The sequence below is a fragment of the Vombatus ursinus genome, unplaced genomic scaffold (genome assembly GCF_900497805.2).
Source record: "Vombatus ursinus unplaced genomic scaffold, bare-nosed wombat genome assembly UNPS02009062.1, whole genome shotgun sequence".
In the NCBI taxonomy this organism is placed as follows: domain Eukaryota; kingdom Metazoa; phylum Chordata; class Mammalia; order Diprotodontia; family Vombatidae; genus Vombatus; species Vombatus ursinus.
The window spans coordinates 3,331,356-3,475,534 of record NW_020948840.1 but is presented as its reverse complement, the minus strand read 5'-3'; the positions used below and the strand labels follow the sequence as shown (position 1 = coordinate 3,475,534).

Below are 144,179 nucleotides of genomic sequence, written 5' to 3'. Positions count from 1 at the left end.
TATAAATCTCCTCTACAGTATCTTTCATCCTTCATGCCCTCTTTACTACTAATTAATTACTGGAGTTGTCATAAAAATGTACATGAAATTAATAATGGCATCTAGAGACATGAAAAATATAATAACATTCTAAATTGATTCTCATTGACCCTAATCATCCTCTCTACTCCTTTTTAATTTTTAACCTGGTCTCCTTGGGTCCATCAATAACCTTTCCTTTATAAAGTATCCCTTCTATGACCCATCTCTTTATATTTTATAAGTAGAATCTTTAGGGTGGGAGGGGAGGAATTCATAAGTGTTTAGAGAGAAATTTTATATTTTGGTTATTATATGTCTTCCTCTAAAAAGGAAGGGTTTTCAACCCAAAGAAGTGACCAGAAAATATATATGAAGACAGGAAACACAACCCAAATTATGGAGACCCTTGTCTAGATCTCTTAATATTGCATCAGCACCAGGAGAGTATATAAGCTGTCCATCACTCCTCTCTCTCTCTCTCTCTCTCTCTCTCTCTTCTCTTCTCTTCTCTTCTCTGTTTCTCCCCTTCCTTTCCTCCCCCTCCCTAGTGTCTCCAAACATATAGACCCACCTTTGTAAAGTGAAAGACATGCTTTATCATAGCACTTCTCTGAAGCCAATCTTGGTCATTGTAATTCAGCAATGTTTGGTTTCAATTATTTCATTTTTTCTCCTATTTATATTGATTTAGAGATTATAAATCTCATTTTCCTGGTTCAATTTACTTTGCTTCATATCATTATCTATACTCTATTCTCTTCCTAATCTCAACACCCTGTGAATCAGTTCAATTCTACACCATTATCTATTCTCATATCCTTTGCTCCCTTGTCCTAGCAATTATACCTCTCTAAAGCATAATTTTGGATTACTGCCAATATATGGCTCCTTACTTCTTACTCACAAACTGCTAAATGGAACTGGAGGAAATTTCAAAACTATTGGGATGGAGTCCACTACAAATAAATTATCTGTCATTTGCATCCTCAATGCTACGTGGCAATCCTCTTACTTTTTTCTCAATTCTCTATATCATTCACCATAGTGGCTCTTCCACTCATCTCTCTCCAAGTCTCCTAATGTATCCTCTACCCTTACTCTCTAAGCTGAAAATTTCACATTATACTTCACCAAAAAAAAAAAAAAATTAAGGCTACATGCCAAGATCTCCATCTTTCTTCCACACTTTCTCTTCATCTCATTTCCCTCTGACATCAGCCTCCTCATCTCCCTCACTTCAACCTTCGATGAAAAGGGAGACCTTCTTGTCAAGGTCAACTCTTCTACATTTACCCTTGATACTCCCATCTTTTCTAGCAGATTATGCCTCCCTCCCACTATCTTTTCCACTCTTTCTCTGCTAATTTTCAACGTCTTCTTATCTGCTGCCTACACATATGCCTACATCTTTCCCATTCTTTAAAAGAAAAACTTCTCACTTTATCCTGCCATTATTCCTTGCTATTGTCCTATATTACTCCTCCATTTCTCAGTTAAACTCCTTAAAAAAAAATTGTCAGTACTAAGTGCCTACCTACACTTACTCTCCTCTTCCTTTCTTCAAACCCTGGGTAATTTGGCTGCTGAACAAAGTTACCAATGATTTCTGTGTTGTTTTTCTTTGTTTGGTTTTTAGGTGTAAAATAGATCATTGTATTCCCACATAGAAGGCAATGAAAAACTTAAGTGGACCACAGCATACATTAAAAGAACTATTCAAATAGGATTCACAAACAATTTGTAACCAGGTTACAATTTACTAAGCTGATAGTAAGCCTCATCAAGGCATAATAGAGTTTGCTAATTCTGTTAATTAGCCTTTTCTCATTTCATGTCCATTGAGCACAATCCCATCAAATGTCATGCTTGATCCAAGTGCACTCTTTTTTTGGTGGTCCCTTCCTCTCTGATGACAACTAATCTCTTGGTACCAGCCCTCTTCTGCTGCTTCTGCAATTGCAACTAACCAGTCTAATTCAGTCTGCAGTGACTACCTTTTTGGTTTTCAGGGATTTCATGACCTTCTGAAACTCACAAAGTCACCTAAACTAATCTATCTTGAGACCACTGCTCAGTCACTTAGCTAAAGAAAGTCAAAAAAAGAGAAGCAGTCTAATTCTAATCATAGGCTTGCTTAGATAGGATATGTGCTCACGACTAGCTGTATGAAGCAAGATGGAGAGATAAGGTTTCTGTCATTTCCCTAAACAATTCTCTTCGATGCAGCTCCCAATTATCCTCATGCTTTGGAGTCAGAAAGGACGAGCCCAGTGATCTCTCAATTGCCTAAACAAATGATCCTTTCTCAATTTTCATCCTTTTTGAACTCTGCAGCACTTCATATTTTCAGTCATTTTCTCACCCTAGATTTTCTCTCCTTTCTTGATTTTTTTTTTTGGTGACATTCCTCTCTCTTTTGGTTCTACAACTTTTCTGACCAAACACTGTCAGTCTCCTTGCTTCTGTCTTCATTTGGTCATTTCCACTTACTGTGGGTGTCCACCACCCTAGGCCCTCTGATTTTTTCTCTCCCTACTTTCTCACTTGATGTGTTAAAACATTGTCTTTATATGTTCTTTTTTTTTCTTTGAGGCAATCAGGGTTAAGTGATTTGCCCAGGATCACATAGCTAGTGTCAACTGTCTGAGGCTAGATCTGAACTCAAGTCCTCCTGGCTCAAAGGCCTGTGCTCTATCTACTGCACTACGTAGCTGCCCCTGTCTTTATATATTTTTGATCTGTATATCTAGCCCTAGCCTCACTTTTGAGTTCTAGTCCTGCATCACAAACTGCTCATTGAACATTTCCAACTAGGTGTCCCATAGGCATCTCCAACTCTAGGTATCCAAAATGGAACTCATTATCTTTCCCCAAAACTCTTCTTTGAAACCTCCATGTTATCATCAAAGACACCATCAATCTTCTAGTCACCTAGTTTTGTAATCTCAGTGCCATTATCAACTCATCAGTCATTCATGTCACAACTAATCAGTCGCTAAATCTTATTATTTCTGCCTTCACAATGTTTCTTGTATACATATTCCTCTTTTTGCTCACATAGCTATGATACTAATTCAAATCCTCACCAAATCTCACCTAGGCTATTGCAATATCCTTCTAATTGTTTCCTTGAAGGCTTCACCCAGCTTCAATCCATCCTCCACTTAGGTGGAAATAGGAAAAACCTAGAAGAATGCTTCCAACATATTAGTGTAAACTCTATAAGGAATTCAGGACATGGAAAAATATCTCACTGGATAATAAGACTTAGATGGATTGTGATGTGCAGCAAGAGAGAGGGTATGCACCGATGAGATCACAGATCCCTTGGAGCTTATGTCCTTGTGTTTATATATACACGCTTTTTGTTTATTTATTTATTTAAATTTATGTTCATTCATGTGCATATCTTTGTTTCTACATATTTTATGGATATGTAAGTATTTTTGTACTGTTGAACTGAAAAGGCAAAGTTTTGTGCTTATTAATAGGCCAATTTAGATAGCACATAACTTCTTGGGAAATGGTCTAAAGATGGAATTTCCATAGATGACACTACAAATTCAAGTAAAAATACAGCTCTACAAATCCACTCACAAAAACATTTGCCTTGTGTTAATTTACATAAAGTAGCTCTGTCCCATGAGCAATATGGTTCTGGTCCCAGTGTGAACATGGGTCTTTCATGTATCAGTAATTTCATAATTGAGTATGACTATTGCAACCACCCATGCTTGAAGCTGGTGCCTAACAAGAAAGTCCCATTCAGTGTGCATGAAGTTTATAGAAAATTCTGACTCCCACAAAGAAGCCAGGAGTGGTTCTCTCATCTTGTCTCTATGTAAGAGTGACATCTACTGGGCATGGTGCAGATAAAATCCATCCCTTTTCTATTTATTCTATGAAAAATCTTAGTTTTCTGTATTGTAACTTACCATTTACCTAAATAATGTCTCTCACATCCACCTCATTCTCTTCACTCCTGTGACTACAACCTTAGCTTTGGTTCCTATTAGAGCTTAGCTGGACTATTGTAATAGATTCCCTGTACCCCCACAATCTCTGTATGAGGCAACATGGACAGTAGCAGTTGGATTTCAAGTTAGGGGAGCAGGGTTCACTGCACTATTTCCTCCTTGTGTGATCTCTGGCAAGTCACTTCACCTTTATGGGCCTAAGCTTCCTCATCGATAAAATTATGGGGTTGAACTGGATGACCTCTCAGGATCTTTCCTCCTTTAAGTTATGAGTCGTTATGATACTCCCTCCAATATCTCATGAACAACTGACAAAATAATCTTCCTGATGTACCACTCTGATCAGAATCCTCCAATGACTTCCTATTGAATGCAACTCAGTCTGGCATTCAAAGCCTTTTATAACATTCAGAACACAAAGACAAAACAAAATCGTCCCCACCCTGAAGAAGCTTGTATTCGCTCAGCTATTATCATATGCCACTAGTAGGAATTGGCTATAGCTGTGCTTGAAACTGAAGCTGTATCGCAAGACAAGGAAGAAACTTGGCATCAGAATCAGTAACGAAGATGAGCAGTGAGACAAAATAAAAAGCCCCAATCTAGACAGAGAGAAAGTAATTTTTACCAAAAGTTAAAGATGAGCTCATAGAGTTGAGGTCAACGCACAGAATGGGAGGAAGACAAAAACAGTTAAAAATAAGCAAACTATATTTGAGGGTGAGCAGGAGCCAAATGCCCTTAAGAAATCAGGATCATGAGAGGAACTCAAAGCTGCTAGTGAAATGTAAGCTCCTTACGGCAGGAATAGTTTTATTATTGCTTTTGCATGCTTAACTGCTAGCACACTGCTTTGCACAAGGAGTCACTGATTAAATATGTGTTGAATTGTATTCCATTGAATTAAAATGACAGCTTGATATATTCAGTGTGTGCTTTAGTCTGGTGTCCTACTGATAGATATCATGGCTTGTCAGTTCCTTTTCCATGCCTTAAGGGTGATGTATGTCAGAAGCCTAAATCAATAGAACCATGGCCACTATGAATTTTATTACTGAGATCTGCCTTCTTAGTAATATAGTACCATCTTCATGGTCATCCATGCCTGTTGAAGATAGGTCATGTCTGCCAATGGCAGTAGCAGCTATTGATACCCTTATATTTACCAAGGACCTCCTCAGGCTCCCCAGCCAGATCATTTCAGACTATAGACTTCAACTCACAATATGGATCTCATTTCAGAATATGGGATCCAATTTGTTTTGTCTTTCTGGTAAAGCCTGTTCTTCACTCTCAAAGCCAATGTCTGTTTGTCCTTGGATCACCATCAGAGGTATACTTAACTATTTTTGTGTGTCCGAAACAAGATGCACATCTTATACCCTCAATTCAATCAATGGAGAGGAAATGGGGAGTGGAAACATCGAGACACTGTGAAGCTGCTTCTGGGGAAGCTACCACCTGAATAATGGAGCAGGTGGGATGGGTTTGGAGAGAAAGTTAATTAGGGTATGGTTGTTGAATGTGGGATGGAAAAGAAGACATTTGGTTGTTTCTTATTTTAAATATTCCTGATAAGCTCAGTTGTTTTTCTCCTTCAGAAGGACCAAAATACTGTCTGTTCTCCTCTAAATTTCATTACTCTATTATACTATAGTACCCTAGCAGCTTAAGAAGTGCTGAAGGGGTCTCCAGTGGAAAAAATTTAAGAAGCCTTGCATAGTACTATAGTGAGTTTCCCCACTCCAGTTCAAGTCAGTTCATAATTCCAAGACTAATGGCAAAAGAGAAATGATCAATTGTGTCCTGGAGTACTAGTTCTAGTTGTCATTTAGTCCCCAGACAATTGGGATGTGTTCCAGTTTATCACCAAGTTGATGTTCAATAATTCCATCCATTCCTCCATGAGAAAAAGTCCTTTGAAATTGCACACTTTCCTTATTTTAAGCCTAAATCTTCCTTTTGGAAACTTCTATCCATAACTCCTAATAGAGTCGTTTGGGGGTAAACAGAAAAAGTGTGATCTCTCTTCCTTTCAATATCAAAAAGCAACTTTTGTGTCTCCCTCTGATTCTCTTCTTCTCCAAGTTAAGCATCCACACTCTTTTCCTTAAACCAATTCTACAATGGTATGGCATGATTTCCAGTCACCACAACCCTATCTGTCATTTTCTAGATCAGGATCCTTAATTTTATGTGTGTTATTGACGAGTTTGGTAGTCTGGTAAAGCCTACAAACCCTTTCTGAGAATTTTTTAATGAACAAAATAAAATATAGAGAATGATAAAGAAAAAAGACAGTCATATTAAAATAGAGTTATCAAAGAAATTTTAGGTTCTCAGACTTAAGAACCCTTCTCCTAGGTTCACTTTCATTTGTAAATGACCTTCTAAAATGTGACACTAAGAACCAATCAAAATCATCCAAATGGGTCTGACCTTTGCAGAACACAGTCCAATCAAGAAATGTCCACATTTACAGGCTCTATCACTTTAAGATACACATAAGCTACCCAGTGCAGAGATGTGGAATCCATTTCAATTTAATTTAACAAACAGTAAGCATCAACAATAAATGAGGTACCATGCTAAGTATTGCCCCAGCTAATAGGTCAGATGGGGAGACAGACTCTAGTCAAGACGGCAGTAATGGTCCCACTTACTGTCTCAAACCTTAGTAGCAGCTTCTGACTCTTCTACTTTTCTGATCCTTACTTTAGTTCTTTAACTATGTTCTAGCTCAATTTTCTACTTCCAGGTACACGATCAACTGCTTGACTCTGAAGCATTTTGACCAAGTTCCACATGCCACTCCTATTCCAAACCTAGCACTTATTCTACTGCCTCACAAATGTATGTTTCCAATGTCTGTGCTGGGCTACTTCTCTGGCTTTAATCACGTCACCTCCACTGCCATCATTAAACAGTCACATTCTTAACCTGCCAGACTTCTAGTAGAATCCAGTAACTGTCCAAATTATCAAGCAGGGATTGAGGAAAAAAGATAGTGACACGTGAGAGGTAACCAGCCCTCCATGCCACAGGCCTCTCAGACATAAGGGGTTCACATCTAAAATATGCATTTGTCAGAAAAGGATTATAAGATCCATACAGTTGGACTTCAGGGGATTCTACTGTGTTCCCAATCCCATAGAACCCAGTCCTATGTTCTCAAGGCAGTTAAGGATTAACTGATTTGTGGGATAGCAAAAAATCCCAAATTTCCCTTCATAAGTCTATGATGGTTACAGTGACCACAGGTCCTGATTTCCCAGAACAGACCAATTTTAATAAAGGAAAATTTTAATGAGAGTTTGCAAAAAAAAAACAAAACAAAACAAAACACTTCTAGTTTAGAGGAATCTTTGTAAAAACTATGGGAAAATATATTTTTCCATAGTCATAGCACCAGAAATTCTGTTGCTAAGCCCACTTTTGAAGAAGCCCTGAGGACCTTTCTTCCAATGCCAATATATTCCTTGTGACAAGTGACCCATTAAGTTTAACCTCTCAGTAACACCTTGTCAATCAGTGAAAACTGATTTGATTTCTATGGCCCCAGCCTCTAAGATGCAAGTATACCAAGGATGATTAGCTCAATGACTATGCATTAATCCCTTTAGATTCTTAATGGATTGGCATAATTAGGGTTAAGTTCCCTACTTCCTTCACTCTCATTCTTCACTTTTTATTAGGCAATTTAGAAAATACCCTCACTTTACTGGTCCTATGGATAACAGGGCAGATTCCTTTGGTATACTGCTGCTCATTTATCTAAAACTCTATAGAATTTTGACCCAGAGAGGCCTTTGCTGCAGCAAAACCATCTCCTTGGGCTGTCCACTGTGGTCACAGAGATCACCAGAGGCCACCACACATAAAGACTATTCTTGCTATTAATTGTTCTTTTCCTTTCTTGTGAGTAGCAATAAAGTTTGCTTACTCTATTAAACTTGGCTACTTTTCATCTGAACTTCTTTGCACTACACACTTCAGCACATACTCTTTAATCCATTAGGTACCAAGTAGTGGTCACCCTCCTATCAGTCAATCAATAAACATGTACTAAATTTTTAGTATGTGCCAGGCACTTTTCTAGGCACTGAGGATGCAAGTACCAAGAATAAAATGATTCCTTCTCACACATAGCTTACATTATAATAAGAAAGACAAGCGCATATCCATGTATATTCAGACACAGGACAAAGTTTGGGGTACCTTAAAGCCTGGGCTACTTCGAGAAGTTTGAGGTACCATCTAGGAAGGGTATGACGGTTAGCTCTGGATATTAAAGTTAGGGGGGTGTGGGAAGAATTGGAGATAGCAACCGGATATCTCAAAATTTTCTGAGAAGAGGGCAAGGGAGTGCCAAGAAGAGAACACCAAGATATTCTTTCTTCATCACAATTTTGCCTGAGAACAACCTTGTCCGTACTCCCATGTTTATTTAATATTGAATCAGGAGGGATGGAATGGTATATGCACTGAAATAGGACATGGTGGTGGTCTCCTAACATTAAAAATGTGAAGTTCCTTGCATATAGTAAGTGTTTAATAAATGCTTATTGATTAATTGACTGATTCATTGATTACATTCAGAATAATACTGATAGCAACTCATATTTATTGGCACTTTGAAGCTTACAAAGGGCTTACATCAGAACAATCTTTTGAAATATTTATTATAAGTATTGTCTCTATTAAAAAAAACATTCTGAGAAGTCATCATTTTCTTTTTATTTTTTGTACTGGTAATTTTTATTTTTTTTTTGTTTTCAACATTTACTTCCACAAGATTTTGAGTTCCAAATTTTCACTCCATCTCACCCCTCCCCCCACCCCAAGATGGCATGCATTCTGAATACCCCTTCCCCTAGTCTGCCTTCCCTTCTATCTCTCCCCCCCTTCTCTTATCCCCTTTCTCTTCAATTTTCCTGTAGGGCAGGATGGATTTCTGTACCCCATTTCCTGTATTTCTGATTTCCCAGTTGCATGTGAAAACATTTTTTTAAACATATGTTTTTAAAACTTTGGGTTCCAAATTTTCTCCCTTCCTCCCTCCCCACCCACCCTCATTGATAAGGCAAGCAACTAAATATAGGTTATATATGTGCAGTTATGCAAAACACTTCCATAGTAGACATGCTGTGAAAAACTAACTCTATTTCCCTTAATCCTATCCTGCCCACCCATTTATTCTATTCTTTCTTTTGACCCTGTCCCTTCTCAGAAGTATTTGTTTCTTCTGATTACTCCCTTTCCCAATCTGCCCTCCTCTCTATCATTCCCCTACTCTCTTGTCCCCTTCCCTCCCTATATTCCTGTACGGTAAGACAGATTTCCACACCCAATTAAGTGTGTATGTTATTCCCTCCTTAAGTCAAATCTTATGAGAATAACATTCACTCATTCCCTCTCACCTTCCCCTATTTCCCCTCCACTGTAAGAGCCTTTTCTTTTATGTTTTCTTTTTTTTTATGGGATAATTTACCCCATTCTACCTCTCCCTTTCTCCTTCTCCTAGTATATTCCTCTCTCACCTCTTAATTTTATTCTCCAGATATGACCCCTTCATTTTCAACTCACCCTGTGCCCTCTATCTATCTATCTATATCTATATATAATACATAGAATTTTTTCCCCTCCAACTACCCTAATATTGACAAAGGTCTCATGAGTTACAAATATCATCTTTCCATGCAGGAATGTAAACAGTTCAACCTTTATAAGTCTCTTATGATTTTCTCTTTCCCGTTTACCTCTTCATGTTCCACTCGAGTCTTGTATTTGAAAATCAAATTTTCTATTCAACTCTGGTCTTTTCATCAAGAATGCTTGAAAGTCCTCTATTTCACTGAATGACGATTTTTTTCCCCTGAATGATTATACTCAGTTTTGCTGGGTAGGTGATTCTTGGTTGTAATCCAATCTTCTTTGCTCTCCGGAATATTATATTCTATGCCCTGAGTTCCCTTAATGTAGAAGCAGCTAAATCTTGTGTTATCCTGATTGTGTTTCCACAATACTTGAATTGTTTCTTTCTAGCTGCTTATAATATTTTCTCTTTGACCTGGGAACTCTGGAATTTGACTACAATATTCCTAGGAGTTTTCCTTTGGGGATCTCTTTTAGGAGGAGATCGGTGGATTCTTTCAATTTCTATTTTGCCCTCTGATTCTAAAATATCGGGACAGTTTTCCTGGATAATTTCTTGGAAGATGATGTCTAGGCTCTTTTTTTGATCATGGCTTTCAGATAGTCCAATAATTTTTAAATTCTCTCTCCTGGATCTATTTTCCAGGTCAGTTGTTTTTCCAATGAGATATTTCACATTGTTTTCTAATTTTTCATTCTTTTGGATTTGTTTTACAGTATCTTGATTTCTCATAGTCACTAGCTTCCAATTACTCTATCCTAATTTTTAAGGAAGTATTTTCTTCAGTAATCTTTTGGACTTACTTTTCCATTTAGCCAATTTTGCTTTTTAGGTCATTCTTCTCCTCGTTGGCTTTTTGGACCTCTTTTGCCATTTGGGTTAGGCTATTTTTTAAGGTGTTATTTTCTTCAGTATTTTTTTGGGTCTCCTTTAGCAAACTGTTGACTTGTTTTTCATGATTTTCTTGCATCACTCTCAGTTTTTCCTCTACTTCTCTTACTTGCTCCTCAAAGTCCCTTTTGAGCTCCTCCAAGGCCTGGGACTGATTCATATTTTTCCTGGAGGCTTTGGATGTAGGGGCTTTGGTTTTGTTGTCTTTTTCTGGTTGTATGTTTTGATCTTCTTTATTACCAAAGTAAGATAATATAGTCTGACTCTTTTTGCATTGCTTACTCATGATCCCAGCCAATTACTTGAGTTTTAAACTATTTGTTAAGGTAAAAGTCTACTTCCAATGTGAAGAGTATACTGTCCCAAGCTTAGGGGGTTTGTACAGCTGTTTTCAGAGGTACTTCTAGGGACCTGTAAATTTTCAGTTCTTCCAAGGTGGTATGATAAGGGGCGAGGTGTTTTCTCTCTACCACCACAACAAGCTCCACCACGTCATGCTCCTCCTCGTCCCAGGACCACACCTCAGAACTGTGACCCAGATCCAAGTACTGGTAAAGCAAGAGATTCCTGCCTCAGCACTGGCAAAGAGATCCCTGCAATCCCCCTCAGATCAGCCACTCCATTCCCCCTCAGTCTGTGGGCCAGAAGCTCAGGAAAAAGCCACGGCCCTGGGCTGTGCTCAAGACTTGCGGCTGAGACCTAGCTTCTCTCTCACCACAGTCACAGACTTTTCCCACTGACCTTCTAAGTTGTCTTTGGTGTTCAGGGGTTGAGAAGTCTGGAAACCGCCACAGCTGCCTGTGTTTCAGTCCTCTGAGGCCTGCTCCAGGGTTACTGCGGCCTGCGCGCCCACACCACACTGTGCTCCTCTCCCCGCCGACACGATATACCTTTTCAATCAACCATCCAGGCTGTCTTTGGCTGGAAATTTGTTTCACTCTGTCTTTTTGTGGGTTCTGCTGCTTTAGAATTTGTTTACAGTCATTTTTTCTAGGTATTTGGAGGGCTTTGGGAGAGAGCTCAAGACAGTCACTGCTTTCCCTCTGCCATCTTGGCTCCGCCTGAAACAGAGTATCACAAGTCATCATTTTCCAAAGCCACACACAGGAAGTATTGGAGCTAGGATTTAAAACCAAGTCCCAAGCTGGTTCTCATCCTTGTCCTTGTTAACAGAAAAGCAAGGAGAAAGGAAAGGAAAAGTGATCCAAAAATGGCATAAGACAAAAATGGCAATTCTCAGATATTGAGCTGCATTAAAAAAGGCATGACTTCCAGAAATAAGGAAGAATATTTTTGTTGTAATCTTCCCTGACCAGCCAAGATCTGCAACATTATGTTCAGTTCTAGGTAAAACATTTTAGGAAGGGCATTGATTAGCTAGAGAGGGTCCAGGAGGGCAATCCATGTGGTTAAAATCCTTGAGTCCACTCTATATGGGGAGTGATTAAAGGAACTGGGGTTATTTACAGAAAATGTACTTAACAAATGATAGTAGAATGAATGAATGAATGGGTGAATGAGAAGACTTAGAGATAAAGACAGGTTAGTTATCTTTACCCACATGAATGACTGACATTCAGAAAAGGGTTTAAATTTGTTTTGTTTGGAACCCAAAGATAGAGCTATCATACAAACAAGTGGAAGAAGTCTGGAAGCTGCAAAAGGGCTTGACAGTAACAAAAACTTCTTGACAATGTTAACTGTCCAAAATTGGAATGGATTGCCTCTGGGTCATGAGGGTTCCCCTTCAAAAAGGGTCTTCAAGCCAAAGACTGGAGAACTATTCCTTTCATGGGGGAGGGGGGAATTCCCTTACAATTAGATTAACTAGCTGCTGAAATCCATTCCAGCTCTAAAATTCAATGATTACAGCAAGGAAGAAAAGTGAAATTTAAGGGCTAAGGCAAATAGATTGAAGGTCACCTCCAATTTTCATATTCCTTTTCTTCCATAAAGCCTGGTTTTAATACTACCATCTCTGTGTAATTTTGTTTGATCTCTCCAACTGGAAATATTCTGTCTGTCTCTGTCTCTCTCTCTCCCTTTGCTTCCTAATTTATACAGCATGTCCCAAAAGACTTAGTGCACTTTAAAGGTTTAATAACTTAAAACTGAACTAAGACTTTTGGGATGCTCTGTGTATTGCATTCCCTCAATTGAATATAAGATTCTTAAGGACAGAGACTGTTTAACTGTCGTCTTTATACATCGAGTGCTTTGCACTGTTTTTTTTTTTCAAATTTGAAAAAAGAAAGAAAGAAAAGAAAAGAAGAAGAAAAAGAAAAAAAACAGTATGATCCAGGGCTGTACTGGAACTTAGTAGGAATGATAGACTTAGCTTGTCATCCAAGGTCACAATTGAAAGAATTAAGCACATATATAAAGATCATGCCTTAAATCCAAATCACTCTGGCCCTCATTGATTGGCCAACAATAGGTCCCAGCCCAAGCACACTAGGTCATTGTTTGGGTCCTGATTGCTCAGAGTGAATGTAAATAGCAAAATGAAAATAGAATGTAAATAGTGAATGTAAATAGAATGCTCTGGCTAGAAACCCTGAGGGTCTTCCCCTCCTAAATTGATATTTTTTTGACTAGGGAAAAGGTCATTCTTTGCCTCATCTCTTACCTAGCCTTAATGGGTGTTCCCTCAGTCAAACTGAGACCTGGGAAAGACCTTAGCTTAAAAAGGCTGTGGTCTCCCACTGTATCTGGGCCCATCTTTAGTCATTATGATCTATATGATTGTGCCTGAAGAAATTCTGCATATAAGAAATTAGGAAAAACAGGGGAAGACATGAAATGATGGAGATTGAAGGAAGCAGAACCTAGAAAATAATATGCACAATGACAGCAACAAAGTATATGGAAAGAACAATAAACCAAAAGTAAATGTTGTAGAATCATAATGATCAAACTTGGCCCAAAAGAAGAAATGAGAAAAGGTACCTTTTCACATTTCACTGAAGAGGTAGGAGACAATGGGTATAGAAGGATTCATATACATATCAACATTAGATGCAGTCAACATTGGTTAATTTTAACTTGGTTTTATTCTCTTTTCAAAATCTTTCTTACATGATAAGCCTTTGATGAGTAGGAGTAAGTGTATAGAATATTTGTAAATGAAAATATAAAAGAAAGAGAAATCAATAAAACTTCTAAAAAAGAAAAAAATGACATTACTATGTTGAGGTCAAGGTACAGTATATCTGACTGTGGCTAATCAGATCAATATGATTTTGGAAGGTTCTACTATAGGCCAGGTACAAATAGTTCATATGAACATTTGGAGTGGAGATGTCTCCAAATTTGTACATTTCATGTTTCTTTTGAGCTACTATAATTCTGCTTTGCTCATAGAGCACAGCACCTTCTTTGATGTGAGCATGCCATGCTCAGAAGTCCTGTACCAGTGTCTACCATGTTTCACAATAGATTCCAAATCGATTCTTCAGAGAGACCTTGAGAATGTCTTTGTATCATTTCGTCTGATTTCCATGTGATCACTTGCCTTGTATGAGTTCTCTGTAAAGTAGTCTTTTGATTAAACATATATTTGGCATTTGGGCTACCCGGCCAGCCCAAAAAAGTTGTGCTCTCTGCAGTAGAGTTTGAATGCTTGGCAGTTCAGCTCAAGAAAGGACCTCAGTTTCTGGTGTCTTATCTTGCCAGGTGACTTTCAGAATCTTGCTAAGACAATTCAAATGGACATGATGCAGTTTCCTGGCAATGCCCAAGTTTCACAGGCATATAACAATGAGGTCAGCACAACAACTCTCTAGGCCTTCAGTTTGGTAGTCTAATACATAATCTACCTGGAAAGATAGGCTGCAGACAATTTAAATGCCAAACTCAGGGATGAATTTTATCCTTAGGATAATAGAGAACTATTGAAGTTTAAACGTTATCAATTTGGTAGCTGCATAAAGGATGGATTAGAAGGGAGAGACTGGATGCAAAGAGATTAATTAGGAGGCTACTGCAATAATCCAGGGCCTGGATTAGAGGAGTTATGACATGAATGGAGAGAAGTCAGTGGATGTGAATGATTTTAAGGTGGTAAAATTTACAACTGATTAGATATGAGGTAGTAGAGTAAATGATTACTCCTAGCTTTCAAACTTGGGCAACTGGAAGAATGGTGGTCCCTTCAACAGAATTGGGAAACTTAGGAGAAGGTAGAGGTTTAGGGGGAAAATTAACGAGTTCTATTTTGGACATGCTCCATCTAACATGACCATATGGCATCTAGATAATTTCAAGCAGGCAGGACTGGAGCTCAAGAGAGAGAGGAGGACTACAAGTCATCTAGAAATGGCAGTTGAATTCATGGAAGCAGAGTGAACGAATGACCATCAGAGTGTAGAGAGAAAAGAGGAAAGTGCTCAGGAAAGAATATTGAGGTGCACATGGACATAGACGACAAGACATGGATGGTGAACCTGAAAGCAAGTTTGACTAGTAAAAAAATAACCATGAAAGAACAGCGTCACCAAAAAAAAATCTGTGGAGTGAATACAAAGAAGTAGAAGATGATCAACATTGTAGGGAATTCAAAAAAAGATGACGACTGAAAATCTGGTCAATAAAGGGAGGTTGAATATTCAGAAAGAGAAGGGCCAATTGACAGAACCAGTTTCTAGAGGGGCTGGAATCAAGGGTACAACTGGAGAAGTAAGCATTGGCAAAAAGCTGCCTAATTCTCTGAGACTGGAGCAAGGGAGAAGATGATGGGAGGTGATACTGAGGTGTTGTGAAAGAGAGTGAGCTCCTGACAGCTGGCATCAACATTTTTCAATAAAATATGACACTAGGTCCTCTGCTGAGATGGGGGCGGGAGAAGTAATGGTAGGTGGCTTTAAAAAGAAGAAAAAACTTGGAACATTCACTGCAGGGAATGCAATAGAGAGTCAGTCAGGGAAAGATAAAAATATAACACTGAGGGCCCAGTTGAGATTGAATAATAAAAATTTATATTGAAACTAGTCAGCAGTTATGTGATTTCCTCCAGTGCCTATTCAGCAGCATAGGCATAGGAATGGTGAAAGCAGATGGTAGAAATAAGCTGGGGCTTGGGAAAAGATGAGCAGTGATAGGACAAAGGAAGAGAGACTCCAGGGTAAAAGGCAGTGGAGAGTTAAATTGTTTACCTAAAGACCGATATTTCAAAGGGAGAAAAGTGAAGTGACAGCAAGTCTGAAAAAGCAGAAAAGATGGAATGACTAGAGGGTGCTGAGAACTGAGAATTAGTTTTGGAAAAAAATGAGGCAACTAAGACTGGAAGAACAAGAGGTTCTGGACATACAGTGGAATTTCAGAGTTTTGTCGTGTGGAACTGAAACACTCATGCAAGATGATGAGATTTATGACCCTCCCTATGGATGGTTGAAGTAGAAGAAAGGTGTAGGTCCTGGTCCATACCTGTTACTACAACTCTGTCCAAGGCTGGTATGTGGGTGTGTCTCTATCACCTTTGCAGCTGCCAGCTTCCTTTGACATGATAATTGCCAATCAGTGCTCAGATTAATGAGATTGCCATCAGTTGCCACTTTCCAATAGGTAGATTGACATTTGCATACATCTTCATCAAAGTGTTTGGTAAAAACAAACCTCCTGAAAAAGAAGTTGGTATCATTTTGGCTCTGTGTGTGTGTGTGTGTGTGTGTGTGTGTGTGTGTGTGTGTGTCTGCAGTTGCAAACATTCATCTTTGCAGCATATGATTTGGATAATAATCGAACAAACCTTGAGCTCTCTCTCATGACATAATTTCAAGATTAATCTTTCCTTGGTGTCCATTGAAATTATCCTGCCTAAGAACAAACATGGCCCCAAAGAGATATTAGAAGACATCTCCTTTGCAAAGATGGGAGGTCCAGAAGTGTGGAACATTACATATATTTTCAAATTTCTTTTGATATATTAATTGGCTTTTCTGATTGTCTCCTCTTTTTTTTTCTTTTTCTTCTTAATTTAAAAAACATCCTTTGCTACATAGGATGATTATCTGGGATGAGGGAGGGAAAAGGATACAGGGAAAAATCTAGGTAATATAAAAATCAATAAAAAATATTTTTAAAACATCCTTTTAAGAAATGACATAGAGTAAGCAGTCTGGAAATATAATAATAACAAATAATAACAATGATAATAGTGGTTATAACAATAAGTATTTACACAGTGCTTTAAGTGTTGTGGATGACTTTACATATGATATCTCATTTGATTCTCACAATAATCTTATGAAGTGTTATTATCATCCACATTTTACATAGGAAGAAACTGAGGCTGAAAAGGGTTTACTTAAACTTAGCTAGAATCACATACTTTAAGTGTATGAAGCAAAACTCAAGTCCTCTTGATTTCCCCTACTATGTGCTAGTGGCCTTTGGGAAATTTATTCTCTCTTATTTAGGTAGCACATTGGCAGCATTTGCAAGATTTTGCAACTTACTGTAGTAAGGCATATGCTCAGTATTTCCTACTTATCTACATTATAAATCATTTGAGTTTAAGGTCAACATTATATTAAATTTAAAATAAGACTAAGGTATTCACGTGCATAATAATATTTCATCATTTTTGTGGCACCTATGTATACCTCCCCAACTCACACAGTAGTCCTCCAAACCATGTTACAGGGGTCCAAAGTTTTCCAGGAATCCACATCCATTCAAAACCATACCTCATAAGCCTCCACTATTGTATTTCTGTTTATTAGTCAACCAATGGACACAATTATTCAAAATAAGGGTATTTGATGAACTAACAAAGAGATAAATGGTAATAAAGCACTTCCCTCATATTTCTGAGAACACTCTCCTACCAATACCTTTATATGACATAAGTAAGAAAAAAAGATACATGTAGGAAACTAGTATAGTTTGGATGTACATGGAAGTTATGATTAAACACAGCATGAGATGCCCACGTGCTATTCCAAACATGCTCTGTATCAAGATGTGAGCATTACCTAAGCAGTTCATGGGAAGCAAAGTTCTTCAATAACTTTGTTAGTCAAAGATCTGATCAAAACTTCTGGGACTGACATGACTGCTTCTTGGCTGACTTAGCTAGTCAGATAAGGGAAATAGTGGCTTATTCTTGCAAGTACAGATAAGAAGTTCAATGATGGATCTCCACTTCCTTCCTCTGAAACACACACACACACACACACACAGCACACACTGTGTAACTCTGACATGAACAACTAGATTACACAGTGCTAGGCCTGAAGTCAGAAAGAACTGAGTTCAAATCTGGCTATGTGACCTGGGAAAGTCATTTAATCCTGTTTACGTTAGATTTCTCATCTGTAAAATGAGCTGGAGAAGGAAAAGGCAAACCACCCTAATATCTTTGCCTAGAAAACCCCAAATGAAGTCATGAAGAGTTGGACACAACTGAAAAGACTGAACAATAATTTCTGGTATCTAAAACCTTTGAAATATTATTTTAAAATCAAGTTTTATAAAGATACAAAATTTCATTTTACTTCTTTTAAAGTTTAGATTCCTAGCAGAAAGATGGTCTTGTGGGATTTTTGTGGCAGAAAGGGGCAGATAATAATAAGAAAATTTCTTGCAAGTTGAGTTGAAATGGGAAGGGAGTGTCCTTCACCCCTCCTAAGTTGTAAGCAAACTTCACTTGGATAGAAGGAAGAGGAATTTCTTGCCACTTCCACATATCAGATGCATTGCCATAAACACTAATCCCTTAGCCTATATTATAGAGACAAGAGTAGGTAATTTTTCTTTTCCTTCCTTTTCTGTAGTCCTTCAATCTTGAGGGCTTGTCAGGACTTGGCTCCATTCTCCTCCCTATCTGAACTCCCAATCAATTGTATTAGGACATTTGTGTTTCATGCAATCTAGTCTTTAGCAGTAACCCTAAGATTACCACTAGAACAGTTCCTCTCTTTACAATGAGGTTCTACTTTTTGGGGCATCTAGGTGGTATAATAGTTCCAGGACTGGATCAAGAAGACTCATCTTCTGAGTTCAAATCTGGCCTCAGACACTTAATAACAGTGTGACCCTGGGCAAGTCACTTAATCCTATTTGCCTCAGTTTTTTCATCTGTGAAATGAGCCGGAGAAGGAAATGGCAACCACTCCCGTACCTCTGCCAAGAAAAGCCCAAATTGGAGTCGCAAAGAGTCAGACATGACTGAAAACAACTAAACAACAACAAATTCTAATTTGGTTTTCTCAAAGTCAAGAAAGGGCTGTGAAAAGCTACTAAACATATACTAAATATGAAAGTGTTCATTCTCACTCAAAACCCTCCATTTCATATATGAAGTGAAGGCTGATTATATCACCTCCAGTGACTCTTACCTCCAGCATCAAATATAAGCTCCTCTCTTTGGCATTAAAGTCTCTTTGTAAACCGGCCCTTTCCTCCCTTTGCCTTACCCTAACTGGTAGACATTTAATGAAGATACAGGCTAAGAGCCACCTGATTATCACATCATTTTGGGGATGGGAGGAAGGTCAGTTGAGAAATGAGGCTTGGTAATGAGTTTTGAGCAGCCTCCAGTAATCCAGGCAAGGATACCCTCCCAGAAACCTCTCTGACTTAATTTCTCTTTCATGAGTCAGGTTGCCCCAAATTCTAATGAAAGGAGCAAAGACAAAAGCTCACCCCCCCCAAAAGGTATAACTCAAGCCGAGTCCTGCTTATAGCATAAACAGAACACCAATTCCCAGTTGGGTGATGCCCAGCCTAACCTAATTAAGGAGCTGATGCCTTGAGGAGACACTTAATGTGATGATATTCCTTAGCTAGAATTGGCCAGAGAGGAGCTTCTCTTTAACACAGTGTAAGAAGTGGCCTTTTGACAGAGAAGGGAATGTTACAAAGTAATGGCAATAATCAAAGATACAGCATTAAAATTAATTTTTCTCAGAAAAATACAGAGGACCTTCTTCATTTTTTTGGTGCTAGCTTCAACCTGTAATTATATAGAGTGTCACAAAATTCTTAACGCAGTCTAAACCTAAAGAGATGGAGAGAAGGAAGATTTCCCTTGAGTCTGCTCTCCCCTTAAACTATTACCTATAGCTCTTTTTCTCTTTACCACCAAGCTACTTGAAAAAGTAGTCTATACTCACTGTCTACACTTCTTCAGCACCCATTAATTCCCCAATTCCTTCAAGTATTCCTTCCATCCCCATTACTCTAATAAAATTGCTCTCTCTGTGTTTACCAGTGACCTCCTAATTATCAAATCACCTAATATTGACTTCTGCTGGTTTTTCTCCTACCTGCCAAACAATTCTTATTCTTTACTACTTCACCTTTTCTTTGTCCTTTCCTCTAAGTATTAGTGTCCCCCAATGTTCTGTATTTGACCTTCAAATTACTATTGCTAAGTTATAGATCTGATATGTCTGTCACTCCCCCCATGAAAAAGTTTAAGTAGCTCCTTCCTACAACTGGGATAAAACATTAACTCTTCTGTACTTTAAGCCCTTCCCAACCGGACTCCAACCATTAGAGTATGCTAAAATTCATATATTATACATTCCATCCCAACTGGCCCATTTGAAATTTCTAGTACACATATTCCATCTCTGGTCTCATTCTCTTTGCAAAGGTTGTGTGTCCCCTCATGCCTAGATTTGCCCTTCCTCCTCATCTCTTTCTCACAAAAAATTTCTATTTCCCTTCCAGGATCAGCTCATCTTTTCCGCTCACCTTGCCACCACCCTATGTCAGACTTTCATTGCCCCTCTTTGTTAGAATACTATGACTAAACTATTGTTAATAGCCTCCAAACTAGTTTCTCTCCCTCCAAAGTCTCTCCCATCTCCAATTCTTCTTTCAGACAATTACTAAAATAATCTTTCTAAGGCAGTATTCTTGATCAGTGCATGGAAGACTCTCCACACAAAGAGATTCACTGAATCCTTTGCGCCTTATAAGACAAAATGCAAATTCTTTGGACTGCAATTTAAGACCCTCCATGATCTCAGGCCAACATATCTTTCGAACTTTATCTCAAGCTAATCCCTTTCACATTCTCTAAGCTCCAGGCTAGAAATCAATTCTCCCCTTTCTCATCATGTACCCTCTTGGATTCAGATATTTAAGCTGGTTATCCTCCAAGTGTAGAGCACATTCCCTTTACAGATCTGCCTGGTGAACTTCCTTCAAGGTTCAGTTCAAGTGCAAATTCATCCTTGAAGACATCTCTCTCATTCCCCCAGGTGAAAGTAATTACTCTTTCCTCAAATTTCCTCATAATACTTTGTCTGAATCTATGATCTGCTATGATTACATTCTACCTTGCATCATACTTACATAACCCAAGTCACCCTGACCCTCATGCTCGAAGACCAAGTAGGTTGTATTTCCCCCTTGTCCCTAAGGTTCTCTACAACCTTTAAGGGGACTGAAACGTGTCTAGGCTCTCTGAAATTGGCTCCAGTCCCAACAAATGGTGCTTGCCCAACGGTAGGGTGTTCTCTGTATCCTAGTTCAATTTAACCATTAAAAGTCAGATTAACTTTTGCACAGAAATATTTACTTCAGAAATTTCTAATCACAAGTATACAAACTCACTCCTCCCAACAAATGGGAGGAATAATTCTACTCCTCCCCTGTACCCCCTCCTTCTCTAGGGAAGGAATCAGGTTCATAGCTTAGTTCAGTTCCCATATCCAGTTCCAAGCCCAAACTCCCCTTGGGCTCATGAATCAGTTCTCTTCTCAGGGCTTTCATGCCAGACTGGCTGGCTGCACAATCCTGTCTGCCACCCTGGATCAAAGGTCACCATGACTCAACTTCCAAGGTCCCATAAGGATCACTTCAAGTACTTGAAATGAGGACAAACAACACAGAACAGAAATGAGCACACACACACACACACACACACACACACACACCCCAACCACTTTCTCTGAGCCAAGGTAAAAAGGAGGAAGAAAGAGAAGGACAATCCTTATTTTCTCACCAGTTCATGATGCCTATGGTATAGGTGAACTGAGGTCATCACCCTTTGGACATAGCAGATTAGAGTCATTGAGAAGAAGTCAGCAGAAAAGGATGACAGAAAAGATGAATGACTGGCTTAGTATCACCAATTATAAGAACACAGTCAAAAGAGGCCACCCTCGTCCAGATGGTGGGGAATGCAGAGACTTCTGTGGCACACAATCTGGACATGTTCCAAAGACCCCTCAAGAGAGCACTTCCATGAGAGCTAGGCTTGCCCAGCCCAGCCCAGACTACACTAATTTTCTATACATGTTATAAACTCCTATTAGATGTTAACAAGGGACTGGCCAATGTGAGTGAGTTATCTACTAATAAATCCCTTCCTAGAGGTTCACAGTAGTCCTTGACTCAATCACAAGCAGTAAAGAGAAAGCTTGATTTGTCTGCTTAACTCTTTAATTAAATAAATTGTTTCATCAGTCAACCAAAAGACTTTTCTTCATTATGAAGTAAGCCAGCAGGATCCTGTGTATGGGTTCTAAGGAGAGAACTGGGCCCCTCCATTCTGGGCCATCATGTACTTCCTGAAGCAAATTCACCAAAAATCCTTAGGGCAGGTATCCCCTAGACTGGGTCGTCATTGGTCAGTCTCCCGTTAAACAGATTGTAATTTCTTGTGGGCAGGACTTCTGCCCCTTTACAATTTTGTATTCACAGTCATGCTAGTGCCTTGAATACATTATATATTTAATATTTATTGAATTGAATTTGTTCTAGGAACTTTCACTAATTATCAACATGTTCTTCTTCCTGTTTTCAAGACTGACTGAGAATCCAGAAAGAGAGATGGAAGAATTCACTATGTTCAATGAGTAGATATTCCCCAAGTACAAACTTGCTTATAACTTGCCTCTTCACCATGTTTCTAGCTGTCAGGTATCTGCCATTCCAGACAAGGTGCTTAGTGAAATATCTTTGTATATGCCTTGAAGTAACTAAACCAAAGGGAGACACAGAACAGTATTGGGCAGTAATTCTCAAATTTTTTTTGGCCTCTGAACCCTTTTATACTCTTAAAAATTATTGAAGCCTCCCAAAGAGCTTTGTTTACATGGGTTATAGTGATTACTATTTACAGTACTAGAAATTAAAACATTTTAGCATTATTATGAAGTTAGTTTTGCCCTTATGTACTCCTTAAAAGGGTTTTGGGGGATTCCCACAGGTCCTCAGAATACACTCTGAGACCTGCTGGTATAGGGAACAGAACAATGGATCTAGAATTCCTATCTTCATGAGCGGGCTAATCTACTCTTCCAGACCCCAGTTCCATGGTTGAACTAGATGGCCTCTGAATTTTCTTCCAGCTCTAGTGCTATGATCTTTATCATGTAATTAGTGAAATACCAGAGAGAAGCCTTGGGAAACAAGAGAAGGCAGTGTATATGATAGGAAACAAAACAATTTTTGGTATTTAACTGAAAGAAATTCTCAAGAAATCATCCTATTTCTGTGTGAAAACCATATTATCTTCCATTTAAATGTTTTAAAATGTTATATTCTGAAATAAATAGGATATATTGCCTTATGCAATCATAAAACTTATGGATGCTAATAAAATGTTCAATAAATATAGAAAACATTGTATTTGAAGTAAATTAATATGTAAATATCTAGCTGTATACATGATGGAAGAGATGGAACTGACTTAGAAGCTTCCTGCCAGGGAAAACTTTATTTAAAAAAAAAAGCATCTGTGACAGACTTCCTTATTTTTTTTTTTTGTTGTGGACAAGATGGAAATATATGGGCTACCTGATAATATAATTAGGTAGAAACAACACTGGTCAGATGGTCAAACTCCAAGAGTAGTTATATTAATGGGTCAATATCAACTTGGAAAGAAGTCTATAGTAGAGTGTACCTGGAATCTGCCCCTATTTTTTTTTATGAAATAATGTCAGTTCTACAAAAATATAACATATGTGTTCCTTAAAATCATCTCACTACACAATTATGCAATAAAGCCACAAGGCTTATTGGGAAAATTAGCATCAGGGACACAGCACTTAAAAACTTTGAAAGTGACACATAATAAAGTTGAGAACTTGATTTAAATGGCAGGAGAGTTTTATACATGATAAATGGTTAAGAAAATACATAAATAGTGTAATAAATAGTGGTGCAGTACAGTCTCAGGCTGCTAGTCCCATGATACCCATGGACCAGGCTGGCAAAGTTGATGGCACTATCAAAATGGCTGCCTCAGTGGGTTGCTACAAGGGGATGAAAGGGTCAGGGGCCTCAATCATGTCAGAAGGTAGAGGGCAGATACGAAGAGGTATGTGGGTTCTAACCAGCCCTCCTCTACTCACAGCTCCTACTACACCAGAAGATGTACAATAAACATTGCACTTGACCTTGAAAACAGCAACGTTTACTTGCACAGGTAGGCATTAAAAGGTTTGCAGCTGGTGAGTTATTGTGAACTGGTGCAGCTCTCTGAATTGTTTCTCCTGGAAGAAATTGCACATGAACCAACATAAAAGCATTATTCTCAAAATGTTTCCTAATATATCAATCATGTTGCAACAAATTTGTTTTCAAAACAAGCATTATGGTGGAACTGACTAAATTTTTATCAACAAATTGTATACAGGCAAAGAGATCTATCAGATTTGAAGATCACATAAATCTGGAAGAGATAATAAAGATATTAGATCACAGTCAGTGTACAAAAACTTCTCAGCTAGCTGAACACTAGGAATAAGGTTTGGAACCAGATCTGTGACTTTATTGGTATAGGGAATTCCCAAGTGAGGAAATCTCTATTAATGTAGGTTGGCATCTTTTCTGAAACTTAGAGTCTTAGAGAATTGCCTAGAGTACTGCAAAGTTAAATAACTCATTCAGGGTCACACAGCCGGTATGATGTTAATGGTACTTGCACCCAGTTCTTCTGGTTTTGAGGCTGGTTTTCTATCTCCTGAGCCATGCTGCTTAAAACACTGGGCCAAATCAAGTAAGATGAAATTTAAAGGTAAATGTCAAATCTTGAATGATGTTCAAGGGCCTGAGTTCAAAAGGGCAGCTTCACAAGCACAAGATCGTGGAAGCATGACTAGACAGCAATTTAAAAAAAAGATTTGCTGTTTTGGTGGATTGCAAACAATACGAGTCAGCAGTTTGACATAACAATGACAACAACAGCAACAACAACAAAACTAATTCAATCTCAGGTTGCACTGATGCACAATATCCAAGACTGGAGAAAGGACTCATCATAGTCTGCCCTGGTCAAATCATATCTGAATATTTAAATAAGTTATGCACAGCATGTATTCAAAAGGACATTTAGAAGTGGAAGAGTGTCCAGAAAATAACCAAGACAGTAAATGGTTTCAAGATCATGCCTTATGAGAATCAACTGAAGGAACCAGGGACATTTCACCCAGAAAAAAGAAAAATTAGTAGAGTTACAATGGTTATCTTCAATTATGTGAAGGTTCATCATAGGAAAGAAAGATTAGACTTATTCTACCTGTTTTCAGAAGCAGCAGCAATTGTTAAGAGTTGCAAAGAGGCAGACTGAGGTTAGGTATTAAGAAAGCATCATAAAAATCAGTACTATCCAAAAGCAGAATAGGTTGCTTCAGATAGTGTCCCCTTGTTGGCAGTCTTCAAAGACCAATCGTGGAGCTCACTGTGGATGAGATTCTTGTCCGGGTTTTGTTGGGAGTAGATGGTCTCTGAGATCCCTTCCAATTTCTGAGATTCTATGTTTTGTGATACAGTGCTTAAGTATTTTATTTTTGTTACTAATTTTTACTTGTATTAGAGGCTATTAGGTGGCAAAGTAGACAGAGCAATGTGCCTGAGACTGGAAGATCTGAGTTCAAATATGGCCCCAGGCACTTCCCAGATGGGTTATCCAGCGCAAGTCACTTAACCTCCACCTGCTTTAGTTTCTTCAACTGCAAAATGGGGTATAACAGCAGCACTTAGCTGTTAGGATTATTGTGAGGATGAAATGAGATAACATTTATAAAGTGCTTTGCAAACCTTAAAGCACTACAAAATTGTCAGCTATTATTGTTAATTATTTTATTATTATGTTTTATCTTAATTACAGGTTATATTTTATAGGAGAAGGTAAGTGTGATCTTTGAATCAGTTAGCTAAACCTATGTAAAGCCTGGTCACTCTTATCCTGAGATCATAGTTCAAACGCTATCTTCATTCCAGGCCTAGTGACTAGGACATTTTTAAAAACAGACTCAGAAATCCTATCCCTTAACCTACAACCTTGCACTGTGATAGGAAAAAGACACAGAAAAAAAAATCTTAACTAATGAAGACATCTGACTGTTAGCCTAAGATATTACAATGCTTGAATCACTTTCATAAAGTACAGGATTTTGTAGAAAGCCTGCTAGAAGTCTTCACCACTGAAAGGAATAATTAAAAAATTAAAAAAGAAAAAACAAATTAAGATAGTAAGTTTCAACACTGAAATTCTAAGGTGATGTAGTTTATTTGTTTATGTAGAAATCCTTAATTCCATTCAAAAGTTCATTTTGCACAAATGTTGTTTCAGTTAAAATGAATAAATACCTAATGATGCATTAAAATCTCAAAAACTATGTGCCTTTAAAGTACAAATACCTAGACTCAGCCAATTAGCACTCAGGAAGGTAAGATAAAGATATCGAGTTGTTACTGAGAAACATAAAGGTTGAAGACATTGTTAATAAGTCACTTCCAGAAGTGATAAAATTGATTTAAAAAAAAAACTGTTAGAAAGCCCTCAGTTTGTGTTGCCAGACACATTTTAATACTGGCTTTGGGGGAAACGTAATTCTTCTGCATAGCATGTTGTGAGTCACCTTAAAATATTACATTAGCACCACAAAATGATTTGCTTCTACATTTACATGTTTTAGTAAGCTTTCTGTGGTTATGAAATATTAATAGCAGCAATTTCACTTCACCCCAAGTGACCGCAACCTATCAAGCCCTCTTCCCCAAACTAATGGCACTCAGCTTTCAAATGAAAAGATGTCTTCATTAATTAACCTTCTGTCCTTGTCCTTTTTCTGTAACTTTTTAATGAAGTGTGAGATGTCATTAATGTGATTATGACAAACCATAGATGTCTGGATTCTATTGCTACAATCATCACAGATCTCATGGAAGAATTCTGACCTTCTCTGCTGGAAGCTCAAATACCGAGCCCTTGACACTTAGCTCCGGTGAACTAGCTAGTGAAAGGGATCAAACTGCAGGGTGACTCTCTTTAAGTCTTTGATGACTACGGAGGAAACCAGTAACCATTAGGGTACCTGGCACATAGTAGGTTCTTCTTGAACTGAAATAAAAATGTATTACACTCTTCCCTCCAGCCTTATGAAATGTTTTCTTGTTAATCTGTGGTCCAATATCTGGAACAGGTAGTGGGATAGCTAGACCCAATCTTTGGACACAGCCCTGCTCTTAGGAACTTCCCTAGATAGTCCTCCAGTGGGAAATGTCTGAGCATGAAGAGGCAAACCTCCAACATATATGATGAATAATCATAATAAACACTGATTGAAAAGCCATAACTGCCCACCTACCTACAAGATCTAGGAAGAGCTATTAGTCCCGTAAGTCAGGCTTCGGTAGTACATGAATAGGAATCACACAAAATAAAGCTAGAAAGGTAGTTTGGAGTCAGATTGAAGAATATCTCAAATGCCAAGCTAAGGAATACATATTTTATCCCATATATATGAGGAAGGTACAAAAGAAACTCTCCAGAGGTATAACATCAATTAATTAATCAATAAGCATTTGTTAAATACCTACTATACTGTATAAGCACTGGAGATAGGAAGATAAAAAACAGAAAGCAGTCCAGCCTTAGGAGCTTACACTCTATAATGGGCCAGTTTGTATGCAGCCTTAGCTTCTTGTAGGATGTCCTACAGCATTGTGTGAGTAACCTCAGACACCTAAGAGGACCAATGAGGTTAGAGTAGATGATAAGGCTAGGTTCATAGTCAGGGGTGAAGCTCAAGAACAATAAATAATTAAAATAACTAAAACTGGGGCAAATTATGGTAGAGGGGGCATAAGAGAGGCATAAGAGGATGGACAGGAGGAGTACTTAGCTGTGCATAGATAAATCCACAGGGTATGAGGGGGGAAGTTTGGGAGGAAGAAAGCAACAGCTCAGATGGTAGTCTGGCTTAGTGATAGGGCAGAGAAAAGGACCACTGAGGAAGTTTTGAGGACAGTCCCACTGAAAGTATAATCACGTCAAGAGGAATATCTAGCCTGTCTCCCAAAGTGCTTTGCCTAAGTATTTATGTACTTTTTGTTCTGTGAAGTTTGGATTCAGTCAAAGGGCTGCACTTGAGGACCTAAAGTGCCACATGTGGCCTTAAGGCCGCAGGTTCCCCATGCCTGGTCTAGTGATTTTAAATAGTCTAAAACAATATTGATTAATATGGCTGACACATAGTGTAGTTTCCTTATTTTTCTCCTTCGATTAAATCTATTTTAGCTTTAACTTTGACTGAGATCATGATTACGATCCCTGTTGGTTTTTTCCTAATAAATTCTACTCCTGATCTTTATTTTATGTTTGTGTGTATTTCTTATTTCATATCTCTCCTGATTCCTCTACTTCTACTCTCTACCTTGCTCTACTATTATTTAACCTACCACCCCGCAAACATCCCTCCCTTATCCTCTCCCACCCAACTCCTTCTCTTTACCCTCTTGTTTCTATCTGAATTTAGAAGACTTTTATAGCCCTCCACATATATTTGTTATTCCCCCTTTAACCCATTCCAATAAATCTAAACATTCACATTTTAATAGCTTCAGTAGGATTCAAATTTTCAATGAGGTCTCAGTTCTAATCTTGCTGTTGCCCATCTCAGAATTAAAGATCCAACTCTGCCTCATTATCTCCGAGGCTGGGACAGTGCAGGAAAAGTCATGCTAGAGAGTGAAGACAGCAGAAAAGCTTGAAAGCGTTAGAGACAAGTGTCTCCTCCAGGCTTCCTATTCCCTAAGCTGTATACCCAGAATGATGCAGCCAAACTGGAATTAAGATAGTTCCCTCTCTAATGATGGGGGGAGTTTCAGTAGAGATCCTAGAAACCCAGCAAGTCACTGCTTGCCAAACCTCAAGAGATCATGGGGCCAAGCTAGGTCTGACATACTTTCTCTGGTATAAGTACACTTCACCACAACAAAACATTGATTTCGTCAAAGAACTAATTAGTTAAGTCCCAGGTTCAAGATCACATTCCTTAGCATCACTAGAACAACCCAAGAAACTTTTGTAGAATTAACATTGTTTCCTATATCCCTGACCCTCACTTTTTTTTTGTTTGTTTGTTTTGTTTTTTTCGATTTGTTTGTCTTTAAAGCATGACCATGGCAGCGAACGTGGAATGAGGTCATTATAGGAGGCAAGTGGGAGTAGGTGTCCTGCGTAATCTACTGAGCTTTTCCTGGGAACTCAGACAGCCTGAAATACTGAGCTCTAGCTTTGTATCTGACCTCTTTGATTAAACTACTTTATCTTCCCTTCTTGTATGATCCTGTTGCTTCCTGGACCTGACCTCCAGTTTTGGACCTGTCTGGGATAATTAGTTATTTTGGATAGAGCCCTTGGCATCCTTACAGGCAGGTAAGGGCAGGAGAAGAAAAGTAGGCTTGATAATATTGAGCAACAAAACCAAAACAAAAAGATTACATTTTCCCCTGCCACACTCATAAAAATAAAAAAACTTATACTATTTTTGTGCTGATTTCAAATATGGCTTTATGTTTTTGTCTATCATTCATACTTTTCAAAGGAATCACAGTTTTATGTTTTTATTTTTTTATTGGAGGACAGGAACAAACATTAATTAAATACATATTATGTGCCAGGCACTTCTAACCCCCTTTTAAATATTATCTCATTTGATCTTCTCCATAACCCTGTGAGGTAGGTACTATTATTTTCCCCAATTTACAGTTGATGAAACTGAGGCATATAATGGTTGAGTAACTTGCCCAAAGTCACAAAGTTAGGAAGTGTCTGAGGCTAAATACCTAAAACTCAGCTATTATAGCACTCTATTGGGCCACCTCACTACCCATTTAACTTGTATAAAATTTAGCTTTTGAAAATTCCAAATGTATTTCATCGGTGGAACATCCCTCCTCTACTTCTAACATGATTGGACTTCACTTGTCCTGATATTCGTTTCCTATTGCAAAGATTGTTTGATGAAATAATTCCCCTTAACCCTTAGGTCTACCAGGACAAAGTGCGAATGTGAATATAAGACAATGAAGCTTGAGTGACATGTTACATCCCATAACTTTATACGCTTTGAAAAAGTCACTAATAATTTCTTTATAATTTTCTTCCATATGGTTTCCCCAAAAGTTTTTGGTCACTTTAAAAATATTATTAATATAGACACTTCAACTTCATCCAACTGACCTTCAAAATGTTTACCCTTCATCATACCTTATTTGAGACTCACAAACATTCTCCATTTGAGCTTAGCCTTACTGATTCTTGAAATTTTTTTTAATTTAAAAAAAAAATTTAAACTTGTTTGATCCATTGCAAAAATGTTTATTAAACCAAATTTAATATGCCTTTTTGAGCTACAATTTAGAATCTTAGCAAAATATCTAAGACACTGAGTATTGAATGAATTGTCACAGAGCTAGGGTATGTCAAAGGTATAACTTGAGCCCAAGTCTTTCTGACTCCAAGTCTGATTCTCTATCTAGTATAAACCAATGCCTCTCTAATTTACAATGGAGGCAAGAAAACTTTTTCTGAAATAACTACATTTTTCTTTTCTTTAAAGTCAGTGTTTTTGATGTAGTGATTTTCCTCGTCTTGACTGCCTTATCTGCAAATATATCACTAGAGACCTGAATTGTAAACTGTATAAAAGAGCGGTCACCTTCAGATACCTAACTGTTTGCCAATAACACTCTTCATACTTGGTGCTTTTCAAGAGAAGCTTATTTTTTTAAACATACTTTGGTGCTCTCTTGAAGGATGTATCAACATTTTAAGCTAGAAGCCAAAAGTTAGCTTGATTTGTCGATGTTAAGATCATAAGTATGGCTATTAAGGTCTGTTTGAATTACTAAATGAATGCCTGAAGACAAAAATATTATTGCAGATAGGGGCTCATCACCTTGCTTGTCTCTTACCAAATTTTTCTTGCCAAGTCTCATGATTACAAACCAAAGAATCAATTATATTTTCTCCATCCAAATGCGAAATCCCTGATGTGAAATTTCAGCACAGGCAGTTCTTCACTGTGTAAAATAAGTCTTATAGATAATGTTAGATTTAGATATTATAGAGTATGTTTAGACTTGGATACAATCTCTAATATTTCTAAACAAAAATAGTAATCCATTGAATCCATTCTTCTCTGCAAATCAAAGGAACTACAAAAGTAGTGTGGCAAAATCCATATATCTAGCTAATAAGTAATCTAACATATGTGATATAGCAGAAGTTAGGGGCCCAAACCTTTTCATCATCACCTATTTTCACCCCCCAAAAAATTCAAATGTTTTCTTAACCAGAGAAACAGCATTTCATCTCTCAAATTTAAAAGTTAGTTTACTGCAGGCGTCATAAAAACTATTCAGAAGATGTGTATACTTAAGTAATGAACACCAACATTTACAAAGGACAAAATATTTGCAAAAACGGGATTAGAATATACTATAAATTTTAGTTTAGTAAATACTGCTATGGACAATAATTATATTTAGTAAATACTACTAGGCGTACAACATATATTGAGAATTTCACTGCATAGTAGGTTTACATGAATACATGTGAACCTGGACTCTGCATCACGGCACACAGACAGGGGACTTCACACAGCCAGCTATAGAGTTCTCACTACTCTCCAAACTTTGCAGCACTCTTGACCAAAGTAAACTTTATTAGCACCTCATACTTGAATAATTTATAGCAAGATTCATGTATCACTCAATAATGGTAGGTGATAGAGAAATTCAGTTTTCATTTTAATTAAAATTAATATATATTTATAAAATATGAATGTGACAAAATACTTGCTGAACAGTATAACTGTTGCTATGTATATTTACTATAGTAGTTACCTCAATACTATTTTAATTCACTGCCACATTCACCTTTCTTTGAGTTCACCATCTATTCACCCACTCTCATGAATCCTCATTTTTCTCTTAACCTCTCCCAACCTGAATTAATGTGACATAACAGCAATGTAAAATAAATATATTTAAATAGAATTCAAAGTATATACCAATGAATATGAATCAAGGAGCCAACATTCACTGAGTAAACTACAACCTCAAAAAATTTAAGTAATTGAAGTTGCGAGTCTTGAATTTGTTTCCCATGATAATTTATTAATCAGAAAGGTAAACTCATAATACTGAAAAACAGGTTTTCACATCCATGCTTTCCATATGCTGCTATATCTGTATGTCACTGTTGGGGAAAAAGAAGGATAAATGAGTATTAGTGACTTGCTCAGAAATCAAACTCAAGAGCCTCAGAACCTGAAAGTCATTATATCTTACCACTCTTATCTGTGAAGTACTAAAATCAATGAAGCCATGCTCCTGCATGTGTTAGAATTTAAGATATTAACTATTAAAAGATTAAGATATTAAGAATTTAATATAAAACCAAAAGTTATTCCCCAATAGATAAATGGTTAAAATACATAAACAGTCTCAAAAGAATTGCAAACTATCAACAACCATATGAAAGAATACTCCAAAACACTAAAATAAAAAGAAATGTAAATCAAAACAACTCTAATACTTTCACCTCACCCATAGCAGATAGGTCATTATAGGTCTATAGTTGTCCTTATAGAGGTATTCTGTATTTCCAGTTATGTTCACTAATCATAGCTAGAATTTCATATAGCACTGCAAGGTTTACAAAGAATGTTACAAATACATTATTTTATCCTCATGATAACTGTAGAAGGTAGGTATCTTATTATCCAGATTTTACAATTGAGGAAACTGAAGTAGACAGATGATAAGTGACTTGCCCAGTGTCACAAAGCTAGTAAATATACAAAGCTAGATTTGAACTCAGAACCTCCTGACTCCAGACCCAGCACTCTATCCATATATCACCTAGATGGTAAAAATGACAAAAGATGTTAGAGGGATTGTAGAAAGACAAACATAATGATACAGTGCTGGTGGCGTAATGAATTAGTATAGTTAATCTGGAAAGCAATTTGGAATTTGGTAAATAAAGTGACTAAAATGTCCATAACCTTTGACTCAGAGATCTCACTGCTGGGTATATACCCCAAGGACATCTTTAACAAAAAGAAACATTCCATAGGCACCAAAATATTTATAGCATCATTTTTATGGTAACAAAGAACTGGAACTAAGTAGATGCCCAAGGATTTGTGAATGACTAAACAAATCATGGTACATGAATGTAATGGACAGAGAAGCATATCACAATTTATATGAATTAATGCAAAGTAAGAAGAGCCAAGAAAATAATATTCACAATTACTACAACAATGTAAATAGGAAGAACCACCAAAAATAATCAAAATTGAATGAAGGAGTCCTACCAAATTCCTTTTACAACAGAAATATGATGCTGATACCTAAACGAGGAAAAACAAAAACAGAGAAAGAAAGCTATAGAACAATTTCCCTAATGAACATTCATGCAAAACTTTTAAATAAACTTCTAGCAAGGAGATTATAGCAATATATCATAAGGATCACACATTATGACCAGGTGGGATTTATACCAGGAATGCATGACTGGTTCAATATTAGGAAAACTATCAGCATAAATGATCATATCAATAACAAAACCAACATAAATCATATGATTTTGAACCTATAAATGTATTCTAACATTTAAAAAGTTAATTTAAGCTGTAATATGGATAGCAGTAAAACAAGCAAGAGATAAGCAAACCATCAATATGTCTTCTTTTCTTCCTATAGCATTATTCTAGGAAAACATCATCCTAAAATCATCATTTCATGCAACCATAGGAACTCAAAGAAGCAAAATACTAACTGGAATTAAGAAGCTGATTCCAAATACTAGGCTAATATCAAGGACTAATGGGAAGTGCCTCCTCTTGAGAAGCAGTGCGGACTACATGTGTGCGGCTGCCAGAAGACTCCACTCTCTGTAAACATCAGCAATTCTGATTGTTTCCGACTGAAGTAAAACCTGATATGCTATTGCTTGCTCTGCCCTTGAATCTGTTCCTCTTCATCTTTTGCTGGGTGCTCTAATTTTTAGAAACGCTTATGTACATTTTCCAATTTTGTGCATTCTCTTTCTTGCATTTACCTTCCTAGAAATGGATTGGGGCAAGGGAGAAAACCTGGCTGTCATCCAGACTTGGTTGACCTCTAATAGCTCTGCTGACTTTTGCTGGTGCTGGTGAACTCCATGAACTGTTTTCTGACATGCACTAACCTCTCCAGGAACATCTCTATGGCACATAGCTAAGTGAATAAAAAAGATTTTCCTGGTGCAACAGTGCTATCCTGCCACTTCATGATAGGAGATGGAATATCTGCTCTAACAATTGTCTATTCATGATGAATTTCACAGACAGAAAACAAGAATATGAAATACAGGAGAAAATGAGCACTTGAGGAAAAATAATGTGTTCTATCTGTTTCAGGAAGGACAAACTGAAGGAGAAATCACACCTCCATGTTGTACTCAGCAAGACAAAGTGTTTTTGACTACACATCCTATAAAGGGCCTCAGAGCATGAGACAGCTTTCCTTCAGCCCCCATGCCCTTCTGTTGCCACTATCACTCCACTTCTAAAATTATGAATTCCTTTGGCTGGGAAAGAAGGAATATGCCAGGAGCCAAGGTTAATTTTAATTTTGTTATGACAGCACTTCAGAAATCCATTTTTTTCTAAAATGAAAATATATTTTGAATCACGAAGAAGTGAAAGAAGGCTAGGCCATGCTATTTCTAATATTTCTATCCATTTGGACGATGGAATTCTAATTTTTTTATAAATCGATATAGGTAGATGGGTAGAACTGTATGATATTAATGATTTTAGAATTAAAGATCAGAGTTGAGATTGGTTCTGAGCAGATTTAGATACTATTATTAGCATCTTAGCTTTTGGAACTGAAATATAACCATTAAGATTATTTCACAAATACAATATATTCATTCTTTAGTACTTTGATGAATATATGACCTTATTAAGGGGAGCACTCACTTCTTGCAGAATCACAGAATCTAAGTTGGTATGGACATTACAGACAATCAATTCCAACCCACACTTCATGAACAATCTCTTCTATCTGTAACACTTTCCCAAGAAATGGTCATCTAGCTTCAATTTGAAAAAGTCCACCACTGAAGTTTCTAACCTATCTGTATCTTTAGATACAGAATGACTTTTTTCCCTATCCTCCTATAAAACTTCTGTAACCCTGGGTTCAAACTTGGAGCATTTACGTAAGCCCTTCTCACTGATAGAGAGTATGATGACTTGACTCTCTTCCATTGTTAGGGGCAGAGTTAAAGAGAAGAGGGACCCGTATCATTCTTGCTTCAAGTAAGGACACATATGGTTCCAGACCCTCTTTGTGGAAAAATCTGAAGTGAAAGAGAATGGATTTTGGAAGTCAGATATATAGGGGAAAGCCAGCTCCCCAGAATGTCCTTGATTTTTAACTAAACTCCCCAGAGATTTCAAGTTTCCCCTTTAGTGAAATCAGAAACTCTCTCTCAGTCCAGGTGAGGTATCTTGCCCTGAGTAGAGGTCATTTACTATGTATATTGTCTGGTATATTCTGATCTGTATAATTTATCTGGTTCTGTTTGCTATGTGCTTAGATAAGAGATTACTCACTAATTACTATTTGTAACCATCTTTGGTGTTGCTAGAATTTGGTGAAAAGGAGTCATGCCTTTGAAAATAGAGGAAGCTCTTTAAGGGGTAGTAATCAGAAAAAACAGCTTGAACCAACAAAAAACAATTTCCCCTAGATTATCAATATTTAGGGACAAAGACAGATATAATTCTAGTCCTATATGCCTTCTCACATAACCTACCTAGACAACACACACCTTACACTTTAATGGAGGACCTACCCAATATTATCGTGGCTAGTTTTAGGGATTATAATATTTCATGGATGCCAGTGTGACACTTGAGCTCTTCATCTCTCACTCTTGCTACATAACCAACTCACCTTCACTTTTGTTCACAGATAAACTTGGAGATGTTTTTATACCAATTCTTGCATGTCAGCCATTTTTATAAAGACGTTGCAGCTCATTCATAACCATCACACATCTCACCATCTCACCATTGCCTTTGAAGTAACTGCAATTTTAATTCTTCAGTAGAAAAAAAATGGTGTTAAAAATGGACTTTAGTGATAGATAACAGCCTGAGATGACTGAAAGTTATCAGGATCATTTCAAAGCATTATAGTATTGCAGATAGTGGACTAAACTTGAAGTCAGGAATACCTGGGTTTGAATTTTGCTTCTGATACTAATTAGTTGTATATGACCATGGACAAGTCACTTAAACTCTCTAATTTTCCTCATCTGTAAAATAGATTAAATAGGCTAAAAGGTCAATCATTTCTGAATAACTATTATCTAATAAGCATTCTGGAGCTGGAGCTTCACTGTGTAGAATTTATGGTAAATCTGTTCTATTTCCCATCTATTTGTACTTCTTCCAGTTTCATCAATAAATGCTTTCAGTATGTTCTGGCTTAGTTGGTCCTCTTGCCAATTCTTTTTATAGGCTTTGTAGACATTTAATAAATATTTAATTAAGACTTGCCATGTGGAAACCACTAAACTAGTCATAGTGGATCATAAAATATTATAGTTGGAAGGCACCTCAGAGACCAATATCTGAAAAGAATACCCTACTACAACATCCCTTACAAGCCTTTGCTTCACCTCCAGTGAAAAAGAACTTATACTTTCAGACATAGGCCATTCCCCTTTTAGACAACATTAAATGTAAGGAAACTTTTCCTTATATTGAATCGAAATTTATTTCTTTGCAATTTCCACTTATTGCTCCTAGTTCTGCCCTAGAGGACAAGCAGAAGAACAAAGTCTAATTTCTCTTCCACATGACAGCTCTTCAAATACTTGAAGGTAGTGATTATGTCTTCCTTAATTCATTTCTTTTTCAAGTTTCTTTAAAATGTTCTTATGGCAGTGAGTAGAGAAGACTTAGGAGAGGCTTGATAGCAGCCTTCAAATCCTTAAAGGGCTGTCATGAGAGAAAGGGATTAGACTTGCTGTACCTTTAAAGGCAGAACTAAATATAATGTGGGCAAGTTTTAGATAGGCAGATTGTGGTACAACGTAAGGAAAAATGTTCTAACAATTTAAGCTGTACAAAGAATAGAAAAGGCTATCTCAAGAGGGAATTGGGATCCCTTTACTGGATGTATTAAAATGAAGGCTAGATAACCACTTTTAGATGATAATATGTTGATCACTATTTGTTTTATTAGATGGTCTTACTATGACCTCCAGGAGCAAATATGTAGCCCACTGCTTGGATTTGAAAACTCTTGATAGACTGGATCTTTCCTACCTTATCCCTCTTCTCACACCTTAGCCCCCTTCACATACACTGCCGTTCAGTGACAATGGCTTACTTACTGTTCCTTGTACATGATACTCTGTCTCTCAATGCTGGCCATTTTCACTGGCTATCTCCCATATCTAGAGCTCTCTTCCCCCTCATCTCCACTGCTTTGCTTCCCTAGCTTCCTTCAAGTCTCAGATAAAGCTGTACCTTCTGCAAGAAGCCTTTCCCAGTCCTCCTTAATCTCAGCACCTTCCCTCTGATACTATCTCAATTCATTTCATATGTGTGTGTGTGTGTGTGTATGTATCTTGTTGGCACATAGTTTTTTGCATCTTGCCTCCCCATCAGACTGAGCTCCTTAAGAGTAGGGAGTATTTTTTGCCTTTCTTTGTATCCCTAGACCTTAGCACAGGGACTAACACATAGAAGTTTAATAAATGCTTGTTGACTTGGTCTGAGATATAATGAAGTTCTGAGATTCTGTAATTCTATAGCAAAAAACTACATATGGCAAACTTGTTCTAGACAATGTTTCTAGAATACCTAGAAGTGGAATTACAGTGTGCATCACAATGAGTCAGTTATAAAATACCAATAAACAAATTTCCAGTACCACCGAGAGGAGAGAGAGCAGTTTACATTCAAAGTATGTATTTCAGGATGCCTCCCCACTCTGGCTTACAGGGCTTTGTCTCTGAAATCACTGGTCCAGATTGAAATGGGTTCTTGTATACTGTTTTAACTACCACCAGAGAAGTATGGATATGGAGGGAGTAGAACTAAGGTCATAAATTTCATGGAAGCTCTTGAGTTCACCAAAAGATGGACAGAATTTGGATCCAATGATCAGGAATAGGTGGAACATACAGCAGATTGTAGAGACTTGTTGGCCTGAGTACCATAGAAACACATATCTAAAGCCAGAAAAAACCTTTGATATCATTAAGCATAACCTCTCCCTCCTCCCATTTTATTAATGAGATAACTGAAGCCTGAAGAAATGAAATAATTTGCCCAATATCCCACAAAAAGTAAATAAGAGAACTGGAATTCAAGTCTAGGTATTCTGACTTCAAATACAGTATTCTTATCATTGTATCATGTTGCCCACAATATTTTGATCAGTTAGTCAATAAACACTTATTAAGTACCAAGGGCTTACAGTGTGCTTACTGCTGAAGATTAAAAAAAAAAAGAGAGAGACAAAGAAGAGTCCCTCCTCTAAAGGATCTCACAATCTAACAGAGGAGACAACAAGCAAGCATATATGTACAAAGAAGCTATAGACAGGATAAATTGGAAATAATTAAAAGAAGGAAAGCATAATTTAGAGGTATTGGGAAAGGCCTACTATAGAATATGGGATTTCAATTGGAACTTAAAGGAAGCCAGGAGGTGAAGATAAGGAATGAAAGGTAGCCATGAAAGATAGCCAAAGAAATTCTAAGAGCTGAGAAATGAAGTGTCCTGTTCATGGAACAGCAAGGAGGCCAGTGTCACTGGATCTAAGAGTACATGGTAGGGAGTAAGACATACAGAGACTGAAAAGGTAAGAGGGGGCTAGGATCCTGGAGGCAACAGGGAGCAGTGACATGGTTAGACTCCTGCTTTAGCGAAATCTCTTTGGTGGCTGAATGGTTGGATGGATTTGAATGAGAAAAGGCTTGAGGCAGGCATATCTACCAGTAGGCCATTGCAGTAATCCATGCCTGAAATGATAAGGGCCTGCACCAGAGTGCCAGCAATGTCACAGGAGAGAAAGGGGCATATTCAAGAGATGTTGAAAAGGTGAAATTGATAGACCTTGGCAACAGATTGGAAATGGGGTGAGGGAAGGCAAGATAAAGACAATGAGGAGTCAATGATGACACCGAGGTTATGAGCCTGAGGGACTGGGAGGATGGTGCTGCCTTCTACTACAATGGGGAAGTTAGGAGGAGGAGGAGGAAGAGAGGGTTTAAGGAGAAAGATAATAGATTCAGTTTTGGACATGTTGAGTTTAAGATGCCTATTGGACCCCCAGTTCAAGATGTCTGAAAAGCAGTTGGAGACATGAGATTGGAGGGAAGCCAATAGATTCAGACAGGATAGGCAGATTTGAGACTCATTGGTAGAAAGATGGCAATTCAATTGAGAGGCACTGATGAGATTACTAAGTGAAGTAATTTAGAGAGAGAAGAGAAAAGGTTCAGGATAGAACCCGATTGAACACCTACAATTAGAAGTCATCTGGATAAAGACCCAGCAAAGCAAAATGAGGAGTGGTTTGATAGGTAAGAAGAGAAACAGGAGAGATTGTTATCCCCAAAATCTAGAAAAATGAGTCTATCAAGGAGAAGAGAGTGATCAACAGGGTCAAAGACTACAGAGAAGGTTATTTGATTTAGTAATTAAGAAGTCACTGGTAATTTGGGAGAGAACAGTTTTGGTGAAATGATGAGGTCAAAAGCTAGACTGTAAGGGTTAAAGAGAATGAAAGAAAAGAAAGTGAAGGTAGCTTTTGGAGATGGCCTATTCAAGGAGTTTAGTCACAAAGAATAGAAGAAATATAGGATAATACCTAGTAGGGATGGAAGGATCAAGGAAGAGTTTTTCTTTTGTTGTTGCTGTTGTCTTTTTCAGTTTGGAAAAGATATGAACATTTTTATAGGCAGTAGGGAAGGAGCCAGTAGGCAAAGAAAGACAAAATAAGTTATAGGAGTCATGTAAGCAAAATATGATAGAGTAGACATTTTCTCGAACACTCACAACTTTTCAAACCTCTCCAAAACAGAAATTAAGTGCCAAAGATAAAGCAACTTCAGCTGGGTCCATGTTCTAGGACACCCAGAATCCAAAAGAAGGAATTTTTTTTTCAGGTTTTATCAGCCAATTTGGCTACAGCCCTTCAAAAGCAAATAGCTGCAGGGGAGAGAAGAGAAAGAAGTGGGAAGCGGTGCCATCCTGGAAGTGCCAGTGCTGCAAAGTTATGACCTACTGATGCCTGGAAAAACAGGTTCTAGGGGCAGCTAGGTGGTACAGTGGATATGGCACTGGTCCTAAATTCAGGAGGACCTGAGTTCAAATCCAGCCTCAGACACATAAAAACACTTACTAGCTGTGTGACCCTGGGCAAGTCACTTAACCCCATTGCCCCCCCCCAAAAAAAAAAAGAAAAGAAAAGAAAAACAGGCTCTAAAATACCACCAAAAGGCCAGAGAAATGAGGAACAGAGGGAGTGGAACAGATCATCAGAACAGGATAGCATGCTTGTGGGGGGCTGTGCAGCATTCCACCAAACCTGAAGGAAGTTATATTGGACAAAATTCAAATAGGGCTTAAGGAATTACACAGATGAAATGAAATTCATTCTGCTCGCCTTAGCACACACTTTACAATTATGTCCAGCTACCATAATGGTAGCCATTTTCTATTACGAAGTGTATCCTGCATGTGAACTTTGGGCATTGTAGTAGTAGTAGGAGTAGTAGGAGTAGTAGTAGTAGTAGTAGTAGTAGTAGTAGTAGCAGCAGCAGCAGTAGCATTCTACAGTGTAAACAGTAAAAGTGACTCTTGTGAAGAAAGCCTTAAGCCTACAAAAAGACTGCGTGTCACTATTATAATTATTTAGAGAGGTGAAATAACCTGATTTGCCCATCAGAACATGTTCTCCTTTGGCCACCAACCCAGTGAATGTCTATGTTCTGATCTAGTGTAGGAAATTTTTCTAGAAGCTGTCTAAGTATCCCCATTTACCACCAGAGGGCACTCAACCTACAAACACTGGCTGTTAGGTGTTAAGCAGTCAAAGCAAACCCACACTGCCCCAGTAAAGGTATCTAGGAGGTGAAATGGAATATCATATGAAACACACACACACTCAATCCTCAACATTTGCCCATTTAACTTTCACAACTTCAATCATTCTCATGATTTTATCAAGTAACCCCATTTTCACTTTCAAGTTGGTGAACACAGACATTTGCCGCTATACGCAACAGAGAAAAAAAATGAGAGGCGTATTGCATACAAGTTTGTGAAGCAGCTAGTATCGTACTAGATGCTTCAGTGTTCTTGTTCACCCTACCGTTGTAAAGAGCTTCCCCAACATTGGCTACATATTTTCATCAATTGCTTTTAAAACTCAAGTTTTATGTTGCAATTAGGCCCCCAAACTACAGGGAAAGTTCCTAGGGCTCTAAGATGATACAGAGACCTCAGTAGTAGTAGACCTCAGTAGTCTCCATGTCATCCAACAGCAGCAACTAGAGTCCTAGCAACCTCTCCCTTAGTTTTCTAGGGGTGGCAAAGGTAGAAAGGTTTACAGCATTACTGCATACTGTACAACACCTTCATACCACCATATGATACAGTGGAAAATAAAATTCGGGTCAAAAAATGTTTTAAGAATTATATTTGTTGTACAGTATTTATGGTACTGTAGATTTCATGTGTTATGAAAAGTGAATGTTGTCTGAAATCAGTGTGTGTTTGTTTTTCATTGAGATGTTAGCACAAAAGGCCATAGAATTCTAAAGAATTAGTAGCAAGAAAAAATGTTTTACATGTTTGTTCAGTCACGTCCTACTCTTTGTTGATCCCATTTGGAGTTTTCTTGGCAAATATCCTGGAGTGGTTTGCCATTTCTTTCTCTAGCTCATTTTATAGATGAGGAAACTCAGGCAAACAGGGTTAAGTGACTTGCCCAGAGTCACACAGCTAGTAAGTGTCTAAGGCCAGAATGAACTCAGGTCTTCCTGACTCCAAGTCAGGAGCTGTATCTACTATACCACCTAGCTGCCAACAATACCAATTTTGTGTACTGTATTTTATGGGCTATTTCATGGTTATTTTACTAGAAAAGGTGTATGTTATCAGAATTTATGTTTTGTTATAAAGAACTGTATGCAGAAAAGCATATTTTTAGCAATCTCTAGCAAAAGAATTTTTTGGTGGTCACCGGAACCTAACCCCCTATTTCCTATAGGTTCAATATATCAGCATTTTCATTTTTTTATTTTAGTGCCATTTTCTACAAATGTTACCTCTACAAAAGATGAGGATTGAATATATGTATATATATGTATGCATATATGTATATGTATATATACATACATATATTACACATATATCCTCCACTCCTTGATGGGCTTTCCTCCATGGTCACAACCAAATATATTCGCAGGACTCAGTTATTCAGCATACTATGGTTATATTACTTATTGAAGTTTGTTTGTCATCTTATGGAAGCTTGGAAGTCTCAAACTAATGGCAATGGTTTCTCAATCGCTAAGGTGTTCATGCCAACAAGGAAGTTCAAAGTCAATTGCTATTCACCTGTAAGACGATCAGCAAATCCAAAACTCAAGAGAAGAATAAGGAAAAAAGGGGAGACAATCTTGGATAACAACACATAGATCTCATTGCCCTCTAATAATATTTCGAGAACTATAAGAGAAAATGCTATGGGTACAAGTTACACTCTACCACTGAATCACTTACTTTTTGTCCTTCTACCAGTCACACTTTGCCAGTGCTCAGCCCTGAGTCACAGCTACTACCCGCTTTTTCTGAGCCTAATTATAAATCACTAAATGTTTTTTGAAGAAAGTCACATAATTGTACTGACTGAGTCCACTACCAATTGATATTATCTAATCTTAACTGGGTCATCACTATGGTAAGGTAACCTACTGTCAGTCAATGGCATTGTCCTTTCCTTTTGGTTAAGAGAAAGATGTTCACATTTTGCAGAGATTACCAGGTGTTAATGTCAGACTAATACTTTAATACTTTATCATCTGTTATTGCATCAGCTAAGCTGAAGGGAATCCAAATCCCTTACAAAAGTATCAAAAGCTGAAGAAGTTAAAAGATCACTAGTAATTTTTGAAAAAAAGCAGTTTTGGTAGGTTATTGTGTCAAATGCCTGATTGTAAGAGTTTGAGAAGGGAGTAGGTTAAGAAATGGAGGGACCAAATGAAGATTACTTTTTCTAGGAGTTTGTTAGAGCATGTAATGAAGCACAATAGAGCATTATAGCTTGAAAGTTTGACAGAGTCAAGTGCAGGTCAGGTCTTCTGAGAGACAGGGGTTTGGAGATGGCATTATAGGTTTGAGGAAAAGGTTTAAGCCAGCTATTGTGGAGACCATGACAGAGAATCAGAGAAGCATGAAAAGATAGCCTTGACACAGTAGGGGCCTATTTAACATTAGATAAAATCAACTGGTAGTAGGCTTAGTCAATATAATTGTGTGTCTTCCTTAAATAACAATCCCTCTCTCTTCATGGATGCTCTCAATCCCTGTTGAAGGGTTAGTGCTGTGCAAAGCTGTACTTCAGAGGGAGAAAGTAGTATGGCATTCATTTTTGTATCCATTATACCACAGAACTCTTCCCCTCCAGTAGCATGTGACTAGCCTCTCTTTCCCTTGTTAATAATATAATAGGTCACATTTAGATCGAACTTCACAACTTACAAAATGCTTTAATCAGAATAACCTCATAAGGTAAAGTATTTTTGCTTCCTTTTTATCAATGAAAAATCTGAGGATTAGAAAGTGACTTGACCCTAGATCGAACAGTTATTAAGGGTCAGAGCCCAGATTTAAATCTAAGTTGCCTCATTCTAAATTCAACATTCTTTTCTCTGCACTAGCTCTGTGATTTCTTTTGATTCAAGAAAAATGTCGTGTGTGTGTGTGTGTGTCCCCCCAGTAGATGAGATTTTTCTCTATTTGCCTACTCATATCTATATATAGATATAAGGGATTTGGAGCCAGGTGCTGAGCTGAAGCCACTGGTTTCTAATGCTAATTGTGCTGTAAGCTGACTGTGTGACTTTAAGTCACTTTTCTCTGGGCTTCAGCTTCCTCATCTGTAAAATAAAGGAACTGGATTAGATGGTCTTTAATGTCCTCTTCAGATTTTAGGTGAGAATATTCTATAACGTTACTTTGTTTGATAATTTGGTAATTTCTTGTTCTAGTCTCTATCTGTTCTATTTGGCAGAGCACCATGTTCGAGGGACATAGAAACATAATGGAAATATTGCCTTGACACAGTAGGGGCCTATTTAACATTAGATAAAATCAACTGGTAGTAGACTCAGTCAATATAATTGTGTGACTTCCTGAACCCAAGGACGAATCTTTGACCTGTGTAAACACTTCCATAATCCTGATAAGATTGCTACTAGAAACCAGCATCCTAGAATTTGTGCTAGGATCCTCTGAAGCTATTTTTCATTGGTGCAAGTAGGGAAGGGGACTGATATAATCTAAAGTGGGTTCATAAGGAAAGATTTCAGTCCAGAAATAGTCTGAAGAAAAGGTGGAGACAGTCCTAGAGGCACTAGGGACATTGAATGTCCATAGTGATTCCAGTTGTTAGTGCAACAAATGCAACTAAATGTGACTAAGAATTGAACTCCATACCTGCAGAAGGTTGACGACAAACACAAACGTAAAGTTTGACTTGGGTTGGAATATGTAGTAATGGGTTGGAATATGTAGTAATGTGAAGGTAGAATTTTTGGAAGTCCTACTATGATCCTGTAGCAAAGAAAATATTTATCAATTTCTATACACTATTTGTTTACCTTCACAGACATATCAAGTACTACAACTTGTTTTACTCTGGTCCTTGTGGTTCCTGCACTGTTACAGATTCCAAAGTGGCTCATAGAATAAACAACTATTTAAGTTTAAGTTAACACATAAACATCTTTTCTGTTTCTACAAAGCAAATCAAGGTGTAGTAGAAGGAATACTTAATTTGGAGCTAAAAGATCTGGTTTGAAATCCAAGCTCTACTACTTGCTACTTTTATAATCTTTATCAAGTCTCTCCTCTGGGTCACTAATTCCTTACTGCGGAAGGGGGTTTGAATTAAATAGTTTCTGAGATAGTTTCTAGCAGTAAAGATGAAAGATTCTGTGATAGTTTATGATGAAAACTGACTGCAGGTTAGAAGGCATTCATTTATGAGAATATGATTGTGGAACTCTATCAACATCTAACAAAAGGAACAATGGAGATTAGGTATGATACTTTAGCATCACAGGATCTTGACATGCCTAGCCAGGCCCATAAGTATAGGCAGCAGAATTGCTATAGCTGGATAAGGAATAGAAGAATGAAGGTAATAGGGAAAGGAGAGAGAGAGAGAGAGAGAGAGAGAAAACAGAACAACTTAGACTATACAGGCAGGGAAATCTGCAGGATCTCCAAATGTAGAGAATAAGTACCCTAGTAAATTTCAAAATAAAGGCAGCTAATCAGGAGGGGAATCTAAGGGAATAAGTAAACAAAATTGCATCAAGGGTTTGGTTGAGAGCAAGTCCAAATCCCCAAGGCCTTTAGGTAAGGGATAAACAGGCATGTGCTAGCTAGGGCAAACAGCCTGAAGCCCAGAGGGCAGAATTCTTGAGACAAAGGTTAGCCAGCCAACAAGTTTTCGTTAAGTGCTTACTCTGTGTTACCACTGTGCTAAGTTCTAGGGATACCTATAAGTATATTGCTCCCTCAGTTCAGTGGCCAGAAAAGAGCTAAGCTGGGTTAGGTATGTCAAAATCCAGGAGGCAGGACTTGAAGAGATGAAGAAAGGTTGTATATGAGTGAAGTACCTGTTCTAGGCTAAAAAAGGCCCAGGATTGGGGAAAGAGATGAAATTGCTAACTAAATTTTTGCCAACTTGAATACATAGTCCTGAGACTGAGATTTGTTGGTAATATTTAGAGGATGACTGAGAGAAGATCCAAAGGAGAAATGTAGGGTTTAAGAGAGGATAGGTAGAGTTGCCCCAAATGTACTCAGGAGATGGGGAGTTGACTGAACTTATCCACCACGATAATTATTCTGTTATTGCTAATTATAACCAGTACATATTATACCTCTACTGTACATTTTATCTTATTGTGACTTTCAAGGAATCATATAGGACAGGTCACTGAACCTAATCACCACCTGCCATGAGTCCTTTTTAATGTCTCCAAAATTTCCTCCAGCCTGAATTAGAAAACCTGGAGTGATAGGAAACCCATCATCCATTTACAAGTGAGTGGCTCTAATTATTGGAAAATTTCTCCTTATTTTGCATTGAAATGGTACAAAGGTAAGAGCTATGACTCTGGAGTCAGAGAAGCTGGGTTCAAATACTGGCTCTGCCACTTCAGTGTGACCTTGGATAACTCGTTTAACCTTCCTGGGCCCCAGTTTCCTCATCTGTAAGTTGAGTGGGTTGGAATGGATAACTTGTAAGGTCTCTGAGCTCTAAATCTATAAGCCTATGAAATCTACAGTAACATGTATAACTACCACCTGTTTTCCAGTAGTACTTTATAGTAATTTCCTTTTAAAATACCTAAGAAGTTAGTGGTATATGATGTCAGGGATAAGGGACCAAGGGAAGAAGTTATGGTCTCCATCCTCTTAGGAGCTGGGAGATGCCATGATTTGAAAGTGTCAGCAACTAGAAACTAGTAGGACATACCAGTGAGTCAGCCCAAGCAGTGAAGTTAAAAGACACAGTATAGCACTGGCAGAGGTGGTCTTAACTTTGGGCCCTGGTATGCGGAAGCAGCACAGCATAGTAGACAGAGTGCTAGACTTTCAATCAGAAAAAAAAAAACAAACTATGTTCAAATTCAAGGTTTAAGACTTACCAATTGCCTAATTATGGGCAAGTCACTTAACCATAGTCTTTGGATCTGTAGAGTGGGAATAATATTAGTTACATTCTCAGAGTCTGTGAAGCTCAAATTAAAAGTATTAATGCATTTATTAAACATTAGCTGCCAAGTACTTTTCTATATACTAGAAATACATAGACAAAAAAAGGGAAAACCCTGTCCTCTAGGAAGAAGTATTTAAGCACTTAAGTAAATATAAAACATAAGCAAAGTAATGAGGAGGAGGTCTTGCTGCAATGAAGTAATATAGTCCAGAGGAACAGAGATTAGACACATGATTTCAATGATACAAGAACTTTTAGAAGAAGGTGGAGAGAAGCCAGGAAGTTGCCTGAGCTCTCTCCCCAGTTTCCCTTGGAAATAACGTTAAGTCAAGCCTTTAAATGAATTCTGGAGTAACAGAACCCACAAAAAGACAGTGAAACAATTTTCCAGCACAGGAAAACTTAGAATGACTTCTGGAAAGATCTGTCTCACTTGGGTAAAAGGGGAACCTAGCCCAGCACAGATGGTGTTTGGGCAAGCCAGCAGGAGGCTCTTAGCCACAGCACAGATCAGCAAACGAGGCCCTGAAGTCCAGGCTCAGCAGGCCAACTGTTTGGCCTCCAGCCCAGGAACCCAGGGTTCCTGGCTAGCACAGTGGGCGAGCTGCTAGCCCCAGAGGACCTGGCACAGAAAACCAGTGGTCACTGGCCCCTGTGCACTAGCCCCCCATGCAAGAAGCTTTGCCTCCTATACCTCAAGGCAGTGCCTCCTGTACCCCAAGAGCTGAGCTCAACTTTTTAAAATGAGGAAAAAAAAACAAAAAAAGAGCCCTGACCATAGAAATCTACCATGGTGACAGGGAAGATCCAAACACAAACTCAGAAAAGGGTAACAATGTCAAAATACCTACATACGAAGCCTCAAAGGGGAATATGAATCGGTCTCAAGCCCAGAGAGTCCTCTTGGAAGAACTCAAAAAAGATTTTAAAAATTAAGTAAAAGAAAGAAGAAAAGAAAATAAGAAAAATAAGGGACCAAGTAGAAGAAAAATTGGAGAAAGAAATGAGAATTATGAAAAAGACTCAACAGCTTGAAAAAGAAAGCATAAAAATTGACTGAAGAAAACAACTCCTTACAAAATAGAATTGGCCAAATGTGAATTAACTCCGTTAAAAGTAGAATTGACTAAATGCAAAAGGAAGTACAAAAGTTAACTGAAGAAAATAATTCCTTAAAAATTAGAATTGAACAAGTAAAGCTAATGACTCTAGGAGACACCACAAATCAGTCCAACAAAATTGAAAAAACAGAAAATGTAAAATACCTCATTGGAAAAACAACTGACCTGGAAAATAGAGCCAGGAGAGATAACTGAAGAAGTGCTGAACTACCTGAAAGCCATGGTCAAAAGAGGAGCCTGAACAGTACCTTTTACAAAGGAAAATCCCCCTCATATACCAGAGGGTAAAATAGTCATTAAAAGAATCCACACATGCCCTCCTGAAAGAGATCTCAAAATGAAAACTCCAAGGAATATTGTAGCCAAATTCCATCACTATCAGGTCAAGGAGAAAATATTTTAAGCAGCCAGAAAGAAATAATTCAAATATCAAGGAGCCACAGTAAGCATTACAAAGGATTTAACAGTTATCTACATTAAAGGATTGGAGGACTTAAAATATGATATTCTGGAAGGCAAAGGAGGTTGGATTATAACCAAGAATCAAATATCCAGCAAAAATGAGCATAATCAGCAGTAGCTGAAGGTTCCAGGTGGCCTGGGTGGGCCAGGGTCCCAGGGCCACACCCAGTTCCCCAAGGGCATCCAGCTGAGGGGTGGTATGCCAAGGAAGAGGTGGAGAGGGGAACAAAGACCAATCCAGCCCCAAGGCTGACCCTTGGGGGTTTAAATTGCCTTAGCTCTCTCAGAGTGGAGTGGGATGCCTTGGCAGAAGGTGGGATGATAAAGATATTGACACAGAGCTAGAAGAAGAAATAAAAGCTGAATTGGATAAAATCAGTGTTTCATCTTTGGAGATAAAAGATGAAATGGACACACTTTCCGAAGCTGGTAGTGAGAGTGATCCAGGAGAAGATTTGCCTAAATCAATTCTTTACTGTATTTGTGTCATAAAGAATCAAAGTAAAGGCAGCTAGGTGGTGCAGTGGATAGAGCACTGACTCTGAAGTCAGGAGGACCTGAGTTCAAATCTGTTCTCAGACCAAACACTTGACACTTACTAGCAGTGTGACCCTGGGCAAGTCACTTAACCCCAATTGCCTAAAAGTTAAAAAAAAAAAAAAGAATCAAAATAAAAATGCTGAAAATCTTGTTCTCCAGGACTTGGAAGAAATTGACATTTCAAATGTTATTTGTAATAGACAAAGCATTACAGATAAATTCAACCAACACAAAATTCCTAATTCCACTCAACTTCCTAATCTTTATAAATTACCTGTTGATGAGCCTCTTTCTTCAGGTGACTTTGGATACTATGAAATTGAGGAAAGATGCTGACAACTTTTTGTGGCATGGGAGGGCAAGCAGCAGGTACTGGTGAACCTGGAAAACAAAAACTTTAGAACTTAGAGGAATAGTGATGAAAAACAGTTGCAAGAGGAAGAAGAAAAGAGACATTGCTGGATGAAACGATTTGAAGTGGAAAAGAAAAAAAATAGAGAATATTGATAAGCAGGAAGAGAAGATAAATCTTGAACTGCAGCAACAACAGAGATTACAGGAAGAGAATTTAAAGGAACATGATGAGCTTATCAGAATACTACAATTACAAATGGAGGAGGAAAGAAGAGGTTTGGAAGACCTAAAGTCTAAAGAAAGATGTTTGGCAGATCTCCAGCATAACACAGCCATAAAAATCCAGGTTGGGTATTGAACATTTGCAGCTTGTTAAAAATATGGATCAATTATAAAATAACAGCTTAAGAACAAAAAGAAGAAAGAAATGCTAGAAAAATAAAAACAAGAATGCAAAGAAATGGTAGAAAAAATCTGACGAAAGGATAAAGAAAGAAAAATGGAAGAGAGACTAAAAAGACAAGAAGAAATAAAAAGCCAAAGACAAAAAGAACAAGAGAAGCAGGAGGAATATGAAAAAAGAAGAAAATTTTGAAATTTATAAAAGAACAACAAAAGTTAATGGAAGAAGGAGAGAGACAGAGAGAGAGAGAGAGAGAGAGAGAAAGAGAGAGAGAAGCTATCCAGAGTGGTAATGAAAAAAGAACACAAAAAAAGAGAAGATCTGGTAATGAAAAAAGAAAATAAAAAAGTGAAGAGTGGGCCAAAGAATTGTTAGTCAAAAAAGAAAATTTTAAAAAAAACAAGAAAAAATACATCCAAAGATATTTCAGTGACATTTCTTACAAAGAAAAGAGATATGCCCATAAAGTCATTAGTAGAAGAAGAAATCGATGGGGGAAAAAAAAAACATAACCAGACATATAATGGCACCAGAAAAAAATGAACTGAAAAAAATAAACATAGTTGAACAGGAAACCTATGCAAAAATTAAAGCAAGAACCATTCAGGGAAAACATATCAAGAAAACTAATCATGACAGAATTTTAAAAAGAACAGAATGAAAATCTAGTTAAACATTAAGAGCTAGATTAATTACAAAATGAAAAGAAACCAAATGAGAGTCTAGCCAAAGATTTCATTAAATCACAAAAGAACAAATTTAGAGAAAATGTGACAAACTACGTAGAATTAGAGCAGGAAAGCAAAAAAAGGAAGTTCAGTAGATGAAAACAAGGGAAATGGATGCCAAGAAGCCAGAGAGGATGAGGGGGTGAGAAAAAATCCTGAACAGAATAGAAACAAACAGAATCAGGAAGAAGAAGATTCTGAAATAATAAAAGAGGAAAAGAACGGAGAAAATCATGAAGAGGAAGATCACTTCAGAGCTTCATTAAACCACGTTTCACTCCCAAAAGCAGAAAGTAATGAAAATGCCATCAGAAGTGTGAGTGTGATGGCACCAGACAAAGAAAGTAATTCACAAGCTATTGATAACAATGAAAGTCAGAAAAAAAGGTTCTGACAGATGGTGAAACCATAATTCTTAACACCTCTGATATTGTTCTAAATGTGAAAAGTAATTTATACAATAAAAAATCTGTTATCTTGATACTAACAGCTTATGACTGCACAGGTGACTGATAAAAGCTCATCAGTATCTAAAGAAACCACAACTGCTCCATCTGTTCTGAGTGAAAAACCAAGGGAGTTTTGTGGACATGAAGCAGAAAGTAAAAAAGCATGCCTACTCATTCTCTAAGCAAGATAACAGTTTCAGCTTTAGTTGAAAAAGAGACTAGGTTGGAAAAAGACCTGTAGACCCTGGCTTGAAATCTTTGGGGAAAATCAAAGAAAGAAAGTAGGTAAAAGAAACAGACTAGGAAGTGCTCAGTCAGCAAGCTACATCCCCTAAATGCAGTGGCAATCCTTCACGTGGCCTATGGAGTACCTTACAACAGGTTACAATAGTAAGATTTCAGGATTTGCTAGGGTGTAGTCTTTGCATGTTGTCAGAATGTACAAGTCTTTGATTCCCTACTCTATGATATCGTAGATAAACTGTTCTGGAACAACTGAATAACTGCAAAAAAATTGAACTATATTTATGTACAGGAAAACCAGATGCAGGTTATAAATTGTGAGGATTGAGAAAATCCCTGCATCCTTCTTCTGAATGACAATGAACTGACTTCTTTTCATGGATTGGATGGTTGTAGTAATCTTTGAAATACTGAAGTTTCTAATAATATGATCACCTGAATTAGTGGATTAGAATCTTTGAAATCTCTTCCACAACTAATTGGGGAATCAGCCAATGAGCACTAGACATCCTTACAGTGTTCCTGCTACCATGTACCTGGACTGCACTTATAATAATCTTACTAAATGTGAAGGCATTAAAGATTCTGGCTTATTTCAGATTTTGAAGTTACAGGGAAATTACCTAACTGAGCTTCCATCTCTGGAGAATCAAGTTTTGCTCAGAGAAATGTACTTGGAAGACAACAGTATTTCAACATTAGAAATATTCTCCTCATACTGCCTTCCTTTATTACAGATTCTGTCTCTCAAAATAGTTTGACTGAAATTGTGCCACTCTTTCAATTTGTTTCTCTGGAAAAATTGGATGTCAGTAACAACTGCCTTTCAGATTTTACAAGTGTCACCAAGTGGTTTGATGCATGTTTTAATCTATGTGACTTATCGCATATTAGAAAGCCCCTTTTCCAAGAAAGAAATTGGAGGCAGTCCATACTTGAAATCATACCTTATCTAATAATTCTCAATGGTGAAATACGAAAATCTGATTTACCTAATCATGAAATCAATGTATCAGAACCAGGCAGTTTTTCAGCAATTTGTCAGACCCAAAATATCATATTCTATGATATTTAACTTAATAGTTAAAAAACATGTATATTAAAAATATGTATATATAAAAAAAGAAATATACACTCCTTGGATGCCATAGAGGACTTATGCTGTTATTTTAATGAACTGATGAAACTTAGTAGTGAGTACAGAGAAACTCATGAACATGGAGATTTCAGAATCAATTATAAGATGAAGATTTAAATATCACAAAGAAAGACCAATCAGAACAGTAAGATCATTTAAAACAAGCAGCTAGTAACAGTCTACAGCAAAACAACCTCTTTGTTATTGGGGTAAATGAAATTAAACAGAATGTTCTGGAAGCTTCTCAAAAAAAAAAAAAGAATTGACTTTGACAACAGTGACTCTGGATTGATTGCATCTTCCATACATGAGCACATAGAGAAAATGAATCAAGACAAAAGAGTTTAGAGGAAGAGAAAAAGCATTATGAGCACCAAAATTCATAACAAAAACAATACTATCAGGCAGCTACGTGGCGCACTGGATAGAGCACCAGCTCTGAAGTCAGGAGGACATGAGTTCAAATCCGGCCTCTGACCAAACACTTGACATATACTAGCTGTGTGACTCTGGGCAAGTCACTTAACCCCCCAATTGCCTAAAAAAAAAACCAAAAAAAAAAAAAACCAATACTATCACTGAGTCATTAATTACAAGTGAAATGGAAAAGGATTTCCAACATATTCAGAATGATGCTAAAAAGGAAGATTTACAAAAGTAATTTTTCTTTATAGTGTCACACTATTGATTACATTTCATCATATGATCTTGGGCAAAAGGTAACCTTCTAGTACTTTTTGATACCGATACAGATTTTAAATGACCAGAAACTGTATCTTATTAGTTATTTGCAGAGCAGTACCAATGTGTTTTCTTCTCAAATATATACACCATGCCTAAAACAAAGTCACTTTCATTTTCTGCCATATAAATCATCTGAGGTATTAATTTGGACAATTCTGCTAATATGTAATTGAATAATAGATGCTATTCAGAATTTCTTGTAAAACTATCTTCTAAATTCTTGTTCATTTAAAAATAAATGTTCTATTTGAAAGAAAAAAAATAAAAAGCTGAGCATAATCTTCCAGGGTAAAAGATGGATATTCAATGAAATAGTGGACTTTCCAACTTTCCTGATAAAAAGACCAGAGCTGAACAGAAAATTTTATTTTCAAATTTAAGACCCAAAAGAAGCATAAAAAGGGAGCAGTGCCAAGGAGGCAGAATAAAAGTGACTTGCTTGAGCTCTCCCCTAAACCCCTCCAAATACCTGAAAAAAATGACTCTAAACAAATTCTAGAGCAGCAGAACTCACAAAAAAAGTGAAATAATTTTCCAGCCCAAGACAACCTGGATGGTTGATTGGAAAGGTCAGTTATGCTGGGCTGGGAGAGGAGCACAGTCAGCTTGGGCCCCAAAGGCAAAGACCAGGCCTCATTGAACCTGTAGCTGGCCTCAGGGGACTGAATCATGGGCAGCTGAGGGAGTTTCCAGACTTCTCAACCCACAAACACCAAAGACAACTTAGAAGGTCAGTAGGAAAGGTCTGTCAGACCATAGTGAAGGAGGAGCATGGTCCCAGCCCTACTCCCAGCATAGCCCCGGGGCAGTGGCTGCTTCCAGGGCTCTCCTCCCACACACACAGAGGTGGGATCGAGTGGCTGATCAGAGGGGGATTGCAAGGATCTCTTTGCTGGCACTGAGGCAGTATTCTCTTGCTTTGCCTGTGATTGGATCTAGGTGGCAGTTCTGGGTGGCAGTTCTGGGCAAGAAGGAATGCTGGCGTGGTGGAGCTTGTGGTGGTGGAGAGGGAACCCTCCTCAGAGTTGCATGGCAGAAAAGAGGGCTTGTGGTCACTCATAGATCAGAGCACAGGCCAGGAAAGGAGTAAACACTTTGCCCCTTATCACACCACCTTGGAAGAACTGAAAGTTTACAGGTCCCTAGAAGTACCTCTGAAAACAGCTGCACAAAACCCCTGAAGCTTGAGACAGCACATTCTCCACACTGGAAGAAGACCCTTACCTTAACAAACAGTTTAAAAGTCAAATAATTGGCTGGGATCATGAGCAAACAGTGCAAAAAAAGTCAGACCATAGACTCTTGCTTTGGTGACAAAGAAGATCAAAACATACAACCAGAAGAAGACAACAAAGTCAATGCTCCTATATCAAAAGCCTCCAAGAAAAAATATGAATCGGTCCCAGGCCATGGAAGAGCTCCAAAAGGATTCTGAGAAGCAAGTAAGAGAAGTAGAGGAAAAATGGGGAAGAAAAATGAGAGTGATGCAAGAAAATCATAAAAAACAAGTCACCAGCTTATTAAAGGAGACCCCCCCAAAAAACACTGAAGAAAATAACACCTTAAAAAACAGACAAAATGGCAAAAGAGGTCCTAAAAGCCAATGAGGAGAAGAATGCCCTCAAAAGTAGAATTGGCCAAATGGAAAAGAAAGTCCAAAATCTCACTGAAGAAAATACTTTCTTAAAATTAGAATGGAGCAGATGGAAGGTAATGACTTCGTGATAAATCAAGAAATTATAAAACAAAACCAAAAGAATTAAAAAATAGAAGACAATGTGAAATATTTCACTGGAAAAACAACTGACCTAGAAAACAGATCCAAGAGAGATAATTTAAAAATTATTTTTAAAAATAACTACCTGAAAACTATGATCAAAAAAAGAGCCTAGACAACATCTATCAAGAAATTATCAAGGAAAACTGCGCTGATATTCTAGAACCAGAGGAAATAGAAATGGAAATAATCCACTGATCACCTCCTGAAAGAGATCCCCAAAGGAAAATCCCTAGGAATATTATAGCCAAATTCCAGAGTTCACAGGTCAAAAAGAAAATATTGCAAGCAGCCAGAAAGAAACAACTCAATTATTGTGGAAACATAATCAGGATAACACAAGATTTAGCAACTTATACAGTAAAGGACCAAAGGGCTTGGAATATCATATTCCTGGAGAGCAAAGGAGACAGGATTACAACCAAGAATCACCTACCCAGCAAAACTTAATATAATCCTTCAGGGCAAAAAATGGACATTCTGTGAAATAGAGGACTTTCAAGCATTCTTGATGAAAAGACTAGAGCTGAATAGGAAATCTGACTTTCAAATATGAGACTCAAGAGAAGCATGAAAAGGTAAAAAGGAAAGGGGAATCTTAAGGGATTTATTAAAGTTGAACTGTTTATATTCCTACATGGAAAGATAATATTTGTAACTCATGGGACCATCGTCACTATTAAAGTAGTTGGAGGGGAAAAAATATACATATATACATTCATACATATGTGTATATATATATATATATCATACACACATACACCCACATACACACACACACACGTGTGTGTATATATATATGTATATATATATACATATATATATATATACACACACACATATAGAGAGAGGGGTGGAGAGAGAGAGATGGCAGAGGATGACCTGAAGATGAAGGGGTGATACCTAAAAAATAAAATGAAGGGGTGAGAGAGGAATGTACTGGAAGAAGGAAAAAGGGAGAGGTAGAATGGGGTAAATTATCTCATATAAAAAGAGGAAAGAAAAAGCTTTTACAGTGGAGGGAAGAGGGGGAGGTGAGAAGGAATGAGTGAACTTTACTCTCACTGGATTTGGATTAAGGAGGGAATAGCAAACACACCCAATTGGGTGTAGAAATCTATCTTAACCTACAGGAAAGTAGAGGGGAAGGGGATAAGACAGGGAAGGGTGATAGAAAGGAGGGCAGATTGAGGGAGGGTATATTCAGAAGCAAACATTTTTGAGGAGGGACAGGTCAAGGGAGAGAAGAGAATAAATAGGGGCCAGGATAGGATGGAGGGAAATATAGTTAGTCTTTCACAACATGACGATTATGGAAGTGTTTTGCATGACTACACATGTATAGCCTATGTTGAATTGTTTGCCTTCTCAATGAGGTGGGTGGGAAGGGAGGAGGGGAGAGAATTTGGAACTCAAAGTTTTAGAAACGAATGTAAGAAATTGTTTCTGCATGCAACTGGGAAATAAGATACACAGGCAATGGGGTATAGAAATCTATCCTATATATAGATTTCTATATTTCTATATTTCCCTACAGGAAAATAGAAGGGGGTGGGCTGATAGGAAGGTAGATTAGGGGAAAGGGTATTCAGAATGCACTCTGTCTTGGGGTGGGGGTGGGGTGAGATGGGGAGAAAATTTGGATCTCAAAATCTTGTGGAAATGAAATTGAAAACTAAAAATTGAAAACTAAAAATAAATCAATTAAATTTTTTTTAAAAAGAGAAGCATATAAAGGTAAACAGTAAAGGAAAAAAAAAAACATGGGGGCAGCTAGGTGGCACAGTGGATAAAGCTCCAACCTTGGAGTTAGAAGGATTTGAGTTCAAATTTGGCCTCAGTCACTTGACACTTACTAGCTGTGTGACCCTGGGCAAGTCACTTAACCCCAACTGCCTCATCAAAAAGCAAAACAAAACAACAACAACAATAACAACATGGTATTCAATAAGGTCAAACTGTTACATCCCTACATAGGAAGATGATACTTGTAACTCTTATGAACTTTGTTCTATTAGGGCAGTTAGAAGGAGTATACTTAGACAGATGATGTGGATATAAGCTGAATTTAATGTGATAATAAAACAATATTAGGAGGTGAAAAGGGGGAGGCAGAATGGGGTAATTTATATCACATAAAGAGTCATGAAAGATCTATTACAGTACAGGGAAAGAAGAGAGAGAGTGAGCATTGTTTGAACAATGAAAAAGCTCATCAGATTTGGCTCAAAGAGAGAATAACATACATACTCAGTTGGGTATCGAAATTTATCATACCCTATTGGGAAGTAGGAGGAGAAAGGGGAAAAAAGGTGGAAGGGTGACAGAAAAGAAGGCGTATTTTAGGAGGCTGAGGTGAGAAACAAAACACTAGTGAGGAAGGACATCATGAAAGGAGAGAAAGAGAAAAGTATAAACAGGAGAAAAATAGGATGGAAGGAAATACACAGTAATCATAACTGGGAATGGGAATGGGTTGAAATCTCCCATAAAACAGAAGTGGATAGCAAAATGGATTATAAACCAAAATCCTACAATATGCTGTTTACAAGAAACACATTTGAAGCAGAGACACACTTAGAGAGCAAAGGTAAAAGGCTGGAGCAAAATATATTACACTTCAGTTGAAGTAAAAGAAGAAAAAAAAGCAGAGGTAGCAATCCTGATCTCAGACAAAGAAAAGCAAAAAATAGATCTAATAAAGGGACAAGGAAGCAAACTACATCTTGCTAAAAGGTAGTATCCACAATAAAGTCGTATCATTATTAAACATATAAGCACCAAGTGGTACAGCATCCAAATTCTTATAGGAGAAGTTAAGTGAGTAACAGGAAGAAACAGACAGCAAAACTATACTGGGGGGAGGGGGGGACCTCAACCTTCCCAACTCTGAACTAGATAAATCTAACCACAAAATAAATGAGAAAGAAGTTAAGGAGGTGAGTAGAATTTTGGAAAAGTTAGATATGATAGACCTCTGGAGAAAATTGAAAAGGGATACAAAGGAATATACCTTTCTCTCAGCTGTGCATGGCACCTACAAAAAACTGACCATGTATTAGGGCATAAAAACCTAACATTCAAATGCAGAAAGGCAAAAATATTAAATGCATCCTTTTCAGATCATGATGCAATAAAAATTATGTGTAATAAAGGGCCATGGAAAGATAGATTAAAATTAATTGGAAACTAAATAATATAATCCTAAAGAATGAGTGGATAGAACAACAAAGCATGGAAACAAACAATAATTTTATCAAAGACAACGACAATGAGACAACATACCAAAACTTATGGGATGCAGCCAAAGCAGTTCTTGGGGATAATTTTTTTTTTATCTCTAAATGCTTACATGAATAAAATAGAGAAAAAAGAGAAAGATGAATCGGGCATGCAACTAAAAAAGCTAGAAAAAGAACAAATTAAAAATCTCCAATTAAACATCAAATTAAAAATCCGGAAAATCAAAAAAGAGATTAATAAAATTGAAATTAAGAAAACTAGCCATTATTTCTGATAAAGGCCTCATTTCTCATATATATAGAGAAGTGAGTCAAATTTATAAAAATACAAGTCATTTCCCAGTTGATAAATGGTCAAAGGATATGAACAGGCAGCTTTCAGACAAAGAAATCAAAGCTATCTATAGTCATATAAAAATGCTCTAAATCACTATTGATTAGAGAAATTCAAATTAAAACAACTCTGAAGTACCACACCATACCTATCAGATTGGTTAATATGATAGAAAAGGAAAATGATAAATGCTGGAAAAATTGCAGGAAATTTGGGATACTAATGCATTGTTGGTGGAGTGTGAACTGATCCAACCATTCTGGAGAGCAATTTGGAACTATGTCCAAAGGACAATCAAACTATTTATATACCCTTTCATCCAGAAACACCACTATGAGGTCTGTATCCCAAAGAGATCATAAAAAAGGGAAAAGGACCCACATGTACAAAAATATGTATAGCAACTCTTTATATGAGGGCAAAGAATTGGAAATTAAGGTGATGCACGTCAACTGGGCAATGGCTGAACATTTGTTCAAGTGGTATATATTGTGGTATATCAATGTAATGGAATATTATTGTTCTATAAGAAATGATGAGTGGGCAGATTTCAGAAAAACCTGTAAAGAAAAAATCTGTAAACAATTGCATGAACTCATGCTGAGGGAAGTGAGCAGAACTAGGAGAACATTGTACACAGCAACAGCAACATTGTACAATGATCAACTATGACAGACTTAGCTCTTCTCCACAATACAATGATCCAAGACAATTCCAAAAGACTCATGATGGAAAATGCTATCCACATACAAAGAACTATGGAGTCTGAATGCAGATCAAAGCATACTATTTCCACTTTTTTTTCCCCACAGCTTTTCTCTTTTGTTGTTTCTTCTTTCACAACATGATTAATGTGGAAATGCATTTACATGATTGCACATGTATAACCTATATCAGATTGCTTGCTTCTTGGGGGGGGGTGATGGGAGGGAGGGAGAAAAAAATTTCAAACTCAAAATTTTATAAAAAATGAATGTTGAAAACTATGTTTACATATAATTTGAAAAAATTTAAATATTATTTCCAGAAGACAAAAAAAAAAAAACCTTCCCAGATGAGCAAATTCCATATACTAATACAGTTTGGCACTTTCTCTGCAAAAACGAGCAGAACCAAAAATCATCTGGTTAACTACCGAAACATTTAGGTGGTACAGTATCTAGCACAGGGGCTGGAGTCAGAAAGACCTGAATTCAAAAATCCTCTCAGACACTTAACTATCTGTGTAACCCTGGGCAGGTCACCTAACCCTATTTGCCTCAGTTCCTCATCTGTAAAATAAGCTGGAGAAAGAAATGGCAAACCACTCCAGTATCTTTGCCAAGAAAACACCAAATAAGATTACAAAGAGTTGAAGGCAAGACTTTGACTCCAGTCTCAATACTTAATCCATTTAATTACTTGGCTGTTTACAGCAGGAGGAGTAAAGAGCTCCAGCTGGTGGTTTCCTGGTAACTTTTCAATCATCGGTTAGATCCCCTTTCCTCCATCCCTTTGTATTAGAGAGGGCAGAAGAGGAGACATAATGTCAATCAATTAACAAGCATCTTTAAGAGCCTCCTATATGCAGGGTACTGTGCTAGATGCTGGGGATATAAAGATAAAAATGGACAGACCTGGCCAAGTCACTTAACCTCTCTGCCTCAGTTTCCTCAACTGTAAAATGGGGTTAATAACAGTACTACCTCCCAGGATAGTTAAGATACTTGTAAAGCTCTTAGCCTGGTACACGTTGTAAGTGCTTAACAATACTTGTTTCCTTCCATCTTTCCTTGGAGCCTGCGGTCCTTGACAAGGAGGTACGGATGACCCTGTGGGTCATGGATGAGTGGAGTGAAGCAGAGACCAGAAGCACACAGACAAGTCAGAGTTAAGAGCAAGGACAGGCTGGGCCCCTGGAGCGTCCATCCAGTTTCCCTGGACTCTGGGAGGAGATCCGACAATGCCCTGAGATGGCTGGGAGTGCGGAGCTCCTGGAACTGACCCGGTCACTTCCTGAAGTCTTTGTTGTTCCTCAGCCCCACCCCCCGCTGTGACCCCTCGGGCTGGGCGGGGAGAGTACAGATGCCACACCTTCCTGTCTCCAATCAGACTCACTTCCGGTGGCAGCCCTCCACCTCCCTCACACTTCCAGCTCCCTACTGGGCTTCTTTCCAGTCCGGGGACCGGGAGCAGGCCGGGGCAGGTTCCCCCGATTCTGACCCTTGGCCACACTGGGCCGTCGGCCACGCGCCTGCCTCTCTGATTGGCCGCTACCGTACCCGCCCCCCCAAGTTCGCCCAATGGGCGTGCCCGACGCCGCTCGAGGATTCCGGACGCACGGGGTAGCGGTGGTGGCCGGGGTCTCTAACAGCTGTCCCCAGGCGCTAGGCGCCATGAGAGGCCTGGGGCACGGCCTGTCAGCTCAAAGGTTCCTGCGGCTGCGGCTCCGGTCCCAGCTTCCGACCCGGCCCCGGCCGCGGCAGCTTGGGGCCCCTGGGGCGACCCTGGAACGGGCAATGGATGAACTGCTGGGCCGCACCGTGCCGCAGGCCCCTGCCTATGAGCTCCGGGACAAGACGCCGGCACCGGCCGAGGGTCAGTGCTCTGACTTCGTGCGTTTCTACGACAGCCTGGAAGGCGCGAGCCAGCGGGCCGAGCTGCTGAGCCGCTTGGCGCGGGGCTTCGGCGTGGACCACGGGCAGGTGGCGGAGCACAGCGCGGGCGTGCTGCGCCTAGGGGCGGCGGTGGGGGTCGCGACCCCGGGGCCCCCGCAGGGGTCAGCGCCGAGCATCTCCTCGCTGCCCGCACCCACCCCGCGGGAGCCCGGCGCCCTCCTGCAGGCGGAGGACCGGCTCCGCTACGCGCTCGTGCCGCGCTACCGAAGCCTCTTCCAGCACATCAGCAAGCTGGAGGGCGGAGTGTGCTTCCTGGTCCGGCTGCGTGCGGATCTGCTGGAGGCGCAGGCCCTGAAGATAGCCGAGGGGCCGCACGTCCGGGTAAGGGAGGACGCCGGCCCCACCTGTCCGTGCCCGGGCCCAGCCCCGGAGCCAGCGGAGAGGGCGTCAAGGTCAAGTCCAGAACCCTGGTTGTGCCTGGAGCCGTCGCCCCGGCCATTCCCCTCTATTCCCTCCTTCCCCGTTTTCCCTCTAGGTCCAAGACTAGGAGTACAACTCCCCTTCAACCCGCATCCCCACCCCGTGGATGGGAATCAATAAATAAGAGTTTTTTAAGCACCTACTTTGTTTCAAGCACAGTGCTAGGCGCTAGGAAAAATGCTAAGACCAAAACTGACACAGTCCTTCAGCCGTGACATACCCTGATGCATATAGTGCTTTATATGTTTCATTAAAACATACACTATTGTTACACGGGATAGAACTGAAAGTGACCCAAGTATATCATCATCTGGTTCCTCACAATACAAATAAGGAAACTGAGACCTAGAGAGACTTGGGCTTTCACAGTTATCCTTTTGCAGTCAGCAGTAGCAGTTGTGCTGTATGTACTATAATGTAAAAAACAGTGACCAGGATTTTTGATCCAGCTCAGATACCAATAAAGGTGGAATAAATGAGTCAACAAGCATTTAAGTGCTTTCTCAGTGACATGTTGTTAAGTCATTTTTTTCAGTCATATCTGACTCTTTGCGACCCCATTTGGGGTTTTCTTGGCAAAGATACTAGAGTGGTTTGCCAGTTCCTTCTCAGGCTCTTTTTATAGATGAGGAAGCTGAGGCAAATAGGGTTAAGGAACTTTACCAGGGTCACACAGCTAGTGTCTGTATTTGGATTTGTACTCAGGTCTTACTGACCTAGGCCCAGAGCTCTGTCTACTGAACCATCTAGCTGTGTGATATGCCCAGTGCTATGCACTAGGGACACAAAGACAAAAATCAAAACATTCTTCCTATAAAGAGTTTATTTTTTGGAAAGAAACAATTTATACAGATACAAGTATATATGAAGTAAATACAAGTAATTTTGAAGAGGTACAAGTAGCTGGAGCTTGGAGGTTGAGGATCCTGGAGCAGCGGAGGGGTTAAGTTGAGCAGAGATGGAGCTAAGGAAAAGGCAGTGAAGAGGGAGTACATTCCAGGCATGGGGGGAGAACCTCAGCAAAAGCCTGAAGCTGTGATCTTTTAAAAGCCCTGAAGGATTGCTACTGAACTTGTGATTTTGTTTGGATAAAGAAGTCTTTACTGGGGAAACTCCTATCAATGCAATTCAGTACCTTCTCTGAAACTTAGAGTCATATAGAGTTGCCTAGACCACTGAGAGGTTAAGGAAATTGCCCAGGATCCCATAGCCAGTATGTCTCAGATAGGATCCCTAACTCCAAGGTCAGCCTTCTCTGAATCCACTATGCCAAGCTGCCTCTCAAGATACCTGAAGTTTCCTCAATGTTGGAGGTCCCTGTGGTGTAGTAAAACAAGAACAAAGCTTCCAGAAATGAATACCGAGGTGTGACACAAGCAGGTTGTATGACATTAGGCAAGTCATTTAATCTCTCTTGGGCCTTATTTTTTTTTTCCTATTGTAAATAAAAGAATTAGATAAGATAATTTTTCAGGACCCTTGGTATAATGGATAGAAAACTGGTTTCATATAAAGTAGAATCAGGGTTCAAGTCTCACCTCTGACATATACTGGCCATGTGACCCCAGGTACATCACTTAACCTCTCAGTACACTAGGCAACTCTTTAAAACCAGAAGTTTTAGAGAAGATATCAGCCTACACTGATAGAGGGAATTTTCTCATCCAGGAGCTATGGTGGCAGCTAAATATTTGTTAGCTTGAATAACTGGTTTTTGTTTCTGGGATAACATGACATCACTGAAAACAAACAAAAACTACCTGAACTGAGCAGAGCATTTCATTATTAGTGCTAGTTATGGAGTAACCAGTTGCCTGCACCTTTTGGCCAAGGTAGAATGATGTTAATATGCAAAGCTTTTGGAAATATATATTTGATATGTAGACTGTACACTTTGACCTTTGAGAGTCAGCGTGATCTAATGGAAGTAGTGTTTCATGTCGGGGGTCAGAACTGTTCAGAGTTGAGTCTCTGCTCAGCCATCTATTTGCTAAATAACCTTAACAAGTCACTTCACTTTCTGAGGCCTAGTTTCTGCAGTAAAATGGGAATATTTTCCTTATCTATATCACAGGATAATTGAGGCAATCAAACAAAAATAACATCTATAAATAAACCCAAATGAACTATTTATATTATTATTCTTGATCAGGTGCACTTAGCCATTTATTTGTTATTTGTTTATTCATTTATTTATTTTCATTTGAGTAACCAACATGCCTTCCTAAGGCATCTTGATAGTGTGTTGAAAATGTTAGCTGGAGCTTTTTTTTTTCTTTGTAATTTTTTTCTTTGTAATTGCCTCCAGATTTTGAGTCCTTTAAAATTGTAAGGAGCCTCTTATATATATGTTAAGGAGTAGATATCAGTTACAAAGTGATAAAAATGTATGGTGATTGACATGTTGAGTTGTATTAGGTTTTATATCTGTTCCTAAGACTTCAGCTTCAGTCTTTGAATTCCTAGCCTACCTAGAAGCTTTGATTTCTAATTCTGCCATTGTCAGCTTGTTCCTTCATACTCAGTTGAAAACTAAAGTTAAAGGCATGTATTTAAAAGTTTCTAGCCTCCCTTTCATTCAAGGTTGTGCTGTAGCAGAAAAGGGCTTACAATACTTAGGCAGCTGTTTTGAACCTGCCCCTCTAATCCTACATACTCCTTTGAGTCTCTGCCATGGAAGGTAGATATTTTTGTGGAATCATATGTAGCATTTTTAACTGAAATCCAGAATCTGTGCTTTAGTTCTCATTGTTTCTAGGGTTATAGACAGAGAAAGTGCATATAGCATATTGCCTGCATCTTTACTGTTCTGAAGATACAATCTAAAAGTTGGCTTCTTTATGTATAGTATAAGTTCATCTTCATAAAATTTGCCTCTTTTGTAAAAAAATGTTAAATCATTTAATTATATTACTTAAACTCCCTGAGGCTTGTTGCTTAAGTTTTCAACTTATAAGGAAGTACAATGTTACTAAGTTCTCTGAAGCTATAAATCAATACTCTCTTGTTCAAAACCCTGTACTCACTTTCCAATACTTCTCCCTTCCTCTGGCCCAAATTCTTCAGTTTGGAATTTGGGATCTTCAGCAGTCTGCCCCCAAACTACATTTCTAGCACCATTTCCCACAGTAAACCTGTGTGCCAGCCAGACTGATCAACTCACTGTACCCTGAAAATTTCCCTATGAAAAACTCATTCACCAATCAATCTTCATTTCAGTTTTCTCCCCCTTCTAATTCATCCTTCACATTATTATCAGATTAATCTTTTTTTTTTATTCAGATAACTGATCGTGCCATTTTTCTGCTCAAAATCCTTGTTAGGCTTCCTGTTCTCTACCAATAAAATTCAGACTCCTTGTTAAAGGTACTCAAGGTTGTTATTGCATGTTTGGAAATTACCTGTTCTCTGCAACTTTGTTTCAAATGGACTCCATTCCACATAGTTTACACTCCAGCCTGTTCTAGTTCTCCAACTTAGGTTTTTCCTCATGATGTTTCCTGTGTTTGGAAAGCCTAACCTTTCCCTTCCACACAAATTCCTGCATCCCTTCCCCCCTCCCCAAAAAATCTTTGAAAGCTGCTGCAAGCTTATATATTACTCCATTGGAAATACTCCCACCAGAACCCTATTTAATGTTTTTATGTGTAATTCTAGGGATCTCGGCCTTTTTTGATTTTTAAGACACACAGCAAATAAGATGAAAGTAATGGACACTGAGAAGAAGCCATTGCCACTTCTTACCATGACCACAGCCTGATTTTGAGGGAAGAGTCAAAATTAGGACAAGAAAAATATGGCAGTCTGGGGCTATTTAATGTGTCAGCAAACTCTGGAAGTCATACAACATAGCCCTTGAGGGTACTGATTTGATAACTGATGGTCATAATACTAAACTCTGAAAAATAGAAGAAAAGCTTGATTTAGGTTCAGTCTGCCATTTTAAATGGTTTTAGAAAGATTCTCATCAAGACATCAGAATTGGCTAAAATAAAGTTTTAGCACTGTTTAAGGAGTGCAGAATAGGAAGGATAACACTGTAAAATCCATTTTTCCTCAGTGCTAGGAAAAAGGGTATGATGAATGTACCTACTCTTCATGTCCTGCCCCCTCCCTCCAAAAAGAAAGCCTAATAAATTGACATTTGTTTCTTATTTCTTGGTTAAAAGGAAGACATGACAACTGAGGGCTTGATGACATTGTGCTTTAAATGATGGAAAGGTTTGCTCTGGAAAATCTGGTGTATCCAGGACAGGGTTTTACATAACAGCTGGACTCATATCTATAGTGGTTTTAAGGTTTACAAAATACTTTCTTCAACTCTGTGAGGCAAGTAATAGAGATTAATTCACCTTAACTTTACAGAGGAGGAAATGGGTCACAGCTACTAAGTATCAGAGCCAAGATTTGAATCTGGATCTCCTAACTGCAGGTTCAGCACTTAGATCACTGACCAGTTTTCTTTTCCATAGATAGCACATTTCCAAATGAAGAAAAATATTGCATATGGTCAAATCAATAGAAATGTGAAGTAAAACTACTTAGGATATTAATTAAATGAATTATGTAAATGAGCTATTAATTTGATCATCTGAATCTGACCTATGTGCAATTACATACAATCATGCAATAATTGAGACTCAGAATTAGCATACCCCTTGTAGATCATCCGGGCAACCCCTTCATTTACAGATTGAAGAGATTGAAGCCCAGAGAGATGATGTACCTCAGCATGTGGCTCAAGGAAGACCACTTGACTAATCTTCTGACGTATGACTTCATAACATTTGATTTGAAGACCTTTCCATTTGGCTTTTCCTTCTATGTTTTTTTTTTCATTTCTTTGCCGTAAAGCTCTATCCTCAAAGAAATGTCATTAATATTAAAATGTCTGCCATTAATATTAAAATGGCTTGCTTTGCTCTCCATTTTGTATTCTGGAGGATCTTTTAGGAAAAGTCCTACAAATTAAATTATAGCATACAGTTTCTGTCTTTGGATAGCATTAATACTTTAAAAAAAAAGGTTACTGAGAGAACAGCAGTAACTAGTGATTTATATATGCTTACTTTCTAATCTAAACAAAATCTTTATAGCTATACATGAATTGAGGACATTCTCAATGAAGTATCATTAGGAAAGAAATAGGTTTTCATAAGTAATAAACAGCAATGGACTATGTCTTTACCATCTCCCAACTAACTGGACCATTTATTTATTTGTTATTATCATGAAAGCTGAGGCTAAGGTTGAAAAGGAGCAGAATGGGATGGATTGATTTTGGGAACATGCAGGATCTTTTACTGACCTCAAGTAAATGAAGGCCTATCTTGTCAATACAAATATTCATCAGTGTTGCTCTATGTCAGCCAAATATGGAATATCATGCCTCCAAAGAATTAAAGATGGGTACCACCTATCAGTCAGTGGAAAGGAAGGGTGCATGGAAGGTGTGAGCAGGCTGCAACACTGTAACCAACCAGAAGCACCAAAGAAGAACAGGAATAAAAGATGTCCTCAAGGAATTGTATGACAAGAAGAGAAGATGGACTTCCTGTAGAAGGTGTTGCAAAAGCTGAGTTTTTAAGAGAGCTAAGGAATCCCAGAGGAAGAGGTAAGGAGGGAGAGTATTTTAGGCATGGAAGTAAGGGGGAAAGAGGTGAGGGTAGAGACATGAAATTTCATGTCCTGGGAATAAGAAGTTTGCTTGAACATACAGTGTCAGGAAAAGTGATATGGGATAATTGGAAATATATGTTGGAGCCAGATTGTGAATGGCTCCAAGTGGCAAAGTTTATATTTGATCCTAAAAGCGTTAGGGAGCCACTAAAGCTTCTTGTGAACAGGATCAAAAGTTGCACAAAAGACAATTTTAGCATTGACATAGGAAAAACTTCCTAACAAATATGCTATTGAAAATTTGAATAGGCTACATCCAGAGGTGATATAAACTGATATAAGCAGACTTCCTCTTACTGAAGATTTTCGTGCAGAGGCTAATAAGTTGTCAGATATGTTGTAATGAGAATTGCTTTTTGAGTTTGGGCTAAACTAGGTACTCACTATTCCTCTCAGCTTTGAAATTCTGTAATGTGCTCAGGATACTGGTATCATTCCCCAGAGCAGCTGAACATTTGACACTAATCTCATAACAATTTGAAGGTACCAGATAAGATGCAGATATATACAAAGATGAAGAAGGCTGGTTATGTGTTTTATTCCTGTAGATTGCTAAATAATGCCATATGTTGGGAGTGCAGTCTGTTGGGGAAAAAGGAAAACTAGAAAGGGACAGGGAACGTGGGATTTATTTCTGAGTCCTACTCAATTGATTTTGTTGTCTTCAGTGTGTCACTTGGGAATTGTATATATAAATTTGCTCATCTGAGTCTATGTGATACTACCCATACACTTCATTCTATCTTCCACCTCCCTACCTTTGAACAGACCGTCCCCCTGCCTAGAGTGCGCTCCTTTCATCCACGCATCTGTCTCCTGTTGAGGCTAAGTTCACTTGCCACCTACAAGATGCCCTTCCTCATTCTCCTAGTTATTAGTGCCCTCCTTCAACTTACCAAACTAACAATTATAATAACAGAAATTTAAATAGTATTTAAGGTTTGCAAAGCATGCATTCTGTATACTGTCCTTCCCTCCCCCCATTTAAGCTCCAATTCTTTTTTTTTCTTTGTATCCCTAGCTTAGTGCTAGTAAGTGCTTAATAAATGTTTGTTGAATTAGATTAAATTTTGGAGGAATTTGGACTGGATTGTCCCTGGATTCACTTTCTAACTCAAAAATCTATTAAATATTCATAAGAATAAATAAGAGCTTTACTATAACATAGACTTCTATATAATTTGTATGGAATTGATGAAAAGATGGATGCATCTTAGACCCCATGTCAAGGGAGAATAGTATGATACAGTGGAAGGAACATTTTCTTTGGTGTGAGAGGTCCTGGAGTCAAATTCTATCTCTGACACTACCTATGTGACTTTAGGCAAATCACTTCACTTCCCTGGGGCTACATTCCTAATCTGTAAAATGAAGGGGTTGGATGGGATGGTCTTTGAGATCAGTTCCATCTCAGGAGAGATGAGCCTATTAGACATACCTGGTAATTGACACTATTTCACTTATAAGATTACTTTAAGTGTAATCATAGTACTTGGGAAGGAGGGGATTCAGAAGTCAGAGAACCTTAATTTGAATTTCATCTCTTCTGTTTACTACATTATGATATTGTGCAAATCACTAAACCTCTCCAAGTTTCCTGGTCTGTGAAGTGAGGAAGTTGGGCGAGATGACTTCTAAGGTCCCTTTCAACCCTAAATCTATGATCTTTGGATATGTTTGGTGACTTGAAGCACCCCTTCTTTCCTTTTGACATAATTTAAATAAGTAAGTCACAGTAAGCTCTGTTGATTTTACTGCTACAATAGAATTTTTTTTTGCTTTTATCTTCTCCACTCCTATTGCAACTATCCTAATTCAAGACCTTCTCATCTGCCAACTGTCCTTCCCAGTCTGTTTTCCCCTTCTCTAACCTGTGCTCATATGTTTGGTGAAGAAATTTTCACAGTATAGACATCGATCAAAAGCTTTAGGTGGCTCCACATTTCTTAAAGGATAAGGTAGAAATAGAAAGTCTTTGTTCTACCCATCCATAATTTGGTTCCAATCTTTTGCTTTTTACGTCCTACTCCACTTTGTACTAGTATAACTGGACTACTCACCATTCCCTTTCTGGTACTGCTGGTTTGGTGACTTTGTTTATGCTATTTCCCATGCCTCACATGAACTAATGAACTACACAGGTTCCTACTTTTCTCCCCTTCCCCTCACAAAAAAAGGCCCTAAACGAAAAACAAAGAAACAAACAACAACAACAAAATAGAAAACTCACCTCTTTGTGTTGAAATCCCTTCAGTGCATCAAGACCTAATTCAAGTGCCACTTCTTCCATGAAGCCTGCTGGAAATGACCTCGCCCTCAAATTTCTCACAGTGCTTGGTTTTTTTCTAGTACTTTCTTTTGTTGGTTTTTTTTTTATATGATGTCATCACTTAACCTTTGTATGTTCTGCTTTGTATTACAGTAATTTGTATGTATATTTGTAGATTGTGAACTCCTTGAGAGCAGGGATCATATTTTAACTTGTGTGCTCATTGCACTAGGTCATAGTACTATGCTGTTAAAAAGAAAAAAACAAAAAACAAAACTTGTTGAATTGAATTAGCACTTTTCTCAAAATAGGCTTGTTTTTATTGTTATTATTGTTGTCTATCCTAGAGATCAGAGAATTTTAGGACTTTTGTAAATAGGAAGTATATTTTTCCCAGTTTGTCAGTCTTTAAATTGCGGGAAATCACTTAACACTAGGATATTAGGTCTGTTAGAAATAGGCCTCAGACTTTGTGATCTATACAAGTAAGTGCAGCTATAAGATTTTTGATTGGACCAAAGATATTTTAGAATTTGGGGCCCATTTTATTGTGCACTGTATTCACTTGGAGATAGAGCTCTACATAGGAAAAAAGTTATAGAGTTAGCCTTTTTGGTATTGAAAAGGCAAAATGTGTTTAAAACAAAAATTGTGGCCTTATGCAAAGAATTTTTTTGTTGTTAAAAATGCAGTATTATGTTTTCTATAAAAGGTGTGAAATATGCCTGGTAATGTCACTTTTGGACAGGAAAAGAGTCCTGTTTTATTATGCCTTGGATGTCATCATCTGTTTAAAATTAAAAGAAAAAAAAACTTGCATTTTATCAGCTGATGGCTCAGAGATAAGATCCAAGTATTTGGGAGGTTGGGTCAGTAACATTTTGTGGAGTGTTTCCAAAGAATGAGGTTTTATATTTAAGGGGATAGTTGAGAAAATTGCAGAGGAGTAGAAGAATCAGGAAGTTAGCTTTGTAATGGGGGGAGATAGGACTGATTTTACAAAAACACAGATACAGTAAAAATGGACTAATTAATATGGCTGCGTAGCTGGTTATATGCAAAGAGATTGTCTTTTTATTGGAACAGCAGGAGCCTATAGAATCTGGTGCTATTTGTGAGAGACTTCACTTTAAATTCTGACTGATGCTATGACTAAAAAAGGATCTTCCTAGCATTTCCTTCTCTATACAATGAAAATAATCTCTATGGTCTCTTTCAACTCTTAATATTATTTTATTCTATTCCTTAGAATAAACTTTTATAGTTGGAGGGAACCTCATAGGTCATCTACTTCACACCAGGGTTTACCTAGAATCTCATAACTAGTCCCTAGCCTATTCATGACTCTTGAATTCCAATCATTTCCCTTTCTACTGTACTGCATTCCCCTGTTGGACTAATTTGAAAGGGGTTGGGGGTGGTGAAATGGGGTAGTTGTTTGCTCAGCCTATTTTAGGAAGACAAAAAGGTCTCTCAGTTAGGAATGTCAGTTCTAGACATAAGAAATGAAGTTCCTTACCTATCCTCTCTAATTCCCTGTTTAGTCTCAGAGATTGAAGTTACCCTCTCCTATTCCAAAGTAACCTTTCCATTTGTGCCCTGTGTTCCATTCTATCCATCTGATCTCCTCCAACACCTTGTGCTGTCAGACATTCTCAAAACATTCATGAGTTGCAAAGGCCCTTCTTCTAACAGCATTCATGGCAGCAATATATGGAATAGAATAGGTTTCACAAAATGAAAAATGGCTGTCATTCAATAAAATGTTATATAGTAGGTTTAAATAGACTGCAACATATAACCAATGTAAAATTTCAAAGAACAGGAATAAAACATGCCATCAAGGAATTATGTGATAAGAAAAAAAAAAAAAGATGGACTGATCTGGAGCAAAAGTGGGATGACCAGTGGCAATCAAGGTGCTCCATTGGTACCCTTGTGATATACAGAAAAAAGCAAGGAAGGCCTTTAGCATGTTGAGTAGATTCCCTTTGGTGAAATATGGGAGAACGTGGAAAAGAGTTGCACAGGATTGCCAAGTTTAGATTGGTTGTGATCTGTGTCATTAGAGCAAACTTCCAAATTGATAATCAAAGGATGAGTTCATTTTCATATTTGTGGTCAGTACCCTCTCTATTAGTTCAAGTGACTCAGTGGTGTTTAAAAACTGTTTCACCTCTTAAGCAAAGTATACTTAGATGTTTCAGTAAATTTTCATTTGGATCAACATTTCAACAGCTTTAGTCTTACTTAGTTGGATGTTCCTGAATAGAAGTTCAAATTTGGAAGAGGAAACATTTTGAAGAACAGAATTTAATAAGGAAGCAAACTTAGCTGACAGTTATAGGTCTGATATGAGTGCTGTGCAGGTTGGTGGCACTGGGGAAGAATTTTACCTCCCCTGATTTTGCCTAGGGCAGGTGTTCTTGCATTTCAACATAATAGGTTTCCTTTGTGGTCCTATGTATTTTCCTGTATGCATTAAAAATAGTATTCTGAGAAGGGGTCCATATGTGTAACCAGACTGCCAAAGCGGCCCATGACACAAAGAAAGGATAAGAACCTCTGCATTGGAGCCTGACCGCCTAGATTAGCAGCATTTTTCTTTTCTTGTCATAGGAAAGAGCGTCTTATATTTCACGTGAATGTTAAATGGACCAAGGTAATATCTCTAAGTTTGTGTATATACAAAGTAATTGAAAGGTTCAGACTTGCATTGGAATTTTACTGATAAAAATGAATCATTTTACTCTGGTGTCCTGGTAGGTTCAACCAGGGTGGAATGATTTCAAGTACAAAAGTGATTACTGATTTTCTCAGAATCAGCACTGAACCAGACTAAGTACTGAGGGGATTTTCACTAGAAGATTGGTCACAGTGAAAATAGACAGAGGACTGGAGTGAACTTTAAAGGCCAGCCACCTTGATTCCCTTATTTTGTAGATGAGGAAACTGATCTCAACCTATTATGTTGAAGAGAAATGTCTTAAGTGATGTCACATAGGTAGTAAGCAAAGGTAGAATTTAAACCTAGTTCTTCTGATTCTAGTCTATGTTCTTTCCACTGTACCATGCTGCCTCTATCAGCTGTTTACTGGGATATAGGTTTTTTTGTCCATTACAACTTAACAAACAGATATAAATTTTAAAATGCCACAGTCCTGTTTGGCCTCCTTCTCCTATGAAGTAACAAAAAAAAAAAGTAGGTAGAAGTTACTATAATCTAAATAATAAAGACTATAATAATTACCATTTATGTAGCACTTTAACTTTTCCAAAGAGCTTCACATATGTTAACTCATGTAACCCTCCTATGGGGAAGGGAATACAGAGATATTTAGGGGAAGGAACAAGTATTTATTAAGTGCCTCCTATGTGCCAGGGACTGTGCTAAGCACTTCATAAATATTATCTCATTTGTGATATTATCTCTTCAGTATGGATGCTTACACCAAAGAAGAAAATGACATTCCATCCAATCCTTCTCATTCTGTGCAGCTCTTATCCATGATCTTTCATAAATCTTTCATAGGAGAGTCTTCATCAAGATATTTTTGATATTTTATGGATTCCATCAGGCAGACATAGAGTAAGATATTTTATAATGCACTTTAAATTGGGTAAATTCAATTGATCGACTGTTAAATGATTTCCTGATATCACATTTTAACATAATTGAATTCAAATAAATACAAGTTCTAGTAACTGAACAGGATTTATAATCACTTTTATCTTACCATTTAGCTTATTTATAATAACATGTCTTGTGAGTGCCAAACTCATGCTTTGAGGATCTAATTCCAAAAGTGTTACAGCATAGACTCTAGAACTGGATGGATCACAGGAACAGGGCTGCATTAAATCATTGCATGCCACTATGAGGGTATATAAAACTGCCTATGAATCAAGGCAGTCATATGACAGAGAAATAACCTTCTATATTTAATCATTTACTCCAATTACTATTTTGACATTAAAACAGTATCTCCACACCATGGAGAACTGATGTAGTTATTCAGAAATGTAATATCATTCTTAATTATATAAACATATATCCAGTCTCAAAAATGGAAATTTATAAATATTTTATAACAAACTCTTTGTTCCATCAATGACAGTTGGAGCCATCACATAAGGAGCTCTACCAACAGAGTTCTGGGTGTGCTAAGTAAGGAGGTATAAATAGCTTTAAATAAAAAGCTAAGAAGAATAGGGGACCAAGCCTTTACAGAGGCTATCTGTGCTAGCACAAACATAATTTTGAAGGTATTGAATCAGTTTTCAATACACAGGTGTCACGAAAGTCTTAGTGTGATATTTGATGGCTGGGAAGTTTCCAAATGATTTGAAAAAATCAAAACCTTTATCCCATCCAAAAACAGTAACCAAGGAAACATCAATAATTATGGACCTATATACTGAGTTTATCTTTTCAAAAAAAATTTTAGAATAATCTACTCAGACATCAAGAACAACCTTGATAAAGGTTTGACAAAGTAACCAAAGTGGTTTTGCGGACACCTATTTATAGGCAAACAATTGCCTGAAAAGTATAGAAGATAACAAGATCTCACTGTGTTGTTTAATGACAAGAACGTATGTTAATTCAGAAGAGCAAAATGGAGCCTTAAAAATGTTCCTCCAACCAAGTTATACCACACATATATCAAAATTACAAAGCATTTAAAAGAAATTATTTTGTTTGGTGACTATGATTGTCATTATCAAGGGAGTTATTAAACATCAAGGTAACTGCACAAAGGGGCAGATAGATGGCACAGTGGATAGAGCACCTGACCTGAAGTCAGGAACACCTGAGTTCAAATTTGGCCTCAGACACTAAGCTATGTGACCCTGGGCAAGTCACTTAACTGTTTGCCTTAGTTTCCTCATCTATAAAATAAGCTGGAGGAGGAAATGTCAAACCACTCAATATTTTTGACAGGAAAATGCCAGATGGGGTCACAAAGAGTCAGACACAACTGAAATGACTGAACAACAAACTGCACGAAGATATTTGCCACTATCGTGGAGTCTATCCATTACAGAGACCACATGGAAAAGGACTATTCCCTAGAAATGGTAAGGTCCTATTGATGTTTCTGTTTGCAGGTGATATGACCATGTGCTGACTGCATCAAGCCTCAAATTTTGTAGAATTTCCTAAATGAGATCTATAACCATCTAAAAAAATTTGGCCTATCAATAAAGGTAAGATCAAGTGGCTAAAGAATGTGTGTTATCTAGATTATGATAGGCAGTTGAATAGACAAGCCACATTGCTAGTTCATCATCTTAAACACTAAAGACAGATGAACTACAATTGGACAGAATGAGAAAAACAGGCTAGATCTGCTTTAGGAAAACATAGTGTTTTTAATCACCCTAAGCTTCTTTGTGAAACAAAGCATGTTCTTCTGGAGATGTTGTATAGCTACCAGTGATTAAATATCACAGGCTCCAAAAAATTAAAGGTGTGATTCACCCAATTTGCCACGGCTATGTGTGAGGAGCTGTTCTATGCACCAATGATACAAAGACAACAACGAAGCATTACCTACCTTCAAGATTACCTTTTATATGGGGAGACAATATGCACAGATATAATTATATACATAACATATATAAAATAAATACAAGGTAATTTGAGGGAGTAGTCACTAGCAGCTAGGAGAGTTAAGAAAGGTCTTATGTAGAAGGTGGCTTTTGAGCCGAGCTTTGAAGGAAATTTGGGATTCTAAGAAACAGGTAAGAAAGGAATGAATTCCAGGTATAGGGGACAGCATATGCAAAGGCGTAGGGACAGAAAATACTGTTGTGTATGAAAAACAGTAAATTGTCCTTTTGGCCAGTTTGAACCAAAGAGCACATGAAAGGAAGTGATATATTAAGGTAGCTTGGAGCCAAGTTGCAAAGGGTTTTAAATGTTTTTAAAAAAAATCCACAAGATATCAAAAAAAAAATCTCAATGAAGACATTTCTATGAATGATTTATGAAAGATAATGGATGAAAGTTAAACAGGATGGGAAGGTTTGGATGGATTGCCATTTTCTTCTTTGGAGGGAGCACCCACATTGATGGGATAGTATGTCAAATGAGATAATATTTATGAAGTGCTTAGCACAGTCAGTGCCTGCTATGTAGTAGGTACTTAGTAAATGCTTCTTCCCCACCCTTCCCTTTATTCCCTTCCCCATAGGAGAGGTAAATGAGTTAGCATGTAAAGCACTTTGGAAAAGTTAAACAATTGTCTACCATCATCACTTGCATTTCCTAAGCGTTGGAGATAATATTGTAGCCAAGGGAACCTTCTGTCTTGAAGGGAGAGCCAGCTGGCCCCCGATGGCATCTGGATTAACAGAGTTGGCAGTAGTAAACCTTGTGAAATTCTATGATCTAAAAGCCAAGGCACAATTTAATATCACCAGGTACACCTAATTGCATTTCTGAATCCTGGTATTGATAATAAATAAGGAACAATATCTTGATTTGCCTAACTGGTGTTTGTTTCCCAGTAATTTTATTGAATTATGAAGCTTTAAATCCCAGCTTGAACAACTGTTTTAAATGTTAGAATTAAGTAGTGGAGCATTGTAACCTTTAACCTAAATTCCCAGTTCTTATGTGTCAGTGTCTCATTTTATAACTGTTTTTAGTCCATAACTGAACACACATTTAAAAAGGTGACCCAGACTATTTCTTCCTTAACTGAGTCTAAAAAAAAAAAAGTAGAAGTTTTTATAATAAGAATAAACATGTTTCAGAGTAAGATAGATGTCAGTAGCATGTGAATATAGGTAAAATAATTGGCAGTTCCTATATAAAGCTCAGCCACTCTACCCTGAATCATTTTAGGTAATATCTTATTTTTGTAACCTGATTTCTGTGCATTGTTATAATTTACCTTGCCTAGAAATAGTCTTCCTCATTTGCCTCTCAGTTTTTTCACAGTCCCACAAAAATCTTGTAAATTTCCCTTTACCCAAATGTTGCATCCTGATTAGGGGACTATGTTAAGATGAGTATTCTTCCTTACAACTGGAAGTGGGTTCTTTATAAAAGGGAACTAATTTCAAGACTTGGTACCCTCAAAAGGTTATTGAAATTCTTATTTAGGCACTCGGCCCCCTTTTGGAAAGGGTCAGACCAATTAAATTGATGTCATGAAGGAGTTGATGTCCATGATAACTTGGATATGATAAAGTGCTTTGATACCTTTTAATCAAAGAAAATTTTTTGAAATCCATTTTTCTAACATTTATTTTTTCTCTTTTATGATATGTGAGAGAACATAGTGAGATTCAGATAATTTATGCCTAGGGTCACAGCTTGTGGAAATATTGGTATAACAAAACAGGTAGTATTAGTTCCCCTCTTGGCTTTTTAAGCAATGTTAGAGAAAACTTATAGAATGACTTTATAAAGAAAAGATATTGTAGCCTGTTCCTTGGAAATATTCAAATCTGCCCTCAGTTCTTAATTAGCCAAATTTCACACTTGGGAAATAAAGAGAAGTGGCATTATACCACTCCTGTGATCTAAAACCCCTAAAGGAATGGTAGAAAGTGAGGGAAAGACAAACCTGACCTGCTTTACTAATCCAGCCCTTATAATCTATAAGATAAGTGTTTTTTTTAAGTTCGCCATAATATGATAAATCCCAAATAATTTTTTTTAAAAAAATGTGGGAAACAAAATTCCATATATTAAAGTCTGTTTTCCTACTTTAAACTCTGTTATTTTTTTTAAAAGAGCCATCTGGTAACAAATTCAGGGGTGGGTCAGAAGGACAAATTGGTAGAACCAGGTCCCCCAGTACACAGTCTCATTGGACCTCAGAGTCTGAAGCAGTTAAGACTTTAGGCACCCCTTCTCCTGGTATCCTAGGGAAAAAGCCAACAGTACATCTGAAAGTTTAATGGAAGAATCTTCTTTTTTTCCTTCCTTTCTTGTCCAGACCTATATCACATTCATCAGATTCTTCTTTTAATGTAAATCAGAAAATAGGAAACATATCAGTTTAAGGTCCAAAAAGTGTCCAGATACTCACAGTAACATCAAGTGTTTTCACCACAGCACTGGATATTTTGGCCACAGGTTTCCCCAACACTATAGAAATATACTTAGCTCTTCCTACTGATGGACATTTGCAGTTTATTATATTTAGAATTTTTTGAAATTGTATTCTGAACTTAAACACTCAATGTCATTTCCATATGTGTTTGTGTGTATATGTGTGTATGCATACATAAACAGAGGATTTTACATAAAATTTCAAATCCTTATCTTATATATAGCTTTCATTTCTTTTAAAACATAGAATAACTTCATAAAACTTTCAAAATTGCTCTGCCTCTCCAAGTTTTTTTTTACCTTCCTTCTGTTCCCTTGTGTATGTATGTGTGTACATATATACACACACACACACACATATGATGTTTCAGTGGTCCTCTTTTTTTTTCTTTTTTCTTTTTCTACTCTATCCTTCTAGCCCCTCTTCCTCCCACATGACCCAAATTGGAAAGAAAAAAATAAAAATTCTCTTATAAATATGAATAGTAAAGCAAAACAAATTCCTACAATGGCCATAGAATTATATGTCCAGTGATATACATCATATTCTGCATCTTGAGTCTGTTACCTTTCTGTCATACAATAATGAGCAGCATGTTTCTGAGATAGTCTTTGTTCATTACATTTTTTGGAGACCTTTCAAAGTTGTTTTTCTTTGTAACGTTATTGTTCTCCTCAGTTTCTTTGCTCTGTATCAATTCATACAAATCTGAAACCACCCCTTTCCTCATTTATTATTCTTCTACTTCCTCTCCTCTCACAGTCTTTACCCTCTGCCACCTAGGGTCTGACCTCTTCATTAAACTAAAACTGCCCTCTCCAGTATTACAAATGATCTCTCTTAATTGCTGGATCTGACCCTTCTTGACCCGTCAACATAATCTAGCATTGTAGATCGTCTCCTCTTTCTAGGTTTTCAAGTCATAATTCCTGATTTTCCTCCTCTCTGCCTGAACGTTTCTCAGCATCCTCTGCTGGTTCTTCATCCATGTAATGCCCTGTAACTTTAGATGTCCTCCAAAGCTGCAGCCTACATCCCCTTCTCATTTTACTCCATGCTATTTCACTTGGTGATCTCATCAGCTCCCATGGGTTCAGTTATCATCCTTATGTAAGATATAGTAAAAAGGCCAGTTAAGCTTGACTAAAGACTACATGAAATGTATAATAATCCTAGAACAGCAACAAAAAATGTACAATAATGCTGAAACCAGGTAGTGAAAAGCTTTAAATCCTAAAAATAGAAGATTGTATTTGATCATCAAGGAAATGGGGACCATTGAAGTTTAATGATCAGGGGAATGACATGGTCAAATCTGTGCTTTAGAAGAATCACTTTAGCAGCTCCTCTAGGGCTCAGTTTTGATGGTTGGACTAGATGACTTCTTCGGAACCTTTCTAGCTGTGATCCTAAGTGCCTAATTCTGTGCTGCTAGAAATAATTTTTACCTGTTGAATCTTACCTGAACTTCTTTGGATTTAATCTTTTTTTGAATTATATTTGCTTCATGTGTAGTAACAATGCCTTTCAGAAGCCAGCTCTTGAAGAATATGTTTTAGATAAGTGACTGAGTACAGAATTTTAGATCTTATGTGCTGTTGGTTTTGGCATTTCTTCTTGATGTCTGAATTTCTTATTGTTGAAGATTTTTTCTCCGTTTTTGCCTGCTCTTCTTCATTCCCATTCTCTTCTGGATTTTGATTTCTGTTCTTTGAGGTTTTTTGCATTAATGATTCCTCTCTGCTGGTTTCTGATTTGTTCTTTTTCCTTTTCTGTACTTGAAAAATTACTCAGTTATCCATTATTCTCAGCAGATGTTTGCAACAAATACAGGTAGCAAACATCTTTTATTCTTAAGAATACTTAACTGTTAAACTGAATTTTTATTACATATTTTTAAGAGTAACTTTAGATTTATGTTTTTACTTTAAATTACTTGATGTACGTCTTCTCATTTGATCCCCATAGCAGCTCTGAGAGATTATGCTACCAAGCATTATTATACTTGCTTTATAAAAAACTGATACCACAGAGATTTTCACTTGCCCAGAGCAGACTATCTAGGAAGTTGCAAAGTCAGAACTTAACCTAGGTATTCCAGTGCCAAGTCTCATTATATTGTTTACTTTTCTTTCAAATTATATTTTGTTCCAGATAGTGAATTGATGCAGTACTATAATATTTAATGTACTTAAAGCTGAAAGTTTCCATTTAGGTATCTCAGTGAGCTACAGTTATTTGTATTTTTCAGAACTAAAATGAGCTAATTAGAGGCTTAATCATATTCATGTTCCAGCTTCCAAAGTTAGAATTATATCAGAAAAATAGTTAAAAGTCCTCTTGTTCTGTGTTCAGAGAAGCAGCTTCCATAGCCTTTGACATGACCTGATGGCCTGCATTGTCATATGCTATGAGTGGCATTGACTCTGATTTCATGGCCTAAGTTTATTTATTGCTAGTTCTCTCCTTTTCAGGAAATGAATGGAGTGCTGAAGAACATGCTCTCAGATTGGTTTTCTACAGGATTTTTAAACCTGGAGCGTGTTACATGGCACTCACCTTGTGAAGTACTACAAAAAATCAGTGAGTAAGTATTAAGAATTTCTATTCCTGATATGCTGATTAGTTCAAATAAATGTAAAACTAGCTTCAAAGTGTGTTTCTGTACTATGCCTAATGAAAACAGTAACAGAATGAGTTATACTTAGTGTAAATACTGAAGTAATGTGAAATGTAAATAAGAGGCTAATCAGTACAATTGAATTCATTAAAGATCATATGTGTGTGTGTGTGTATATATATATACATATGGGAGGGTAGGTATGTATATGTGTATATATGTGTTTGTGTGTATATATATATACATATGGGAGGGTAGGTATGTATATGTGTATATATGTGTTTGTGTGTATATATATAGAGAGAGAGAAATATATGTGTGCAAGAGAGACTGTGTGTGTATGTATATAAATATTCAAAGCCAAAATGATCACTTTTTTGATATGGCTTTTTAAGAAAGAAGCACTATTTTATAAAATCTATAGGTATTCATTGAATTGAACATATACATGGTGTCTCAAAAGTCTTAGTGAAGTTAAAACTTCACTATTTTATATATAGGTATATATATATATATAGTAGATAGTATATATTGGTTCTCAAAATGAAATTTCATGTAATTATTGCTACAATTTTCCTCTTACCCAAAATCATGTATAATTTTGTTGTACTGAAATGTAGTAAAAGTTGTTGCCAGTTTAGGAATATAGAATTTTGTCAATTATTAAATCTAGGAGGAACCTGAGATATCATCTAGTCCAGTGTTCTGAGGAAAAAAAAATGAGAATTCTATCCAGATAAAAATTAAAGGATTGAAAGATTAGTGACCAGAGTATTAAAAAACCAGCTCCAAAATATGTTTTACTGCAAAGAAAAAAAAAAGATTATGGTGGTTATAGCTAAGGCTATATATGGGTTATCCTAAGGGCCATAGTAATTAAAAATTCTAACTGCCCATATTCCAGAAAGTAAAGTCAGTCTAAATGAAGCCCAGATAAGACTGAAGGAAATAAAAAGATAAAGAGCCAAAGCATTAGAAATTAGCTCTAAACAGGTTTTACTACAAAGGAAAAGAAAGAATTTTGTTGATTACTATAGTTGAATAGATTTCTATATTGAAACATGCTACATTGAATTTCTCTCAGAATAACATATTAATCATAACTTTTGCTATATTAATATTTGTATAGCTTAGGAATATTTTGGGGGGTTTTTTTGTTTTTTTTTAGGGAGTAGGGGGAGAGGTATAAGCTTTGATCTGTGGTTTCATTGATGTGAGCAACTTGTATTGAGGAATGTCTCTACTTACTGATAATAATCAGCAACTACTCTTCAACTCCCAGTTTTAGAAGGGCCTGTTGAACTCAAAGGTTAAATGACTTGTCCAGGTTCACAGTCAGTATATGTCAGAGGCAGGTCTTGATCCAGCTTTAAGACTAACTGGGATCCCCTATACTATGCTGCATTTCAGAACAATTCTGTATTATGTAATTATAATAACATGTAATATATAATAATTATAGCTCATCATGCTTAGTATAACTAGAATTTAAAACGCTTTATTTTAATTTTTATATTCCAGATAGAGGTAGAGTGAGCATCAACTAAAACTCTGTTTTATAAGTTTGTTTGTTTTTTGCTGACTTAGCTGTATGTAAAAATCATTAACTGTTATTTTGCCATCTAAAAATTTTCTTCAGGTCTGAGGCTGTACATCCTGTCAAAAATTGGATGGACATGAAGCGACGTGTTAGTTCATACAGAAGATGTTATTTTTTTTCTCACTGTTCAACACCTGGGGAACCACTGATAGTTTTGCATGTGGCATTAACCAGTGAGATTTCCAGCAATATCCAGGTATCCTTTCTGACAGTATTCAACATAAAATAAGCACCACCAAATATCCTAGGTCCTCAAGTTTCTGAACAAATCTTTATTCCCTGATCTAGGCTTGCCCTTTCCCACTTCTTTCCCTTTTTGCATGACATTCCTCTTTTTCCATCTCCCACCCTAGAACGCCTATGCATTCTTTCCCTCCTTCATGTTCCACTTCAGGTGCTACTTTCTCCAAAAAGCTTTCTTTGATCCCCACAGTGAGAAATTATTTTTTCCTTTAACTTCTCAGACTCCTTTGGTAGACTTCTGTATATTTCATCATTTTAATCTTTCATCAAAATCATTTGTATAGCTGCTATTTCATCTCTATTTGATAGTAAGCATCTTAAAAGTAATTATTTTGTTACTTTTCACCTTTGTATTTCCAGGACTTTAGTCACAATAGGTAATTAACTTTTTTGAAATGAACTGGTATCATTTTGTTTAATTATATTCTATAATGATGTACATAAACTAATATAATTATTGCCTCATTGATTAAATGAAGAATACAGGTTTATAGTCCATTTCTTTCAGAGAATCAGAAAGTACATACATTACTCACAAGGGATATCTGAACTCTCAGCTAGAATAGGAAAATTCTAATGAAAGAACAGTAGTATTGAAGGCTAAAGAAGAAGGAAAACTTATAAACTAGTCATTCAGCATTTTAATGTTTATTATGAGCTCTGGGCAGGAGAGAGCATATGGAAGAGAATAAAAAGGATCTAAAACAAGAGTTATATAGGGGTGGGTACACATTATACAGACCATATGATCAAAAAGAGAGATGAAATGATGAATTTCTAATGTAAATCACAGAACTGATACTGTGACAGAATGTAATTATGATGAGATTACTTCCACTATCTATACGGTTTTTCAAAGTATCTCCACTAATAAAGCAGCTGATGAATTCCTTACTTTCTTAGTTAATAACATCATCCTTCACAAAGTGAATGAAGTGACAAGGAGAACTCCTATTTCTGGACGTTATTCTAACCAACTATTTGGGAAAGTGGAAATATGGGATATTTTAGAGTAAATGAAATGAGTGCCATCTTAGACTGAGTAATAGATAAGGTGGGAAAATCTTTGTGTAGCCCAATATGTACCCTATGCTTTAGAAGGGTAGATTTCAAAAAATTCAAAGAGGACAAATAAGGCCATATTACCTGAGACTCTAACTCAAGATGGATATAAAATTCTGAAGAACAAAATACTGATAGTGCAGTTACAAATGATTCTATTGCAGCAGGGGAAGAGAGAAATATGTCTTAAGAGGCCAAAGTGACTTCATGGTAATCTCATTGAGGACTTGAGCACAGATTTTAAAAGGACATTATCAAAAATAAATAAAAGATAGAACTTCCCTGGTGTACACTACCTCATAAAATCAGGATAGACATATGAAAAAAAAAGTAATTAAATAATAAATGCCAAAATGTTTATTTATGGATAGTAGAGGAGAAAGGTGAAATCACAAATACGTATATAAGATAATCCTGCAAGACTTATTAGGAAGGTGACAGCATAGAATGTTCTAATAAGGTAAATATTAAAAATAACAAGACATTTTTAGACTTGAGGGTCCAGGAAGAATATGGAAAGGATGGAACTACTGCTTGGAATGAATTGAAAGATACTGATAAATAACAACAAGAAAGTGAGCCTGCTTCCTTTTTACTTAACAGAGAGTGATCTTCAGGATAAAAAGTACAGGGTGAAAACTTTAAATTGTCTCTAACAAGAGACAGTTATCAGGGAATTGAAACTCAAACAAGGGAATTTTAAGGGTAACCGGGTTACCCTTTTGCCAAGCTTTTACCAAGGGCATTCCATGTACACACTTAGGACTTTGCTACCTACCTGCCTATCCTTATGTTGGAATGCCTTCTCTCTCCCTCTCCCTTTCTTCCAATAATCCCAAATTCTATTTATCCTTCAGGATCCGGCCAGATGTGCCTCTTCCATGAAGTTTTTCCTGATTTGACCTCCCCCAACTCCATAATCAGAAATGATCTTTCTTTTCCTTCCAAAGAAGGACTTTCTGCCTCTCATATTCTTATCATATTTTCTTCTGAAATATAGTTACTGTGTGTTTTTGAATGTGTCACATCCCCCTTGCTAGATTGTAAGCTCCATGAAGGTAGATTATGTCATAATTATCTTTATATTTTCCCCAGTGCGTAGCATATGGTTCTGGGCAAGTAAGTATTTATAAATCATTGTTAAATAGATGAATAGTGAATCTATAAATCAAATCAGAAGTATAGTGCTGTTACTTATTTGTGTAATGCTGAAGTGTTTTAGTAGGAGTAAGGCATAGGATCTCAGGATCTCAAAGGTAATTTGAGATTACCTTCAGCTAGACTTAATGTTCATTAGCATCAGAAACATTTATCGGCACTTAAATTAACATTTATAAGCATTTCTAGTTTAAATCTTCATATTTGAGAAGTGATTTTAACAAATCTGGAGATAAGTAGAAAACAAACCTAGAGCTACTTTGGATTAGAAAAGAGAAGAGTAAGGATCCAGTGTACTTTCTTAAGATTTTGTGGAAAATCTTTAGATTTTTTTGTCGTCTTCCATATACAAAGAGGCCTAGAGAGAGGAAAAAAATAACTCAAGTTACAACAAAGCAATTTGCTTACCTCGGATGGAATATAAAATAATAATGTATAAACATTAGAGCAGAAAACCAAAAGAAGTTATGAAACTCCTCTGTAGAGATACAAAAATGTAGAACTTTAGTCCCATACGGAAAGGTAGATTATAGATCATGGGTTTAGAGTTATGAGACACTTGAAGTTCATTTAATCCAACACCTTCATTTTACAAATGAGGAAACCAATCCTCAGATTGTGGAAGTATTTTACGGGTAAAACTGTAAGACTAAACTCAGTTCTCTGATTCCCGTTTCAGTAATCTTACTCCTGTCCTTCATTGCTTCACTGTGGGCAGGCAACATTTTGTGTCTATAAATCTGCTTGCCTTACAGATGTCATTTTGATGCTTCATTCATTTCCTATCTTAGAGGTTATTTTGCTTTGCAGCCCAAAATTAAAGGATTAGAATTGTATATGTATGTCAAATCATATTCATAAAAACATTATATGTGTTTTTTTTCAGGCAATAGTGAAAGAGTTTTCTCCACCAGAAGTAGAAGACAAAAACAAAATTGTCACTGCAATTTTCTATTCTATCAGTTTGACCCAGCAAGGCCTACAAGGTATTGAGTTGGGAAGTTTCCTTGTAAAACGAGTTGTTAAGGAACTGCAGGTATGTTTGGCAAATATGGTCATGTTGTTTTGGGTGTCCTCATCTTGACTGAGTGAGTTTTTGTTTGTATTTTTATATGTGTTTAAATTTTATACATGTCTCTATCAATCTCAAGAGTGATCCATAGGTTTGCACTACCAACCAGTGAACAACTTAGTTTTATTCTTTCATCAGATATTTGTATGATATATTACTTTGTAACTTTGAGTAATATTAAGCCCTTACAGTCCCTTGAAAAACTTATCCACTACAGCTTTAGCTATCCATTTCTATTTGGATGAACCCTAATTGCTTATCTATCATTCTGACCTTTCACCCAAACTCTCCTGTCACATCTAGATATTTCCATTCAAATGTGCTACTTCCACATTAAACTCAACATATTTAAGCCTAAACTCACCATCTTGATACTAAAACAAGTTTCCAATTTTTTCTGTCCTCTAACTTGATCTGTTCCTACCGAGCCTCGTGTCCTCTGTAAATCTGATAAGCATACTATATAAGACTTTATCCAAGGCATTTTGTAAAATGTTTAACAATGTAAGACCAAGGCCAAATCTCTGAGGCACTCACTTCACTAGAAAATGGGTCTGATTACTCAACCAAAACCTAATTTTTAGGGTATTCCTCCTCATCCTTGGAATGCCCTTTCTTTTTTCTGTGTCCTTCTGTCCTTTAACTACCCTTTAACTCAGATCAGTTCCTATCTTTTTTAAGGCCTTCAGATACCCAAGCCCATTTTCCCCCTTTGCCCTTTACTGTCCACAGAAAAAATTAGTATTTACCATTTACTTATTTATATTGTCATTTAACTTTCACATGTGTGTCTTTTGATTTCACAAGATGTTATAGAGCGAGGAGCAAACTTAAAATTTCCTTTGCTCACTAACACTCAGCAAAGGCTTTCTAAGCACTTGGTCTATATTTTTAAAGGAATCCAGGGATCCATGTCATTTCTTGGTATTATAGGAATAGATCTCTCCTACATGACACTTCTATTTATTAGAAGGATAGCTATCTCCTGCATATTTTCTGGATTTATAACTCCTTGGTAAACATTTTGTTTTTGTTTTTTCATTCTAATTTTTCCTTGACCTCTATGTAGCACTGACCATCCCACACCCCACCCTTAGTTTCCTTAATGAAACACTCTTCTAGACCTCTTCCTTTCTGCTGCTTCTCTGATTCCTTTCCTAGATCTCCTTTCTCTTCCCACCTCCAAAGTGATCTCCTCTTTCTCTATGCTCTTGTCTTAAGTAGTCTCATCAGTCCTCATGGTTTCAATTATTACCTCCATGCAGAAGATTTCCATATGCTTATCTCTGTTCCCTAATCATTCTTTCAAGTTGTGGACTTACATTTCTATTCAACGTAAGAAACATTTATCAAGAGTCATTATGTGGAAGGCACTGTACTGAGTGCTGGTTATATAGAGACAAAACAAAATAACAGTTGCCTTCAAAGACCTTAAATTTTTTCTGGTGGTAATACAACATGTAGATAGATGAATATAATACAAGATCATTCAATGAGAGAGCACTGACAGATCAGGGAAATCTTCATGGAAGAAATGGCAACTGAACTAGCTTTTAGTGAAGATTCTGACTGATAGAAATGAGGAAGGAGAGTATTCTAGGCATGGAGGATAGTTTCTTATGCACAACTAAAGAAAACAGTGTTGATTGGGTGGAGAATAGAGAATGTAAAAGGGAGTAGTATGAAATAAGGATAGCAAGTAGATAGAAGCCAGATTGTAAATACTTTTACATGACAGGATGAGAAATTTTAATTTTATTGAGGAAATCTTTGGGAATAACTGGAGAGTTTTTTGTTTATTTAGTCAGAGGAGTTCTATATTTAGACCTTGGTCCTAGGAAATTTATTTTGATGCCTATGTGCAGGATGGATTTGGAAGGAAGAGACTTGATGCAGGGAGATTAGTGCATCTATTCAGAATCTATTAAAATAGGCAAAGTAAGAGATAATGAGCACCCAAATGAAGTGGGTGGCTGACTGTATGAGTAGAGAAAAGGGGATGGATATGAGAAATGCTGTGGAGTTAGAATCAACAAGACTTGGCAGCATTGGATATAGGGGATAAGGTGCAGGGAATATTCAGAGATAATCAAGGATAATTTAACCTGAGAGACTAGAATAATGGTAGTGCCCACAAGTGAAATAGGGATATGTGGAATAAGATCATCCGTTCCACTTTAAACATGTTATTTCAGATGCCCAAGACACAGCCAAGAGTAGAGATCTTCAGCAGATAGGTAGCAATGTCAGATTAGAGCCCAAGAAGGAGATTAGTGCAGTATTTATAGATTTGGGAGTCACATATGACTTCTATGGCATATGAACCCATGGGAGCAGAGGAGATCACTGAGGAAGAGATGGGAGAAAGAGAAAAAAAAAGGTGGCATAGAGTATAAACTTTGGAGATAGAAAGCCCTGAGTTTGAATCTTCTTTGTGATACGTACTAGTTCTGTGACCATGTATAAATCACTTAACCTCTGTGCCTCAGTTTATTCATTACTAAAATAAGAGGTTTGGACTGAGTGCCCTCCAATGTGCCTTTCAGCTCTAAATCTATGATCCTCTGATCATGTGGACAACCCACACTAAGAGAGATGGACGATAATATAGCCAATGAGACTAAGAAATGGGTAGAGACTTTGGAGGAGAACTAGAGTAAAGTATTGTAGAAGTCAAGAAATCAGGGTTCCCAGAAGAAGCATAAAGTTAGCAGTGTCAAAAGCTGATGAGGGATCAGAAGGGATGAGGGCTAAGAAAAGGTCATTGATTTTAGCAGTTAAAAACTTGTCAATAACGTTGGAGACAACAGTTTCAATGGAGTGGAGCAAAACACCAGATTGCGTGGAATTGAGGAGTGGGTGTTGAAATAGTGAGGCAGAGTAGATGTAGACTTAGATAATTCTTTCTCAATGTTTGGTAGTTAACAGAAGAAGAAAGTTTGGCAGAGTCAAGTCAAAGTTTTTTTTGTTTTGTTAAATTTTTAAGGATAATAAGAAAAATGAGTATATTTGTAGGTAGCATAGAAAGAACCAGTCAATGTAAAGGAAATCTCCAAGGTCCCTTCTGTCCCTGCCATTTTATGGTACTATACCTAACAAATGAAGTCTACATTTTGCCTCTATCATTCTAGGCCCTAAAATCTAGTACCAATCTACCTTTCCAGCTTTTTTTTCTAATACTATCCACTCTCCAAGATACCTTATACTGTGACTAAACTAGGCTTTTTCTTTCCCCCTAAATATATCCTAGGTCTTTTGAATCTTTATTCATGTTGTTCCTCTTACTTCAGTGAAGCTTTCCCCTCTTTCCTACTCCTCTCCCTCATCCCCGAGAAAATAATCTTTGCTTCTTAAGACTTAATATAGGACTTTGTTTTTACTATTTTAAAATATCTGCAATTCTTTCTTGTCTTATAGGTTATTTGTATGTGTGAATGTGAATGTAATGTATCTATTCTTATTCCACATAAGCTCTTTGAGAACCCAGGACCTTGTATTAGATTTTTTCAAGTACTCTTCTCATTTAATTCAAGTAGCATAATACTCTTCACATTTAATTCAATTAACCAAAAAAAAAAAAAAAACCACTTATTTTTTACCCACTGTATGCAAGGCATTATAATAGATGCTAAGCAGAGACAAAAATGAAACAGTCGTTACTCTAAAAGGATCTTACACTCGATTTAATGATTTTTTTTTAACTGAAGGGTAGTTATTTAATTAATAACCTATTTTTAGTTCTTCCACAAAGGAGATAATCCATTTTGTTAGCCACAGTAATACTGAACCTTTCAAGAACTGTTTCCATTAAAAAATATTAACTTGGACTCATCCCTGCTAGGAAAGTGGTCTATGCTTTTCATATTTCCTTACAAAATATAGTGATATGGTCTCTTCCTAACAAACAGTATGAGGTAACAGAAAAAGAATAGGGCATCAAGTGACCAAAACTATAGCCTTAAGCACTAACTATATAACTATATGGAGGTATTATAGTTATTCCCTCTTGACTGACATATATCCACAATATCTTCAAATATGGTCGTAGCTTATAATAAACTAGTTTTTAATTTAAGTATGTAAATTTGAACTTCCAGTAAATGAATGTCTTCTTTTATACCTTTCATCAGCTGTCCCTTTTCCTGTCTCAGCGTATGTGAGTAAAACAGTCCACAGACACAGGGAGCTATACAGTCCTTGTAGTAAAAACAACTTTAATATTGAAAGTTTCCAACACACAGTGCCATTTTTATACTTAACTGTGTACATATCTTGTCCTCTCCCTTTCTTTTCTCCCACCAACCCCAAAACCATATCCTTTTATATTTGTATCATCATTATCTAGAATAAGGTATTTAATAAATGTTTATTGAAGTTTTTTTTAAATGTAATATAATTTCTGATTAAACACCTAGAAATCTAAAAGACTTTGATTATTCCCTAGTATTTTAAAAGTCTTCCATTCCTGAGAGTGTGTAAGTGGGGCCATTTTGTTGTAAGTTTTGGCCCTGTAATGATAGATGGCAACAATGACTAGAGGGGAGTGATAGATGTTTCAGGATAGGAAAAAAAATAAACAAAAGATTATGGTATGGTGAAAAGAATGCTAGTTTTGGAGGTAAATAAAAGACCTGGATCTGATACTTAATAGCGGTATAACATGGGACAATGCTTCTCTGTATCTCAGTTTCCCTATCTATGAAATAAGTATACTTTGTACTGTACCTCATATGCTGGTAGGAAGACCAGATAAGATAATGTTATGTAATATATAAGTCATGAAGTGCTATTTAAGTGTCAGCCATTATTATTAATATTTTCCTCTCTTCTTTCTGCCCTTCCTTTTCCCAGGGTAATAACAGTGGCAAAAGAGTAGCTAGTATCCCTAGTAGCCTCTTTGGGTGTGGCTGGGTACAAGGAAGAAATCAGGAATGTGTAAGCAAATAGCCTTCTGCTCTTCCTGACAGTAATGAAGAAGATAGCATGTATGAGGATTTATAAAGATTTTAAAAAATTAATGTACCCCATTTTTTCCTCTGGTCACAGAAAACCCAAGACAGAGCTAAGAGAGCTTTACTAAATGTCTATCAGAAAATAGTGGCAATTACATTTGTGCGCTTTCCCTTACTGTACACCTTACTATATTTCATTATTGTATTACATGGTGGTTGATTTGATGCTTGGCAATGAAGAGTTTGTACTTAGGTATTACGTATCATGTTAGCATAGCTACCACCACTAAAGTCCTACTTCAGTGCTTCATTATAACATGGAAATGACCTTGGGTTCTTGAAGTTTTTGCCAGTGGAAGATGAGCTTTGAGAACAACTACCAACTTGAAAAGGCTTTGAATATGGGCCCAGAGAAAAGCTGTGTTTTATGAAAAACAGCCTAGCCATATGTCGAGAAGCTTACCACCAAACCAGTGTTCAACAGCTGATGATTTTTTAACCTATTATGGCAATCGATTAAGGTTTACAGATAGCCTCAGTTGAAGTATCTATATTGAAAAAATCATCATAGTGCCCCAGAAAGTATAATCAGATATACTAACTTATTTCACTTAAAATATCCATGAGAATGGAAGTGTGGAAGTAAGCATCTCTTTAAAATGTGCTAATCTCTCACTGCCCAGTTATCTAGAAACTTGTCCATTCTTCAGGCACATTCAGCCACAAACAATATTGATGTTCACCAATCTTTTTTTTTCTAAAGAAATGAGTTCAAATTGCTGAAAATGTAGTGCCTATTTTTGGTATGCAGTACTTCAACAACATATGAAATTTTTAAAGTTACTGTGTAAGTTACTTTTGTGTAATAGGAAATATAAATTATGTTCATTTAGATAAAAGGTATCTTTTTCTTCTGTTTATAGAAGGAATTTCCTCACCTTGAAACTTTTTCAAGTCTCTCACCTATACCTGGATTCACCAAATGGCTTCTTGGAACACTGAGTTCTCAAACTAAGGAACTTGGGAGAAATGAACTCTTTACAGATTCTGAAAGTAATGAAATCTCAGATATCATAGGTGGCCCCATTAGTGAAACTTTGAAGATACTTTTAACTAGCAATGAATGGGTGAAATCTGAAAAACTTGTCAAGGTGTTACAATCCCCTTTGATGAGACTCTGTGCTTGGTATTTGTATGGAGAAAAGCATCGTGGTTATGCCCTCAACCCAGTGGCAAACTTTCATCTGCAGAATGGGGCAGTGATGTGGCGGATCAATTGGTTGGCAGATTTGAGCCTCAAAGGCACTACTTCATCCTGTGGGATGATGGTCAATTATCGATATTTCTTAGAGGAAACTGGTGTGAACAGTGCTGCCTACTTGGGAGCCAAGAATATCAAAGCCTCTGAGCAAGTTCTAAATTTAGTTTCTCAATTTCAGAGACTTAGCAAGCTTTAACCAGACACTTCTTGAATTGGAGGTATTTTTTTTTCAAAGCAGGAAGTAATTGTGGTGTCTTAAGTCTCAAAGGAATCCTTTGTACTGAAACAAACTGAACTGTGTTCTTTTCCAAACAGTGGACTTATCATGACAGATTTTGTGACCTAATTTACGGTAATTTTATTTCTTTGCAGTAGCAAATAAATAATCTTTGCAGTCTAGCTGTCAGGCTGATGAATATACAGATAAACTATGCACAAGCTTACAGAGGGAAGGAAGAAGTTTGGTGTACCTATATATTTAACCAAAGAAATTACTAGTCATCATTAGCATGTATGTAATAGCCTTCACCCCTTTATTCATCCTCAGTATCAGTGCCTTTGTCTGAACATCACCTTCAAAAGGATGTGAAAATTTTTCAACATGCATCTTCAGTTTTGGATCGATAAGTACCATGACAATCCAAAAAAGGAGTCTGGATGAAGACACCTTTTTTCTTCCTATCATACAAGTAAATTCACATCATGTAGAATTGTGTTCACTAAGCCTGTTGGGAAAAAAAAAAAACATACATGTGAGTCCTTTTTTTTTTTTTCAATGTCATTCTTTCCACTCACTTGAAGTGTTAATACTGGTTAAAGGATTGAATGCAAAAACATTCTCCATTTTACAAGCTGAATTTTGAAGGCCATGCATGTGTGAAATGGGTGGTTTTTAGCTTGCTGGCAAAAATGGAAATAATCGAGTACTGTAAATTCAGTCATTTACTATGAACAAAAAATGAACAGAATTGCTACTGGGGTATAAGTTGATCATTTTAAAGGATATATTGGGAAACTTTGAGAAATTTTGTAAGAGGGTGTGTGAACTCATACCATGAGTTCATTGGTAAATAGCAAGTTTGTTCTATAAAGTATTAAATATTAAAAACATAGTTGTCTGATGTGTATTGTTTATTTAAGATCTTGAAATAGTAGGACTGGAAGGGCTCCTTAAATTTTTACTAATGCTCTATGTAGTAGGACATAGAGGTGTTTCTTACAGAAGCTTTTATCTAACAAGTCCCTAAATTTCTTCCACTTCATCTCCAATCTTCTAACACATACATGCGTGCACCCTTACACACACACACACACACACACACACACACACACACACATACCACACCTTTCATCAGAAGATGGTATTGGAAAGTAAAGAAACAGAAAAATATTGGTAAACATTGGCTCTAACCTAAACAATCTTGCCTTCTTTAGACAGACCATGATACCATTCTCAAGAAATAGGAATTCCTTGTTTTCAAAGATCTCTGGGGAGAGATACCCCATAATAAATGGGAAGATTTAGCAGTCCTTGAAAGGAAAATTCTTCTTGCAACAAATCATTTGTCATAGGTCTTGAATCCCAAAATTGTGTATTGTGAAGGGTACTACAACACATACTGAGTATAAAGAGGAGGCTACCTCATGGGTCCTACATGTTGCACTTTTTTGAAGCATTCTATTACTGTACTTCATGTATTTATAAACAGTGAGTGCTCCAGTGGTAACTCATGTCCAACTCATTATCAAGTATATTTTCAGGTGATTCTAGATATTCCGGTCTTGAATGATGGAGTGAAGGTAACAGATTTTACCCATCCACCTTTGAACAGTGCTCTTTGTCACCATATATATTTAGCAAAGTTATTTTCTATCTCATTTGGATTCTTCAAAGTGTTTTGACCTTTACCCATTGTTGAATTCTAGTTTTAGATAATAGCTAATTATTCTGTATCTTCACTTACAGCCTGATGTGTGGGCCTAGAGGCTACATATGGCCTTCTAAGTCCTTGGATGAGGCCTTTTGACTGAGTCCAAGTTTTACAGAACAAATCCTTTTTTAAGGGGATTTGTTCTGTGAAGTTTGAATTCAGTCAAAGGGCCACACTTGAGGACCTAGAGGGCCACATGTGGCCACAAGGCCACAGGTTCCCCACCTCTGACCTAGAGTATTCCATTAGGATGATGATTTTATATTGAAGGGTAAGCAGCTCTTTCCAGGTGCAGTTCTCTTGGGATTGAGTCATCAATGCTGGACATTGCTTACATCTGTTTCTCATTGAAAGCCAGATGGTCACTGTGATGGTACAGGAGGCAGAATTCATTGCATGCTATAATATTTAGTCCAAAAAGTTTTTTAAAACTTAATCACAGACTCTGAGTTGGAAGGTACCTCATACAAATAATCTCATGCAGCCTGGCCCAAATGGTCATCCAGCCTCTCATAAAGATCTACATTATAGAGGAGGAACTTACTGCTTCTTAAGGCAGCCCATTCTACTCTGTGACAGAATACAAAGTTTCTTTAAAAGTGTTTCTTGTGGGGCCAGCTAGGTGGCACAGTGGATAGAGCACTGTCCCTGGAGTCAGGAGGACCTGAGTTCAAATCTAGTCTCAGACCAGACACTTGACACTTACTAGCTGTGTGACCCTGGGAAAGTTACTTAACACCAATTGCCTAGCCAAAAAAAAAAAAGTTTCTTATGTAAAACCATAATATGCCTCTTTCCAACTTCTACCCATTGTTCCTAGAGCTACCTTATGAGGCCAAGTAAAACAGTGAAGGGTACTACAACACATACTGAGTATAAAGAGGAGGCTACTTCATGGGTCCTACGTATTGAACTTTTTACTTCAAAGGTTGATCTCTTGTTCCTTGACTAACTCTTCCTTACATGAAACAGCAAAAGATTCTTTCTCAGATCCTCCAATATTTCATCATGCTTATCATCTTCTTCTCTGGATCCCTTCTAGTTTGTCCAAGAATCTTGGATCTACAGCTGGAAGGGACCTCAGAAACCACCTCGTCCAACCCCCTTACTTTATAGATGGGGAAACTGAAGCCCAAGGAAGTGACTTGTCTAAGATCAGACATGTAGTAAGTATCAGGGGCAGGATTTGAACCCAGGTCCTCTGACCTTAGACCCTGTTCTTTCTATTGTACCACACTGCTAGAAAGATAAAGTGATTCACGCAAGATCACATGAGTAGTAGTTGGCAGATCTGTGTCTTCTAACCTCAAATTCAGCTTTTATTCTCATCCTTCACACATTGTGACACTCAGAACAGAACACAAACTGGATACATTCTGATGGGGGTGGGGTTGGGGGTTTGAATAGAACACAACTAATCGCCTCCCTCATTCTGGACTCATCTTCTATCAATTGATCCTAAAATTACATGAGCTTTTTTGTCTGTCATGCTGTACTTCATTGTTTTTAGACTCCCTAATGTCTACCCTCCTCTTCTGAATTGGACTTGTGAAATTGATTGGTTGAACCAAAATATGACTTCACATTTATCTCTATTTGATTTAGCCCGCTGTTCTGCTGTTAGATCCTATCAGGATCTTTCTTTGGATACTGACTCTTGCCTTCAGCTTATTACCTATACTTTTGTCAGCTGTGCAAATGTAATAAACCTGGCTTCTATGACCTTAGGAAATTGCTGAGAATGTTAAACAACATAGGGTAAAAGACTGGATGCCCACTAGAGGTCCTTTTCCAAGTTGAAACTGACCCATTAATGGCAATCCTTTTGGTCTTGTCACTCAATCAATCCTGAGTTCATTTGCCTAGGCCTTATCCAGCCTATGTGGCCCCATTTTGTCCGAGATAATATGAGTGGGTTTTTTCAGATGTTTTGCTAAAATTTAAGAATACTTTGTCTACAATGTTGCCCTAATCAATTAGTCTGACATGACTTATATTTTTTTAAAATCATTTGTTGGAAACTTTTGTCTTTATATCACAGTAATTTTTGGATGAAGCATGGCACACTGTGCATATAGTTGGCACACTGGATAAAGTACTGAACCTAGAGTCAGGAAGACCTGTGTTTAAATCTGTATTTAGATGCTTACTAGCTGTGTGACCCTGAACAAGTCAGTTAACCTCTGTCTGCTTCAGTTCCTTCAAAAATTGGAATAGTAACACTTTCCAGAGTTGTTGTGAGGATCATTTGTAAAGGTCTTAGCACAGTGCCTGGTACAGAGTAGGCACTTAATAGATTCTTGCTTCCTTTCCACTGTTCTTCTCTTCTTTTACCCTCCTCTTGTGAGAAAGAAAAACAACCATAAAGGTCTGATAGGAGGAACACATCTGAAAATGTATGTAGCATTCTGACCTAATATTCCCTCACCTTAGCACATGTCTAACACTGGATGGGCAGTTCATCACAATGAAAAAACACTGGATTTGGAATCAGGATTTGTGTTCAAAATCACCCACGATCTTTGGCAAGTCACTTAACTTTTCTGGTCCTTAGTCTCATATGTGTAATGATATGTTCAACAGAATGGCCTCTTAAGATTTCTGTGATGTCTAAATTTGTGCTGTCATAATCTTGTATTTAGAATATTGTGAGAAGAGTCAAGCTTATTATTTGCAGATCAGTTGCTCTCCTTTTAAAATATGCTATCATCTATATATCTGTATTTCAGCAAGGCATTTAAACTCTTTCCATCTTATCTTTGTGGAGTTGATGGGCTATTAAAACAATGGTACATTGGGTGGTTTTGGAACAGATTGCCAGACCACACCCAAACAATAATCATTATTGGATCCACATCATGTTATATAGGGAGGTCTAGGAGTGTATTGGAAGCCTAAAATCTGTTCTTGGCTCTATGCTACTCCACATGTTTACCTGCAACTTAGATGAAAACAGATGACGTGCTTATCAACTTTGTAAATGGGATGAAGCTGACAGGAAAGCTAAGATATTGCATGGTAGAGTCAACACCCAAAAAGATCTTGAAAGGACAGAATGGTCAAATCTAAAATTAAATTTAATAAGAATAAATTAAATTCCTATAAGCAACTCTTAGATTTCAATTGGTATAGGTATAGGGTGAGAGGAGCTACTTCTGTGGGGAAAAAGTAGATTTAGTATAAAAGGATCGTAGTTTAGTGCTATAGAGAACCTTAGAGGGAATCATATCCATTTTACAGATGAAACTGCATCCCAAGTGACTTGGTAGTGATCACACAGATAGTAAGTGATTGAGACAAGATTTGAACTCAAGTCTTCCTAACTCCCAGGTCTATTCTCTGTCCACTGATCATATGGCATGGCAACCCAAAAACCTGGGTATTGAGAGGTATAATGCCCAGAATGAAACTAGTAATTGTCCCTCTGTAATGTCCTCTGTTAAGATTTCATCTGGAATATTGTGTTCAGTTCTGAGCATCACATGTTAATGAGGCCATTTGTCAGTTTGGATCAAGTCCAGAGGAGGGGACTAGAATAGTGAGACTGTCATGTGAGAAGGTTTGGTTGAAAGGACTAGTAATGACCTTTGTACTGCTTTTCAGATTCTTTTTTTGTTTTCTCCTTGAAGAGAGAAGGCAGCTGGTGTTGCAGTGGATAGAGCACCAAGCCTTGAGACAGGAAGGCCTGAGTTCAAATGTGGCCTCAGACACATACTAGCTGTGTCTCCCCAACTGTGAAGTGGGAAAAACAGTAGCATCTACCTCCCACAGTTGTGAGAATCAAATGAGATAATATTTGGAAAGTGCTTGGCACAAAGTAGGTGATATGCAAATGTTAGCTGTTATCATCATTATTAATAATTACAGCCTATCTTAAATCGTTAAATCTGGACCTCTTCTTACCTATAGCTTCCTTTTAATAAGAATTGCAAGTATTAATGCAGTGCTTTAAGGATTATGATACCTCATTTGATCCTCACAGCAACCCAGATAGGTACTTTGATTCTTCCCACTTTATAGATGAGGAAACATACTACAGGAGATTAAGTGATTTGCTCAAGATCACACAACTAGCAAGTGTCAGAGGCATGATTCAAACACAGGTCTTCCTGACTCCAAGTTCAGTACTCTGACCACTGCTACCTGTAGTGATAGTGGCATTGGTGAAACTGGATATAGAAGTTTTTATACTATCAATAAATATTAACTGATAACTTTAAATAATATCCATTTCCAATCTGCTTGAGTTAGTCCCCTGCTTGAGGAACTGATTCATACCAGTATTCCAGTCTGGTTATAACTGAAACCATAGAATCTAAAAAAGTCGCTTCTAAATGGAAGGCTAGATCATGGCTCACCATAAATAAACATTTGCAGAAATGTTTTCATCGTGCGTATAAGGGCAACAAGAAACATTTCGTAAGACACTAAATCATCTTACCTCACAATGTTCACGATGAGCAAAAAGACCATCATGAAGTTATCTACCCCTTATTTGCCAACATTTTGCAGAAAATCAAGAGGTAGAGAGCCTATGCATGTAGTATGTCCTTCTAATTTACATCCAGATGCACTTTGATAGTGAGTTCAATGTAAAAACAGGTACAGGAATTGATGGTGAAAAAAATATCTTGGAAGATAATGCTCAGGGTCAAGAAACAAAGGGACCAAAGGACATATGTTACTTATGCTTCAAAGGAGAGTTGAGAGGGGCTGGACGTGATAAACATTGAATAAAATCTATGCACAATGAAACACAAAAAGACCGGAAATTAGTTACTGGTGAAGTTATCCTGGAATCAGCTTTTTTATATATGTCACACTACTGATTAGTTGGAGCAAAGATCAAATTCACCACCAAATTAGAAAAATAAAAATGAGATGAGCTGTGCAAATAAAACAGCTCCAGTATGACAACCCATTGATACCCAAAATTGGAAATTGATAAAGGAATAAATATTAATATGGAATATCACCATTCCTTGTGAAATTTGTTGAGCCTAAGCAACAAAAAGCAGATACTACTATGAGAATGCCCAAGGGAAAAGAAACAATTTCAGTATCAAATGATTGAGTCAAACTAAAGAAAATGTGGTATGCAAGGACAATATCAGCTTAAAATATACCATCATGATAAATATATGCTGTTGTCTTGATCAGTTTAAAATACAGTCATATACAAAATGTTAAAGTGCACTATTGTTAGTTAAAACTACTAATTCTCTTCCTGTACAACTACCTTTTGCTTACCTACCTTGTGTTTATTTTGTATTACTTTGTGAATGCTTATATATAGTATACATTGTTTCCTGTAATAAAATGTAAGCTCCTTGTGAGTTGGTAGTTTTGTTGTTTAAAATTTGTCTCCCTAAAACCTAATACAATGTTTGGCACGTGTAAAGGTACATTGATTGAGTGAATTAGTAAGAAGTGGTACAGGGAATAATTGACTTTGAAAAGAGCTTGGCATGAGACCAAATTAATCCAGCTCATGCTTAGAGCATTTAAGGATGAAACTGAAGTGAAGGCAGTGGATAAGAAATAATGGTAAGCATGGAGGGAGTGGAATCTATCATCATTTCTATAACAAATGATATTATTCATCATTGACAGCAGACTTACCACATTTGTGGAGTCACAGTCTCCAGTGTTCAGTATGAGGAAGTAGAAATTACAATAAAGAAAAATGATAGAAGAAAAAGCATCTGGATGATACTAACTTTACACCAAGGAGGTGAATACTTGAAGCAGTGAAATTTTGAATACATGAAAGGATATATTTTTAAGATTTAAAGATGAGAAGGTACCAAATAAATGGGGGGGGGGAGGAAGCATGGCATTATTACTGCTCAATAAAAAAGAGTAGAAGCCACATCAATAACTATAAATCATTGTGTTTATTTTTCTCAACTCTAATATATATAATATACATACGTATAAAATATGTGTGTATGTATATGCATGTGTATTTATGAGAATTTGTTGTCATTTGGTTATGTCCAATTCTTTGTGATGCCATTTGGGGTTTTCTTGGCAAAGATACTGGCACAGTTTGCCATTTCCTTCTCCATCTCATTTTACAGATGCGAAAACTGAGGCAAACAGGGGTAAGTAATTTGCCCAGGGTCACACAACTCCTAAGTCTAAGGCCAGATTTGAACTCATAAAGGTGAGTATTCCTGACTCCAGGCCCAGAACTCTATCCATTGAGTCACCTAGCTGCCCTGTTTATGAGAATATCATACATTTATATCAAAGGCATCTTTGATAAAAATATGAAAACATGTTTTCCTAAATGATATGCTTCAGCAAAATACACCATTACAATCCAAAATTGCCTGAAAGGTGGAAAAGGGTACAAGATGCCATATCATTTGTTGATTTGATTCAGCAAAGCATAATAACCATTTATAGCCTCTCCTTTAAGACAATGTGTGTCTCGTATGTGTTAGAATTATACTTGATTTCTCAACACAAAGATGACTTTTTTCTCTGACCTTCTAGTTATTAATATGAAGCAAAGAATAAAAATATGCTTACCAAGGATGTTTTCCCTGTCATGGAGGATAACTGGTAGAGAGTACAAATGGAAAGAGATTTTCTGCTGATTGTGAGGTCTTCCAGATGCTTTAATTGCAGGTGTTATTGTCCTGATTACATGAAACAATCTAGGACATTTACAGAGCCTCCTGAATGGCATTCATAATCACTTAAGAGCTCAGTCCAATAGTACATATGGGAAAAACTAAATAGAGGAAAGGTGGCTATTGTTTAAATTATATGCGTGTAGATAGACCACTAATATGTGTATATAGACACATATATATGTATACCTAAGTGCCTATGTACCTATTTACCTAAGTACCTATATTCTTAAGCACATAAATACCTTTATAGGAATTTCCTAAGTATGTAATTACCTATATAACTAAGCACCTAAGTACCTATGTACTAAATACCCAAGTACTTATGGGCATAAATAATTAATTAACTAATTGTGTAAGTTTCTAATACCTAATTGCCCAAGTGTCTAAATGTCCAGGCACCTAATTACCTAAATCTCTAATTGCCTAAGCATTTAGGCACTTTGGAAATTAGGTACTTAGGTACTTGGGTATATAGGTACTTAGGTAATTAGGTGCTTAGGCACTTAACTTAGGTACTTAGGACATTAGGAAATTATACACATAGGCACTTAGATAATTAGGTGCATAGGCAATCAAGCACTTAGGTATGCTACTTACTAGTTGTTAGACCTTGGTCAAGTAACTATTCCCCTCTTAACCTCAGTTTCTTTATTTGTAAAACTAGGGGTATTATACAAATTATTTCTATTTCTTCTGATTGCTATGATTTAGAACCTATCAAGTGCCCATAGGGTGAATGACTGACTATTGTGCTATAGGCTAAAAAGCATACACAGTTTCTGATCTTGGCCCTTAAAAACTTGAAAATCTAATGGAGGTTTTACCTTACATTCAGCAAATTGGCAAAGATGAAAAGATGGTGTCAGTCAATGTTGGAAGAATTGTGAATAGGCAAACAAATGCATGGTTGGTGTAGCTGTGAATTAATACGACTATTTTGGAAAGCAATTTGAAATTACACAAAGTAACTAAATTGTCCATGTCTTTGACCCAGAGACTCCCATAAGTAGTAGGCTTATACCCCAACAAAACGATTGATAAAAAGAAAGTTCCCATATATACCAAAATATTTACAACAGCCCTTTTTGGAACAACAAAGATATACATCCCCTGGGAAATGGATAAACAAATTGTGAAACATAAATGTAATGAAATGTTACTGTGCAATGAATATTGCACAAGAAACAATGAATATGATGACTATAGAAAAACATGGAAATATTTGCGTGAACTGTTGTAGAATAAAGTAAGCAGAGTAAAGGAAATTATCAACAATGGCTACAATAATGTAAATAGGATTAAAAAAATTAAATAATGCTGAAAAATTAGGGGCAGCTAGGTGGCACAGTGGATAAAGCTTTGACCTTGGAGTCAGGAGGACTTGAGTTCAAATCCAGCCTCAGACACTTGACACTTACTGTGTGACCCTGGGCAAGTCACTTAACCCGATTGCCTTACCAAAAAGCAACAATAATAGTAATAACAATGTTGAATTATTTTTTGTGTGTGAGTAGCAAAACCTTTATTTGATTTCTGACAGCCTCTTATTTTTTGGCCTTTGGAGTAGTTGTTCTCTGGGCGGGCCCCTCCTGGGCAGGCCCCTTCTTGGCTAGGGCCTTCTGGCCGGAGGCTTTCTGAGCCTTCTGGCGGGGGGCAGCCTTCTGACCCTCAGCCTTCTTCGAGGGGACCTTCTTGGCAAAGACCTTTGCAGTCAGTGCCTTCTGGGCAGCCCCCTTCCTGGGAGACCCCTTCTGGGTGGACGCCTTCTGGAGCTTCTTTACTTCATGCTTGATAATTCGGTTTCTCATTTTCTTGGCCTTCGTGACTTTGTAACGGTCAAAATCTGTCATCTTAGCTTTCCTTTCTCTGTGTTCAATCTTCTTGGCCCATCTTGTGACTTTCCATTTTGTGTTGATCTTTTCTTTCTCCCAAGCAGCCCAGACATATTTCTGACAAGCACTGTGTGGGAACTTGAGTAGGAAGTCTTTAAGTTACATACATGTAAATGGCATGGCCCATGCGGTGGTGTGAGGAGGCAGGCCATCAACCAAAGCCCTGTTTTGATCAATAACATCCCCAATAGCTACCAGCTTGCCAGCATGTGGCCCAAAGGAAATGTAGGCCACCCGGCCAATTTCCACATAGGGCTTGAACACCATGTTGGCGGCACCAAACGGGAAAGCAAATGTTGAAAACTTTTAAAGAACATACATGGCCCCAAAGAAGAGATATGAGAAGACATCAGCTTCTACTCTTTTGCAGAGGTGGCAGGTCAATGAGAGTGGAACATTGCATATATATTCAAATATTTATGGATGTACCAATCAGCTTTGCTTATTGTTTTTCCTTCTTTCTCTTTTTTCTTGTTTTGTAGGATGGTTCCCTGGGGGAGGAGAGAGGGAGGAATACAGGAGGAAATATAGGTGAAATAACAACAAAACATATCAACAAATTTTATTTTTGAAACAATATAATAGAGGGGTAAGGCTATTCTAAGCAAAAAACAAATCTGTTTTTTCCAAGGGTCATATTAAATTATGAATTTCAAAATGGAAGTGTCAGTAGAGGTCATCTGCCTTGGATAATAAAGGCCTAAGAACAGCCAAGTTGTTTAAAACAGAAGCAAGCCGGTGGCATGCATGTCTAAGAATACAATATCATAATTATCAGTCTTAGCAAACTAAATCCACATGTAAGAGAAAATGAGGAAGTACTCTTGCCGCTGCTGTTTCTCCTTCATTCTCAAAGAAGACCATGACAGGGATGTGATGCCATGACATTCAAGTGAATTGGATTTAAATGAGAGAGGACTGTGCAAAGTTATCAGCCTCACTTTCTCCTCCAGAGCCATCTGGGTCCAGTGGCCAGATGTGGATCAGGACAATTGGAGATGACCCAGGATGCAGTGGGGGATCTTGGCCTTTTCAAGCTATGGTCTGTAATAGGTCTCAGTTTGACTGAGGCAGTGCCCATTCAGTGATTAAGGCTTAATTAGAAATGAGGCAAAGAATAGCCTCTTAAAAAAATAGATCTGGGAGGGGAAGATGGACAATATGTAGGGTCATAGTTTTAGAGGTGGAAGGGACCTTAAAAGGCATCTATTCCAACCTACCTACCTGCCTCATTTTATTAATGAGAAGACTGAGTCCCAGAGAGGAGACATAATTTGTCCAAGGTCACATAGGTCTTAAGGGGCAAAGCCACAATTTGAACCCAGGACTTATTACTCCAGATTTAGCATTCTTTGCTGAAAGTTATTTTAAATACCATATGGTCTTGGTTTCTTATTTTTCTCAGATTTTTAAATCACAGGGGCTATAGATGCCTAAGGGGAGAGGAGCTGGCCTTCAGAAATAGGCAGACAAGTCTTAAGGAGACTTAAGGAGAGGATCATTAGTTTTCTGCTCTATTCAATTAAACAAATGTTGGCAAATACTAAAGCTGTGGGAGGTGTAGAAATAAAAGTACCAGGGCCTGTCACACAGATAAGGTAAATATGGCGTGGAAAAAAAGAACACTAAAGGCAGCCTACTGCCTAAAATCTCTAGTAGCTCTCTATTATAATCTCTAGGATGAAATATTAAATTCTCTGTTTGGCATGTAAAAGTCTTCACAACATGTCCCCTTCCTATCAAATTGGTTTTCTTACACATTACTCATCTCCTGGCACTCTGACATCCAGGCAAATTTGTCACTCTTCACACATGATGCCCATGTCCTGTCTCCACCTTTGCATTAGCTTCCCCCCTCCCTGGAAGGATCTTCCTCACTTCCCCATCTTGGGATCCCTGGCTTCCTTCAAGACTGAGCTCAAAGGGGCTGCTAGGTGGCACAGTGGATAGAGCACTGGCCCTGAAGTCAGGAGGACCTGAGTTCAAATCTGGCCTCAGACCAAATACTTGACACTTAGGAGTTGTGTGACCCTGGGCAACTCACTTAACCCCAATTGCCTAAAAAAAAAAAAAAAAATATAAGCTGCCTGAGGGCAGAGACTTTCACTTCAGGGCAGCTAGGTGGTGCAGTGGATAGAGCACCAGCCCTGAAGTCAGGAGGACCTGAATTCAAATCCGGCCTCAGACCAAACACTTGACACTTATTAGCTGTGTGACCTTGGGCAAGTCACTTAACCCCAATTGCCTTACCGAAAAAAAAAGACTGAGCTCAAGTTTCCACTTCTGGGAGCCAAGATAGCAGAGTAAAAATTAAGTCGCTCTTACCCTCTGTATCAACCTCTGAAAGCCCAAAAATATCACCCCAGGAAAAACCCTGGAACAGCTGAACCAGAAGAAAGATGGGGTGCAGCAGTGTAGTAGCCCAGGTAGCTTGAGAGATTAATGGGAAAGGCCCCTCTTGCCCTGGAGGAAGGGGAGCAGTACTGAACCAGAGGAGCTAGCAGAAAGCCCCACCTCAGCATATCAGGAGGAGATCCTGAAACCCAGTTGGTGGAGCAGGTAAACACCAACACCTGGACCCCCTAGTGCCTCAGTGAGGGTTAGGGAACCGGTGGAAACCACCTCAGAAAACCATCAGGTGCCTCAGCATTCTATAGCAACTGGGTCTCCCAGTTCCTCAGCAAAAGTAAGGGAAGCAGCACTATGAAGGGCCCTAGGCGGATAAACACCCTGCAACATCCATCTGAAAGGAGATGAAGAAAGCAAAAAGAAAGAAAAAGCAAATAACCTAGAGGTGCCCTAGACTTCCAACCTTGCTGATTCCAGCCCAACACCAGGTAAGCTGCCAGAACCCTACAGCCTCCAACTGCCAACATCAGAGTCCCCAACACACAAAGCCAGTGACCAAGCCTTAGGCTCCCAACACAAGAAGCTTGGTTCAGTGCTCTCTGCTCCCCAGTAGGAGAGCTCAATCTCTTTAAAGGCCAAGAAATAAGCAAACACCATGAGCAAAAAGAAACGTACGATAGATTCTTATTATGGGAGCAGTGAAGATCAAGGCAGAAATTCTGAAGAGGATAACATTGTCAACAAACCCACATTTGGAACCGCAAAAGGAAATATGAACTGGTCTGAAGCCCAAAAAGCCTTCTTAGAAGAGCTCAAGAAGGATTTTAAAAGTCACATGAGAGACATAGAAGAGTCCTTAAAAAATACAATTGGCCAACTGGAAAAAAAGTAGACTGAAGATTGAGCTCAAGCTCTGAGGGAGACTTCTTGTTTTTGCCCTCTCCCTTCTCCACTTCCCCTTATTCCAGTTGCTAATGCCTTCTACTCTAAAGTTACCTTGTATGTATCTACTTTGTAAAAAGAAGTATTTCATATACATCTGTTTATGAATACATTATATTCTCAATTAGAATATAAGCTCCTTGAGGGCAGGGACTTTCACTTTTGTCTTTATACCTGTTATGCTTCGCAGAGTGCCAGCCATTTGAAAAACAAAGAGTTAAATGCTTGTTGATTGATTTAAAAGACAGTCTTTAAAGGGAACAGATAGGGAGAAAATCAGAAGAGACTGATGTGAGAAGCAGTTGTCCAAGAAGGCTTCCTGAGGAGGTAGACCTCCAGCTAGAGCCCTTAAGTTCCTCTAGGGCCAAACCTCCTTGACCTTGAACCTTGACCTTGAACCTCCTTCAATCTCAGCCCAGTATGCTGGGCCCCCGGGACACCGGAGGGCTGGTGTTTCTGTATCCAATTCAGTGAGCAGCTTCAGGAACTCTCAGTCCAGAGACACAGACAACTGGTCAGAAAGAGATTACAGGGGATCCTGGGCTGTCACTGGGAGCAGGACCCTGTTGCATTTTCCATACACATTCCAATTCATAATGCCAGAATAGAGAGAAGCACTAGTGCTTGGAGCTACAGGGAAACAGGGGCCTGGTCACAGTTCCAGGGCTAAGAGAAACACTAGTGCTTGTGGTTTCAGGAGAGCAGGGGACCTTTCTGGATGAAAGGCCGAAGCTCAGACCAGGAGAGCAGTGACCACACTTCTCCTCAGATCATACCACCCTGGAAGCACTGAAAATTTACAGACCCCAGAATTAGCTCTGAAAACAGCAGTGTGGAAAAAGCCTAAAGCTTGGGACTGTGCTTCCCACCCCACCCTGGGAACAGAGCCCAATATTAACATAAAGCTAAAAGTTGAGAAACAATCTGGAAAAAATGAGCAAGCAACAACAACGACATAATAACCTGATCATAAAAAGCTACTATGGTGACAGGGAAGATCAAGACACAAACATGAATACAGCTGCAAGGGGGGAAATGCAAAAACCCAACAAAAATTTCTGGAAGAGCTAAAGAAAGAGATGAGTGGTAGAGAAAAATTGGGAAGAGAAATGAAAGTGATGCAATGAAATTATAAAAAGAGAATTAACAGCTTGGTAAAAGGGGTACAAAAATATTAGTCATTGTCCTTCATGATGAAAGAGGACCAAAATGACATCACTATGTTGGGGTCAAGATACAATATGTCTGACTGGCTGATCAGACCGATATGAGCTCAGGAGGGTTCTACCACAGGTCTGTCACAGAGTCCATATGAACATTCGGAGTGGAAATGTCTCTAGATTTATGCATCTCACATTTCATTTGGGCTACTGTGATTCTACTTTGCTTATAGAGCACAGTGCCTTCTTTAATGCAGACAATCCCTGCTGGCAGTACTGTGCCAGTGTTTCCAATGTCTCACAATTTATTCTGAAGTTCTTCAGTGAGATCTTGAGAGTGTCCTTGTATTGCTTCTTCTGACCTCTGTATGAGTGTTTGCCTTGTGTGATTTCTCTGTAAAACAGTCTTTTAGGCAAATGTGCATTTGGCATTTGAACAACATGGCTAGACCATCAGAGTTGTGCTCTCTGCAATAGAGCTTGAATGCTTGGCAGTTCAGCTTGAAAAAGAACCTCAGTGTCCAGTACCTTATCTTGCTAGGTGATCTTCAGAATCGTCCCAAGACAAATCAAATGGAAGTGATTCAGTTTCTTGGCATAGCACTGGTAGATTATCCAGGTTTCATAGGTATACAACAATGAGGTCAACACAACAGCTCTATAGACCTTCAGTTTTGTAGGCAGCCTAATGCATCTTCTCCCCCACACTTTCCTTAGAAGCCTCCCAAACAATGAGCTAGCTCTGGTAATGTCTGCATCAACCTCATCATCTATGTGTACATCCCTGGAAACTTTACTGCCAAGGTAAGCGAACTTCTTTACAGCATTCAAAATTTCTCCATCTAAAGAAAACAACACCTTAAAAAATAAAATTGGCCAAATGGCAAAAGAAGCACAAAAATTCACTGAAGAAAAGAATTCTTTAAAAAGAAGAATTGGTCAAATGGGAAGAGAGGTACAAAAGCTCACATATGAAAATCACCCCTTAAAATCAGAATTGGGCAAATGGAAGCTAATGACTTCATGAGACATCAAGAAACAATAAAACAAAATTTAAAAGAATGAAAACATATAAGAAATTGTGAAATGTCTCATTGGAAAAAAAAACAACTGCATTGGAAAATAGATGGGGAAGGATAATAGAAGAATTATTGGACTATCTGAAACCTGTGATCCAAAAAAAAAGAGCCTAGACATCATAGTTCAAGAAATTATCCAGGAAAATTGCTCCAATACCATAGATCCAGAGGGGAAAATAGAAATTGAAAGAATCCTCCAATTACCTCCTAAAAGGGATCCCAAAATGAAAACTCCCAGGATTATTATAGCCAAGTTCCAGAGTTCAAAAAGTATTGAAGGAGCCAGAAAGAAACCATTCAGATACCATGGAGCCACAGTCAGAATCACAAAAGATTTAGCAGTTTCCACATTAAAGGAATGGAGGGCTTGGGATATGATATTACAAGGGCCAAAGGAGCTAGGATTACAACCAAGAATATCCTACCCAGCAAAACTGAGTATAATCCTTTGGGGGGAAATGGACATTTAATAAAATAAGGGACTTTCAAGTATTCCTGGTGAAAAGACCAGAGTTGAATAGAAAATTTCGTATTTGAACACAAGACTCAAGAGAAACTTAAAAAGGTAAACATGAAAGAGAAACCATAAGGTTAAAATGTTTATAGTCCTGTATAGGAAAATTATATATGTAACTCCTAAGCACGCATCATTATTAGCACAGTTAGGAGTCTACATAGACAGAGGGCATGGATATGAGTTGATTATGTTGGGATGATCTAAAAAAAAGTTGAAAAAGAGAGACACACTGGGAGAAGAGGGAAGGAAAAGCTTTAAAGATAACTTACATTAGTTTACAGACTTGTGAGGGAGGAAGGATTTGGAGGAGAGGTGGAGGGGAAAGAGATATGAAAACTATCTTCAAGGGTTTAAAGGGCTTTCATGTAGGCTGGATTAATCCAGTTGCTTTGCTTTGTCCCAGATAAGTCCAGAAGAGCACCGGGTGCATATTGCAAAGGGGATGTTTTAAGGTAAGGAAAAACTTCTAACAATTAGATCTATCCAAAAGTAAAGTGGGTGGCCTTAGGACATAATGGTAGATTCTGACCTGGACTGGACCCCACCATACACTCAAGCTTCTCCCTACTGAATCATTTCAAGTAAAGTCTGACTGAGCATTTGTTGATTATGAAGTAGGTGAGACTTTTGTTCAAGTACAACATGGACTCACTGACCTCTGAGGCCCCCTCCATTGCTGAGAATCTTTCATTTTTAATTTATTTTTTGATCAAACATATAACCTCTAGAATGAACATATGGCCATAATGATGACAGTGTTGGGGGCTTGCTCCTTCTTGTAAGTGAGGTTAATTGAAATATTGTAGATATGTTCTATTTCATCTGACATGTTCTCACTATTTGCTGCTCTCTGGTTCTCAGCTGAAATGTGAATGTCTGCCAAGAAAATTCAATTTTATCTGCACTATTTGATCTTTTACAATTCTGAGTTTGCTTTTATATTTGAATAAATTTGGCTTTTTTGTGGGAGGGTAATCTCTTTCTTTAGCGTGCAAATACCCCAGTTTCAAGGGGCCAGACCAGTCTGTTTTGTTAAGGCAACACTTTTAAATCATCAGGCATTCAAAGCATGGACATAGTACTTATCCTGGATTTCTGCTCCTAAATACTTCCACTTTCCACTACTGGAGCTACTCAGTCTCTACTACAGGCTTAGGCCCCACCCTGTGCCTCCGATATCAATATGGCCCAAGAGAGGGAATAACCCACAACCCAGGCAACTCCATTCCCTGTTTAGAACTCCAGTCTATTGCTAAGCTTGATAGGTCAATGGGTGAGTATGCACAAATTCACCTAACTTACAAACTATATTTATCTGGCTCCAGACCATGCATCACATTCACCCAGATATCCATAGCTCCTAGGTGGTATAGTGAATAGAGTGTTGAACCTAGAGTCAGGAAGATTTGTGTTCAGATCCTGACTTAGATGCTGCCCACCTGTAATTGGGAAATATTTAATTAATTAAAATATATTTAAAAGAAGCATTTAAAAAAAGAAAAAGAAAGAAAATTCCATTCCATTTATTGTCCTTATGTAGTAAAGTATATTTATACAATTGTAGCTAGTAATGAGTTCTTTTTATGTCTTTTTTATTCCTTTATTTTAAACCTTTTCCTCTGATGTTTCTTCCATCTTCTTGTCTCTCACTGAGACCTGGTACTTCCCACATAACACTGTATCTCAGCTTTTCTGTTATACTGATTGTATTTTTCCCACTCCAACTCATTGATTCCAGAGGTGGAGGTGGAATACTCCTCGTTCCCAAGCGTCACTTCCAAACTCTACCTGTACCACAATCACTCAGTAATTTTCCTTTGAGTTTCACTCAATCAACACTTATTTCCTAATCTAGGTTCTGGAGTCTGTTAACCACTGATACCACCCTGTCAGGACATTTTCCCTTCCTTCTCAAATGAGTTCAGTACCTGGCTTATGGTCTCAATCTCCACCCCAATTAGTGATTTTTTGCTAGATTTCAATATTCATGTTGACTTTCCCCTAAATACCCTAATTTCTCAGTTTCTCAATCTATTCAACCTCCATGACCTAAAGTTCACAGCTACCTCAAGTATCTACAGAGATGATCACACTCTTGATCTTGCCATCATCTCCAAGTACTACAAAATGTATTTATTCAATCACAATTTCCTACCATTACATCTCTTATCATGCCTTACTCTTCATACTCACTGTGGCCTCTGATCTCTCCACCCCTCAGTACCATTCTAAGCCAACATCCCTGCCCTGGCTACACCCTCCTCCCTTTCCAGCCTCAATGCTTTAGTGAATCAGTTCAAGTCTACACTATGTTTTTTAATCTCTTGCTCTCTTGTCTCATTAACACTCATGCATTTAATAAATTAAAATAAACATTTACTACATGTCTATTATTTGCTAAACACTGTACTAAGATTTCCCAAGTCCCAATGCTAGATTATTTCCATCATCTGTCTCCTTTCCTCCTATTCTCATTCTGCTGAACAGAGCCTAAGGAAGTCAGGCAACAGAGTTGACTTGGCTAACTATGAATTTGTACTCTCTAATTTCAGCTGGGCTTTCACTGAAGCAAGGTAATCATTTTACTCCCTTATTGATTTTCTATATGCTTCTTCATGATGTCTATTCCAAACTTTCTCTTCTCTCTTCAAGTCTCCCATAGCACCTTCCCCCACTCTCTCAGCTGAGGACTTCGCCTCATCCCTTACCAAAATAAATGAGGCCAAATCCAGTTGTATTGACTACACCTCACTACCTTTCTTCATAGTACTGGACCTGTGGAATGTTTAGCATAACTTGCAGGAAATTCCTTTATTTGAGTTGGCTGAACCATAACCTGGAGTAACACAGAGATAAATTAAAAAAGAGAGGTTATAAATAAAAGTACCTTGCCAACACTGGAACCATAAAGGCTCTGGTAAATGGGGTCCCCAAACTAACAGGTCTACAAAGGACATGCAAAACTAGTTGGGTTATTTATAGACTTGAATATGGGGTTTAATACTAGAGCGCCCTATCAGGACCAAGAAAAGCTATAATGGAACAAAGAATAAGGTAATTTGCCTCTTTGAGTGTTCCTAAGGAAAATAAACAGTTCTTGTGACTATTCAATCATTGGCTTTGGGGTATGATCATGTATGTGATTTCAGGTTGCAGTAATTTTTAGATTTGAGGGCAAAAAACTGCTTAAAATTACTTAAAGGAGCTGAACCTTCTTAAGGTACACCCCCCCACATACACACAATCCCAGAGTTAACAGTAATTAAAGCTAACTAGATAAAGAACTGCAGAATAGTGGCAGGGTCCTCAATATTAAAATAATAATAAACTCAAGGAAAATTATAGTAAAAGGGTTAAAAATGCTTAATTAGGTTGGCACTAGAGGAATCTGGTTCAGGATAACAAAAGACTTGATCCATAAGATATGACTAAAATTCAGGCTGCTTAAGTGATAGGCATAGCAGAAAATTCCTACCATGAGTACAAACACAGGAAGGCTAATGGTCTTTTGAAGTTCATTTCACTTCTTAAACTCATCCTTCGATCATTCATAATCCTATTTTTTTTTAATCAAGAGAAAAAATGATCACTGAAATTGTAATTTAAAGCTGGGAAAATATGCAACTTTGGCTGCCTCATTTAGCACATATTTCAGGTTAATTACATGATTTAACTAATGAAGATATTTGCATGAATATTTTTGGCAGTTACATTCAACTTATTGTGTAATGAGCAAATTAATAAGCAGATGATTTCTCCATTTCATTAGCAGTGCTATAGAACAATGGTGGAAATTCACTGTCAAGGAGAGAAAATGCAAAGTGGCTGCCTCCCTTCACTAATTTGAATTTTAATTAATTAATCACTGTCAACCAATGAAGACGAATTTGCGTGATCTACACAATTGGGGTGCTTTTCAAATGTAGACATTTCACACAATACAGATATCTGAGTCTCCCTTTGAGAAATGAGGCATTATTATAGCTGTATAAGAACCCTCACTTGTGGCTTCTATTTTGGGTGACTTGGATAAAAATTGTTGAATTTTTGGCCTTTCCCAAAGACCTGTTATATTCCACATTGATATCATTCTTAGTCACAAGCCAACCTTGCCCCAGGAGTGGTCAAATAGGGTAGCGATGTAGGGCAGAGGTGTAAAATATGCAGTGGACTGCAACAACACCTCCAGCAAAGATGTAATTGAGAAATATTTATCAAAATAAATGAAAACACAATAAAACAGATAACATTACACTTTAAAAACGTATCAGAATGCCAGCCATAGGGATCCTTATGTAAAGATTAGTATCCCATTTCTATGAGTTTGATGCCACTGATACAGGGCACTGGGAAAGCCCCTGGCCTTAGGATATCTCCCTCACTAGCTTATCACTGAAGTCTAGAATTCCATCATGAGTGTAATTTATTTGCTTATTAATTTGGGGTAAGCACTGCTCCATGTAGTCTTCTCTTTTAAAAAATAAATACTACTGCAAGGACATAATACAAACCAAATTAAGCCTGTGTTAAAAAAAAAAGTTTCAATTGTCAGTTAAATATGTTCCAGCATTGTGCTAAAGAAGGCAGCATCTTGCCTTCAAGTTCATATTGTAATGGGGAAACAATGCAAGTAACTGTGTGCACATAAAATAAATAAATCAGTCAAGTCTGAGGGAGAGCAACTGCTGCCTCCTTGTGGCTTTTGCACTTAGGTCTCCAAGTAGCCATATTAACATCCTGAGCCTTGGTCTCCTAAACCAATTAAGTCTCAAGGATGGTTTCAATACTTTTTGAGGAAAAATCAGCCTCGACACCTACTCGATACATGTTCCTCCCTCCACGCTGTACCATTAACTAGCCCACATCTCTTAGTTCACAAGGACATGTTGAGACCCTTAATTTAAGATGTTGAAGAATTTCTCATAAGTATTTAAGAATAACAAACCAGGGAGAATTGTGTATTTATCTTGTTACTATTAGGAAGCTACTGAAGAATTCTTTCTTTCTTCCTTTCTTTTTTTCCTTCCTCCCTTCCTTCCTTCATTTCCTACCTACTTTCCTTCCTTTCTTCCTTTCTTTCTTTTTCTTTCCTTCTAATAAGGGAGTGATAGAGTCAATCCTGTGCCTTTGGAAGATTGCTTTGACACCTGTGTGAAGGATAGATCAGAGAAGGGAGAGACTGGAGAAATTTCCAGTACTTTGGCAGTGAGAGGTGAGTAAAAAATAAGGACCAAACATGATCTTGAGGTTTAAAATCTAGGCAATGGAGAAAACTAAACTATAAAGTCTTTGAGTGCAAAGACTCTATTTTATGTATCATTTATTTCTTCCAGCTCTTAGCACAGTACCTTAAGCATAACCAGTATTTAGTAAATGCTCCTTCAGTTGAATCAAATTATCTTCTCAGATGGGTGCTAAAGGTACAGCCTGCAACATTATTTTACACCAATTCCACTGTAATCAAAGAACTACCCTCTGGTGAACTCTTATTCAGCTCATTTTCTTTTAACCTCATGGGGGTAGCTACTGAATGTAAACATAATAACCAGGAGAACCCATAATGGGGACCTGGAAAATGGGTGAACAACTGAAATGCTTTTTTTGAGTACCTGTAGCACCATTTCAGCTCGTATAGGGGACATTTAGCTGAGGTATTTAGGGAAAAGGGAGGATATTGTCACTGGGTATGCTGTTGGTCAAGCACTGATAAGAAAAAACCGACCTAAGTAATCTTTTGCTGGCACATAGATGATAAGCTCTATATATTTTGCTTTTGCTTTTTTGTGTACCTGTTTCCCCAGTAGTTGTTTGCTTTCCTGCTGGAAGCAGGAAATGACAGGAAATTACAAAATGACATCACCACCTAGGGGTCAAAGTGCAGTATGTCCAGCTATGGCTGCTAAGACCAGTAGGAACAGAAAGCTCTACCACAGGTCAGGCATGGTGATGGGTCAGGAGGCAGCAGATGACCTTGGCATCTTCAATGTCTAACCAAGCTCTAAGCGTTCCACAGTGCCTGCTCCTGCCACCTTCATGGCCTTTTGGAACAAATTGTTCACATCCACTACTTTCCACTAGGGAAGTCTTCACATGCTTGGAGTACACACACCCCTAACACCTATTGGTTTGAGGGCCCTCGGTTACCGTCAACCTGGTTTAACCTATCAGCTGAAAAGGCTTGCTGGGGTGTGGCCGCTGTGCATGCTACAGCTTGAGTCCCAGGTTAGAGTTGGGTGGCAGGTAGATACCTGAAAAGGGCTCAGCACCCCTCACACCAAAGGTACTAGTCTTCCCTGAATACCCATACACCCCAAGCTTAATAAAGACTTGTTGAATGATTGAATAAGCTCTGCAGGTCATGGTGGGTCTTTTCACCTTCAGACATCTCATGTATGGTGGCTTGTTTTTAGTGACACCCTAGAAGTAGGAAGCTCAGTTCCCCAGAATAGGGGGTGTCTGAGATACTATGATAATTCAGATACAGCCTAGAATGCCTATTTGTGAAAGTACTTGCTCTGAGAAATCACGCTCTCACTCCATATGTGTTTGGGAGGCCCACACATTACACTGAGGCTCTGGCCGGAGTCCCCTTTTACTCTTTAAAACCTCTGGTTTTTAGAATTTGGTTTTAATTGCTACTTGATTAGTGATTTAACTCCCAGGGAGAACTGATTTGGCTCCTGCTGTTTTACTTCCTAAGACCTCTCTTAACTTGAATTTTCTTTCAAGTAGTAGTTATTTTTAAGATATTCATTGTCCTATAAATTATAGATGCTTACATCTCACTCCAGTACTATCAGAGAATAGCATTTGGTGCAAGCTGACTTAATCAATAATCCGAACCCAGGCAGTATAGTTACTGAAAGACCCAAAGGACCTCATTACACCCAAAGCTTATGGATAAGCCAGTCCTGTGTCCAGTGCTCCAAGAGTGACATTGTAGGGAAATGCCTACATGTTCTTGCAGAAGAAATCTCCTAATTCATAATTGGGACTTCCTTTCCTACCATCCTGGAAATCTGGTTTCTTCCCATGTCTACTTTTGGGGTACCATGACTGCTCCAGATAGGCCTTAGCATGCAGTCCAAGCTCCCTAGCATGAATCTTCAACTTCTGTCCTTCATTGTCCCATGGGATACATGTAATATATGCTCTCTATTGATTATTATAAAAGGGAAACATTATTACTTATCTTACTGATTGGCACTTGTTAAACACAGGATTATTACAGTAGCCTCCTAATTGTATTCCCTGCTCTTAAAATCTACTCTCTCTAATCCACTCTCCGTACAGCTGCCAAATTGCTATTCATACCTAAATTATTGGTCTGACCATGTCATTCCCCTACTTAAGCCACTCCAATGTCACTCTTGCCGGTAGAATAAACATACCAATTCCTCTATTGGTCGTATAAAGTCTTTCACTGTCTTGTTGCAGCCTATCCTGCCAGAATTCTTACACATTACTCTCCTTTAGGTGCTCCATATTCCAACAAAATTGACCTTCTCTTACCCAGTATCCCATTTCATTTCCCTTTGCCTTTGCACAGGTTGTCCTCCATACCTGGGACAACCTCTTCACCATCACCTTTTAGAGTGACTGATTTCTTTCAAAGCTCAGTTCATGTTCCACCTCCCATGGGAGACCTTTCTTGATCCTACCCACCCCACACTCCCACTTCCTACTGTCCTCCTCCCTCAAAATTATTCAGTAACTCCCAAGGCCTGCTTCTGGTTTCCTGGGGCCGTGGTTGTGCTGGTGTGGCCGAAGGTGGACTGTGCTCCACTTTCATCCAGCTCCAACAGATCTTTCCTGCTGACCTTTTAAGTTGTCCTTGGTGTCTGTGGGCTGACAAGTCTGGAAACTGCCACTGCTGCCAGTGATTCAGTCACCCTGAGGCCTGCTCCTTGTTTGCTGGGGCCCCAGTCTACCCTGGTGCAGCTTGCAGTGGACTGCACTCCTCTCTCACCCTGGTGCAACAGATCTTTCCTGTCAACCTTTCAGGTGGTCCTAGACTGGAAATTTGTTTCATTGTTTTTTTTTTTTTTTTGGTGGGTTCTGCTGCTCTAGAATTTGTTTAGAGTAATTCTTTAAAGGTATTTGGAGGGGTTTTGGGAGAGCTCAGGTGAGTCCCTGCCTTTATTCCACCATCTTGGCTCTGCACAGTATTGTCAATTCTTAAACCATCTGACAATGTGATTTTCTTGGACTGAGAATGTCCTGCATCAAAGCAGATCATAACCTGTCTATAATTTAGTAGAAAAGATGTGGGCAATCACTGAAGCTTGGAGAGATTGTAACTCACCCCGGTCACACAGCTAGTATCAGAGGAGAAATTTGATCCCAGGTCATCCTGATTCCAAGTCTGTTTCTCTGGAGCCTTAACTAAGCAATGTAGAATCCGGGGTAGATTCAGTTGAATAGGGTTAGGGGGCAGGAGAGTGACAGAGGAAGAGATTTGGGTGGTATTGGAAGGTAATCCTATGTGTGGTTGTTACGGTAGACTAGAGTCAGAAGTCATGGGATTTGAGGAAATTGAAGAACTGGGAGGCTGGTGTGTTTGAAGTATCAGGGTTGGAGTGGAAAAAAATATTATGAGGGAAGTATTGAACTTTTTGAGGAGGAAGGAGAGTGACATGAAGACTATAAGTGATATCAATAATGATTTGGGCACAAACTACCTAGTACTTAACTACTTTGCATTTATACTCTTTATATTTATTCTGCATATACTAAAATATATACTTGTTTTCCCCATTAGGATATAGTTCCTTGCTTATGTAGAGATTATTTCATTCTTTGTATTTGTCTCCCCAGAATCTAGCACAGTATCTGACACATAGTAGGCATGCCAAATATTAATGACTGATGCAGTGAATTTTAAGTGGCTGCTGAGCAAAGGTAGCAGAGGGAGGCTCTGAAGTGGCAATGGGGAATGTGGAGGTTTTATGTCAACTCCTTTTGGCCCTGCTTAGTCGGTAAATGTGAAAGAAGGGAAAGCCAGCCTTGGAGAGGATGCTAAAAGATGTGGTGTCTTTAGGACAAAGCTGGGGTTCCACTCTTCTTTCTAGCATCAGAAGATGAAAAGAACATGAGAGGAAGATCTGTAAGATGAAGGGGTGTTTATTAATAAGAAAGGAGGGTTCAAAAGGAGAAAAGAGCCTAGAAGGGTCCTAAGCTGGATAAGGATGAGAGTGTGGGCAGAAGAAGGAAAGGTGCTTTTTTTGTTCCCAGAAAGAAAAATCTTCTGAATTATAGGAACTAGGGAGTTAGGAGTTTGTTAGTCAATAGCTCATGAGAAGGCCCAAGTATAGAGAAACTAAATCCATTCACGGATCTAGTTAGAAAGATCGCTCAAGTACCTCTGAATATTCTGACTCTGAAGTAGAGCTCCCTGCCTCACTTGATTACAGAAGGGACAAGAGGGAAGGATCTATTATTTGTCTTGCATAGAGGCTAACGACAACATCTGCTGGGACTCTCAGAGGCTCAGAGTACCCACCTCATTTTTCTCTTGGCAAGTCATTGCATTTTGTACTGGATTCATTGCTCTACAGTTGTCTGACTTCTCATTAGGGAAATTTGGCTGTCAGGCGGCTTCATTCCACATCCACTACCTTTGGCTGTAGTCTAGAGTTCCCTCCCAAAGGGGGAAATAAAGGCAATACCCAATATACAACATAAATCGGCATAGAGAAGATTCCTTCGTTGCCACACAGAAACTTAGAGCTTTGCTAACATATTACATATGCATATTTCAGATGATTGGGACCTAATTCAGTAACCTAACATCCAGTCAGCTGGGAGGCCAATAATTAGAGCACAGTTTGCAAGGCTGCTAATTAATCATTTCACATTTCACCTCTAGTGAGCATAGTCTGATCTTCTTCTCTGTTGGACCCTCTCTCTTTGATGACAATTTTCCCTTGGGTCCATCCTGCTGCTGTTACTGCTTCAACTATAATTAGCTGCTGCAGTGGACACAGCAGACATTCTATATTGGCCTCCCATGACTTCGTAATCTAAAACTCACCTGGACTCATCCTTCTCAAGGTTGCTATTCAGTCAACTAGTTGAGGAAGGAAACACAAGAAAAGAGAAGTGGACCCATAGGCCATGACTGGATGAATCTAGGTGGGGGATAAGGTTTCTGCTATTCCCCTACCTAACTCTCCCAGATACAGCTCCAACCAGTCCTCATGGTTTGAAGCTAGAAAGAGAGAGAAACACTGAGGGGATGGTGGCCTTTCAATATATCCAGCTTTCTATCTCCATTGCCCATTTAAAGAGATAAAATCATCTCACAGTATAAACCTCTGAGTTAATGTGGCCAAAAGGAGGCAGTCAGAGCACATCTGTCCATGCTCTAAAGTGGGAAGAAGTGTATGTACTTGACTGGAATGCCAACTAAGCATAACCTAAATGGTGGCATGAGTGGGTGGCACTTCATTCTTCTCTGGGTTGAAACATATGCTGTCATTAGCAAATGGACTAAGTCCATTGTGCATATTTGTAATCCAGAACAATTTTCTAGGGTCCTGGGGAGGCTTAAGCATTGTCCTTTTTTAATGCATTTCTAGTTCTTTGTAATAGAGAATCTCAAAAAAGGCCATGTGAATCAGTCTTAAACTGTTCCATAGTTACAAGAAGAAATCACAATTACCTCCACAAATGCAGTGTTATACAGGTTCAGTAAATAAGGAACATTTTACAAGGTTTACCAGAAATTTACCAGAAATTGCTTAGTAGTAAAAAAGGGCCTATCCCTTTCCATGCACATAGAGAAAAATATAAATTAAGAGACAGTTGGAATAAAATAGAACTAGCAAGAAGGTAAGGAAAAATAGAGAAAAGGAACATTGAGCTTCCTGTATCAGAAATTTTCCCACCAGGGTCTCATCAAATGTTGGATTCTCTCTATGGAGATAAAGGTCCTGAAGGCATTTGGAAATCATTCACTCTCAGCCTCAAACTGTTCTGGGTGAAAATGTTTCTGTAATTTTCCTTTACCCAAGGAGAATCCAACTGGAGATCTGGATCAAAATCTCTCCAGGTATCTCTTTCAACACAGTGTATACCACGGGAGGTCCATTTACAAATATCCACTGAGTCTAGGTATGGGACCCCAAATTTTCTCAATGATTCCCTGATACTTTGAGGGCAATCCAAATGGAGTTCCAAAGCCACCCAGCAATAGAATAAGCAGGCTCAGTTCCAAAGAAAGAAAGAAGATCAGGTAAGCTCTGAACACATATCAAGCTCCCAAAAGGGAGCTCTGTGACCTGCCCCACAGTTCAAGGTGCAATAAAGTCACATATGAATTTCTTCCTGTAGAAAGGGGACTGTTCCCTGTATTATTCACTCATTGTATACTGTAACAACCAGAACAACCTCCATTTTTGTGGAATGTCTTTCCTAAAGAGAAAAAAAATGTATTAATTTTAGTTTGTTGTAATGTTTTTGGTATGTTTGTTGAGTTAATAGTTTTTTTTTCTAACCTCATAGTTTACATGCTAAAAATTCAACAGTTTTCTTCCCCTCTGTTACTTTTGCAAGAAATCTGACTTCTTTTTGCCTTTCTTATCCTCTAACCCCAGGTCACGATGACTGTAGCTTCTGCCAAGGTAGGTGTCAGGTTAATTATTAGCACCTGTATTGGGCAAACTGCTCACTCTGATATAACAGCCACCTCTTAAGGGTATGCTAGTTTTAAAAAAATAATTCTCCATCATGGGCTACATTTTTCAGTCATTTTTCAGTTGTGTCCAACTCTTTGTGACACCATTCAGGGTTTTCTTGGCAAAGATATTGGAGTGGTTTGCTATTTCCGTTGCCAGCTCATTTCACAGATGAGGAAACTGGGGCAAACAAGGTCAAGTGATTTGCCCAGGGTCACCCAGCTAGTAAGCATCTGAGACCATATTTAAACTCAAGAAGATGAGTCTTCCTGATTCTAAGCCCAGTGTTCCAAACACTGCACCAACAATAACCTCTACCTGTTTTCAAGACCACCAAGGGTCTTGAATGTGCATCAAAGCTATGTTGCCTGAAAAACTAGTCATGAGTTCAGAAAAAAAGTTCGAACACCCTTAGCCACACCTTTGAATTTCAGACCATCAAGACCAATCAAAAAGTGAGACTACTGATAAATAACATAAGAAGAAAAGTTTTTTCTAAATAGCTAGGCACAATGTAGTTTTAATTTGTTTGATGCTTACGTGGATGCCAATACTTGTATTGGTGTGACAGTTGGAATAGGGCCAGTAATTTTTCATCCCCAGAGGAATTTGATACCCATCTGGAAGTACCTGAAGAGGCCCAAGCAACTTTCAAATTCTCTGAATTCACTATTTATTTGAGAACCAACCAGATGTAATATCATTCAAGACATCCCAATGATGTGTGAACTGTGGTTTGGGTTTTATTTTCACCTTTTAGTGGAGAGTAGATAACACTTCCTACATAATTATCCATTCATTATTGGGTATAATGGAGAGTGGATAATGGATTGGAGATAATGGCTATCAGGAGAGGCTGATTATCTCTCCAGCCCTAGGAGTTAAGCTCTCAAAACTAGAACATCTACTTACATACCCCCCACTTCCCCATGCCAACACTCCCATACCTCAAGCTGTCATTAGTTATCAACTGACCTATTCTGATAGTGTCCCTGCCTCCTGTTTCTTGTCTTTCCCAGCAAGCCAATCTTTGTAAAGTTGTCAAATCACCTTAAGGCAAGGGTCTGATGATACTAATCATTTGCCTAAAAGTCTTTAGTGCTTCCGCATTGCCTATAAGATACAACCCAGCTTCCTCAGCCTGGCATTTAAGACCTACCTGTATGGTCTTATATCACATTGTCCTCCACACAGTCTACCAGTGGTGTCAAACTCAAATAGAAATTGCCTCAAACAGAACCTTGCTATGTCCTAAAACCACAAATTGACATTATCTATGTTGTATTGTATTTTTATTTCTTTTGTTAAATAATTTTATTTTAATCTGTTTGACCTTACTAGGGCATTTTCAGGTGGCTTGCCAGATTAGCCTAGTTACCTGAATTTGACTTGTCATTTCCTGTCTCCATGAAGTTTCAAAAATCAACTTCCAAGCCTGAAATGTACTTTTTCCTTATTTCTTTCTTCTAGTATCCTTATCTTCCTTCAAAGCTCAGCTGAGGCACCATACCCTCTATTTGGCCTTCCATCAATACTCCAACCTAATTAAAAGTGTTATCTCTAACCTCAAATTTTCTTAGAGTGCTTTGTCTGGATTTTTCTGCTCTAATCACTCTGTATCTTCTATGACATTTATTTTTATACAAATCATTCTTCCCACTTCCACCCCCATCTCCAGTTGAATATAAATCCTCAAAGGGCAGGGATTTAAAAATATTTGTCTCCTCAGCCCAGTATATAGTGTGTGTTCAATAAATGTTCATCAGATTTTAAGGGTCAGCAAAGGAATGAGGCCCAGAGCATAAAGACAGGAATTACCCATGAAATGAACAAGAGAACTTCATTCTGACACTGGACATCAGATTATGACATAGTAATATAAGGAAAACAAGATGAGACTCTGGAGACCAGGTTCTACTCCTGGGTCTCTCTTTAACTTGTTGTGACCTTCTGTTACTTTATCTATAAAGGAACAAGTTGGACTATTGAATTCTCAGGTGCCATCTAGCTCTGGCCTAAATTCCAGGGTCTAGTCCAGGGTTGGGGAACCTGTGGCCTACAGGCCACATGTGGCCCTCTAGGTCCTCAAGTGTGGCCCTTTGACTGAATCCAGATTTCATAGAACAGATCCCTTATTGGGACCACCCGTGGTCAGAAAGCCATACTCATGGATATGTTCTGAATGTTTTTCTTTTCCTTTTCAAAAATGATACAGTGCTGACACACTTGGGGAAACCCCCTCTTAATGTAAGCTGGCTTTAAAGAAGTTTAGTTTAATCCAGAATTATGGGTCCCTTAAAATTTAGATGCCCCACCAAGACACTCCCATAGTCATTAGAACAAAAAGCAGGCAAGGAATTCATTGGGGCTGTCTCTTGTACAGTACTATAATTTGTACTATAATATATATACAATATATATATGTATGTAACACACACACATACACACACATATATATATATATATACATAAATATATACAAATTTGTACAGTGCAAATATACTATAATTTGACAAGGTGGCACTTTGGGCCAAGGGGACAGGAAAGTCTTTTCATCTGAGTGTCCTTTTCCATAGTCTTTATGAGAGATTTCCACCACAACTAAGGACATGCTGCAACAGAGAGTCAATCTTATTATAAACAGCCCAAGGCCACCCAGCTCAGTAGATTTGCCCTATCACCTAGGCCAGATACTTTCTACTTTTTTGTGTTTAGAAAAAAGTTCTTGGGCCACATCTCACAGGAGAAAATGAACTAGATTTGGAGTCAGAGGAGAGGGCTTCAGGTCTCTGTTTTGCCACTTACTAACAGGGTGACTTTGGTCATATCACTTAGCCTCTCTGGACCTCCGTTTGCTCATCTGTAAAGTAGGTGATTAGGCTAGATGACCTCTAAGGTCCCTTCCATCTTCAAATCTATATGATCCATGATCTGAAATACCAGAAAAATACCTGCTGCTATGAAATTGGAGGTTGGTGATAAAATAGTCCCTGCCACCATGGCTGCAATTGCTACCTCCATGTTCAGACAATATGAAGGAGAAAACTCCAGACTCTTTTCACAAGAAACTTGGGGAGATAGGGAAATAGACCTAAATTTTTTTGCAACTAAGAGAAAAGTAAATTGAGTTGATACTAGAAAGCACTTGGGAGCAGAATATGTATTCTCTGTTGCCTGTTCTATTTTTTTCTGTCTTTTCTAGTTTTAGTAATAAATTCTTTCCCTAGGTCCTATCTCTTAGAGTGTTCTGATGGCTAAGAAGGCATGTGACTTTGGGGAATGTCTCTACTTATGCACAGTTTGATGATTTTATGTAAATACAATAAAATATTCTGCAAGGATAAAATGGAAGTCTATTGTAAATCATTTCTGGATCATCTTTATATAGGATTGGTACTCTCCTTCCTCTTGGGTCCTGTTCCAAGCTTCCAGTGGCTGATCCTGCCCAGCTGTCCTTTGTTTCTGTTGCCTGAGAGTAAGCTCATTCTCTAGGAAGGGAGAAAGCTGATAGTATCTTACTATGGGAGGCTGGGGTTTTGACTTGTGCCTGTTTGGTTTTGCAATAATTTTTTTTTAATTAAAATGACTCATCCAAAGTCTTATAACTTTTATTTATTTTAAAATAGATTTTATTGATATCATTTGTTTTTAAATCACTGAGATTTCTCCCTTTATCCTTCCCCTTTTCCTCTCTGGAGAGATATCCCTTATAACAAAAAGTTGTTTAGTTTCTAAACAAAAAAAGAGGAAGGAAAAAAAATATCAGCAAAACCACTTCCAATGAACATTTTTTACATGTTTCCACTGTTCGTGGGACTCAACAGCATGATTTGTGCTTGTTTTTCAGGGACTTGTTTGGTAAATTAAAAGTAAAATAGATTTTGTACCACATCTGGTTTTGATTTAACACACACTAATTTGAGCCCAAAGCGCTTTTCCCATCCTTTTGTCAGATCCTTATGTTACCCAACATCCCCCTCTGCTGGCCATAGCCTGCATGGCTCACCACACAGTGCTTTACAAAGGAAATGAACAACAGATGAATGTAAGGAAGATGGAGCAGCATTTTCTTAACTGAAAATATTTGCTCAAATCTTTTCAGGGAAGAGGAAGCGAAGTTGGGGGAATTTCCAATCAATGTGATTAATCTGTAGATAATCAAATTTTCCTATTTTGTGTCATTGAGGGGTCATATGTGAAAGATGAATAAAGTGAGAAAAAAACAGGCAGAAGCATTGCGTCAGATCCTTTACTCCTAGTCTTGTTATTTCCGAGATCCATATAGTGAAAATCTGAGAGGATTTAGTGATAAATTATAGAAAGATCGAGGCTCATTTAGTACTTCAGCTAGACTGGGCCTAGGTGTAAGCCTGTGGCTTCTCAGCAAAAAGGCCACTGGGTGAGGAGAGGGTCATGTTCCTTCTAAGCTATGCTAGTGCTCGGTGGCTGAAATGCTCCCTCGTACAATGAATTGTCTTTTAAAAATGCTTCCAATTCAAAAAAACATTATATGCACTGTTGTTTTTGCTTTCTTTTCCTGATGCTCTACACAATCTAATTGATTTGTTAACTACTTTTGAATTGGTCCAGTTAAGTCATGTAATCTTGGCTGGCTGGCTGGTGGTCCTCCTCAGGAATGAATTAGGTGGCCTTCCCATTTTGAAATGGCTGGAAAAGTGATGATGGGCTTAACCAATTGCTTTACTGAAATCATCTGGGGCAGAAACCTAAAACTATGAGAAATAGACTCTAAGCCTGGTATGAAGGTGATTTTACCATCAGGAAAAGGAAAATAACCATATAAATAGTGTCTAATAGTGTAAACATTTGAATAAAATTATAATGAATTTTATTGTACTATTCAATTGACAAAATTAAAAGTATGAATATTTTCCATTTTCATCGGAAGTATTCATATTATGTATATTACAAAAAATAATCTTATTAAGTGCCATGCAAGTGTTAAGTTTATATGTTTGTTTGTTTTTTACTCAGAGAGTTGGATGTTCACACAGCTGTAAAAAAAAAAAAAAAGAAAGACAAAGAAACTAAAAAGTACTGTCTTGGCTATAGACTTTTCCCTTATTGTAGACTTCTGGGGTTTGGGGCAGCTTAGTCTGGGAAGAGCCACAAGCAGAAGGGCTGTGTTGGGGGATTCCTCAGGTCAGAGATCCTAAGATCCTCCTAGAGAGTAATTCCTCCCACCTAGGTCCAATTGACTAGAAGTCAATAAATCAAGAGGCAAGTCTGGATGATAAGAAGTTTAATTTCATCAGCTGATGTGCACTTGCCAGGTAGCTAGCAACTCTGCTAAACAGAGGGAGATGCACACACATGTAGAACTTTACACAGCTTTAGGGCAGGCAGACTATCAGGTGAGACTGCTCAGCTGCTTTCCTTATTTTAGAAGTAGAGTAAAGGTAAAGGCAGCTAGGTGGTGCAGTGGACAGAATGCTGGCCCTGGAATCAAGAGGATCCTAGTTCAGCCTCAGACATTTACTAGTTGTGTGACCCTGGGCAAATCACTTTACCTTGTTTGCCTCAGTTTCCTCATCTGTAAAATGAGCTGGAGAAAGAAATAGCAAACCACTCTAGTATCTTTGCCAAGAAAACCTGGCCCAAAATGGGGTCATGAAGAGTCAGACACCACTAATTGACTCGACAAAAGATTAACAGGACTGGCTGTCAGGGGATTAGGGAGTTAAAAGGGATAACCTCTTAACTTTTAAGCAATTTTGGAGTTGTCCAAAACCTGGCTGATTCAAGTTTCTTTATACTTAATGTCCAAGATCAGATCTGTTCATGTAAGGGTGTTTTCATTTCAGTGGGGTAGGAGGACTTTAGTTAATCCTGTTAGAGTATCTTGGAGGGACTGAAGCAGAGGCCTTTCTTTTGAGATGGCATCAGCACAACCCTTCCGGCTTCATTTTTTTGACATCAGAGGTTACCATTTCTTAGGAAATGTTGAAAGAGGAAGAGAAGATGGATCCTCAAAACTTACAGCACACAGGTTTGGTCCATTTCCTCCACACTTGCATGATAATATTTTGTTTTGTTTTTCCTTTTGTCTCTATAGTTTTAGTTTAAGGACTTGATACAAAAAAACCATACTTGTGTGGTTATCCCATTCTATGCTCATAAAACCGAAATCCTCAAAAACTAATCATTAAAAGGAGGGCAAAGTCTTCTGGTAGGTGGGGCCATATGTGATAGGGACCTAATTGGATAGATCTGCACACTGTTCAGTCATTTCAGTCCTGTTCGACTCTTCTTACCTCATTTTTTGGCAAAGTTATTGGAGAGGTTTGCCATTCTTTCTCCAACTTGTTTTACATATGAGGAAACTGAGGCAAACAGGGTCAAGCAACTTGCCCAGGGCTACACAGCTAGTAAGTATCTGAGGATAAATTTGGCCTCAGTTCCTCCTGACTTCAAGGCTGGTGCTTTATCCACTGTGCCACCTAGGTGCCCATAGATCTGCACACTATGCCCTTAGAATAGTGAAGAGGGTATTGCCACCACCCATAAAAGGGGCAAAACCAGGGAAATTGGATCTTTGAGTACAGGGTGTGTGGTCCCATAGAGAAAATTCTCTCTGGTATTGAGTAGAGCATACAACCTTGAGGAGGAACTTAGGACCACCAGCCCCTAGTCTTTATTAGCAAATAGGGTCAGGTAACCAGAGAATTCAGTGGCCCCTGGTGGTTAAATATACAAATACACTTGGGATTCTCCGACTTATTTATGCTTCACGCTAAGCTGAGGTCTGGCTTTCCTCTGCTTTGCCTTTTTGTTCATGAATAAGTACTGCTCATAATCTCTTGCCATTCTCTTCTGTAATTTTCTTCACATTAACATTCACTCTAAAATGATGTTGGTCTTGGCTGTCATCTCCTCTCTGCAAGGAGATCAAGCCTTGACTAGCTCTGGTTGTATTCTTTAATCTTTCTTGCGTCAGTTAAACATCTTTAGGAAATGGTGATAGAGTCAAATTTGTACTTTTGCCCACTTCCCTTTTACTTATTTTTTTAAAAAAAGGCAGGTGGGGATGTAGAGTTGATAACTTGTTCAGATATCCAGCTTGGAAGTTCCATGATATCATACCATTATCCTTTTTCTTTATTTGATGTTAGTTTTCTTTCTTCCCTTTACATTAACTAGTCCATTATCTAGCTGAACAGACAGATGATTCAGAAATGACTTCCATATTGATAACCAGTCACTTCCCATCTGTTAAAATATGATCATAGGCAGTGCAGTGTAGTGCTCAAATTCTAGACTTGATGTCAGGAGGACGTCTCTAGGTTCGCATCCTGTCTCTGACCCATATGGGGTAGTTGACATACAGCAAGTTACTTACCCTCAGTATGTCGCTGGCAACTCTTTAAGACCAATTTAGTAAGTCTCAGACAGGTTTCATCCATAAGATAGGGCCAGCTTACTTTTTAGTGAAGTTGTTTTGTGTTCATTACCAGGGCCTTCTAATTATTTTTGCAGACTATTCAGGGTGCTGGCAGACCAATATAGTGGGCAATTTTGAGCCAGTTTTGGAGTCATGAAGACATGGGTTCAGGTCCTGCCTCTGCCCACCACAGGTGCCTCCAATATTTTAGGAAATGTTAGGGATCTGAGAGGCAGCTTAGTGTAGTGAAGAGAGAGCTGACAAGAGCCAGCTAGACCGGGGTTCAAGACTCATCCTAGCCCTGTGACTCTGACCAAATCTTTTAAACTCTCAGTGCCCCAGGCACCTCTCCAAGACCATAAATATGAGCAGATGATCACATGCATTAGTCAAAGAAGGAGTTTCATGCACCAGTGAAATTGCATTGATTTAAAAAATGCAGTGAATGGAGTGCCAGGCCTGAAGTCAAGAAGCCCCATCTTGCTGAGTTCAAATCCAGCCTCAGATATATACTTACTAGCTATGTGATCCTGGGCAAGTCATTTAACCCTGTTTGTTTTAGTTTCCTTATCAGTAAAGTGAGCTGGAAAAGGAAATGGCAAACTACTCCTATATTTTGCCAAGAAAACCCCAATGGTATCACAAAGAGTCAGACATGACTGAAAAACAATAAAACAAAATAAAACATTATGTTTACGTGTCAGACTTCTAAATAGTCTATAGCATTTTAACTTTTTTCATTTCTTAATCTTGCAAACGATATCTTCCAACATATTTTTTCACTTGTCATCCCTGTGCTGTGCCTAATTTTGCACTAAAGTCAGTGAGTAACAAGATACCTATTGACTTGATTTAGAGTATCTTGATAAGTTCTTCATGTGATCTCTCTACTTCATCCTTTGCAGCAGATGTTGGTGGATAAGCTGCAATTAAGGCAATTTATTGCTCTCTCCCTCTTGAAACTATACTGTTTTTAGTTACCTGTGTTCATGTTGTGTCCCCAGGAGAAGTATAAGATCCTTAAGGCAAAGGTTACTTTAGTCTTTATCTCTGTATCCTTAACATGCAGCCCAGTACCTTTTAAATAATCAGGGCTGAATAATTGCTTTTGGAACATAGCTTAAGCATTTAATAAAACTGACCATAGGTCCCTGCCCCAGCACCACTGTAATGGTTATTTTTGGGCCCTCCTGGCTCAGAGTGAATGTAAATAGTAATTGTTTCTCTTTTGGCCAGCAACCCTGAAGACCTTCAGGGTTGGTCTTCCCCTCCCACTTTGATTTTTTTATTTTTTTTTATTTTTATTTTTTTTTATTAAAGGGGGCCATCCCTTTACTCACTTCTTAACCCGGCCTAATGGCTGAACGAGGGTTGCCGCTCTCAAAGTGGGAACTCAGAAACACCTTAGCTTAAAAAAGTCATGATCTCTCACTGCATCCTGGGTCATCTCCAGTTGTCCTGATGAATATCTGGCCACTGGACCCAGATGGCTCTAGAGGAGAAAGTAAGGCTGTTGACTTTGCACAGCCCTCCCTCACTAAAATCCAATTCATTTGCAAGTCATGCCATCAACTTCCTGATGTTGTGGTTGTCTTCAAGAACAAAGGGCAAACCGCAGTATTTGCCTCATAAATTCTTGCTACTTTGAACTGAAAATCTTCATGATCTTTTTACTTAAGTTGATCATGAGCACCATAAGGTGAAGTGACTAAACATTTTATGAAATGATGCTTCTCATTATCTTTAGATGCTCAATGAAACTGAGCCCACCAGATCTTTTATTTTTCTCTGAAATAAGAACCTATTATCCGTCCTTGAATTTATACAGACCTCCCTATTGTTATCTAATGTCATTTGGAGAACAGATTTCAGTATAAACCTGGTTAAGTTATTTCAGTAAAGTATCAACTCACTAGTCATTAGACAAAGCGCAAATGTTTATATATTAACAATTAAATTAATGTTTATAGATATTCTGAAAGCTACAGTATGTGATTGTTGGTGCATTCTGTCTCTTTTTCTGCCATTCCTCTACTGTCGCTATGGAAACAGAAGAGTGACCCAAAAGAATGAGATCCATTTTCTATTTTTGTTTCTTGAATCTTTTCCCTAACCAATACATTCATCATCTAGTGGCTGCCCTACTGAAGCCCTAGTGCACTCTTCACACTTAAGTTGTTTCCTGAGCAGTAAGTACAGTCTTTGCTGAGACCATTCTTGAAGTCTTTCCCATGTAGCAGAACTATAAACTCTACTGGCATAGCCTTTGAAAGCCTAGGTCACCTTCATACCACAAGGAGGAATTTGAGTAGGATTTTGGGTGGAATCCTTTTCAAAATTCTTTATATTTTTAATATTATTATTTTAATGATAGTAGAATCCATTACACTGATATGCCCTAGTTTTAGTCGGTCATTCATTAACTGGACATTTAGGTTGTTTTCAGCTTTTCGTCACTGTAAATAAGGCCTTCACTGTCTCTAGGAAATCTGATTATACCTGCCTTATCAACTCATTCCCCACAGTGATTCTTCCATACCTTTTCATCCCCTCTCAAACCTCAAATGACTCCCATTTTCTCAGCTGAGAACCTTGCCTCATATCTCTTAATTCCAGTGTTTTCCCTCTTTGAGTTATTTCCTATTTATCCAGTATATAGCTTGCTTCACATATATTTGTTTGCATGTTGTCTCCCGCCATTAAACTGTAAGCTCCTTAAGGTAAGGGACTGTCTTTTGCCTCATTTAGCACAGTGCCTGGTACATGATAGATGTTTAATAAATATTGGTTGATTAATTACTAGACATAAGTATGATCAAATGCTCAAACTCTAACAGTTCTTTGATCTCATCAATTCAGTAGCTCCCTAAAATCACATATATCAAAACTTAGCCATGCCTGTCCATGTTGTATACCTCTTGTCCATGTCTTCCCATAATTTTACCAAAAAGGGTCGACCCAACGTGTTAGAGGCCTTCCTTACTTTCTCCTGATATTGTGATGGTACCAGTGGAACACTGTGGCTGTCATCCATTATTCTTGCCATGTGACCAGTCCATCTTTTCTACCTAACACAAAAATCCTTTATAATATTTTTTACTCCCATCTTTCTTCAAAGTTCCTCGTTGTTTATATATTGCAGCCTGCTCACATCCTTTTGGATCCTCCCCATTCCTTTCTAATAGTTATTTTTAATTCAACTGGATTCATGCCTTGCACACCAGAAGAATGTTAATATTAAAAATATGGGCCTTGCTTTCATTGGAAGCCTGGAAGCAATAAAGGAGCCCTTCAATATCCCAAAAAGGCAATTCATCCTGCCCTCTGTCACAATATACTTACTGACGAGCAAGCTCTATAGTTTGGCCAACCAAATGCATGTTGAAATCTGGGCAATAGACAATTTTCATCTCTACTTGGTCTTTCCCCTAGAGATGGTGGATCAAACTCCTTTGAATAATTATAGAAGCCTTGCAATATGCTGGGGTTCGATGTAACCAACACAATGTAAGTCCTAAACAAGAGCATGTGAAGGACTTCACTATCCTCTTCAACTTGTTCTCTGAGTTGGATCTCCTCCACTACAATTGTATATGCCTTTAATAAATATGCCTCTCTCTGTTTTATGCCTTCCCTGATGATTATTATTAGAGAGTGATGCAGCAGAGGACAAAACCAAGAACGGAAATAATTTAGAAGGAATTTGATTACATCACCCAGCAGAGGGGAGAGCCAAATAAAGGAGTATCTGCATGTTATACATTATGTAGGATTCAAACCAAGGAATAAAGAAACAGTATCTGGTTGGCTAGCTAAGAGACAGCCCCACAGGGCTAGGTTTAAACAATGCAATAAAGTTTTCCCACAATGGTCATGGAAAACTATCATTTCTGTTGTTAAATTCTCAGGGGAATTTTGGACAATTTTGATATGCGGATGTGAGACATTCTTTTTTCATGATCAACAAAAATAAACATAATATGGTCTTATATTCTCTATATCTTTTCATTAATTATGAAATGATAAATAGATGGTACATTGTTAAGTATGACTTGCAAAAGCCTACTTGTTCCTGGTTAATGTCCTCATCTAGGCTACCTTAGATATGAGTTTGGATGACTTATAAAGATTTCATATAGCTGAGAGAGTAGGCATACTACTTGATAGTATTTGAGCTTTTCTCTATGGCTTAAAAAAAAAGTAAGGTCTGAGATTTATTCCAATCCTTTGGCATCTTTCCTTCCTTTATATAACTTTTATATCAGTCCCTCAATATACTCGCAATTGTGTTGCCTCTAGCACGTCTCCTTTACCTACCCTTGATCCAATCCAGCTGCTTTTCTTGACTTTGTTCTCTTCAGTGTTATTTCTACTTCATCTATAAGGAAATCCAGAATGGTGATGTCCACATCCAAATGTGATGTGAATACTGTCTGTGACAGAGAAAACAGTTTGTTGTGATGGTTTTTGCAAATCTTTTCCATTTATCTTCAGTTTACAATTTTATTTCCATTTTCATACCCTTTAAAATGACTCATTACTTTTCTTGCAAAGCTTTTTTTTAAACTGTTTTTTTCTCCTTAGCTGCTTTCCTCTGTTTTATGAGATGATACTGCTCATGATCATCCATCATGTTTCTTGGTAAATTTTTTTAAAATAAGTTCATATTTTAACATGGTGTTGCCTTTGGCAGCCATCTTACTCTTGAGGAAAGAAAGGCAGATCGTTGCTGACTAAGATGCTTCCTCTGCTTTTTTTTTTATTTGTTTACTTAATTTTATTTGATTATTTTTTGGAATGAATGAATGAAAAAAAGTGTTTATTAAGCATTTCCTATGGACTAAGCACTGTTAAGTGCTAGAGATATAAATATAAAAGAAAAGATAAAAGCCCTCAAGGAATTTACATTCCAAGAGGGGTAAACCACATACATAGGGGAGGGCTAGCCTGTGAGGTCATAAGGGAATAGATTGATAACTCCAACATGAACAAAAGCACTGTTAATTTGATCCTCTTTCCACAACTGCATAGGATTGGGGAACGGTGATAAAGGAGGCAAGTTGTTTGAAGGGGCTATGGAGGAGATAGTTGAAAGAGAAGGGAATGACATGAAACATAGCTGGGTTTTCCTGAAATATTGAGAAAGGATAGGCAGTTAAATATCAGGCAGATTGGTCCCCAGAATGGAAGTTTCAGAGATGGAAAGGTTTAATTTTTATAGTTGATGTCAATGTCATTTCTGTTGTCCATATAAATGAAATATATATGAATATATTATAATGTAATATGCTATAGTAAAGGAGAATCATTTAAATGTATATTTTAAATATGCTATATAATATACATATTTATCTAATATGTATTATATAATATACCATGCTACATGTTTGTTACATCATTTATACATATAATATGACATCATATATAAAATGCTGTAGTAAAATAGAATAATTTAAAATGTTCTAAATGTTTCTATTTTATGTATATTTATAAAACATTCATGTTAAATGATTCTATTTTAATAATAATGTCCTTAATATAGATTACTATTAATGGGAATATTGGCTCAAAGTTCAGGAACATTTTGTTTTGTACCGTCGAATTGCCCTCCAAGGAATCTGCAGTACCACCAGCTATGGAGATTTGTGCCAGATTCTCTATAATTCCACTAGCACTGTGTATTGTCACTTCTAGTTATTTTTGCCAATTTGATGTGTATGAAATGGCACCTCAAAGTTGTTTTAATTTGCATCCCTTAGGCTATTAATGAGGTTGAACAGTTTTTTCAAGTGATTATTTACAATATATGACAGTTAACTGTCATTTCATCCTTTGACCAAATGGGGTCCCCACTGGGAACTTAGTATTGCCCTTGAATTAAGTACTTAGCTCCTTATAAATTTTAAATGTTAAGATTTTTTCTGTTATATTTGCTACAAAGTTTTCAAGCCAGTAATTTTTCTTTGACTTTCAATATATTGTTTTTCATCATACAAAACTTTTTTATATTCATGCAATCAAATTCAGCTACCTATGGCTAGTGAGGCCAGATTTGAACTCAGGTCCTCCTGACTCTAGAGCTGGTGCTCCATCCACTGCACCACCTGGCTGCCCATTGTTATTCTTTTTGTTATCAATACCAGACGAGATACCATAAGAATACCATAAAAATTTCTTTATAATATATTCTAAATTCAGTGAGAAAAGAGCTCAGGACATTTGGTACATGGCATACTGGAGTTTATGGAATCAGTAGAGAACACAAGCTATTACTGTCATCCATCCATCCATCCATTCATTCCTTAGTAACTTAAATCTGTATCTCTGGTCAATCAATAAACATTTAGTAAGCACTGACTATGTGCTAGGCATTATGCTAAAAGGAGATAAGGATAAATAATGCTGTTTGTTTTTTTTTCCTGCTGATTATACTGTGGCCCTTAAGGTCATAATCAAAACAGTATAAAGATACACTTGGTTCAGAATTCTTATTCTCTTGATCTTCGGTTTAGCGTAGGAGATGAAATAAGATATTATTTAGATATCAAAATGTATTATTTGTGCCTCTATCAAACTCAGATCTCATGCACTAAGAGGATTTCATTCTTTCATGTCATGGCTATCATAGATTCAGAAACAACATCATCATCATCATCCACATGAAAATAGCGCTTACTATATGCCAGGCACTGTGCTAAGTGCTTTACAATGATTATCTCACTTGATCCTGGGTGGCAGGGGGTGTTATTATTATCTCTATTTTACAGGTGAGGAAACTGGGGCTTAGGAAACTGTAGTTTAGTTGACTTGCCTAGGATCATACAGCTAGTTAGGGCCTGAGGCTGGATTTGAACTCAGATCTTCCTGACCCTAAACCCATCACTCTATCCATTGTGCCACTTAAATGCCTCAAATAGTATATTGTGATCCCATAGTTTATTGTATGTTAGTCTTGTGATGCTACATATATGTAGGAAAATATGACTTCTGATTGGATGAAAGATTTTTGTGAGAGAGAAGCAGAAAGAGAAAGATGGAGCAAAAGGAGCCTAGGTTTATACTTTGAGTGGTGAACAGAAGACCCTTGAAAGTGAGGAAATCAGTATTTCCCCCATCTCACCCATCTGCGTGTGTAAAGGTATAATGGTAGCTACCAGTTTCTTTTGGGCAAAACTTTCTTCTCCTGAGTTCTAAACCACTCCATGTAGTTGCCAGTCAGCCTGAATACTCCTGCCTTTCTCCAAAAAGTCTAGATTGAGAAATGGAAAGAAATTTCCTGTCCCTTGGTTGCTTGACAAAAAGACAAAAACAAACAAAAAAAAAAAAACAATCCCCCCCAAAAAAGGTTTTTTGTAATCTTGTGGCAACCCCATATCCTCTCTTGCAAAGATCAGTAAGTACATTTCTAATACAATTTCCCAAAATTCTTTGATATGTCTAGTTCACTCTGAATTCTTCATGGCCTAAGAAAATATTCGAAGTAGCAATAAATAAAGCAGAATTCTTCTCAAGTTACATATTAACTTGATTTTGTTTTCGTTTTCTGTTCTACTGATTCCTACACTTATCTTTAGTATCTCTCTCCTAATTTTCTTTGTATTACTTAGTTCCTTTATATTGTCTTTAGGTACAATCATTTGATTTTTCTTTTTCTCTCATTAACGTAAGCATTCAATGCTTACAAAATTGTTTCTGACAATTACTTGTCAATATCCCATAGATTTGGATAAGCAGTATATTATTGTCTTTTTAATATTCTTCTATCCTATAGATAAAAGTTATTTTAACCTGAATGTTTAAAAGATTGTGTTTTTAGTTTTGGGGATTTTTTTGGGGGGGGAGTATTATACTGTTTACTCACTCTTGTATTCATTTCCAATTTTTTCATATTTGGTTCTAATGTGGAAAAAAAAGTGATCCTCATCCCCTTCTGCCCCCTGTCTCAAAACTCTGTCACTATCACTACAGAACTGAGGACATTTGTCATTTTGTCTCTTTCATTTGTCTCCTTGGTACATAAATTAATCAACTAGAAGCTATAATCCTCTGGTTATGAGCCTCTCCATTTCCCATTAAGCTGCCCATCAGGTTGCAGACATGATCAGTTGTCAGGACTGTATTCAAATTCTTTTCAATTTACTGGAACTTGTCATAACTTTGGCTCACCTGTTATAATCTTTGAGGCCACATGGTATTTCACACATAACCATGAAATATTTGAATAAGACTTCTGTGGATATGATATCACAGTGATATGATATAGTAACAAATAATATAACACCAAATCTCCTGAAAATGTGAATTTCAGGACATAGGAAAGGTAATAGAAAGATGTGGAATAGGTGTAAATAGCTTGAAGCATACTACCAGTGATGATTTGCAGAAAAGAAGCAGCATATCAAGAATATGTATGACTTGAAAAGAATATAAGACAGTCATGTAGAAAGAGCAAGGGATAAAAGATGGACATCATGAATGCTACACACACCATCATCATCATCATAGTATTTATAACTTTAAGGCTTGCAAAGTGCTTTATAAATATTATCTCATTATATCTTCACAATAACCTTGGAACTTATCTCCATTTTCCTGATGAGGAAACCGAGGCAGGCAGAGGTTAAGTGGCTCGCTCAAGGTCATACAAGTTGCAAGTGTCTGAATCAAGATTTGTACTCAGGACTTCCTGACTCCATTTTCCTTGTTCCACCACACTGCTTGGTTTACTCTATCCACAAAATACTCAGAGAAATATAGAAAAGGCTCCAGTATTCTGGGCTAATCCTTTATGGAAGGTCTATAGAAAAATTTAAATAAGAATTACATAGATGAAAAGGCAAAGATGGGCTATAATATGGATCAAAGAGGGAGTATAGCACATTGATGGAAAGCTTCATCCAAGTGAATATCTGAAAATGCAGAATATGGAACTTCTACCTTTTGAAATATAGTCAAGCCTCATCTTGAGCCAAGATGAAAAGTCAGAAAGTTGCCTAAGCTTTCCCCAATGTTCCTCAGAAACAATATTAAATCAAACCTCTAAAAGAATTCTGGAGTGACAGAATCCACAAAAACATGAGTGAAACAATTTTCCAGCCCAAGATAACTTAGAAGGACTTCAGAAAAGGTCTGTCTCACTTGTTTAAAAGGGTAGTGCAGCCCAGAATAGACAGTATCCAGGCAAGTTAGCCCAAGCTTGAGTAGAACCCAAAGGGCTTCCTCATTTTAGAATAAATTCCTTGAAAGGTTGGGTGGGGTCTGACCAGGTTTGAGGAGAGTTAATTTAATCTCATTATCAATGTCCTTCAAGAAACTGAACTTTTTACTTTTTAATATGAGGACTTTAGATGAAGGGGAGAATTCTGGATCTTCCTAAATTATTGATTATTAATAATAATTTCACTCAGTGGCAACCAGAAACTGTGGCTTCCCCTTTCAGATTACCTCTGCCTATTCTGTATGTGTATAAATGTGATACTTTGTATGTGTGTATATATAAATATGTGAAATACATTTTATTATTTTAATGTTTCCCCAATGGAATGTGAACTCCTTGAGGGCAGAGACCACTTTTCTACCTTTCTTTGTAGCCCTGGTACTTAGCAAAGTGCCTGGCATGCATTAAGTGCTTAAGAAATATTTGCTAAAAGTGAGCAGAACCAAGAGAACATTGTACACAGTAAAAGCCACATTGTATGATGACTAATGCTGTTAGACGTAGCCCTTCTCAGCAATGCAAGGACTTAAGACATCTCCAAAGGTCTCATTATGGAAGATGCTATACACATCCAAAGAAAGAACTATGGAGTTTGAAAGCATACTGAAGCATACTATTTGCTACTTTTTTTCTAATATTTTGTTTAAAAAAAAAAACAGGGGGAGAAAAATTTAAAACTCAAAAGCTTATGGAAGTGATTGTTGATAAATCAAAATAAATTAATAAAAAAATTAAAAAGGAAATATTTGCTGACTGACTAGAAATCAACAAAATACTTCAGATTCAAGTCAATGAGATAGTTTATAGTGGGACTATCATCAACTTATTTTTGGAAGCTATATCTCTCAATACAACCCTAAATTGAATGTGCTTTTGTGATACATATTACATATGTGATACATATTATATGATACATATTACACTGTGGTCACACATCAAGCCTATAATCGATTAAAACTTCAGCTCTTTTTTAGAGCAATTGCTGTCTAAAAATGCCTAATCCATTTTATATTGGATGAGTGTGAGGATAATTATTTTTTTGCTCAAGCGTCAGATTTTACATTCATCTCTACAGAATTTCATCTCAGAGTTAGCCCAGTGGTCTAGCCTGTCAAGATCTTTTTGGATCCTCACTCTGTCATCCAGTGTGTCAGTTCCACCCCTTAGTTTGGTATAATCTGCAAATCTGATATACATACTATCTATGCCTTTATCAGTCTGGATAAAAATGTTAATCAGCACTGGGCCAAGCACAGACCCCTGGGGTCTCCACTAGAGACCTTCTACTAAGTTAACATTGAAACATTAACAAGTACTCTTTAAATCTGCTCATCAACCAATTCTGAATCCATCCAATTGTATTATCATTTAGTTCCCATCTATCTATCTTCCCCCCAAGAATAGTAGAAGGTATTTTATCCAAATATTTCCTAAGATTTGGCTAAACTATATCTACAGAATTCCCCTTTTCTACTAGTTTAGTAATCCTGTCAAAAAGGAAATAAGATTAGTGTGTCCTGACTTGTTCTTGATGAAGCCCTGCAGGCTCCCTGTAATCCCTTTTCTTCATTACCCATCTATTTAAAGATTCACTCCAGAATTTCCCCAGGAACTAAAGTCAAGCTGACTAACCTAGATAGTTTGCATGTTCTTTTTTTCTTCCTTTTCTTTTCCCCCCCACATTTAGTTATTTTTTTTAATTTATGGATTAAAACAAGCATTTCCATAACATAGTATAATAAAAGATGATTGCACATGAAATTGCAAATCTATTATGTACAACTTGCTATTCCTTTTAAATATACAATAATTATGTTAAACTTTTTTTTCTTTTATTTTCTTCCATTCCCTCCCCTCGCCCCCCAAGATGGCTAACATTATATATAATTAGGTATATATACGTGTGTGTGTGTGTGTGTGTAAAATTAATCTATACATCATATTTCTAGTTGATTAAATAAACAGCTATTTTGTTAATATTTTTACTAGATTTGTCATATCCTGACCATGAAGTAGACATTCATTACTATTTCTAAACATTTCTTTTATGAATTTAAATGCAAAATTTAACACACACACACACACACACACACACACACACACACACACACATCTTACTCTTTTTCTTTTTTTTTTTAGGCAATTGGGGTTAAGTGACTTGCCCAGGGTCACACAGCTCGTTAAGTGTCAAGTGTTTGGTCTGAGGCTGGATTTGAACTCAGGTCCTCCTGACTTCAGGGTCGGTGCTCTATCCACTGCACCACCTAGCTACCCCAGAAGTCTTACTCTTTTTCATCATCACAGAATGAAGATGAATCTACATTCTCAAAGGCCATGCAACTGGAATGCAAGCTTTGGTAGATTATGTAAGGATAGAAACATTTTAAATATATTTCCAACAAGAACCTGAGTCTGCTGTCTAAGAGTCAGCCTAGCTCAGTATGGAGAAGCACATTGCCATTGTTTTGGCCACTAGATGGATGATTCTTTGGACTTGACAACTGAAAATAACCCTTGGGCCTGTGGGGTACCTCCCCCATTCCATCCTGGTCTCACAGTGACAGTGGCAGAGTAGTTGAAAAGAGAATTGGGTGTGACAGGAATCACACTGCTTTGGGGGCATTTTTGTTATTTTGACGTGTCAAGTGATGTGTCATCTTGACCATTCCAGATAATGCCCTCCCTCTGAAAGTACAGATTACAACTATCCAGGTCTTCTGAAATTGTGTACTATACAGGTGAAAGAGTGCTGGAGTTGGAGTCCAGATGCTTTTAGCTTAAAATTAAATCCTGCCTCAAATACAACATGTAAAAGTACAAAACAACCTATTGTTATTATTTCTTTTTTTAGTTCTATGACACCCAGTGTTTGTTCTTTCAAATTATTTTCAGTCCACTGAACTTTGTGTGACTTCATTTATTCTACCTTTTGCTTCTTATATCGGTGTCTTGAAATTGTCTATATTTCTTTGAATTTTCATATGTTGTTCCTTTATCTGTTTGCCTTATTTTTTTCATACTGAATAAGAATCTTCCTTTGATTATCCAGTTTATTTGATCTTTCAGTATTTGTTCTGTCATTTTTGGCACAGGTTCACCATTCAATTCTGGATTAATATTTACTGTAATTCTTTTGTATTCAAGAATTTCTTTATCAAGCTGAGGTTTTATTTTTCTCATTTACTTATTCTTTATCTACTAGATGAGTCTTTCTTGCCTTATTCTTTATTTTTTAATTGATAAATTTTGTTTTGACAGCAGACAAATCTCAACAAATTTACAAGAAGCACACCTATGAAATATACAGTTATGCAAAAGAGCATAAAAGTGTGATTGCACCAGGGTAGAATATCCTTCCACTTCTGCAATTTACTGGGTCTTTTTTTTTAAAAGAAAGATATGTGTATTTTAACTTTTAAAAGTTAGTAGCAATTTTATTCATTGTATTTGACCTTAGTTTGGTTTCTATCTAATGTTGTAAAACCATGACCCAGAACCAAAGCTGTGGGTTTACACAGAAAAAGAAAAAGTTCAATTAGGGGCTGTCGAGATGGGGTATTCACTACATAATTTCTTTGAATTATGCCCCACCCCTACCCAGAGCTTTCCCTGAGGATATAAGATTTTTTATTCATGTCTAAGACTCTCTCAGTGAAGGAAAACAGCCTCATCTTTCATGCATCAGGGATAATAAAATATCAAATAAAGAATAGAATTGTAACAGTCACATTGTGAGATGACTGACTTTGATAGACTTGACTCTTCACAGCAATGCAAGAATCTAAGACACTTCTAAAAGACTCATGATGGAAATTGCTATCCACATCCAAAGAATGAAGTATGGAGTTTGAATGAGGATTGAAGCATACTATTTGCTCTCCTTTTCTTTTGTTGTTTTGTTTTATTGCTTCATTCTTGTGGTTCTTCTCATTAGCTCTAATTGCTCTTTACATCATGACTGGAAAATATGTTTAACATGAATGTATATGTAGAGCCTATATCAGATTGCACGCTGTCTTGGGAGAGGGGAGAGTAGTGGTAGGGGGAGAAAACTTAAAACTCAAAACCTTATGGAAGTGAAAGTTGAAAATGAAAAATAAATTAATTATCAAAGGGAAAAAAAAGAATAGAATTTATTTAATCTGACCAAAAAAAAAAAAGCACAAAAAGACTCACATTCAAGCCTATTAAGAGTTAATATGATTCCTCTGTTCCATTCCCCAAGACTTTACTAACTATGTGACCCTGGGCAAGTTGCATAACCTCCATTTGCCTCAGTATCCACAACTGTAAAATAGGAATAATAATAACACCTCTATCTCAAATTTGTTCAGAGGATCAAATGAGACAATATTTTGAAAGTATCTAGCACAGGGGGTGGAGCCAAGATGGCTGAGTACAAGCACTGACTTCCTTGAGCTCTCCCCCAAACCCCTCCAAATACCTGTAAAAAATGGCTCTAAACAAATTCTAAAGTAGCAGAACCCACAAAAAGACAGAGTGAAACAAATTTCCAGCCCAAGTCAACCTGGTTGGTTGATCAGAAAGGTATATTGCGCCAGGCGGGGAGAGGAACGCAGTTCGGCATGGGCACACAGGTCTCAGTGAACCTGGAGCAGCCCTCAGAGGACTGAATCATGGGCAGCTGTGGCAGTTTCCAGACTTCTCAACCCATGAACACCAAAGACAACTTAGAAGGTCAGTAGGAAAAGTCAGTGTCTGAGGTGTGAGAGAGAAGCTGGTGGGTCCCAGCTCCAGTCCCCGAGCATGGCCCTGGAGTGGCGGCTGCCTCCAGAGCTTCTGGCCTACAGAATGAGGGGAAATTGAAAGGCTGATCAGAGGGGGATTGCAGGGATCCCTTTGCTGGTGCTGAGGCAGGATTCTCTTGCTTTGCCCATGCTTGAGTCTGGGTCACAGTTCTGGGTGGCAGCCTTGGGGAGAGGAGGAGCGCTGGCATGGTAGAGCTTGTAGTGGCGGTGGAGAGGAAATCCTCCACACAATTCCAAGACAGAAAAGAGTGCTTGTGGTCACTCATAGACCAGAGCACAGGCCAGGAAAGGAGTAAACACCTCGCCCTTCATCTTAACACCTTGGAAGAACTGAAAATTTACAGGTCCCTAGAAATATCTTTTAAAACAGCTGCAGAAAACCACTTAAGCTTGGGACAGTACATTCTCCACACTGGAAGCAGACCCCTACCTTAGCAAAGAGTTTATAACTCCAGTAATTGAGTGGGATCATGAGTAAGCAGTGCAAAAAGAGTCAGACCATAGAATCTTACTTTAGTGACAAAGAAGATCAAAACATACAACCAGAAGAAGACAACGAAGTCAAAGCTCCTACATCCAAAGCCTCCAAGAAAAATATGAATTGGTCCCAGGTCATGGAAGAGCTCAAAAAAGATTTTGAGAAGCAAGTAAGAGAAGGAGAGGAAAAACTGAGAGTGATGCAAGAAAATCATGAAAAACAAGTCAACAGCTTGCTAAAAGGAAACCCAAAAAAATACTGAAGAAAATAACACCTTAAAAAATAGCCTAACCCAAATGGCAAAAGAGGTCCAAAAAGCCAACGAGGAGAAGAATGCCTTAAAAAGCAAAATTGGCCAAATGGAAAAGTAAGTCCAAAAGATTACTGAAGAAAATACTTCCTTAAAAATTAGAATGGAGCAATTGGAAGCTAGTGACTTTATGAGAAATCAAGACACTGTAAAACAAATTCAAAAGAATGAAAAAATAGAAAACAATGTGAAATATCTCACTGGAAAAACAACTGACCTGGAAAATAGATCCAAGAAAGATAATTTTAAAATTATTGGACTATCTGAAAGCCATGATCAAAAAAAGAGCCTGGACATCATCTTTCAAGAAATTATCAAGGAAAACTGCCCTGATATTTTAGAACCAGAGGGCAAAATAGAAATTGAAAGGATCCACCAAACCCCTCCTGAAAGAGATCCCCAAAGGAAAACTCCTAGGAATGTTGTAGCCAAATTCCAGAGTTCCCAGGTCAAGGAGCAAATATTGCAAGCAGCCAGAAGGAAACAATTCAAGTATTGTGGAAACACAATCAGGATAACACAGGATTTAGCAGCTTCTGCATTAAGGGACCAGAGGGGGATTGGAATATAATATTCTGGAGGGCAAAGGAGAGAGGATTACAACCAAGAATCACCTACCCAGCAAAACTGAGTATGATCCTTCAGGGGAAAAGATAGATATTCCGTGAAATAGAGGATTTTCAAGCATTCCTGATGAAAAGACCAGAGCTGAATAGAAAATTTGACTTTCAGATACAGGACTCAAGAGAGACATAAAGAAGTAAACAGGAAAGAGAAATCATAAGAGACTTATTAATATTGAACTGTTTACATTCTGCATGGAAAGATGATATTTGTAACTCATGAATCCTATGTCAGTATTAGAGTAGTTGGAGGGAAAAAATTATATGTATGTATATAGATAGACAGACAGACAGATAGACAGATAGATAGATAGATAAATAGAGGACACAGGGAGAGTTGAAGATGAAGGGGTGATATGTGGAGAATAAAATTAAGGGGTGAGAGGATTATATGGAGAGAAGGAAAAAGGGAGAGTTAGAATGGGGTAAATTATTTCACATAAAACAGACAAGAAAAGGCTTTTACAGTGGAGGGGAAATGGGGGAAGGTGAGAGGGAAGGAGTGAATGTTATTTGCATCAGATTTGGCTTAAGGAGAGAATAACATATACACTCAATTGAATATGGAAATCTATCTTACCCTACAGAAAAATAGGGGGGGAAGGGGATAAGAAAGCAGGAGGAAGACAGAGGGGAGGACAGATTGGAAGAGGTGATAAACAGAAGCAAACACTTCTAAGGAGGGACAGGGTCAAAAGAGAGAATAGAATAAATGGAGGGTGGGATAGAATTAAGGGAAATATACTTAGTTTTTCATAACATAACTCCTATGGAAGTGTTTTGCAAGACTACACATGTATAACCTATATCGAGTTGCTTGCCTTCTCAATGAGAGTGGATGGGGAGGGAGGGAGAAAATTTAGAATCCAAAGCTTTAAAAACAAAAGTTTAAAAAAATTGTTTTCACATGCAACTGAGAAATAAGATATATAGGAAATGGGGTACAGAAGTCTATCCTGCCCTAAAGGAAAACTGAAGGTGATGGGGATAAGAGAAGCAGCCCGGGGGGGGAGGGGTGGAGAGGGGGGAGATAGAAGGGAGGGCAGATTCAGATTAGGAGAAGGGGTATTAAGAATGCATACCATCTTGGAGTGGGTGGAGGAAGGACATGGGGAGAAAATTTGGAACTCAAAATCTTATGGAAGTGAATGTTGAAAACTAAAAATAAATAAGCAAAAAAAAATTTTTTTAAATCTGCAAAGGCTACAAAAAAAAAAGTATCTAGCACAGTGTGCAGCACATGGCAGAGACTACATGAGTGCTTATTCCCGTCCTCCCTTTTTTTCCCCTCCAAACTTACAGTATTACCCTGGGACTCCTCTACAAATGGAAAACACTTGGAGTTTCTAAGTGATTAAAGCAAGCCTTCCTTCTGGTGAACCTTCACTTCACCAGGTCCTCAAGCCTTAACTAAATATTAGATACCCCTCAAAATGGGGAAAAGATTAATATTTGCTAGATAGTCAAACAACTCTACTTTATCGCGAACTCTATTCCTTTATACAATACTTTAATACAATTCACTTCAAGCATTTATTTAACACTTACTACATATAAGGCTATGTGGTATGTGATGGAATTAAAAAGATGAAACAAACAATTAACCAAAAAAAAAATTAACAAAACAGTCCTAATCTTCAAGGATCCTATATTCTACTTACTCTAGATTTATACCTCCCTGAGTAGAGCCCCCTTCATGATGAAAAGACTTGTAATTGAAAA

The 144,179-nt window shown here is 37.7% G+C and overlaps 1 protein-coding gene, 1 long non-coding RNA gene and 1 pseudogene across 3 annotated transcripts; 1 reads left to right on the top strand and 2 right to left on the bottom strand.

The window, feature by feature from the left end:
* Positions 1-31,918: 31,918 nt before the first annotated feature.
* Positions 31,919-60,382, bottom strand: LOC114034585. Of its 2 annotated transcripts, none has more exons than XR_003568124.1 (3): positions 60,081-60,382; positions 49,258-49,364; positions 31,919-32,005 (listed from the first exon to the last, which is right to left on the bottom strand). It is a non-coding gene; the product is annotated as an uncharacterized LOC114034585 (long non-coding RNA). The 2 variants fall into 2 exon arrangements; XR_003568123.1 differs by lacking the exon at positions 60,081-60,382 and adding an exon at positions 50,184-50,245.
* Positions 60,383-60,700: 318 nt separating this feature from the next.
* On the top strand, positions 60,701-93,351 carry MLYCD (malonyl-CoA decarboxylase). The gene is made up of 5 exons (XM_027850299.1): positions 60,701-61,373; positions 79,970-80,082; positions 81,755-81,911; positions 85,065-85,214; positions 91,126-93,351. Exons 1-5 carry the CDS (start codon positions 60,771-60,773, stop codon positions 91,657-91,659), a joined length of 1,557 nt encoding a protein of 518 aa, XP_027706100.1. The 5' UTR covers positions 60,701-60,770; the 3' UTR covers positions 91,660-93,351.
* Positions 93,352-101,535: 8,184 nt separating this feature from the next.
* Positions 101,536-102,379, bottom strand: LOC114034749 (annotated as a pseudogene).
* Between the last annotated feature and the right edge of the window lie 41,800 nt (positions 102,380-144,179).

What these genes read in the sequence shown, in the direction of transcription:
- MLYCD (XM_027850299.1), top strand. Translation starts at nt 60,771, where the DNA reads ATGAGAGGCCTGGGGCACGGCCTGTCAGCTCAAAGGTTCCTGCGGCTG. An exon ending in CCGAGGGGCCGCACGTCCGG is followed by an intron (nt 61,374 to 79,969) that starts GTAAGGGAGGAC and finishes TCTCCTTTTCAG; the next exon opens with GAAATGAATGGAGTGCTGAA. An exon ending in GTACTACAAAAAATCAGTGA is followed by an intron (nt 80,083 to 81,754) that starts GTAAGTATTAAG and finishes AATTTTCTTCAG; the next exon opens with GTCTGAGGCTGTACATCCTG.